The sequence below is a fragment of the Haliotis asinina genome, chromosome 2 (genome assembly GCF_037392515.1).
Source record: "Haliotis asinina isolate JCU_RB_2024 chromosome 2, JCU_Hal_asi_v2, whole genome shotgun sequence".
In the NCBI taxonomy this organism is placed as follows: domain Eukaryota; kingdom Metazoa; phylum Mollusca; class Gastropoda; order Lepetellida; family Haliotidae; genus Haliotis; species Haliotis asinina.
In genome coordinates this window covers 47,837,020-47,981,198 of record NC_090281.1, presented here as the reverse complement: position 1 = coordinate 47,981,198, position 144,179 = coordinate 47,837,020, and the positions used below count along the sequence as shown (strand labels likewise).

The following is a 144,179-nucleotide window of genomic DNA, read 5'->3' as shown; positions in this document are numbered from 1 at the left end:
TTCCGTAGGAAATCTATGGACATTTTGACTCTGAAATTCTTCAGAAGACCGGTGTCAGTGTCTGTACTTTCGCTGGGCATTTTGGCAGCTTGGTCCATGCTGTTAGGAGGGTGAATATTGAAGATGAGGATGTATCGCATATGCCTTGTTGGATGCTGATGCTGGTTGGGGCCTCATGCCGCGTGGTGACGTAGGGTAGTAAGAAGCTTTGACTCCACCATCTCCAGCTGGCTAGTGGTTCCTATTGATGCAGAGCGTCAGAGTGATGATGTCACAGTCGGCGGGGGAGGAGTAAGGGGAAGGGGTGTTGTTGCATCCATCCGCGATAATGTTGGTGACCTCGTATTAAACATGCTCCGTGGTCAAGCCAACAATTATGTGTGAATTGTTAAATAATTGCAATGACGGTTGTGTACGTCAGAAACAATTATCAGGTTAACAGATTAGTTAGAGGTCCTCACCAGCCAGCAGGCACGGGATGGATGAGAATGTCCTCATGTACATAAAGGTCAAATAAATGTTCTTTTTCATTCAAAATTATCCACCAGCGGTCATATCCCCAACGGAAGATGACATATTTAGTTATTTTTTAATGCATCAAGAACAAAATGTTTATTCGAATTACTGTCGGTCGTTTCTTTGAAGAAACAAAATTAGCATAGGTATGTTTAGCATGGGAAGCCTCACCTGTAGCATGACTAAAACCCAACTGTCCAACACCATCACCATCATCATCAACATCAACATCATCGTCATTATCATCATCAACAAAAGCAGCAGCAGCAGCAGCAACAGCAGCAGCAGCAACAGCATCCTTGTTACAATGTATTCTGGATTATTATTCTGAATCAAATCATTATGTTTATGGTTTCCTGATTCACATATGTTTAGGGGTTGTTTTTTTTGCTATTCTTATCCTTATTATTGGTGTCATTTAATGGCTGTAAAGGTACTTAAACGGAATAGGAAATGAAGCTATGGAATCAACAAAAAGGGCTGTTAAGATAGCCGACCAAGGTATTGCAATCTACGACCTTGCTCTAACCAGTTTTGCCTTTCATTATAAAGCAACCTTTTCATTGACGATATTCCCATCTAGCATCACTAACGCCAAGCAGAAATCCCAGCAGGTAATATTGGCACGAGAAAGCTCCACATCCTCCTCTGTGGACGGAGTGTACTTTCAGTGCCTAATACCAAAATCACATGCGATCCTAGCCAAAAGTGCTAAACATAACTGTGTATGTATCACTGATGATAACGACTTGTTAAGGATCCATTAAGGCCGTTAGCAAATCGTGTTTAACGACCGAAGGTGAAGAGATGGAACAATCCCGCTGTGTTTACCTCTGATCGGTTACTTAGGAACCAGACTACACTACTTTACAAAAACTACTTATCTGAATAATCATAGCGAAGCATCGCGATGTTAAAACGAGGATAAACGCCGTGCGCTTTTCTAAAAGCTGCACAATAGTAGCGCGAAGGTACCGCCTCAATTCTTTTGTAACATGATGGTTAAAATTTTACGAATCTTGAAACTTGAACCTTAATCGGGACTCGATTATCGTATGAGCGAATGCGTGAGTATAGTTTTATGCCGTCTTAGCAATATTGCAGCAATATCACGGCGGGGGACACCAGAAATGCGCTTCACACATTATACCCATATGGGGAATCGAACCCGAGTCTTCAGCGTGAACCATTAGGCTCCCTCATTACCCCGAGTATCCAATGACTGTGTCGCGTTAGGCAAGAGAATCTCCCCGACAATGTAAGGGAAGAAGGGAAGTTACGTGTGAAATGTAGTGTAACAGCAACAAACGTTCCGGCAATTCGTTTGAAGGTACATATCCCAGAACGGTGCCAACAAAATGGCTAGCATTCAAAATGAAATTACAAAGTACGGTGGAAGTTGGTTTTCAGTTCCGACTGGGTGTTTCAGAGTCATTCAGAGCTCCGCATGACCGGAGTTTGACCGGACGGGCTGTGTACGTGAGTGAGCGGGTATATTTTACGCCGCACTCACCAATACTCCAGCTGTATGGCGGCGGTCTGTAAGTAGAGAATCTCACCCAAGTGTCTACTGATATCAAATGTATCAACACGAGTTGATAAAGTAACAAATATCCGATGCTTGCCGTTATCAACATGTGTTGATGTAATTGATATCAGTAGACACGCGAGGGAGATTCTATTTATCATCCCAAATCATTCTTCATTAGTTTTCAATGAGAAGTGTACATCTCTGAATACGGTACTGCCATTAGATTTGCAGAGCGGCGATGTCATAGCATTGTGACGCCATCAAGTTCTTGACGTCATAGCATTGTCAGGGCATTGTGCAAAGTCTACTATCCAAACGATATCTCCAAGGACAGAGATCTCACACAAGCGATATCTCCTGTAGAACACAGTTTTGGATGATAAATAATTGAGTTAGACAATCCAGTGATCAACAGTATGAACTGCGATCTACATAATTGGGATATGATTACATATGTCAACCCATTCAGAGAACTTGAACCTCCTACGACAAGCATGCTCATGCTGTTGATCACTGGATTGTCTGGTCCAGACTCGATTATTTACAGACCGCCATGTACCTGGAATATTGCTGAGTGCGGCGAAAAACTTAACTCACTCAATAACTCACTCAGTGAAATGTAATATATATATTTTAAGAAAATGACAAACGTATTTTGTTCCAATTATCATTAGAGCGTTTTGGCAGTGTTAATGAAACAAGAAAATGAAAGTCAATGTAAAGCAATAGAAAAGTAAACTATATTTTTAAATCATCAAATTATTGTTTTCTGGTTAACAGCTTGAATCATCGGTCAGAGATAATTGTACGTAATGAATTCATAATGATAAGGACAACATTCATCATCTTAATCATCATCATAAAACTGAAACATTTTGTTCCTGGTGACCGGCTTGTCTAGACTTGCTAATTACAAAGAACGAACCGAATGGCAGTCTGCGTCCCTATCCTCCAGCAGGTCATTAGAGCAAGAGCACAAGATACTAAATGTTCCGGGCAAAGTCTCATTGAATGAATTCCCTCTAAATTGAGGAGTGTAGACTGTTGATCTTAACTGGGCCAGGGCCATGTGAGTTATGACGGCGGCAAAGAAGACTAAGGGCGTTTGTGATATTGTAACTGCTTGAGAGAGTGACGTATGTCTGAGTGTGAAGTTTTGAACGGGAGTACGTCGATGTAAATGACTGCGGGATGGAGGAGGGATCAATGTCGGGTTGGGACGGCGTATGGCTGTACAAGTAGCACTTCGTTTTTGGCGTTGCCTTTTTTATTTCTATATTTCTTTTATATGGTACGTATTTTTCAAATTTCTATGGCATTTATTCATTCATATTTGGAGAGATGGAGAGGGAGAGAGAGAAGGGAGAAGGGGAGGGGGCGGGGAGAGGAAAGGAGATTGTGTGCAGCGTTTGTGTGTATTTTGAACTTCGGTGGTGGTGATATTTGTGTGCTTGTGGTGTGTATGTGTGTGAGAGAGAGAGAGAGAGAGCGAGAGAGAGAGAGAGATAGTGTGTGTGTGTGCGTGTGCGTGTGCGTGTGTGTGTGGGGATGTGGAGGGGGATATTGTATGTTTAGTTTAATCTTTATCGTATATTTGATCTTATGTAAATCAATGTTGGACAAGGGAATGTGGGGAATTAAAAATTTTAGACACCGAGCTGAAGAATACTTAGCAATTTCTTGCAAATTTGATGCCAGTAGCAATAATGGGCATCCGGGTAGGGTAGGATGGTAAGGGGTGGGATACCCGGACTGAAAGTGTTAACCCGTTCCAGCCCTAGGCGAAGCGTACATCGTGGTGCATAATGGGTGGTAAATGAAGGGAAGGAGGTAAAGTGTATGTGTCGTGGTCATGCATCGGCAAGTCTTGTTTCATGACCCCACCCTTCCCCCATCCACCTGTAACGCAGCTGCCTCGAATATTATTAACATGTTATTACAACTGATACAACCTCGGAAGTAAAACTGAAAATTCCTACTTTCGATTTGTTTGAGATCATCCCCCAGCCATGACCGCCACACAAAGGGTGACTCACAGTCACGTGATGTCAAATAGAACATTTTACTTCCCCGTAATATATACTGTCGATCGCAGCCAGGATGTATATATAGGTTAGGACCAATCTAGCAGTCAATTGACAAAGAGTCAACACAAAATGTTGTGGCTCGTCCTTGCTGTGTCCCTGGTTCCTGCCGTGAATGGCGTACAGTGTATGTCACCGAAGGGTGCCCCAGTTGACTGGTGAGTTCATTGTATAACTACAGATAACGCATGTTGTTACAAACCGGCCGACGACTCGTAGCATCCGCATCGTATGATATATAACATGAATGTTATCAACAAACAATACGAACATTTGGCATTTGTTTAATTTGTGGACAGTTGACAGGAGGTTCAGAATATGAATGAATGTGATTGGGAGTATATCTCGTGGTACTGACCGGGGTAGATATGTAGACAGTAATTGTAGACCGGTTTTACACAATACATGAATGGCGAGGAAGCTTGTGACGTTACCTTCCACCCCCCCCTCTCTCTCTCTCTCCCTCTTTCAGCCTTCCCTCTCTCTCTCTTTCTTTCTCGCTCCCTTTCACACCCTTACTCTCTTTCTCACTCTCTTTTACCCCTCCCTCTCTCTATCCCTCTGTCTGTTTCACCCTCTCCCCACCCTCTCATGCTCTATCTCTTTCACTCCCTCTCTCTCTTTCTCACTTTCTTTCACTCTCCGTCTTCTCACCCTTCTGTCTCTCACAAGTCTTATGACACTGCATCACTTTTGATTCAATAGTACAAATTGTATATTACCGTTATATTGTTTTCTTTCTTTATGTGTTGTGCTGCAGTTGTAACAACCAACTGATTAAAAAGCACGCATGCACGCACGCTCGTTTCTGGTGTCCCCCGCTGTGATATTGCGGGAATATTGCTAAAAGCTAAACTCACTCACCAACACGCAGTTACATACAAAAACGTAATAATCATTGACACGACATTTTACCTGTTTGTGATCAATAGCGATACGGACCCGTGAAGATCTGGGTTAGAATTGATCTTCAGTAATCCATGCTTGTCGCAGAAGGCAATTAATGGGATCGGCTGGTCAGGTGTTATTGATCACTGGATGGTGTAACGACTCATTCAGGAACATTCAGGCTAAATGGCGGCGGTCTGTAAATAATCGAGTCTGGACCAGACAATTCAGTGATTAACAGCGTGAGCATTGATCTACACAATAATTATTGGGACATGGGGTCATGGGTCAGCCGTCAGCTAGTCTGACAACCCGATACCGTTAGTTGCCTCTTACGACAGAGCATGGGTTTCTGAAGATCAATTCGATCAAACCAGGATCGTCACATGCCGTATTGTGCCTGTTGTAATTATTATCAAGCAGCCTGGAGAAGCGTCCCGGTTTGGCGGTATAATCTGACATGACGTGTTTAAAGGGTATAATAGCAAACCCTCATTTGCTCTGCGTCGAGAACCAGCACTGTCCAATGGCGATTTCACAGAATTACGAATTACCCTCCTAAGCCCGAATTATTAACATATACCATTGCGTCACCTGATTCATTAGCGTATTCAATGCAATAATTAACGCAGATTTACGTCACATGAGGCGATGAATCCGTCCAGAAACAGGTTCAAAAGCTCAGCGCCTTCAGCGTATTAAAATAGTATCTTTGCAATGTTGATGTTATTTACCATACGCCAATCCCGTGAATCAACATTCCACTCTAAACAACAGTTGCTCTAAAACTGATGCATCCACAGGTTCAGTGTCTACAAGCTGCCATCTCTCCATAGAAACCAGAATAACACTGATGGTGACTCTGCCGGTCAAGCCAGTGGTGTTGAAGACTCGGGGCACTTCTACATGGACGTCAATAACCCGACGTGGACGTTTTCTAACGTAAAGATGAAGGATACGAATCACGCCGTCTACAACACGCTCCAGGCAATATATCAAGCCAAAACTGTGAGTTTTGCAAACCCCCCCCCCCCCTCCCTTTAAAATTTACAGACATTTACTTCAGATAAAAATGGTTATTTATATAAACAAAAACCCTGTGTCCACGTAGTTTGTGAATGCTCAAGACGCTAACATATAATTACCCAGGATAACCCACGTTGCCAGTGAGTTTCAGGGAGGTTAACAGTCATATGACCTATCCCATCGGGTACCCATAAACTGCTGGGTGAACAGAGGCAATTTATGAACACACAAACCTGACACCACATGTGTCACATGAGCTTCGTTGTGGGGCAGGAATGAAGTCATGGAAACTCTCAGAAGTTGCCATAGACGGTTACCTATCCCAAAACTCTTTCGTGCCAAACTTCACCTGATTTGTGACGTGGGCCTCATGCACAAGGCTACACACCAACTCGCAATAATGAAATGTGCACCGTACCGATGCAGTGTTGCAGAGTAATCCATTAAACTGCCCACAAATGTGGGTAATAATAAGTAAAAATAACAAAGCTTAAGAAAGGTGATACTAAGTACTACGTAGGAGATATTAAGTGCTAAGTCCTTTGTAGGAGACAGTATATTATGAGTACTAAGTCCTAGGTAGGAGATGCTATGACCTGCGTAGATGATAATGAGACTCAAAAGATTTCACCGTGGCCCTACTACGCTTCCGTAGAAAACCCTTACTTACCTTTGCAGACTCATGACTTGGCCTATGTCATGTACAACGACAAATCGCCCTCTGGAAAAGAACCCGAAAGCGTCGGCCATTCCAAAGGTATTTGTATTTGTGAAAACGAAACTACCAGATTTCGGCGTATCAGATGTGACGCAATACTTCGTGGAGACACTGTCTGAAACGGCCTCAGTAGTAACCCATGCCCAGTTGTTAAGGACCAATCTAATATGGGGATGTATAACAATGACGTGTGTTTTCATTTCTGTACATACCAACTTCTACATAATTATGTAACGCAATATTCAAACTATATGCCGGGAGCTAGTAAATAATTGATTACACAAACCAGTGACTGATACTATGAGCAAATCGATCGGGATAAGCTGATACGCCATAATGAAGAATGTGACTAAAACAAACCACTGTAGACATCATGCTTCATCATACGGCCAGCAACCAAAGTTTGTGGGGCAACTCTGAGGATATCCTTGCATAAAACTGTATCGATACTGAGAGAGACAAATAAGGAACACATTAATATGCAAGCATACCTCTTTTTCTTTTCCGGGTTTCTTCGCAAACGTTGTGTTGCATTATGGGTGGAGGTGTGGGAAAATCTAAATGAGAGATGAAGTGGCGTTCCTTTATTGTTTTCCTTCAGTAGATTTCGGTTTCTTCAGGAAAACAGGGCCTCGATTAGGGCTAAGGTAGTGTTAAGTGCCATACATTAACATTAACCTACGACTATTTTAGCGATGAGAGAGCTTCGAAAATCTAGGCCCTTGGGTCTAACGTTTCTGTTGCAGGTGTATTTGCGTTTGACAAAGAGGAAGGGTTTTGGCTTGTCCATAGCACCCCTGGATTCCCACCTGAACGCGAATTTGGGTACAACTGGCCTGATTCCGCTATTCGGTACGGGCAAAGTTTTCTCTGTGTGTCCTACAAGTATTCACAGTTAGGAAACATCGGTAAGTAATTTATCAGATAGCATTACTGCTGTTATTATATCTTTATATATATAGTTATCATTCAAGATTGGCTGAACTTGGAAACATCCCTCCCTGAGCTTTTGACCTCGTCAGTTGAATAACACCCATATGGGATGATATCGGTGGTATAGGACGAGGAGGTAGTTCATAGAATAAACCGGAAGTTCTCTAAATCAGTCCACGACTGTCCGGCGAAACCTGATTCTTCCATGCTATATACAACTGACTAAACTCTGATTGACTGCAAAGCACGTTATTTGGTGCATCATTGTTAATCACAATCAATACATTCAACTTTATCTATGATCGGGGTTAGGTTTTAAACTGGAAGCTACAGTTGGATATTTTTACCATTTTATCCCACACGACTAGCCGTTGTCAATGGGTTGGAGCATGTAGCATATCGGAGCACTCTTGAGGTAGGCAGTTGGATAAAGTATTATTCAAGCATTCGACATGTAAAAGTCCGGGGTCTGTTTCATTTTTTTGACTGCAGTGTGTAAAGGAGGGTAATTCTTGTTAAAACGTCATGTAAAATGGTTTGAATTCTGCTCAAGTACACTGAACTGTTTAACTGTCAGTTTGAGTTTTTTGGCAGCTTCCCAGGTTGTGTACAACTACGTACAAGTGTATGACCACATGGCCTCAGCGACCTTCCTGTCTGACAACCCCAGTTTAGCGGCCGTCATTGACCACAAGTTTCCAAAAGGAGCCACCACCGGTAAACGTCAGCTGACGTCTATTCAGGGAACACCCTTCCTCAGCTTTGCCAAGACCGCAGCCTTTAACGACGGTAGATAACTATTATGCATAATTTTTCACTCACTACCGACACAAAACCTTCAGGACAATTTTGTGTGGTACTTTAGGAAGTTGGAGATCCGGAAGGAAAGAAATGACGGATTACATCAAAGCACAAGTGTTCTCCTTTTTTCTAGGTTTCTTCACATACTGTGCCATATAATGCTTGTGAAGAAGCCGAAAAAATAAAGGAACACTTGTGCTGTCATGTGACCCTTATTTGTTCCTTTCAGTATATATTTACACTTTTTCTAAAAGGTTTAGCCTGGTGGTTAAAGCTTTCACCGAGCACCGGGCTCGATTCTCCACACAGGTACAAAGTGTGACATCCATTTGTGATGTCACCCTCCGTGATATTTCTGGAATATTGCTAAAGCGGCGGAAAACTATACTCACACACTCACTCACTCACCTACTCACTTATTTTATTGGTTCATGTATCGCTCAGATTCCCTTTTCTAAACAGACTGCACATATCGTCAGACGTTAGTCAACTATTGGTTAATCAAGGGGGCAACATTCAAGTCATGTCCTTCAAGGTGGTTAAACCATAACCGTTAATACCATCACGAAAAGGTGTTCTGTATATGGGTGGGAAGTGTTTGAGACAATTAGTTCCACTCATACATTCCAAGGATTTGCTTTAAATTGCAATATCAGAGAAGAACTATGATCAATTCTTGGGGAACACTTATATTTGTCCATCCATTCCACTTTACAAACGTAGGGTAACACTTCACTGAGCCATGCTCCTAGGTAGTTCTAACAATTTTCGTCTCTCGTGAACGGTTTGAGATACCTTGTCCAAAACAACATAAAGAAAGTACATGTTATACCAAGTCCACTGAGATAACATTATATGAATGATGGGCTTTCTTAAATAGGAACTATGAACTCTGGGGATAAGACGTTTTGCCAGTAAGTTGTCCTAGGTCACCAAGCGTGCTCACAAGTTTCTGTCTGTTGATCGTACTTTCTGGCCAAATCAAACTTAGTGTAAGTGGCCAGGAATATTAACTGAAGCCTCAGGTGTGCGGGTGGTCTGATGTCGTTTAAAACTGTTAAATAAGATCCCTACCACTGATTTACCTGGCTAGACAAGATATAAACAGACAGATATTTCATATCCATATCTAGGCAGAGCGATTCAAAGTGACACAAAGTCTCCCCAAGGCTGTACATTTTCAAGTTGTATCAACTCGTCTTCATGTCAAGCAGCATTCTAGCACCTTGAAAGGGAAAACTGGAAAGTTAAACTGACTATTCATTTCTTTGTTTCAGATCTGTATTCAGGTTTTGTTGCGCCGGTACTGCAGAGTGACCTGAAGACAGAGACGTGGCAGGATGGACGGGGAAAGATGAAATCCAACTGCAGCAGCAGTTTCAAGGTGAAGTTCATGTTTTCAGTTAATCGACGTACTTGCTGCTTTTCTTTATCTAATCGCAACCACTCGATACACGGTGCAGTTCACGGGTGAATCTAGTTTGAGCAATTATCTGTCACCTAGTTACAGATTTCCTTTCAGTTCAGGTTCTCCGTTTTACATCGATATTTTATGTCTTCAAAGAGGTATGACCATATTTATAGATTTCATATCACCTTGGTATGATCATATTGCCAGATTTCATACCACTGTGGTATGACCATATTGCCAGATTTCATACCAACGTGGTATGACCATATTTTTAGATTTCACGCCACATAGATGTGATTATATTTTCAGAATTAATACTCGTACCACGGTGCTAGGCCCAGGTTTTCAGCTTTCATACCACAGTGGTAGGACCATATTTTCAGCTTTCATACCACAGTGGTAGGACCACGTAAGAACACGTTTGCAACCAGTGGTTGGTCATTCCAGAAAAAGGATTAAAGAAAATGTGCTCATAGATGGTGAAAACATTTTAAAACTGGTCCTTGTTTTATTACAGGTGTACAATGTGCAGGCTATTTCTCTACCACGTGGTATCCACTTCAAAGAGACCAAAGACCACTCCAAGTGGGCTGTATCTATGACGGGAAACTGGGTATGCATTGGAGATATCAACAGACAGGTGAGTGCTTTTCAGACAGGTGAGCATGCAAATAAACCAGAGACATTGGACATTGCCTCGCACTATGTTTTCACATATAACAAACGCCTGCAACAGTTGGACTGAAATCCTCCCAAATATCGTCCTCTTCGCATAGTGGATCACCTGTTTTACCTGAAGTCATGGCCACGCAACAATTATTACATTTATTTATTTATTTATTTATTTATTTATTTATTTATTTACACATCCATCCTTCCATCCATTCTTCCACCACTCTCCCATCCACCTATTCATTCATTCATTCATTTATCAAACCACGTGCAACCATTAATTTAATTTATTAATTCATTCATTCATTTGACTTTCGTATTTTATGGGGAGTGTTTTATCAATTCTATTTAAATTGATGACAGTGAAGTTCGATGACCATACAATACCTGTAAAGAGGCAACTGACAACTGCATTTCAGCTCCATCAGCTGAAGAGAGGAGGGGGAACCGTGTGTCTGAAGAATACCAAGGTGTGGTCTCAGTTCAGCAACAGCATCCAGGCGTTTGAGAAATGTTGATTCGAGAGTCCTCCCTTAATGAAAAAGTCACGGGGTGTTCCCGTTGTTGCATTTGAACCATAATCTGTACATTTTCATTGTATTTGGTCCTCATCTCATCTCTAAAAATGTGACATCAAAACACTATTTTTCTTTAAATAAACCTTTTTTTAAAAATATATCATGGCAGAAGAAGTGAAATGTGTACGTGTCTCCCGGTTCAGATATGTCACACGTATAATATTGTCCTCTTTTAAGGTGGTTCTCCTTTAACCATCACCTCTAGACGTATGGAAATCAACAAAATCATCGACTATAAAAATAACTTTTACGAAGGCCTATGCTGCCACTTTGTAGCATAAATATACTTTCATAAACATTTCTCGTTGCTTCGAATACTTTTCCGGTGCACGGAAGTGTTTTCTCGTTATTTCAATTATTCTCTCGTTATTTTTACACAACAAAAGTGGCATCATAAGCTGTCGTAATCGTCAGAGAACCAGTCCAAGAACTGACTGTGGGTACTGCACACATCTCTCAACACTGACGCCAACGAGTCACATTGCCTAACTGTATGACATTATAGTTAATGAGACAACGATACCAGGATGTGATAAATGGACATCACAGGCAAGCAATGACGAAATGAGTTCCCAGTAACATCAGGGACTACTTTAATTACCCAGTTTTTTAGTATTTTGGTAATTGATACCTGAGCAAGTACCTTCATGACCCCTGTCGACAATGTCTGGTTTGAAAACGTCTCAAGCAGCCTGTGTTTGTCTTTGAACGAAGGCTCAAAGATCCGGCGCTCAGGTTTGGTGACTGAGTGTTATCGTGTTCCGACGGCGTGGAGTGTGCTCGTAGTATCGATCCCTGGTTGGTGGGTCAATGTTGCCGTTGCTGTAGTCTAGCTGGAGTATTTTCATGCTGGGCATTACAACAAACAAACACAACTACTTGCGGGCATGGCTTATGTTGTGAAAATAATTGTAGCATATATATCCGACTATCAAATCACCTTTTTCAGAAAATGACACTTAGTATGAAACTCCATGACTGACGAATGAATCTTTGGCCTGACTCCTGACTTTAGAAGGACAATTCTGTAACACAACAAACATTTGAAAATATTTCGCCTTCGATGTGAACAAGTGTACAAATCTGTGTACAAGATATATAGTATACATTCCATGGTACACGACAAGATACGCACTTTGGTACACGGCAAGATACGCACTATGGTCCACGACAAGATACGCACTATGGTACACGGCAAGATACGGGTGCATATTGCTTTTTCATGATGTGTACGGTATTTTGCTATTTGTTGTGTAACCTTTTGCTCAAGGAGATGACCCAGTATTGTCTATCCTGCAAGGTGCTCTATTTTTTCTCGATGTTATACAAATGTGAAATGATTTATTGATTTAAAGGTGTTTGTTTGGCTTCCTTCCAACACCAAACTAGGTTCTTTATCTTCAACAGAATCCATACAAACAGTGATATATCGCATGTATTGCATGCTCCGGCAAGTATAACGTCGAATTTCTGTCACAGCCACTAACCTTTTCTCGGACACCACTGTCAGTGGGATCATATGAAACAAGCAGAGTCAATCAAATAGTCGGAGATGTCACGTTTACATCTTAGTGCAGTAGGATAAATTCAAGTTCATTTTTTGTATTTTGCACAGCTGTCCCTCATAGAGAAAAAGAAACCATATTCTCTGATCAGTACAACGTTGATTTTTCTGAAACGTGTTGGCATTGTTAACAGATATGTTGAATTTCCTTACAAAAGTAAGTTAAAGATTAAATCTTCAAATCGTGGGAGGCGACTAACACACCTGGTAGTCAGACTAACTGACGTGGTTGAAGTATTCCATCGTAAACCAGTCACGCTCTTTATGTCAATCACTGAATTGTCTGGTCCAGACTCGAGCATGTATAGACTGATGTCACGTAGCTGCGCGGATATTGCTGAGTGCGGCGTAAAACAACACTCCGACGACAAACTCTGCACCACATCCTGTCTGGCCATAGTGACACAGCGGCAACTTTAATTTGACGATGTATGTCGTGTGTATTTGTGACTGTTGACCTGTTTCGATTTCGGTTTCAAAGTCAACAACACGGTTATAAACACGTGATGATAAATATCACACACTTCCACACAATTTACTGTCAACATAAGTAGATTGATTATGGCTTGACAAGCAGTGACAATGAGACCATTTAATAAGTCGTGAATCACCCTCGCTTCATTCCTTGTGCCTGTCGCGAATCGTGTCCTGCGTATGTCGCTGAGTGAGTGAGGTTTTACGCCGTTTTCATAATATTTCAGCAATATCACTGCGGGGACGCCAGAGATGGGATTAACGCGTTGTATCCATGTAGGGAATCGAAACCGGATACTCGGCGTCACGAGTGAACACTTTTTAACCATTAGGCTATCCCAACGACACTTACGTGACAGTGGTTGCCTAGGTGATCGTTGAGTGACGCGGACACCTCCTGGGTATAATTATGTGGTTGATATAGTGATAGCCTGGCTCATACCATGGGTATAGGTATTTGACGGTTGCTAGGCAACATTACACACACACACACACACACACACACACACACACACACACATACATACATACATACATATTCTATGTTTACGATGATAGGTAGTCACGGTGACAGGTAGTCCACCAAACCTGAACATCCAAAATACGTTATATCCTACGTAAATCTTCAGATCTTTCTGGTCAGACATTCATCTTGAGGCCATCCTCAAGCAAAACTGACAAGTGCTAATTTGGGCAATTCTTTAGGTACTAGGAATAACCGTGTCACTGAACCCGTGAAGACCCGTCAGAAGTGACCAAGGGGATAGGATGGTCAAGCTCGTTGAGTTGACACACATCATCATAACCCAGTTGTGTAGATCATTGGTCATGGTGTTGGTCACTGGACTCTGGTCCAGCCGGGATTATTTATTATTTACAGACGGCCGCCATATAGCTGGAATATTGCTGCGTGCCATCCTGGATTTGAACCCACACCCTCCGATTCAGGCACAAAATCTCCAGTACATCGTCCAACCCACCCAGTTACCACGGTTTCCACTAAATTTGACCATTTTCTAAATGACATTGTATATTCAGATATGTCATTTGTCTGTCAACTAGGAAAGAAACATTAAGGCACATATTCATTTCTGATCTATATTTATAGGTCTGACTTCGATGTTTTATAACAATGGCTACCATTCTTACTTGTTTCGGGGTGGTACCTAAACTCAACACTTTAAATAAATAAAACATCTCGTGGTGACCACGATGGAAAAAACCATTACTTTTTTTACTCGCATTTTATGTACTTAACTAAGTTCGTTGAGTATATTATAACTGTAGTCAGATAAAACGCTACTCAGGCAGAAGCCTATTTCATTCAGTGCATGTTCGCTATACAGAATATGTATCAACAGTCTCAAAACTACACGTGGTGATAGGAAAATACTACTGTTTCCTGAGCATATTCGTAACGTGTACTGCGGTAATAAAACAACCCGATTTGCTTGCTGGTCGACTGAGAGAGGATTGTCCAACAACTTGTATGAATGCCCTATCACCAATACTGACACTCAGGATGTCAATCAGGAAATCAGGAAATCAGGAAATTACGTATCAGGTTATAAAGAATTATTTTATTATATTTCTTAATAAATAATTTTAGACAGACAATCAACACTGGAATTCGTTTTTGATCACAGAGCTTGATAAAAGTACAAATGAATAACAACACAGAATTTGAAATTACTAAAAATATTTCCGTCTTACTGCTTTAATAAATTAAACCATATCCATTATGTACCAACAATTGTTTTCGAAACCATTCTTTCGGCTATTTTGAGTGGAGAATAAGTTTTATCATAGTCTTGCAAAAGTACTTTTGTTTAATGTCAAAATTATCTTCCTGATCGGGACTGAGTTATCTAATTTTTTTTAAATATTTCAAGGTTACATTTGATAACCTCTGATTGTCTCATACATTGTTAATGATTGTTGTCTAAAGTATTGTGATAGCACTTTAAGAAGGGATTTGGTCGTCTGTTTTCTTCACCCAGCAATACATCTCTCCGTGTATGGATTCTGTGGAAGCAAGAGAATCCAGTGCAGTGCTAGAAACATTAAAGGAAGACAATCAAACGTCTACAGAACCAACATTATATTCGGGAACAGTCAGGAAAGCAAGGCAAGAAAAATAGAAGCTCTTCACGCATAAACCTGATCACGTGTTTGTCAGTCGGAAATCATGGCATTACGGGGACAGTACGCATGGCAGTCAGCAAGAAGGTAAACATGACAGTCAACATGATGATACGCAGGGTAAACACAGGATGGTACAAAGCACGGTACACGGGGCGGTCTACAGCACGGTACACAGGGCGGTATACAGCACGGTAGACAGGGCGATAGACAGGACAGTCAACAGGATGATACAGATGGCATTCAACAGGATAGTACACAGTTTGGTACATATGGCAGTCGACAAGATGGTACATAGGGAGGTACATATGACAGTCAACAGGGTGGTATACAGGACAGTCAACAGGGCGGTACACAGCACGGTGCAAAGGGCGGTACACAGTGCGGTGCAAATCACGGTAATCAGAGCTTTACACAGCATATTACACAGCCTGGAACAGAAGGCGGTACACAGAGCGACACACAGGATGGTACACCTCATGGTACAGAGTATGGTTCACAGGGCGGTACATAACATGATATACATTGTTGTAGACTGGACGATACATAGTGCACTAGACAGGCCGGTTCACAGGGCGATACACAAGATGGTACACAGTATAATTCACAGGGCGGTACACAGCACGGTAAATATGGTGGTAAACATGGTGGTACACACGGCGGTACACAGCACGGTGCATAGGGCGGTACACAGACTGGTACACACTATGGTATACAGGGCTGTAGAGAAGTCGGTACACAACAGGGTACATAGGGCGGTACATAGCACGATACAGAGGAGGTGGGGGAGGGGCGGTGGGGGGTGGGCGGTTTACACAGCACAATACACATGACGATACATAGTGCATTACTCAGCAGGGTACTCAGCAAGGAGCCTTATTAGTGGTCCAAACCCGTGCTCTCTGATAACAGATGTCAACTCTCCTTTATCCAAACTCAACGCATTTATAGCTCCATGTGGGCACCTATACACGTACATGGGTATATTTGCAATCAAATTAGAACGTATTTGAAAAAATCCCCCAAAATACCACCGAAACAATACTAAGTTAAAGTGGGTGAGTGAGTGAGTTTAGTCATCCAAGTCAGCAAGCCTGACCCTGACCACCCGATCCCAGTTGTCGCCTCGTACGACACGCCTAGTCACTTTTCATAGCAGGCCTGGGTTGCTGAAGACCTACTCCATCCTGGATCTTCTCAGGCGACAAGTTATAAAGGATCTATTCAAAGAGGAAAACATCATGTGATACACCACATTCCTATAGCACCCTATTTGAACTTCTTCTAGATCACTCTAAGTTACAAGTTGTCCTAACCTCGATAATTGGATGTTAAGCCCAAATGGCACATTGTATTATCAATCTCAACTCCCTGGAGACATGCAGTCACCAGGTACACCGTGTTAATGTGGCTTTCCCATTGTGTAAACAATAAAAAACGAATAAGTAGATGTATGTTGATCTGAGGACCTTCGCTCAAACAACCGAGCTTGTGCAGAACGTTTACCGGATTCAGGCGGAAAATGCGAATTTGTTTGTAGACTTATTGGCTTACATCATAAAAGGGTCACCGTTAAACTCAGCATCCTAATATTACACAAGCAACAAGAAATAGTATCTAACCTTTCCATTTCAAAGTGAATTACATGTGAGGCACAAAACCAATCAAACCAATCAGCTCTGTGGCAGTATATACTAACGGCAAAATGTAACTGTACATAACATAAAGTAATGCACAGTTACTTTGTTTCAGTTACATCTAATATCGCATCGCTGAACAAGCTTGGGAAAACATACGTGAACCAGTGGAACCTTCTAATTAATGAGGATGTTGCGTACGACAGTCGGGAAAGTCTACGTGGTTCTAAATTCGATAATTACCTTGTGTTTTCGATGGAATGCAAATACCACAAACAAATTGCAAGCAAACACGGCGCAAAAACAAGTGCAAAATTGGTTCTGTAACAATCATCGCGCTACGCCAGTTGTAAGTTCAAGTTAAGGTATGGGTGCTACGATCACCTTAACGCTACGTTCGTTTTGTACAACCAGGGATAATCTACAACGTATTCTAGTCGCCCTGGTGCCACGGCAATCGGGACCAAACAGTTCGTTATGCCTGAGAGTTCATCATAAGTGTAGTTTATTGTATTCATCATTGTGTGTCGAAATGTTTGACCTTTTTGTTCGAGTATGTAAGGCCGGATTTTTAAGAACCAAACGTCAGATAACTGTTTCTTCAAGAGCGATGAAGAAGCTGTACCAGTGACCCATTTGTCTATGATTCGCAACACAGAGTTGTGTTCAGAGTTATTCCGAAGTCCGGGGTCACAGTTCAACAAAGCATGGTGAAATACAAACACTGACTAGAAATCAGTTATTTGTGATGAAGGTCAACTGTATGGCATCCGTTTGCATATGGTCCAGTGGCTGACGTTACGCGTAACAAACCAATTTGTAGGTGACGTAGACGTCCAATAAACCAATCATCAACATGACCATACCTTACATTCATATGATATCCAATGCCGCTCTAATGGACATTGGAATGTGATAAGTAGTGATTGAATATGGTTTTGCACCGCTTTCAGCAATATTCCAGCAATATCACAGTGCTGACATCCCTTTTGAACCTATGAAGATCACAGAGATTGCTGTTCTCATACATCCTAGTCTGGCTGTAGTGTAATACTGATAGAATAGTGGCAGATTTCCAGCAGCAGAAGACTGAAGTGAGTGAGTTTAGGTTTAGGCCACCTTTAGCAATATACGTACCAGCAATATCATGGCTGGAGACACCAGAAATGGGCGTCACACTTTGTACCCATGTGGGGATGTGGGGAATCAAACCTGGGCCTTCAACGTGACGATCTATATTCCAGCAATATCATGGGACGCCAGAAATGGGCTTCGCACTTTGTACCCATGCGGGGATGTGGGGAATCAAACCTGGGCCTTCAACGTGACGATCTATATTCCAGCAATATCATGGGACGCCAGAAATGGGCTTCGCACTCTGTACCCATGCGGGGATGTGGGGAATCAAACCTGGGCCTTCAACGTGACGATCTATATTCCAGCAATATCATGGGACGCCAGAAATGGGCTTCGCACTCTGTACCCATGCGGGGATGTGGGGAATCAAACCTGGGCCTTCAACGTGACGATCTATATTCCAGCAATATCATGGGACGCCAGAAATGGGCTTCGCACTCTGTGACCACGAGGGGAATCAAACCTGTGTCTTCAGTGTGACGAACGCCTTCGAATCCCAAAGGTCATGAGTGTCACACAGGGGCTACAGCTTTTTGAGAAAGAGGTTGCACACTATAAGGGTGTGTGTGTGTGTGAATAGGGGTGGGGTTGGGGCGGGGTTTGGGGGTGTTGTGTGGGTGGTGGAGGGGATGGGGAGGAGGAAGTGTAGGGGTGCGTAGGGATGATTGAATCATCAATACACTGTACTGCACAAGAAATACCCATAGTGGATAACAGATTGTTGGTTGGTTGTTTTCAACACAACAGTCAGCAACTTTCCATCTGTACAATGGCAGTTTTCTAAGTTTTGGAATCTGGACCAGACAATCCAGTGACAGACATCAATAGCATAAATCTGCGCAACTGACATAAGATAAGAAACATCAACAAAAACAAAGAGTCTGACCTCCTAACCCCACAGGTCATGTCTCACGACAAGCAAGGGTTGCTGATGGCCTATTCTCACAGCATCTTTACTGGTTTTTCAAGTTAGTCCAAGGAAATGTGGAATATCTCGTTACTCTGCACATACAGGATGAGATGATTAATGTCAGAAATTGTCACACTTACTGGAGATATAAGATCAAGCGGGCGAGTGAGTTTGGTTTCACACAGCTTTTAGCAATATTCCAGCAATATCACTGCAAGAGACACCAGAAATGGGCTTCACACATTGTACCCATGTGTGGAACCGAACATGAGCATTCAACATTACCAACAAATGCTGTAGCCTATAGGCTATCCCACAGCCCCTCAGTTTAAGTAGCAAGGGGCTGACGATGAGTATCTCCTGACCATTATTATGTCTGAAATTGCTGCTCTGGTCATTATTTCCATGGGCCAATGGCTTCCCAACCATAACAAACTTATTTAACAAACCTAGGGCACGGTCAGTGAGCTTTATTTCCTGCAAAACTAATACAAAGTATGCAAAACATATTACCATAATACCAAACATGGTATACACATGGTTGTGTGGTCTGCTGTACCAAAGCTACTCACTAGGCAAATACTTATTGTAACCACTCAACATGAAAATGTCTTTAAACGCAATGCTAAATTCTGTAATCAACCAACTAAACTCCACTGGGCCTATTTGCACAAGGGGAACTTACCGCTACCTTAAGCCCATGTTGGAGAATGGGAATCATTGTAGCGCTAAGATCACATTGTGCAAGTGGGCCGTTGTCTTTCAGCAATCGTAAAATCAAAGAATGGTAAATATATGGATTCACCCTTGCTGGAGATGAGGTGAGGTGAGGTGAGGATATATTTCCCATTGCATTCAAGATTACTACACTTTCATAGCGAGATGTGAAAGTGTGTGCGAATAGATTCTTATGCCTCTTTTCGCACTATTCCACTGAGGCACCACATATGGGCTTCACACATTGCCACTGACCCCCTACTGAAACTGCTATGTCGATGGTTCACAATAACTAGAGTTTCCAAATACAGACCTAATAAAGTGAATATTGCTTAACACTATATAGTGATCTTCAAACTAGCCCACATACCATGTACAATGAATAAAAATAAGAAAAAGTTTGAACATAACATTTAGAGCAAGTCTCCACAGAAGGTCCAAAAAGCACACGTTATTGTAATAAAAAGTAGAATCAGGATCATTGAATTTTCTCTCCCTTTTTGACAGCAACATTATTGGCAAGATTCAGGAAAAGCATGATAAATATGTGGACCTCGCCTTTGAAATGTCTCGCTTGAATCCCAAGTACACTGTCGTCAGGCTCCCTATTGTTCTCGGTGTCCTTGGTTTGTTACCTCCTGATCTGAGAGTGCCCGGGTTCTCCACCAGAAGCACAGCACCTCTGACAATCTGGGTAATGCAGAAGGCTGCAGTGTTGGGGAGCCTTCATATTCTCTGGAAAGTTCTTGGTGGGTTCGGCTAGGCAGTGTTTCCTGGGAAAAGTCCCATTCGCTGTCTGGGCTGTGTGTAGAGGGGGTGAGGCCCTGAGCTGATGATGAGCCTTACCGGCCTGACTGTGTCAGGATCAGCCAAACCCTCTCTTAATCTGTAAAACAATAGCAGTAGGAAGCTCATGACACTATACCATCACTTGGACAGATTCGTGCATGTTCAAACTGCCATCTCAACTCCCTGAGGAGAATACAACTAAAGTTGGACACTGAGAGTTGAATATACAGGCAGCAAACATGCAAACAGTCATGCTTGTACAAATGTATCAACATCAAGGAATAGGTTACTGATGTTAAAATATAATAATGTATCAATTATCTGTAAAATGACTGGCACAATCACTGTGCTCTGGATATATGTTCCAATTGCACATGTGCTCAATTACATCACAAATTCATCTCTGATGCACAACCCTTCCATTTCACTGAACAGAGTCATACCTTTCAACAAGATCTCTTGTGACCATGAATAGGTGAGTTGTCTTACGCCACACTCGCAATATTTACGCCATGTAGGGGTGGTCTGTAAATAATCTAGTCTGGGCCATACAATTCAGTGATCAACAGCATGAACACTGATCTATACAATTTTGAATCAGAGACATGTGTCAACCAAGTCAGCAATCCTGACCACCTAATCCTGTTAGTTGCTTTTTACAACAAGCATGGGCTCCTGAAGACCAATTCTAACCTGGATATTCATGGGTCTGTAAGTAATGAATTCTGTCAGGCAAAGAAGTGGTTGAGGGTATGAACAACAACTTACAGCAGCCAACTGATCCTCATTAGTTGACTCTTGAAAGCCAAGAATGTGTTTGACCTGACCTCCCATGTGGACTCATGCATGCCTTCAGTCTGAAGCAGTGGTCAAACTATGAGGCAAACACAAATTATATCTGAGTGAGTATGGTTTTACACTGCTTTCAGCAATATTCCAGCAACATCACAGTGAAGGATGCCAGAAATAAGACTCACACATTGTAACCATGAATGCAATCAAACCCAGATCTTCGGCATGACGTGTCAATTCTTTAACCACTTGGGTTCCCCACCACACTTAATGATAATACACATAACAAATGATATTAAAAAAAGTAACAGAGTAAATTAGCAAAAAAATCACAACTAAAATTAAGGATCTGTTTAAAAATGTGATTTGTCAGATCCATATATATTTAATATGAAATATAAACTGTGTCTCACTTTGAGGAAACAACAGTTTAAACTGTCTCTCATGGAGAAAACAACAGTTTACGCAGTGTCTCACATGAAGGTAAACAACAGTTTAAACAACATATGATATGGAAGAAAGTATTTGTAACAAGTAGGGCCATCAGATCTATCACAAGTACATAAAAACAGGTGGGAACTTCAACATTCAGGAGTAGAGTCAACACAGTATAAAATATTTCATTCCATAATGTTTGAAACATACATCCACACATCCTCAAAACATTCACAATGAAAATGCTGACATCTGCAGATACTGTTTTGTCAAAGTTGTCAAGAGTGAGTGAGTGTAGTTTCTACACCACTTTTAGCAATATTCCATCAATAGCATGGCAATGTAGTGTTGGCAACTGAAACCCAATCCACTACTGATTATCAGAAGACGTGTGTTGAACCATCATCAATTACAATAGAAATATACACATTTTTAATGTAAACACCAATTTTAAGGGGTTTTCCAGTTTTTTTTCTAATTCATGTTCTTTGTTCTTGTAATACTGTCACACAATGACATGTACACATACAAGAATGATACTGGAACTGATATGGAACAAAAACAGTGGTTACAATTTTACAATGCACATTTCTTTATGCTCAGTTTGTGAATATTCGTCAAACATAATGGCAAGTTTACTCCATTCAAGTTTGTTATACTAAAACATGATTAATCTTGATTTATTGAAAGTATGGTTTTTACGAATGATAATCATTTTTAATCCTTCTTTCAATTGATTTTCGATTATTTTCAATCATCAGAACACCACTACGGCAAGTGATACCAGAAATGTGCTTTACACATTGTACCGAAGTTCAACACCTCAACCACCAGGCTCCCAAAATACGCCCTCAATCGGAATCCCAGATACATCCTGATGAAGGAGGGTTCTAGCATAGGGAGGTAAAACAATTTGCATAGCTGGTACTGTCTTTGTGAGTGAGGTGAATTTGAAAACTGCTATACAATATATTACAGTAACATCATGTAATACACACATAATAGGTTTAACACCTTGGTGAAACCCACAGTGGTGGTGCTCAAATATCAAGGATACCAACAAGGAGGGAATGGGAGATGTCTGACTGTGGCAGGCCTAAGGGACATAACTCTGCTTAACACATTTTTCCAAACACTATGAACTAAAGGTTTCTGAGCTATCATGATCATCAAAAACTACTTTTTTCACTGAAAGAACTGATTTTCTAGACACCAATACAACTGTAAGAGCAAGTTATTTTAAAACAACTTTGTGGAGTATTTCAGAGTGATCATGTGTCTGCTTGGTGTTGGGAAGAAAGCCCACAATGACACAGGTGTTTGATCATCACTTCACTGACCTCTCAAGCCAAGGTATACTGCTGACAAGACAGGGACAAGATAACACTTGCGCAAACCTGGGTTTGAACCCAAGATCTTTGTAGCCTGGCGAAGATTACAGATGCTCTTCACACAGTCTGGAGGGGTGAGGAAACCTCTATCTCAAGATCCTGGTTCAGTTTCTCACATGGATACAATGTATGGAGCCCCCTTCTTGTGTCCCGGTTTGGAATATTGCTATAAGTGGCATATAACAAAACTCAGTCACTTACTGAAAGTCTAACTTTGCTACAGGTAACCTGTAACTACTGTAACAGCATCTCACTACAGCCTGACTAGTCTATCTAAGCGTAGCCAACTTTGGGAGACTTCATAACGGAAGAATGCTCCTCAGTGTCGATGGCACAATTTTGTTGTCGTTATTATCACTTTACATGTAAATCATGGACAGAATCCTTTTAAATTACAACCTTTCACTTTATACTTTATTACACACAAATCTATAAATAAATATTTCACTTGAAGACACAAACCGAAGCATTATTGCTAAATGAATATCTTTCAAGCTGTTCTTTGTTCGTAGAAAACATGACACAAGCAATGAACAGTGTCGTGTATAGGATGAGTGGGAGATGAGCAAGATAAAACTGATGATGCTTCAGCCATATTACTGTTTCCAGATATCTCGCAGTTGGAAGTCATTTTTCTTCTTGAAGAACACCTTGAACTTTCCTTTACTCCTCTGTAAATACAAGAAGACATGGTCATCAATATCTCCTCCCACAGTATTCTGTTCCTATTTGGTTTCTGTTTTTTAGATTCCACCACAATATTCACGTCCTGAAAATACAAACCACATTCCTTATCTATAACGGTTACTGAGAAAATCTGTTCCTTTTTGAGATAAAAAATCTGCAAAACATGGGCCATAACTCGGTAAGAATCATAACATGGTTTCTGTTTTCAGACTCCATCAGGGCATTTGTGTCCTGTAAATAAAAAACATACTATATTTGGTTTCCCTTTCTGTAAGGGTTACTGAGCAAATCTGTCCCCATTGGGGATACCATGCACTAGGTCAAGAAATGCATGTCAAGGGGCATAACTTTGTTAGCAAATCGTAACAAAGTTTCCGAACACCATAAATGTCCCGAAAACACAGCTTTGGTATCTACAACTGATTTTGAGACACTCTGTCCCCACCATCCAGGATGGAGGTCCAACCTACATTCCCCGTCCCCATCTACAACCAATTGTGAACACCTGACTTCAAATATGACCATGATATTTTTTCGGTAATTCGTTTCAGTCATGAACGATCTACAGTCATAAAAGGTGACTAACGGGATCAGGTTGTCAGGCGTACTGACTTTGTTGACACATGTCATAGTGGCATAAAAAAGGCATAAAACCTAACTCTAACAATTATTCTGCCACTATTACAACTGCCTCAGACAGTTGTATTCCCCTTGAATTAAACCACAGAGCTAGACGAATGTTTTGAATATGGGTGCAACTGTGTTGTAAACAGATACTCATACCTCTTTCGCTGGCACATCCACAGATGATGGATCTATTTCTGCATCTTCAGGAAACTGATAGGCATCACAGTATGTTGTCTTTCCCATTTCACACCAAACATGGATACGTCTGAAAACACAGCGTCCATTGTTACTTCCTGTTTCCACTTTCCACATAACACTTTCAGAACATAACAGGGATCCAGGTAAGATATGTCTCTGTGTAAACTATGCATGGATTATTCAGATATAACCATAAAAAGTCAAATCAATGCATGGAAGATACTTTCTGAGAATGCAAGATTTTGTTTACATGTGTGAAACCTGTCAAACTTTTGTTTCACACCTGCACCACCTATCTGAAGATAAAGAATAGCGTTGATTGTCTGTACTGAAACAAAGATTGTCAGTTTTTTTTTATTTGATCTCCATTAATATTTTTAACCCATGTTTGGTTCACAACTTGTATAAAAGCTAGCCTGTAAACAGCATTACTATCACATGATTTCTGCTTCGTGTCAGTAACAGCAGACCCTCAGAGTTATTGTATGTTAGGTGATGGCTTCAAAGCAGCATAGGAAAACATATAATGCACAACACCTCAGCGTGCAAAGTCATTTATTTCTTGTTGTCTGCAGTAAGAATCACTAACCAAACGAAACTTGTTGAATTTCTTTAAAGGGAAACCGTTTCAGTTTGCAAGTAATGGTAACATAACAATGCAACCTGTGAAATAAACCTATTGTTTTCATTTGGTGTTTTACTCCTCGGATTTAATTTTGATGACTGAAATGTCCACAAAACAATTATCTGGAGCCCTGTAAGATAAATGCTTTTTATTTTGTTTTCATTTTTATCAGGTACCCAAATACGACTATGAAAAGTTAAAGAACTTCCAAGTTTTGATAAACTACAGTTGATCTGTCATTGCTGCGACATCTTACACACAGTGATCTCAGAGCCAAGTCAGTCATAAGTCTTTGTTAGAGCATGGGAGTTCTGATCATCAAGAAGCTAAGATCCCTTTGTGTAAGTGGGTCCTGTTACTTTCAGACTTGTTTTGAGGAACTAAGACCAATCATTCACTGTGTTGTGCTCAGATCACTTGAGGAAAATAGACCATGCATACAATGTATACATTTACAATGAGTAAATACACTTTACAAGTTTACAATTATTTTTATGCATATTCACTAGTACATTGCACATAGCAGGACTGATCAATAAAGCGCTCCTAACATTACAAAATGTTGTATAGTTTCATAGGCTCACAAACGTAGTAGCGCTACAAACGCTTTGTGAATTGAGACCCAGATGTGATAAATTAGGATTTACAGAATGTATTTACATGAACAAGATACAAGAGAAAAAAACACAAAAATTGAACCTTGTGTCTTTGTCGTAGGTAGCGTGAGCAGGATCTGATTTCTGGAGCCCATCCAGCATTACCTTGATCTCACCCAGTTTATCACCCTTCACAACTTTGTCTTTGAAGATCACTGTTAAAACACACATGAAGAAAATCCATCACATTCTGCAAGGTGTTTTATTACATAGCCATTCAATCTGACAATTGCAATCCAACCATGCAAGAGAGCAAGCTTTGGCAAATTCGGACTGCATAGTTGCAGGATCAATAATTCAAAAATATTTGGCAGGTGGGGCAATCAGTTTGAGATTGGTGAGTTGTTGAGTCATTGAAAGATTGGTCAGTCAATGAGAGACTGGTGAGTCAGTGAGTCAGTAAGAGATTGGTGATTCAGTAAGAGTGGAGAATCACTGATTCGTTGAGAGACTACTGAGTTGATGAGTCACTGAAAGACGGGTGAGTTGTTAAGAGACCCATGAATCAGTGAGTCACTGAGTCGTTGAGAGACTGGTGAGTCGACAACGTACAGAAAACTGTAAGCACAAACCCGAGTCAAACGCAGCCCCTTGTTCTGGTGGATTGTTGGATGTTGCCATCTTCAAACCCCTCTGCAGGTCTCACTAAGTCAAGCTGCAACAGATGTTAGCATGATCACAGATAAAATGAAATAACAGTGTATGGTATTAGTTGAACTGGGGACAAGATTTTGGAGAAGAAAAAACTTTTAACAGTAATGTCAGTTCTAAGGGAACATTTTGATGGTATTCCTGTAATGAAGACTTTCTATACCAAATACCTGCTGTGACGGTTTTCAACCAATTGAAGTTGTTAAGTCTGCCAACAAGGACAGCTCTGACAAAATGACAAGCAAACAGTGATCAACAGTTCGATCTACGCATTTGGTGAGTGAGTTTAGTTTTACGCCACCCTCAGCAATATTCCAACTATACCCTTGCTGAAACAGGGTGCAAAATACTGTATTTATGTTGGCATTGTTTTGGGTGTTTTGTTTTAATGATGAGCTTTAAAATACTAATTTCATACTTAGAACCTCAGGACCACCCATGGGAAGCCTCGCCAGCTGTGTAAGGGTAGGTCACAGTTCTTAACTGTCATCAACTGCACTGATTGACTTATAGTTGGTGGAGAACTTCTCATAGGCTGTAAGGTTATGCCCATGCTTTTCATGCAAGGCAAGGGGTCAGTATTTTCATTCTGGCTGATAACTTACATCAGGATAGACATGGTTTGGTCTTGAGGAAATTTAAAATGTACTGAGAAGGTGTCTGAGGAAAGCATCCGCCAGTTGATTTAGCACATAGCGGAATTGCTTTCTCTCTCCCTTGTGAGGTTTTAGTTACACCCCCTTCTTCTGTGTACCATGAAATAAAGAACTCTGGCCCAAAGCTGGATCGTCTGTCGTCTGTGGGACTAGCCCGTTTACAAGGCAGCAGTGTGTAAATAATCAAATCTTGACCAGACAATCCAGAATTCAACACTATGAGCATTAATCTATGCAAATGAGATACAGTTACTACTACAAATGTCAACCAAATCAGTTAGTTTGATTACTCAATGCCATTAGTTGCCTCCGATCACAAGCATTGGATGCTGAAAACCAATTCTAACCTGATCTTCACAGGTTGAGTAACTTATCTAGAGACTGCAAACCGGTCAAGATTTCTGGGCTGTCATCTGGGTATGCATAGAGAAACAAATCCAAACACAAAGGAAACAACCAGTCCTGGCAAGTTGCCTGTGATCAGTACCAATTTAATCAACCTTTCTATCACTAAGGTAACTCACACAGTTTGCAATTAAGGATAATCCAGCTTATGATCTGCAAGCTTTGTTGAAGTACGGATAACGCATAAATTTAATCTCATGAAATAAGTTTTTAAGCTTCAGCAGGCAAAGCAGGCACTACAACACAATGCCAGATTAAAACACTCTGGAAACAGGTACACACTGGTTGATATTCCTCATATAGCTGGTTGGTTGGTTGTTGTTTAATGCCGCACTCAGCAATATTCCATCTATATGGCAGCAATCCGTAAATAATCAAGTCTTGACCAGAAAATTCAGTCTCGATTATTTACAGACCACCACCATATATAAATAATAAATAGTAAATATCTTCACTCAGTGGCATAAATGATTCACCTGGCGGGTGCACAGGTGCTTGTAGTTGTACTGCTGAAAATGAGGAAAGAGTTCCTTCTGTTGCCCCACTTCTTTCTTCTGCAGATTAACTGAGACATCTCAACCTGCTCTAACCCTATCTATTTAATGATTTTCATGTTGATAGTTATTTTTGTAAGGTCTGTGGCAATTCTTGTGTTAGGTTTTGATAATAATTTGAGTACATATCAATTTATAAATATTATTTGGAATGGGGGAAGAGGATGAACTCTTACTGAGCCCTAGGTCCAACACTAGCTCTACATATATAAACAAGACACTTAAACATTATTACTAATACTATGTTATAATATTGTTGGAAGTCTGTCATTGCATCTTGTATTATGATCATCGCCGTAATTAAACTGCAAATGATACCATAACCCAGCTAGAAGCAGACTCAGCGATAACTTATCATTACATGATCTAAATTTTTTACAAAAAGTATTTGGACTTTTAATATTGCTGTGTACATTGTTCGCATCCTATATACCCCTGGTGCAAGCATTTATATGCAGATGGTTGTCAGTCTGCACTTGATGGAACTAGGACATATTATTTTCAGAGATGCAACTTACAAGCCCCCGTGGCCGGATGTTGCCAAACATCAAACACCATATCCTGAATCATTCCTGTTGGGCTTCATCATGAGAAACAATAGGTAATGCTAACACAGAAGTGTTTGGTGAGAATCGTATTAACTCATAAAGCGAGCACATCCTCTCCACAAAGTAGTGTTACTGACTGATATTTCACATTTTGTTTGGGTTTCACTCTTATGTGGAAATGTCAGGCTATTTGGAACCAACGCTTTGCAATAACCAATAAGTTGTGGCAGAAGTCTCCTTGCTTTGATGGATTGTCGTTTACATCCTAGAGGCATATAACTCTCTCCTCGTTTATAACTAAATTTGTGTGCAAAGTCTAATAACAGAAAAGAGGAAAGAGTTCCTAGATAGGTAGTCCAATACTGCAACATGTATGGCAACACTGAGTCTGTACATGCCAATAATATAAGGAAGTATTCCTAAGCAATGAACTGAAGTTAATCTGACAAAATTCTAGCAAGGATGTAATAAGACAAAACACAGCTGTTAAATTCTAAATAACTTAATAAGGCAATGGTACATGTGTTTTTTGAAGGGCCGCTTACTGTCTGATAGGACGCATGTTAAATTTGGTGATTGGGATTACATTTTCTCAGTAAAGTACCATTTCTAGTACTTTCGTTGGGTGGCAAAGTCTGGAACAATCATAGTAATAATCATGATTAGGGAAACAAAAGCCTGTACTTTCATTTGTGCCACAAGGGAATTGGTTGTTTGCAATGGCACAATTTCCACTGCCAAGAGGTGTTACAAATGGAGTCAGTTACTGCAAGCCACACAAAACACACAAATTCATTTCATCAGGGATAATATACCACCTCTATATAGTCTCCCTGATTTCATATCTTGAGTTCATGTACTTCAGTAGTTCAGTTATCAAGCAGTATTTTGTTCACTCACATTTTCTGTAAAGATCCTAACTAATAATATTCGTCGCACTGTGGTTTGTGTTTGGTGAAATATTAAAATTGGGGAAATTCACTCTTTTTCTAACACAAATGACAAACTTCAACACTTTATAATATATACTACGGCCTAAGTTTTTGTCGTAGGTACATCAAGTCCTGTGAACAAATTCTCACTTAACCCCCTGGATGCCGAGTTTTTTTCAGGCGCACATTTTCATAAACTTTGAAAAGTGAACGTTGTGCGAGATTTGCGCTCGCGTGGTCCTGGATCTGCGTACGGCTATGAAATTGCACAGACATGTAGAATATTTAATTTCCTATCCGTTGGTATAAATATAATTGCGGCTACCTCAGGGGTTTGAGAAATAGACACTGCTAAAAGTTGTCCAAAACTTTTGTGTGTGTTCAAAAACAGTAAATTTCTCAGTTTTTTATCGTGCACCAATAAAAGCACTCTGCTACGATTTTTTTAATTTGGCATCTTTACGGGAAGTGTGAGCGAAGAAAATACAGCTTGATATCTGAACGACATAAGTGTATATGAAATGGATGTATGTGCTAATGCATAACATCATACTCACAAAATAAAAAATGACCAGCAATAAATGTCAAAAATCGATTTTCTACTGTGACGTCAAACGTTGACAGAGAGGTCATGCACGTATAAAGATAAGGGGGCATAACTCAGCTATGGTTTACATTAGGTCAATGTAACTCAGATCACATGGAGAGAATTTGCTGTGGATATGGACAGTATATTTTCGTGATGTTTTGTTCACAGTGAACCAAACTATTCCAACACAAATTTCCCCAATGTGAGAGGATACCTTTTGGTAGTTTCACAATTTGTAAGAAAAGATGCCAGTGCGCTACATAAAAAAATCAGGCAATAGCAATTTGGATGTCCCTATCCGATACATATTTTAGTTCTTAGATTCCCATATTCTCCTGTTTGTGTATATGTATTTTTATTAATTTTCCATCATTATTAACGGAGTAACAGCCACATTTTCAAACGTAATGAAATAACTGAAAATAATGAGACATTTTAGTTGACGTCACAGCATGTTTTGTGCATTTTGTGACGTCGGAAAAAGACTACTCTGGTTGCTGATTAGTATATATCTAACCTAATTTCCACTCAATGTGTAAAAGATTTCGGCTTCTGTGTCAGAATTCAACACTTTTTAGCCAAAATATAAAATGAATGGTATTATCACTGAAATAGTGTCCTGACTATATCAACAATTACACTGTTTTACTACATATCTTATTGTGAGCAACACGCGCACCTGCCTAGCATCAATTTAGCATAAATGAAAATTTCACAACACCTGAATATTCATTGAGTATTCATTTAGGAAAAAGACTTTTCTTCTCATGATTATGAAATCAATTCCCTTCATAAGTATGCAATGAAAGGTACAAAGAGATCAATTTTTCAGTAAAGAAGTATTAGAAAATGGACGTAATGCTTGTCCAAATTAAGACTTGACCTGATGTATATATTTTTAACAATTTCCGTATAAATATTGTTTGAGTTAGACATTCTGCCATCAGATATATTTTAATCGCATTTGAATTGACTTTATTATCGAAAAACAATGATAATGAATCATGAAACGTTTTGACAAACTCGCACCTGGTCAATTAATATTCATAATAGTTTTGTCTATAAAAACGACACAAACCAATACAATGAACAAGACAATTCCTTTAAGTAGCAGTATGTGTGCCCCTACATTTCATAAAATGTACAAATCATTTTCATTAATATTATCCGTTTTACTCAAAAGTTGGAATTAAATCGTTGTTTATTAACCTGTTCATATGAAACTGCAATATTTGTCCCAACGTATTGAATATTGCACATCATGGGAACTAAAGCACATGTTGCAGTAATGGCTACGTGTGATCTTCCAACACTTGTGTAGAGGCTTAAAATGTGGTATAATACACTTACTTAGACAGTTTCCCATGTAAATATTATTCAAACAATCAAAAGCTTTCAAAGAATAAAAACGGATACCTTATATCCACACATGATATGGTGTTGAACATGGATATATGTAGATACTGAAATCAGTTTCATGAAAAAATATCTGAACGATGCGCAAAATATACATCACAATACTAAAAGTGCAATCGGAATGGTATGGGCATTGTGTTTACTCTTGTTCAACCGACCTTCACCTCAAAGAAATTGCCTAATATGTGCAACAATGTTGACGTATGACATCACTACCGATGACCGATTTATTTCAAAATGGCGGCTTCGCTGAGAAGGGTACACAGGATTTTGCAACGACCTTTTGCTTGATTCAGGGATCTTTTGTATATAAATGTGAGATGTAAGTAATCAGAATTATTCTGACTATCTGTGTATTGTCATCTGTTCTTATCATTTACATTGTAAATGACGGAAGAAGCCAGAAATGCTGATAAGTACCGTTGTCGTTCTGGGTGATTTTGCGTCAGTCATGGCGTCACGCTGCACTAAAAGTTTGACAGTTTCTTATGAATTACCAAATTATTTCATTGTATCTATTTTCAATTTGCTATGTTTTGCCACGATACTCTTCCCCTGAATATACTAAACGTATTGAGCCATTGTAAGCAATGATTAGAGGGCTGGATGTTGGGAAATTTCCGAAAATGCTACGCAGTGTAAAATTGGAATTTTTCTTTGTTTACATTTCAGTCAAGCGCTGTCTTTCGAGCACAGCGTTCATTTTCATACAAAGTATATTTCGTTTCGTTTTGTCTAGACAGTTGGTATTGGTGACAAAGACCATTTGTAATTTGATTCTAAGATATATGGGGAATTCAATGATGCATTTGTCGCAGCTAACTATGAAGTATACATGATGTAATGGGCTTCTCAATACCGGCCTTCTCGAAACGTGATTTTGTAAACACTATCCAATATGGCGGAAAGCGAACTTCGGCGTTCGTGTAAGTGTATTTTCGAAAACATCCCAACCGATTCTGGGTACATCGGTGACGTTTCAGAATTATCATTCCTGGTTACATGAAAACTGGATATCAGTGATCATTAATATGCTATTTTTGAAATTCATTACTCCCAGTAATTATACGATTTTCACATTTCAAAACATACTGCAAATAACGCTGTGAATCTCGATTTTGTACAGTTTGAAAAATGGCGACATTTACGAAGAAGCCTATTTTGAAAGGCGATTTTAAGCACATTAGCTTGGTCTGAGATAATAGTGGATGGTATCAAGAAACTGGGAATTTTCCGCAGAATTCAAAACTGTGAAGTATTTATATATGCGTGGTATATTTAGAATTTTATTGGACTTCCAAGTGAGGTATGTAGAGGAAGGACATATATGTCCCTGTGGCATCCAGGGGGTTAACGTTCACTTTTCACATCTTATGAAAATGTGCTTCAGAAATTCAGAAAAAAACAGCAACAAAAACCCTCGACATCCATGGAAATAAACCAAACACTAAACGAAATCAGGAGAGATTCATATTTGTTTGAAATCGAAACATGACACTCGACAGTTGAATATGGTGTAAACAAACTTGCACCTGCGTGCAATTATTTGGGGCAGCTGTTCCTAATGTGAGAATGCTTATAACGTATTTTGCAGTGTAGATAATTGTTTGCACTGAAATTCCAGAAGATTCTTACCCATTACTATATCTGAAATCTTCGCCTCTGTTAGACGCCTTCTCTTTTCCAAGGGACACCACTCTGTTTGCAAAGGAACTCCAAGACACAGTCGCAACGGCAGTTGGAAGAGACAGGATCGAATCAGCAAGTGATATTGTTTTGCGCAAAAGATTGATAATCGAATGGTTTTGTCTTTGTCATGTGTGTGAATGTTTCTATATGTTCAGACTTTGGTGGTAATTCGTGTTCGCAGTCTATCATCTGGGGCAATATAATCACAACGTTGATGTCGATTTGATCAGGAAGCCTCTGTACAGGTTGTAGAGAATCCCTGATTTGATATACGAGCTCGTATATAGTGCAGTAGACTAACAACTAGTCTCTGAAATGAACATATTTTACTGAAAAAGTTCATAGTAAAAAAGACTAGTATAATGAAAAGGAGCACTGAGACTTTCTTCATTTTCAGAAACTAAGGGAATCTGGACTTGCCACATTTTCTAGACTTGCGTTGGCTCTCTTGGCTGTATTTGCTTCAGGGTCTGAACGACAGGCTAATATTGCAATGGATTCGTGATTTCTCTTTCAGTCGTGCGTTTTAGTGCACTCTGTTCTATCGCGTGCTATCTAAGGAAAAATCCAAAATATTTGAGAAAGTGTTATGTAAATGCTACAGTTGAAGTAGATTTCGTCACGTGGAAGCTGACCAAATAAATTACAAGTCTTTATGGATGATCAACATATTTATTATACGATATCGTTTCGGTATAGATATATCTAACCATAAGTATCTGTACCAAAACGCCGCTTGCTAAAGACGCTTTAACCACTAGGCTACGTACCTCACTGCCCATTGTCATTACTGTGAGTTTTACGCCGTTTTTAACAATATTCCAGCAATGCCAGAAACCTACACCCAAACCTGTCGACACGATGACTTGGAGCCAATCAGGCCTCTCACTTTTGTCAGCTCGTGGTGATATACGAGCGTTTGTTTGACATATCCACAAGCTATATCAGATTCATAGTCATATTTATGTCGGACTCGCTTTTAAGCACGTACAGTTACCTTTGTTGATTACTTTATTACCTGTCCACATACGCATCTGTAACCCACACCAGGGTGCGTTGATTTAATATTCACTAAGGATAGTCTAGTGGTTGAAGCGTCCGCTCTTCACGCCGAATGTCGGGTTTGAATGGACGTAAGTTTACAATGAAGCCCATTTCTGGTGCCCCCTGTCGTGATATTTCAGGAATATTGCTGAAAGCGGCGTGACATCTAACTCGGAGCAGTGAGATAGCCAAGTAGTAAAAGCGTTTCCTCGTCACGTTTGATTCCTTACACCGGTACAATGTGTGAAGCTCATTTGCTGTGTCCCCCGCCATGGTATTGCTGGAATATTGTAAAGGTCGCGTAAAATAATACTCACTTACGAATTCACTTACTCTCCATTGTTCAATAAATGCACCATTATATATGTAGGCAGGTCAATAGCATCATGCAATCAGTAGTATATTTCTTATATGAAATTATTTCATACACATCTGCATGTGGTGCAGGTGAGGATTCTGGGTAACAACTGATCCCAGGGAAACACTGCTTGGTGTAAGAGGATGGATTTCAGGCATCCACAGTGACTTGGCTGTTTGTGCCGGATTGTTCCTAGAGATATTCTTGCTGGTTTGTGTGGTCTAGACGCGACTGTATAGTCCAACACTGCAGTTACTAAACACGACTTTGAACATCTATTGTGCCCGCTCATTCCTCCATGAACATTTAAAACGAAAGAAAAAAATAAAATAAAATAACAGCAATAAAACAAATCCTTATATTGTTCTACCTACGAACAAGTTCGTTTACCTCTACACTGACAAGTCTAGCCCTACCGAAGATAGATCAGCTTGTATAATGTTATCTTCCCATTTTGCCCGGTTACGACACAAGAGTCACCTTCCACAGCACAAATGCACCTAGGAAACATGAGCCCATCATTTGTGGTGGAGTACACAAAAAGAGGAATCCCAACAGAATTAAAACCATGGATGTGGTTCAGCACGGGATCGGTAATGAAGACCCTTCCGGTATTATCAACGCTCATATCCTCCGGATGCCATAATGGTATGCCGTAGGGTTTGTACGTTCGGATGATCTGGAAGTTCTTCTGGACCTCCAGGACAAATCCCCCGTCCTCCCAGGAACTGAATAGAAGGTTACCATAACGGTTCTGAACGATTGCCACAGTGGCTCCCCTGACTGGAGACACAACCTCCACTTCAAGCTGTCCTAGAATGTCATAAATTCGAAGAAGAGGTCCTGGCAAATTACCGACGACAAAGGATGTATCACTGAACTTACACAGAGGAAGGTATGTTTCTCCTTGTCCTTGATATTGGTCCTGCACGAGTTGGAAGCTTCTCAATAGCGTGAGATTTTCGTCACTGACACACGCGTGAGTTCCACACACAAACACAATGTAGCTGTTTAGGAAAGCCAGTGAATGAAGGGGGTGGGTTGACAACTCATCGATGAACAATGTGCTCTTGGCTCTGAGGCTTTGGTCAATCTGCTTTACTGTCTTGCTTCCTCTATCAACGAGGAGCATCTGATTACCACCTACCACCATAGCACTGACATCTGTTCTGCCTTGATTTTTACCGTTGGAGATACATATTGTCTGCTGCGGTGTCAAAGAAAATGTCACAGCATAAGGTGGACAGAAGCTTGGATGTGTGATATTTTCATATGGCTGGGTAGCTATGGCACCATCGTTGCTGGGTGAGTATGGACCAACACGATGGTCAAAGCGCAGGTCTTGACGGGTTGATCTGGCCATTATGTAGTCATGCAACGGCCACGTTGGTACATTGGCAATCGTTTTGATGTCCATTTCAGGACAAAGTTCACAAGAGGAATCTTCATTAGGTGACTCACAGTATTCGATACTTCCATTTTCCTTCAAGCTTATACCATGTTTCTGTTTTTGGTAGGCTTTGCCTAAACCTCCTATGAAAGTTATGGATGCAGTCAGTCTGACCTCTTCATCGCAAGAGGAATCCATTGTTTCCTCCGAAGACACGTCGGAATATCTAGCAACATCGTCATCATGCATATGGGTGTCCTGTTGCATTATTTCACCATTGCTATCATTCGAACACATAGAATCAGTACTGGACATTATCATCTCGGATATTAGAAACACTGATTCCTTTTCGAGAAAGTTACACTGAACTGTAAAGGTTTTAGTTTCCTTCGAATGTGGTATTGATTTAAAAGACTGAAGCTCTTTCTTACAACCCGTCAAGGCCTTTGATAAAACATTCACTTGAACACTGTTACCGTTTTCCAGGACCTCCTCAGACAAACGTTTCAGGTTTATGACAGCACATTGGTTATCTCTGATACCTTTTGACTCTACATCAACAGAGTCTATCTGAAATTTATAGAGATCATCCAACTTCTTTGCACATTTTGTTTCCTCACTCAGTATCTGTTCAACAAGTGACTTTGCTTTTTGATGAAGTTGTTGAATTTCCTGGTCACGTTTCTTAACTAGAAATGATTTTGTTTGGTCCAGACAGGCAATTGAAGAAGATAAAGATGACAAAATTCTGTCCATGTTGATCGTCGACTCTTGAAGATTGTTTTCCCTCATTGACAGTGTGTTTTCGAGAGGATGAACAGTACATGTGTTATCCGAGTGGTGACCGTGAACACACTCAGGACATGCAGGAATAATGCACGTCTCACACACGTACTTGTATATAGACCCAGGATGGTCAAGACATGGGACAGACACACAGCATGACCCTCTCTCATGAGGTAAGCCTTTCCTGTCCTTTTGGGGAACAGCTGAGTCAGAACATGCCCTGGTGGATGAACGTGTCCCCGTCCTACAAGGTGGACAAGAGGCTTCAGAACAATCCTTACATTTGGGTTCTTCATCCGACTTCAACTCGCAACAACTACAATCCACGGGCTGTCCAATCTTTTGTCCACTCAGAGCGTCAAGATTCTCTATGCACGTTGTGTACAGTGCGTGAAGGTTGCTTTTCGACATATTCTCCTCACCAGATAGACAGTTGTGATGATGTCCCGTTTCGGGAATACTCTGTACCTTAGGTCTATGAAGACTGGACATATTTCAAGACACATTCAGTACCGTTTGCACAAGGTATATATGTTGCGTGTTTGTTGGTCCTTTGTGTGTGGTGGCAGGAAAGGTTGTTTGTCTAAACGGCTTCCATTCGTTTACCCTGTTCAAGAAAAAACATGCAAGCTAACGTAGTTCCGGTTTTAGCATGCACCTGGGGAACTTCAGTGCCTGCCAAACAGTCGTAACTCTAAGCTAAAGACAGTACAGGTTTATTACCAAAAACCATTTAATCAGATGACATTGCACACGTATCAGTGTGACCTGGTGGATGAAAGAGCATTCCCACCACCCCTCAAAAGTGCAATATTTTGTACTTGGGTTTACTTCCCTCAGAACGAAGCTGTCGCGATACTAAACTCAGTCAGAGCCGGTGGGAATGCACTCAAGTGTGACGAATCATTTTCATTGGCCACTGATTCATTTGCCGACACGCTTAGCTTAAAGCACACCAGCTCGATAAGTGTTAATTTCAAATTGCATGTGGTCAGTGATTGAAGTTATGCATTGTTTGTTGTCATTAGCAGACAGACAGGCAGACATATAGGTGTCAGTAAACCAGACATGGAGTTTTCTCTGTGACAGAGTCTGATTATCACAATAAACATATTTGTTACGAGTAGATAATTTACCTGTGTACACAAACAAGATTAGACTAGTGCTCACGACCTCATACTCCGGGCGCGTTATCAGCGCAGCGCAGCATAGCTGTTGAAACCACTTTCACTTGGTGGTGGTGGTGTTGTGGTGGTGTGTGTTCAAAATGAGTGACTGTAAATTATTAATTAATTAGTTTTCTCCGAATCCCACTCACTCAACACCACGCAGTCCCTCCAATCACTTAAGATATACGAGGCTCTGGGGGTAGCCTAGTGGTTAAAGCGTTCGCTCGGCACACCGAAGGTTCGATTCTCCTGATGTGAAGCCCATTTCTGGCACCCCCTGCCATGAGTTTGATGGACTATTGCTAAAAGCGGAGTAAAACTCACTCACTCACTCATTCACTTACTAAGATATGACATCACCTCGTGAACTCGTTAACAACGTCCCAAATACTCAGGGCACACACATCCATTCCCTTCTCAACACCCACTCATCAGATGAAAAAATAACCACTACCGCTGCACCCTCTCTCTCTCTTGTTCTCTTTCTCACTTTCTCTCTGATTCTTACCTTGACTTACGCGGCCCTGCACAGGAGTGATATTGACAAAACGTCTTTGGTTGTTATCAAACGACACGCCCAATATTTACTTAGTTCACGTGATTGTGATTTCATCACTAAACGGTCAGAGTGACCTAAGGCATTTGTTATCTGAAGACCTGGGTTGAATCACAGTCAAGCAGCGTATGGGACTTCTATCAAACGTTGTCTTGTCCAAAGCACGTTGCCCCAAGATCAGTTCGTCACCATTCGCCCTTTTTCGTAGCCTCAAGAGCAATTCGTCATCATTCGCCCCTTTTCGTAACTTCAAGATCAATTCGTAACCATTCGCCCCTATTTAGTTTTATCATTTTAGGATATTTATATGCGCGTGAGGATTGAGGTGCTTCGGTACTTACTTAAATCGGTTATGGCATTAAGTGATTGTTTAAAAAAATGTGAAAATATGCATCGCCATTTAGACATTACTATAAACATACACTAAATTAAGTTGCCTATTATTAATTTACTGAACAAGTGAGTGGGTGAGTGAGTCTAGTTTTGCGCCTCACTCAGCTATTTTCGGTTTGTTAATAGTAGAGTCTGGGCCAGACACTCCAGTGATCCACAGCATGAACATGAATGAACGCAACTGGGCCATGATGACATGCATCAACCAAGTCAGGGAGATCCCGTTAATCACCTGTTACGGCAATCATGGATTACGGATGATTAGTACTAATCCGGATCATCACGGACACGTTTCATCTGTCGTTGGAGAGGGACAACGATGTGCTATATTTAGAAGGTAATAGCTGGAATGTACTGGAACTCCGATACCGAGGATACTTTAGATTGTATTAGTAAATGAATGTTAGTGTATATGTAAGGGAAATTAACTACTGCCTCTCATCTCACAAAATATTTCAAGCCGCCAGAGAACCAGCAATGTGTGATGGCCATACCCTGCCCAGCCAAGTTGTACGATGTTATTTAGACGTGAATGGTACCACAATTGACTTTAGTGCCATAATCAGTGCTCTTGAGTGAGCGAGTTTAGTTCTACGCCACTATATCCCAGCTATATGGTGGCTGTGATTAAATAATGAGTCTGGAACAGATAATCAACAGCATAGAGCATCGATCTGTGCCAGTGGGAACCGATAACGTGTGTCAACCAAGTCAGCAAGTCTGACCATCCGATCACGTTAGTCGCCTCTTACGACAAGCATAGTCGTCTTTTGTGACAAGCATGGGTTGCTGAAGACCTATTCTAGACATTTTTATTCAGGATTTATTTACGAGACACGATTTCAAGCGACTGTGGAAAATTTGGTCATTAAATATTGTGTTATTGAGCGATTCATCGGTCTCAAAAGAAATCAAACTGATTATATAACTCAATTTTGAAATACAGTTGTTATTTACATCACCAGTCACGGTTTAGATGGACTTGGGAATAAACACACACCAACATTAACGGCCATATACACCTATCAGCAGCAGCGTCAGTGGATTTAGGAAACCGTCGTACGATATGGATACTACGTCTTTGAGAAACGGTCGTAAATGGGGTCGGAAGAGGGTCGTAAACAAATCCGTATGGGCTACGACCGTCTAGATTTAGGAAACCTTTGTGAAACGCGGTCCAGGCTCCAAAAGTACCCTTAGACTGGGGTGAAAAGCTATGTTCACTCAATTGTTTGTTGTGGTGCAATGTGAAAAGATAGAGGCACGCGTTTGTCCAACTACATAATCTCAAAACCAAAACCAAAATAAAGCTAATGCGTCTGAAGATTTATCTGACCCAAAAGCAGAACAATCATTTTATTTTCATTGTGTGACGCTGCCACGTAATAACAAATTTACATAAAGGTTTTATTGCAATATGAATAGACCAAAGAAACTCACAACTAGGAATATTTCAAACGTGTCGAAATGCAATGAACCATTTCTTTTGAACATGTGTGACAAAAAAGGCACCAATTCTTCTCTTTGGTTCCGAAACATCGGGAGTTAAATATAATGATTCAAACGAAACAATTGCGTGCTTCGATACAGTCTTAAAAAAAGAAGAACAGTTTGGATTTTAGTTACTGAGTGCATGTAACTGATTCAAACATGACATTAGTTCTCAATCAGAGCAAATTCATCACTTTACAAATCGGGTGATCGAGAGAAGGCCAGGGTGACTCATGATCATTGATTGCTGGAAGAAGTCCGGTACAACGCGTGCAACGTAAAGGTATTGTCATGCTCCAAAGATTTTTTTTAACAGCATATTATAAATATTCCTCAGTAAATACGCCTCTGAAAAGGCTATTTTAGGATAAACAAGTGTCACCTGTCTCATTGTTTCATCAGAACTGGACAATGTACGAACTGAAATAGATTTACAGTTCAGTGGTTGCAACTTTTTATTGGATGATAATTTGGAAGATTCACAGGTGCCTGATATAAGAAATATTCTTTTAAAGTCTGGCTTTCCCTTGTTTTGGATATCTCAAAAATGTTGGAAAGGATAAGTTATCTACCCTTAACCTAAAGCAAACATTAAATGACATATTTTGCCACTGCTACTGTCAGATATCATCTTCAAGATTTTTGTGTGATTATTCAAAATACGAAATCATTATTTGTTCCTGAAAAATATGTATCTGAAATACAGGATAGAACTTTAAGAACATCCTTCTGTAAATTTTGAACATCACTACACAATTTCGATGTAAAAAATCTTAGAAAGAAAAACATACATGATAAAACCATAGTTTATGTCATATCAGTTTCATGTAGTTTTCATGGTAACATTACCAGTTTCTTAGAAACAAATATATCCTATGATCTAAAGCTCTCAACTGTTTGCAAAGATGAACATGAAATGAAAAACCTGTTAAACTTCACAAATATCAATAAAATACTAGCTGTTCAAGTATTCCTAAAACGATTTTTGAAATTAGACCTAAACATATGTATGTATGTCTATATCTCCACGTCGCTGTGCAATGTAATAAAAAAAAACCACAACACATCTGCACTTTATAGGTCATATGGCTTGAAATATTGAATAAACGTCTGTCTGTCTGTCTGTCTGAAACATTTGTGATTCCACGAAACTCTACAATACAAACACGGTAATTCATCCGCCTTGCCTTGGCTGTATCGTACACTCGAGAACAGTTTGTTTAATATCTCCCCTACATCAGCAAAGCCTCCAGTTATTAACTCATCATAAAGACCTAACAATAAACAGTTTTGAGATTTTTTAGAGACACTACAATCATAGACAGTGGACATTGTGAAGAATCTACGTTGATTGCAATCTCCATTCGTCCGTTACCTATAATGTGGGATGTGTGTATTCATCTGCCATCGTAACACTAGAGAATATGCCAGATGTGACACTGAGTTGTGTTATATTAAACTATCTGATGCATTTAAAAAATAACGAAACACAAAATTGAATGTATGTTGAACGTATTGGAGTTCCGTAATTGTTTCCGTGCACTAGCAGCTTTACTTTGTATCCACCAACAGAAAATACATCAAGGGTGTCTGGCCTACAGTACCAGAATGTCTGAAGAGGTTCACGACTTTCCAAATTGCCTTGTAACGGTGTTCGACTTCTCTACGTTATTCACGTTCCTTCTTACCTGCCTTATCATCTTCACCTTCAGAAAGTTCTGCGTGGCTTCTGGAATCAACGTGCTTCCTGGCCCCTGGTGTCTACCTCTAGTAGGATATTTCCCCTTCCTGGGAGAGAAAGCTCACTTAACACTGACACGACTGGGCAATAGATATGGCCCTGCTTTCCGTCTGTCGCTTGGGATGAGCGAAGTCATTGTGATCAACTCCCGACAGCTAGCCAAAGAGGCCCTCGTCGGGAAAGGAGATGATTTTGCAGACAGACCACGCTTAAAACTTCTAAGTATCTTGCCGACGAATGCAACGTACTCATTGCATCCATTTGATGAGGTTTGGAAATTGCAAAACAAAACATTAGTACCAGTATGGAACAGGTATATCCAGACTTCCAGAAGCACCATCGAAGAAATTATCAGCAATGAAGTCGAACACTTTGAATCAATGGTTACACCAGGTACTCCTTTAGATCTCTTCAAAGAACTGAGAACATCAGTATTTAGTATCATTTACCAAGTCTGCTATGGAAGATCGACAAGTATTCATACCAGTCGCGACTTTCTGCATACCATCGAGTTATATGAAAACATTTCAATGTTTCCCTCTGGAAAAAACTTGTTTCACTTTATCAACTTCTTGCCATGGATTTCATATTTTCTGCCTTCATATGAAAGGACCTTGCGTGCTGGATTAAAACGCGTTAGTGAATACCATGTCAGAAAAATGAACCAATTGATCAACACGTCGGAACATTGTGAATGTTTTGCATATCAGCTTGGTCAAACATTTGAGGACATTTCAGAAACGTTTCCAGAAACTGTATCAAAAGGGGTTTTCCTGTCAATGAATGCAATATTTGGTGCAGTTACATTTCCCCCTCTGAGTGTTCTTGTAGAAGCATTTCGTCTGGTGGCAGTGTATCCAGATGTCCAGCAGAGAGTTAGAAAGGAGATACATTCAGTCGTAAGCAGTGACCAACGTCCAGGTTGGCAGGACCGCTCCAGTCTGCCCTTCCCTGAAGCCGTTCTCTTGGAGACTCTCCGATTCAGGCCCCCCGATACCGTGATGTTACCACATTCGACTCTTCGCAATACCTCTCTCCATGGCTATGACATCAAGAAAGGAACAATAGTTCTCTTCAATATTCATGCCATGAATTTTGACCAAACAGATTGGCACAGGCCAGAAGAATTCCTGCCGGAGAGGTTTCTTGACTGCAATGGTAAGGTTGATCAAGGTTCTCGCAGCAAGTTGATGTCTTTTTCGGTAGGAAAGAGAAAATGTATAGGGGAAGCATTTGGGAAGATGGAGCTGTTTTTATTTTTTATAGGGCTGCTTCAAAAGTGTGAATTTATCCAACGTTATTCTGAGACTGATTCATCAACGATATCGAACAATATAATGGTACGCTTGGTTTAAAATGCTGACTAAATAAAATAAAGCCAGAATGCTTGGAAAATCCTTTCTGGCTTCAATATCAATGTGATGAATCTGACATAAGATGAAGGCACATACATGATGCATGCAGACTCTGCCTAGTTGGATAGTAAAGCTGAGATAAAAAGAAGCGCACTTGACGGGCGAATTTAAAGTAGGAAATTTTGGCGTTTAACAACATTCGTAAATATTCCAAGTACAAACTGCAGATTTGTAATACAGACTATATTTATTCATGTAACCTCAACTAAATAAATAACATACATGACTGTTTTGTCGATTTGTGAAAAATATGGAACTCTTGTAGAAGTTATATTCAAAATATTTACGAAAGAAAGTCTTAATTCAAATCGCATATATAATCTTGCTCTCCCATACAAGTTTCACTTCGTATATGAGCACTAAACTGGCAACATGCGATGTCTGCAGAACAATTAATTCCAAATTTTTGTCAGTATTTCATACTGGCGAAACAAACGGAGAAACCTTTGGTCAGCTATGACAAGATTTACAGTGGAATGTATAAAGTCCTTAATTTGACACTTTGTCACATTTACAAAGTTGAGAAACAGATCAATTACCTCAGGGGTCGTGTCAAAATAAAAACCAGGTAGGAAACACAAAATGGATAACTTTGATAAGGGAGTCAAACGCCATGCAGTTTACAAACTGTACGAACGCAAAATCCCACCGACGTGTGCTAAAATACAAGAAGATATCAAAGATATAATAAATGTCACTTATTGTAGCTCTGGTAGAAATTGGGTTCAGGTACCCAATGGACAGAACTCAATCCTGTCCATGCGATCAGTTTATCTCAGAACAGTTGAAGAATACCTCTATTTGGGGTTTCAAATTATATACCCTGAAGAAACCTGGTGTAATGCCAATCACTCATCAGATCGGATGTGGCTTCCTGCATAGAGGTCTAAGGTGCCAGTGTTACTATCAGGCAAAGGTAGGCGCCTGATTATCTTGCATGCTGGTACCCGCAGGAACTGAATGGGGGCCGTAACTTTGGTTTTGCAGCCAAGATATCTGATGGTGATTACCATGGCGAAATGGATGGGCCGGTATTTGGGGGTTTGTTCGAACATGAGCTTTAACCGCTGCAGGATGAACCAAAAGTTATCATTTTGAATAACTCCAGTTACCATAGTCTGCGTGTCCCTGGTAGCATCACACCTACAATGAACAATCTCAAGGCTCATTTACAGGATTTTTTCACCTGATGTAACGTGCCTTATTGGCAACAAATCCCCAGGTCATGGAATAACTCCGGCAGTGCAAAAAGCCAACCCAGTACATCACTGACAAACTAGCTACAAGACAAGGCCACATAGTTCTGCGTGCACCAGTACGACACTGGGAGCTGAATCTCATCGAACTGTTTTGTGGTTACTGTAAGAATGTTATTGTTCTCACTAATACCACACTTAAGCTTTCAGGCGTTAAAAGGCTTCTCTATGCTTTGTTTGCAAGAATTACTCTTGTCGTGTTGTAAACGGCTGAAGACCGTGTTCTCAAAATCGAGGGCGATCGGACGATTACCGTCTGCGGGACGGTGTTAACGTCAGCCAAGTTGCACCTGTTGTAATTCAGGTAGATTACAGACACTTGCAACTGATATTTTGAGACGGCCCTGCCATGTACAGCCATGGGCCACATGAACCCTATCACCCTGTCTGCCTGTCTGGTGAGTCTCAGAATAGTGTTTTCTTCGAAGTGTTTCTACCATGTTTTTTGTCCAACATATTTCGAGTAATCATTATGATTAGGAAATAGTACATCGTGATTACTCAAATGTCATATTAGGTCAAGGTGGTTTGAATGCTTATATATGAATTTTGAATCTGAAATATCAACCATTATCTCATGTCCTTACTTTAGAATTTCAGAAGTGCCTGTAAGGCAGGCAGGTCATTGGTATTGAAAGTTTTTCTTACTTCTACTTGGATATTCCACCCAAGGGAAGCTCGGAGTGGTTTTGGGGACAGATCGTGCAATTATACAACTGTCTTCATAAACGAGTCATTCTACTGCGTGAATGAATTCCAGTTTTTTCTCGTATCTGAGAACCGAATATTGTATCAATGTATTTTGTAACTTATATCACATAAATACACATTTATCTGTGCGTGACATGACTAAACGTATTTCTGTGTCACATACCTAAACATCTATCTCTGTGTCACATGGCTAAACATCTTTCTATGTTTCATAACTAAACCTAAAAAAAGTATTCATGCAGTATTATATTATACTTTTAGTTCTACGTCACCAGGATAGTACTTCTAAATTCCGTCTGTCTGTTTATTTTCCTCTTCTACAAGCCTTGGTAATGGCGATATGTTCTACGTGTCAAATGTAATAAAATGTTCAGTGTGAAGGAATATTCAGCAATGAGTAGCTCAATAAAGTGCCAGAAATATATGTACCTGAAATGAACTGCATTTAATGAAGCAGATATTTTGAGTTATGACAAAATATGTCTTGTGTAGAGCGTTTAGCGATGGTTACTAAAGGTTTATATCCGTGCTTTAAACAATTCAAAATAAACACTGAGGTGTTCAGTAGTAAACTGTAGTAAACAGAGAGAGAGAGAGAAAGAGAGAGAGAGAGACGACAATTAATGATTCTAGGTGAATACATAGTTTTGAAACTCGCTATTCATAATTTCATGATTTCATGTTTATTTATTATTTATAGTTACAGTACCTAAAATTGTCGGATAGCGCACGTAAAATCTTCAAACCAATATATACCTAAGAAACTGTGCATTGTCAAAATGTTATCCCAGTTGATAAGTACGGTAACAATGTCAAAGGTACACATTTCGGCACCACGTTCGGCGAGTTTGTCGTCATTTGTGTTTTATGTTTTAGTATTAGATGTTATTTGGTGTCCATATTCAACCAAATGTGCGAACTTATTTCATCGAGACATGGTTTCACAATTTAGTGATGCATGCACTTGGTGAAAGAAGCGGTTATAAAATGTATATTCTGAATCCAAACAACAAATAATACGATACAACTAAATATGATTGGTTGGTTTGTCGTGTAACGTCGGCAATATTTTAGCTATAATAAGCGAGTTTGGACCACTCAGTCCAATGATCAACAGCATCAACATCGATCGTAACTTATATTTTGGCTGTTTAACGCCACACTCAGCAGTATTCCCTGCTGGATGTAGTGATTTTGGGCGCGGTGGTAACTCATGGTCGACCTGACCTCTGTCTGTCATGAACACGCCTGGTATTGTTGCATCAGGCCTACAGGTTTGAGATGGTCTGTCTGGATAGGCTGAAGTGCCCTGCCACCTCATGTTTCGATGCCAATGTTAGCAAACAGCAGATGGCGTTTTGTCATTGAGTTTCTGCCAGTACTTTCATTCTCTTGTCGTCTACAGTGGCTTAGAACAATGCACGAGGAATGTCATTGATGTGGCTATTGAGAGCCTATTGCTATAGGCTTCAGCACAAAGTGAATGCACAATTTCATGATGCACATGCATTTTATGAAGGGTGCGTTTTAGCCATACATACATACATACATACATACATACATACATACATACATACATACATACATACATACATACATACATACATACATACATACATACATACATACATACATACATACATACATACATACACACACACACACACACAGAATGAGTACAATCATATATTTCAACCTTATCTACTTAAAGTCAGGGGCGATGCGGTAGTTAGTGGTTAAAGCGTTCGCTTGTCACGCCGAAGATCCGCGTTCGATTCCACAAATGGGTACAATGTGTGAATGTGCCCATCACTGGGGTCCCCCCGCCGTAATATTGCTGGAATTCTCCTGAAAGCGGGGTGAAATTAAACACACTTTTTAACTACGTAAGGTCGCCTCGGAATACCTTTTTCTCATTGTAACTTGGTACGACTTCAACTCGCAACAACTACAGTCCACGGGCTGTCCAATCTTTTGTCCACTCACAACGTCAAGATTCTCTACGCATGTTAAGTACCGAAGCACCTCAATCCTCACGCGCACATAAATATTCTAAAATGATAAAAACAAATAGGAGCGAATGGTTATGAATTGATCTTGAAGTTACGAAAAGGGGCTCTCGAGGTTACGGAAAAGGGCGAATGGTGACGAATTGATCTTGAAGTTACGTAAAGGGCCGTATGGTGACGAGTTGCGCTTGAGGTTACGAAAAGGGCGAATGGTGACGAATTGCTCTCTGGGCTACGAGATTTGGACTAGACAACGTTTCCTAGTAGAAGTCCCATTCGCTGCTTGACTGTGATTCAACCCAGAATTTCAGATAACTAAAGCCTTAGGTTACTTTGACCGTTTAGTGAAGAAATCACAATCACGTGATATAGGGCGTCTCGGTTGATAACAAGCAAAGACGTTTTGTCAATATCGCTTCTGTGCAGGGCTGCGTAAGTCAAGGTAAGAATCAAAGAGAAAGAGGGAAAGTGAGAAAGAGAACAAGAGACACAGAGAGGGAGGGGGGGGGGGGGGTGCAGCGTTTGTGTTTATTTTTTGCTTCCGATGAGTGGGTGTTGAGAAGGGAATGGATGTGTGTGCACTGATTGTTTGGGACGTTGTTAACGAGCTCATGGGGTGATGTCATTGTAGAGGATGGCGTATGACGTATGACGTAAGGTAAATGATGGTAAGGGATTAAGACGTGTCATATTCATGAATCTGCACGTCTTGATTCAATAAACACACCCACCCACACACCACCACCACCAAGTGAAAGTGGTTTCAACAGCTACGAGTTGCGCTTGAGGTTACGAAAAGGGCGAATGGTGACGAATTGCTCTCTGGGCTACGAGATTTGGACTAGACAACGTTTCCTAGTAGAAGTCCCATTCGCTGCTTGACTGTGATTCAACCCAGAATTTCAGATAACTAAAGCCTTCGGTCACTTTGACCGTTTAGTGAAGAAATCACAATCACGTGATATAGGGCGTCTCGGTTGATAACAAGCAAAGACGTTTTGTCAATATCGCTTCTGTGCAGGGCTGCGTAAGTCAAGGTAAGAATCAAAGAGAAAGAGGGAAAGTGAGAAAGAGAACAAGAGACACAGAGAGGGAGGGGGGGGTGCAGCGTTTGTGTTTATTTTTTGCTTCCGATGAGTGGGTGTTGAGAAGGGAATGGATGTGTGTGCACTGATTGTTTCGGACGTTGTTAACGAGCTCATGGGGTGATGTCATTGTAGAGGATGGCGTATGACGTATGACGTAAGGTAAATGATGGTAAGGGATTAAGACGTGTCATATTCATGAATCTGCACGTCTTGATTCAATAAACACACCCACCCACACACCACCACCACCAAGTGAAAGTGGTTTCAACAGCTACGAGTTGCGCTTGAGGTTACGAAAAGGGCGAATGGTGACGAATTGCTCTCTGGGCTACGAGATTTGGACTAGACAACGTTTCCTAGTAGAAGTCCCATTCGCTGCTTGACTGTGATTCAACCCAGAATTTCAGATAACTAAAGCCTTCGGTCACTTTGACCGTTTAGTGAAGAAATCACAATCACGTGATATAGGGCGTCTCGGTTGGTAACAAGCAAAGACGTTTTGTCAATATCGCTTCTGTGCAGGGCTGCGTAAGTCAAGGTAAGAATCAAAGAGAAAGAGGGAAAGTGAGAAAGAGAACAAGAGACACAGAGAGGTGGGGGGGTGCAGCGTTTGTGTTTATTTTTTGCTTCCGATGAGTGGGTGTTGAGAAGGGAATGGATGTGTGTGCACTGATTGTTTGGGACGTTGTTAACGAGCTCATGGGGTGATGTCATTGTAGAGGATGGCGTATGACGTAAGGTAAATGATGGTAAGGGATTAAGACGTGTCATATTCATGAATCTGCACGTCTTGATTCAATAAACACACCCACCCACACACCACCACCACCACCAAGTGAAAGTGGTTTCAACAGCTACGAGTTGCGCTTGAGGTTACGAAAAGGGCGAATGGTGACGAATTGCTCTCTGGGCTACGAGATTTGGACTAGACAACGTTTCCTAGTAGAAGTCCCATTCGCTGCTTGACTGTGATTCAACCCAGAATTTCAGATAACTAAAGCCTTCGGTCACTTTGACCGTTTAGTGAAGAAATCACAATCACGTGATATAGGGCGTCTCGGTTGGTAACAAGCAAAGACGTTTTGTCAATATCGCTTCTGTGCAGGGCTGCGTAAATCAAGGTAAGAATCAAAGAGAAAGAGGGAAAGTGAGAAAGAGAACAAGAGACATAGAGAGGGAGGGGGGGGGGGGGTGCAGCGTTTGTGTTTATTTTTTGCTTCCGATGAGTGGGTGTTGAGAAGGGAATGGATGTGTGTGCACTGATTGTTTGGGACGTTGTTAACGAGCTCATGGGGTGATGTCATTGTAGAGGATGGCGTATGACGTAAGGTAAATGATGGTAAGGGATTAAGACGTATCATATTCATGAATCTGCACGTCTTGATTCAATAAACACACCCACCCACACACCACCACCACCACCAAGTGAAAGTGGTTTCAACAGCTACGAGTTGCGCTTGAGGTTACGAAAAGGGCGAATGGTGACGAATTGCTCTCTGGGCTACGAGATTTGGACTAGACAACGTTTCCTAGTAGAAGTCCCATTCGCTGCTTGACTGTGATTCAACCCAGAATTTCAGATAACTAAAGCCTTCGGTCACTTTGACCGTTTAGTGAAGAAATCACAATCACGTGATATAGGGCGTCTCGGTTGATAACAAGCAAAGACGTTTTGTCAATATCGCTTCTGTGCAGGGCTGCGTAAGTCAAGGTAAGAATCAAAGAGAAAGAGGGAAAGTGAGAAAGAGAACAAGAGACATAGAGAGGGAGGGGGGGGGGGGGGTGCAGCGTTTGTGTTTATTTTTTGCTTCCGATGAGTGGGTGTTGAGAAGGGAATGGATGTGTGTGCACTGATTGTTTGGGACGTTGTTAACGAGCTCATGGGGTGATGTCATTGTAGAGGATGGCGTATGACGTAAGGTAAATGATGGTAAGGGATTAAGACGTGTCATATTCATGAATCTGCACGTCTTGATTCAATAAACACACCCACACACACACCACCACCACCAAGTGAAAGTGGTTTCAACAGCTATGCTGCGCTTCGCTCATAACGCATGCGCAGTGAATAGGTTCGCGGTTCGCAATATACATGCCGGGAGTATGAGGTTGTGAGCGCTAATCTAATTTTTGTTTGTGTACACGGGTAAATTATCTACTCGTTACATAAAAAACATGTTGATTGTGATAAGCGGACTCTGTCACAGAGAAAACTCCATGTCTGGTTTACTGACACCTATATGTCTGACTGCCTGTCTGCTAATGACAATATGCAATGCATAACTTCAATCACTGACCACATGCAATTTGAAATTAACACCAATCACAGTCAAGCAGCGAATGGGAATTCTACTAGGAAACGTTGTCTAGTCCAAAGGGCGTACCCCCAAGAGAAATTCGCCACCATTCGCCCTTTTCCGTAGTCTCGAGAGCAATTCGTCATCATTCGCCCCTTTTCGTAATCTCAATCGCAATTCGTCACCACACGGCCATTTCCGTAACTTCAAGATCAATTCGTCACCATTCGAAGATTGAGGTGAAGATTGAGGTGCTTCGGTACTTATTTAAATCGGTTACGGCATTAAGTGATTGTTTAAAAAACTGTGAAAATATGCATCGTCGTTTTGACATTACTATGAACATACACTAAATTATGGTGCCTATTTTTACTTTACTGAACAAGTGAGTGGGTGAGTGAGTCTAGTTTTGCGCCACACTCAGCAATATTCCAGCTATATGACGGCAGTTTGTTAATAGTAGAGTCTGGGCCAGAAATCCAGTGACCAACAGCATGAGCATAGATGTACGCCACTGGGACATGGTGACATGCATGAACCAAGTCAGGGAGATCCCGTTAAAGGCCACATATACTCTAATAGGGTACAAATGCAAAATCACTTGCTGACATCGTTATAAATGAAACCTCGTCATTATAACTGCTCATTTCGATCATTAATTACCTTATATCGACCTTTTTGTCGACAGTGCACAATTCTCAGCCGCAAACGAAATTTCAAACAATCAGAGAGGCGCGTCTCCGTGACGTAATAGTAGGTATAGAAATGGGGGTCTGTGCAGTATTCATCTACATTTCAGGGGTTAAACTATTTCGTTTACAGGTTTGTACAAACCTGAAATCGTGAAAGCTGTTGAGAAAAATGAATGTTCTCACAATCTACTATCATTTAGTTTTGTCTCCTGCTTTGCCTAGTTTTCGAGTTACAACCCTTGTTTTCATTGACGATTCTGTCAAAATTGCTTGGTGTCGCTAGGTTGTAATCCGTGTTAGGTGGTATAAACCTACACGTTATTTGTCATCATTCACTTGATGATCAATTAATGAATTTATAACAGGTATAATTAGTGGTACCGAGACTTAGATTACCCGACAAAGGCCCCCATTTGGCATTTCTTTTGTCTGGATCGATCAAGGATTAACCGATAACACGCTGATTGATTAATTAGTTTTATGGGGATTTAAATGGTGGATTTGTCAGCAGGTAGTGTTTATGCATGTACATTTATTAACCTATACTGAATACACTCTGTTGTGTCTGTGTCTATGTAAAACAACTCCCTTCTTTCAAAGGATTAACCGCCAATACATTTATTGATTGCTCATTATTGGCTAACTAAATAACTTTTTAAAAAGAATGACGTACATTATGCAATTAGTTGCCAGGTGTGCTATCCTGGGTAACCAATGAAACTATACAGCAATGTGAAAAACCTGAGACGATGCATCACGTTTTCGTATATTAGACTGTTTTAAGACACATCACTTGGGAAATATGCAGATGAATTATATATCACTTGTTTTTGTGAATATTGATGGATACATTCCTCGAACATGGTAATAGCCTGACATTGCTCCTATAACTTTAATTTTAATATTTGCATTTTTCTTATTAATTTGTCTTAGCTTGCAACACAATCATTGCTTTCATCGTGAAGTGTAATGATGCAGACGACATACACTAGGGCGTGCGAATTATGATTCATATAGGAAAACTATGAAATGTCTACATATTACATTCCTGTTATACATTCGCAGATCGCTTCTTTTTGTTAAGTTTCAAAATGCATACAAGTATGATTATAAAGTAATTAGGATTAGGAGACCAAGTATAAAGACGTGTATTGACAAGTGTCTACATACTGGTGAGTGAACGTTACAAACCAAGTAAATTTAGCGAGTGAAGAAATTTCTCGCGCAGTATTTTCACTTCGACCCCGATCTCGCTTAGGTTATGTTACAGGTTGTGTCATGCAAACTCCTTTTGGTAATGATTCAAATACATATTTATGTAGTTTTGATTTTCTAACTTGATGAGGTCAAATCATAATCTCAATAATTCTAACGGACTTTAGCCCGTGACTTCACGATTTTCAAAAATGGCGGCGCCCTGTCTGAGGATGAATGCTATATAAATGTGTTTTCACCAACTTACAAAATCAAAATTACATTCCACTGGTAGTAAAATATGTATTGTATTGATGGACATTTGGATTTTACATGACATTGCTTATAACATAACAATTTCACTCTTGGAAGCGGTCAAAATAAGGGGTCAAAATAATATTACTTACGATAATATTGTCACTTCGACCACAACCTCGTTTCCGAGGAAGAAAGCATTATATCCATGCAAAATCCTTTTGGTCAGCAATGTGTAGTAAGCAGTCTTTATTTCATAAACTCGATGAAACTTGCAATTGACCTCTATTTTCTATCCTGGAAGCGTGGTAGGGGGCGAACCATCCGATTTAGTATATACCACAGGCTTCTACAACGCTCACTTCGCACACACTAACAACCAATTTAAGCACAAACTACCGAGTCTGGTGGAAATCTGTGCATAGTGACACCATCACCCGACCCAAAGGAACAATTGCCTGCGACACAACAATTCGGCATGTCTTTGGTGACGTCGAGAAATCAGCAAAATGACGAGCTTCCTACACATTTTCTATACATTTAACTGGAAATCGTTTCTTCTATGACGTCACTGTAGGGTTCTGGCGACAGAGTTACGTAACCTGTCTGCGGTTTCGTTTGCGGACGAGAGAGAAGCAGACGGCTTTTTAGCAAATTTTAAGCGCTTGGTATTAATTAACCACACGGTGTTTATTTTTTTGTTTGTTTTTTTTTGTTTTTTAAAAATGTGTTTCGTTTATTACTAACCAGAAGTCTTTCATATGCACAAAATTGAATGTATGCTGAACGTATTGGAGTTCCGTTATTGTTTCCGTGCACTAGCAGCTTTACTTTGTATCCACCAACAGAAAATACATCAAGTGTGTCTGGCCTACAGTACCAGAATGTCTGAAGAGGTTCACAACTTTCCAAACTGTCTTGCGACGGTGTTCGACTTCCCTACGTTATTCACGTTCTTTCTTACCTGCCTTATCATCTACATCTTCAGAAAGTTCTGCGTGGCGTCTGGAATCAACGTGCTTCCTGGCCCCTGGTGTCTACCTCTAGTAGGATATTTCCCCTTCCTGGGAGAGAAAGCTCACTTAACACTGACACGACTGGGCAATAACTATGGTCCTGCATTCCGTCTGTCGCTTGGGATGAGCGAAGTCATTGTGATCAACTCCCGACAGCTAGCCAAAGAGGCCCTCGTCGGGAAAGGAGATGATTTTGCAGACAGACCACGCTTAAAACTTCTAAGTATCTTGCCAACGAATGCAACGTACTCATTGCATCCATTTGATGAGGTTTGGAAATTGCAAAACAAAACATTAGTACCAGTATGGAACAGGTATATCCAGACTGCCAGAAGCACCATCGAAGAAATTATCAGCAATGAAGTCGAGCACTTTGAATCAATGGTTAGACCAGGTACTCCTTTAGATCTCTTCAAAGAACTGAGAACATCAGTATTTAGTATCATTTACCAAGTCTGCTATGGAGGATCGACAAGTATTCATACCAATCGCGACTTTCTGCATAGCATCGAGTTATATGAAAACATTTCAATGTTTCCCTCTGGAAAAAACTTGTTTCACTTTATCAACTTCTTGCCATGGATTTCATATTTTCTGCCTTCATATGAAAGGACCTTGCGTGCTGGATTAAAACGCGTTAGTGAATACCATGTCAGAAAAATGAACCAATTGATCAACACGTCGGAACATTGTGAATGTTTTGCATATCAGCTTGGCCAAACATTTGAGGACATCTCAGAAACGTTTCCAGAAACTGTATCAAAGGGGTTTTTCCTGTCAATGAATGCAATATTTGGTGCAGCTACATTTCCCCCTCTGAGTGTCCTTGAAGAAGCATTTCGTCTGATGGCAGTGTATCCAGATGTCCAGCAGAGAGTTAGAAAGGAGATACATTCAGTCGTAAGCAGTGACCAACGTCCAGGTTGGCAGGACCGCTCCAGTCTTCCCTTCTCTGAAGCCGTTCTCTTGGAGACTCTCCGATTCAGGCCCCCCGATACCGTGATGTTACCACATTCGACTCTTCGCAATACCTCTCTCCATGGCTGTGACATCAAGAAAGGAACAATAGTTCTCTTCAATATTCATGCCATGAATTTTGACCAAACAGATTGGCACAGGCCAGAAGAGTACCTGCCGGAGAGGTTTCTTGACTGCAATGGTAAGGTTGATCAAGGTTCTCGCAGCAAGTTGATGTCTTTTTCGGCAGGAGAGAGAAAATGTATAGGGGAAGCATTTGGGAAGATGGAGCTGTTTTTATTTTTTATAGGGCTGCTTCAAAAGTGTGAATTTATCCAACGTTATTCTGAAACTGATTCATCAACGATATCGGACAATATACTGGTACGCTTGGTTTAAAATGCTGGCTAAATAAAGTTGAGAAACAGATCAGTTACCCCAGGGGTCGTGTCAAAATAAAAACCAGATAGGAAACACAAAATGGATAACTTTGATAAGGGTGTCAAACGCAATGCAGTTTACAAACTGTACGAACGCAAAATCCCACCGACGTGTGCTAAAATACAAGAAGATATCAAAGATATAATAAATGTCACTTATTATAGCTCTGGTAGAAATTGGGTTCAGGTACACTAAAGAGGAGAATGGCAGAACTCAATCCTGTCCATGCGATCAGTTTATCTCAGGAAAATTGAAGAATACCTCTATTTGGGGTTTCAAATTATATACCCTGAAGAAACCTGGTGTAATGCCAATCACTCATCAGATCGGATGTGGCTTCCTGCATAGCGGTCTAAGGTGCCAGTGTTACTATCAGGCAAAGGTAGGCGCCTGATTATCTTGCATGCTGGTACCCGCAGGAACTGAATGGGGGTTGTAACTTTGGTTTTGCAGCAGATATCTGATGGTGATTACCATGGCGAAATGGGTGGGCAGGTATTTTGGGGTTTGTTCGAACATGAACTTGAACCGCAGCAGGACGAACCAAACGTAATCATTTTGAATAACTCCAGTTACCATAATCTGCGTGTCCCTGGTAGCATCACACCTACAATGAACAATCTCAAGGCTCATTTACAGGATTTTTTCACTTGATGTAACGTGCCTTATTGGCAACAAATCCGCAGGTCGTGGAATAACTCCGGCAGCACAAAAAGCCTACCCAGTACATCACTGACAAACTAGCTGCAAGACAAGGCCACATAGTTCTGCGTGCACCAGTACGACACTGGGAGCTGAGTCTCATCAAACTGTTTTTGGGGTTACTGTAAGAATGTTATTGCTCTCACTAATACCACATTTAAGCTTTCAGACGATAAAAGGCTTGTCTATGCTTTGTTTGCAAGAATTACTCCAGACGTGTGGTAAACGGCTGAAGACCGTGTTCTCAAAATCGAGGGCGATCGGACGATTACCGTCTGCGGGACGGTGTTAACGTCAGCCAAGTTGCACCTGTTGTAATTCAGGTAGATTCTTCGAAAAGCAGTGATACAGACACTTGCAACTGATATTTTGAGACGGCATGTACAGCCATGCGCCACATGAACGCTATCGCCCTGTCTGCCTGCCTGGTGGGTCACAGAATAGTTTATATAGTATATATATATAATAGTATATATATATAGTTCATCGTGATTACTCGTATGCCATATTAGGTCGAGGTGGGATGAATGCTTATATATGAATTTTGAATCTGAAATATCAACCATTGTCAAATAATTGCCAAAAAGCATTTTCCAAGCATTTCTGACTTTACTTTAAAGTTTCAGAAGTGTCTTTCAGGCAGGCAGGTCAGTGGTATTGAAAGTTTTTCTTACTTCTACCTGGGGATTCCACCCAAGGGAAGCTCTGAGTGGTTTGGGGGACAGATCGTGCAATTATACAACTGTTAATAAACGAGTCATTCTACTGCGTGAATGAATTCCAGTTGTTTTTCTCGTATCTGAGAACAGAATATTGTATCAATGTATTTTGTAACTTATATCACATAAATAAACATGTATCTGTGCGTGACATGACTAAATGTATTTCTGTGTCACATACCTAAACATTTATCTCTGTTTCACATGGCTAAACATCTTTCTATGTTTCATAACTATAACTCAAAAAAAAATATTCATGCAGTATTATATTATACTTTTAGTTCTACGTCACCAGGATAGTACTTCTAAATTCCGCCTGTCTATTTATTTTCTTCTTCTACAAGCCTTGGTAATGGCGATATGATCTATGTGTCAAATGTAATAAAATGTCCAGTGTGAAGGAATATTCAGCAATGAGTAGGTCATTAAAGTGCCAGAAATATATGTACCTGAAATGAACTGCATTTAATGAAACAGATATTTTGAGTTAGGGCAAAATATGTCTTGTTGTGTGGAGCGTTTAGCGATGGTTACTAAAGGTTTATATCCGTGCTTTAAACAATTTAAAATTAACACTGAGGTGTTCAGTAGTAAACACTGTTAACGGGTAACGAGAGAGAGAGAGAGAGAGAGGGAGAGAGAGAGAGAGAGAGAGAGATACACTTGACCGTTGCTTGAATGTATCAAAGTATATCAGTTCATGATTCAAGGTGAACACATCGTTTTGAAACACGCTATTCATAATTACAGTACCTAAAATTGTCGGATAGTGCACGTACAATCTTCAAACCAATATATACCAAAGATACTGTGCATTGTCAAAGTGTTATCCCAGTTGATAAGTACGATAGCAATGTTTAAGGTACATATTTCGGCACCACGTTCAGCGAGCTTGTCGCTGACGTCATTTATGTTTTATTAGCGTCTCACCAGTGCAGAAATGGAGTCCCGGTGGCAGTGGAAATGTGCAGCCACTTGTTGAGACATTTCCCCACGGACCATTCCAATGACCTCATGACTTTGTGCAGACGTGAGCCTTCGCATGCTATGTGTTTCAATAGCCGTTTAATTTTTTGAACGACCGCAAGGGCAGGGGTTGACCTTTCCAAAGTGACAGTTTTGTGTGGTATTCATTTGCCCTGTTTCTCTTTCCCGAAATGCACGTGCAGCAACGTACTGCATGTCAAGGACGAAATCACTGACGTCACGGAACGTGGCTCGTGCATGCATGTTGGATACATGTCACTAATCTCCGAGTTTAAATGCTTATGTGTCTGCACAGGTTTGATAAATTTAGATTTTAAATTTTTGTATGCACAGTTTCTTTATGTGCCTAGTATAGGTAAACTCACTAGTGTACATGTAGCCACTTATTTAAGTCACCTGCTCTAAGGTATATTTTGCAAATTATCCCATTCTGTTTAAAGGTACAGTTTATATAAGGCTGATGTATTGTAAAGCAAATTCGTAAAGTTGACAAGATTGTTTTGTGTTCAAGAAATGATAAAAGTCAATGAAAATTGTCGAATCCTTAAAAAACTTTACATCAAAACGCAGCTGTTTACATGCTCGAGATTTGCACGTTTCATACCACTTTGATGCATGATCCTTGTGAAATTAATCTACATACCGTTTGTAGTAGGTTTCCCCAAGTTAGTGGAGAAGTTAATTTATTTCCATTCATATCTATCAATCTATCTGTCTATCTGTCTATCTATCTATCTATCTATCTATCTATCTATCTATCTATCTATCACTGTGTGTGGTATAGGTCATGAACAATCACATCCGACCCACACCCACACCCCCCTGACCAACTGACCAATGAATAAGTATGCAATGCGTCAGTGCAGTTGGTTAGGTTCTGTGTTGCCTCGACTACAAGGCAAAAAGTTCACACCGACATTGAGGGGATAACACTTTTGGCATTGTTATGGCAACGGTGCAACCAAAGAGAGAAGTATTTTAGATTAAGAGGTGTCTAAAGGGAAAAGTTACAGGATTGCCCGGTTATCCACACTGTTAAATCGATGGATGATCAGTTTTAGAAAAGTAAGCATGATTATATCTGTCACTGAACATTACAAAATCATGCATCACAGTCCGTAATACGCGTTGTGTTACCTTTCACCATCCCTCTCTGCAATGTGAAAGGCCTATGTGTGGCAAATCTCTGATTCAGAATATCCATTCACTCGTGGACACCTGGGTTCCTTTTTTCATTTAATTGGAATTGTTTGTTGTTGTTCTTTTGTTGGGTTTTTTTTTGTTTGGTTGGTTGGTTTTGGGGTTTTTTGTGTTTTTGTTTTGCTTGTGTATTTTTCTTTTTTCTGTCAACATAATGTATAGTCAAAGGATAACCACTTAGTCTTCGGAAAGCAGTGTCTGTACACTCAGCTATTGCGTATTTGCAGGACATGTAAATTTTAGTTCATCTTCAACATTGCGCCTTGCATGGTAGAACATACACAAATTTCTTTATATTAGATGTTATTTGGTGTCCATATTCAACCAAATGTGCGAACTTATTTCATCGAAACATGGTTTCACAATTTAGTGATGCATGCACTTGGTGAAAGATGGTCTGTCTGGATAGGCTGAAGTGCCCTGCCACCTCATGTTTCGATGCCAATGTTAGTAAACAGCAGATGGCGTTTTGTCATGGAGTTTCTGTCAGTACTTTCATTCTCTTGTCGTCTGCAGTGGCTTAGAACAATGCACGAGGAATGTCATTGATGTGGCTATTTAGAGCCTATTGCTGTAGACTATATTGCTATAGACAACACAAAGTGAATGTACAATTTCATGATGCACGTGCATTTTATGAAGGGTGCGTTTTAGCGATTCACTAAAGTGTGTGTGTGTGTGTGTGTGTGTGTATACTTACCAGTATACATACATACATACATACATACATACATACATACATACATACATACATACATACATACATACATAGAATGAGTACAGTCATATATTTCAACCTTATCTACTTAAGGTCAGGGGCGATGCGGTAGTTAGTGGTTAAAGCGTTTGCTTGTCACGCCGAAGATCCGGGTTCGATTCCACACATGGGTACAATGTGTGAAGCCCATCACTGGTGCCCCCTGCCGTAATATTGCTGGAATTCTCCTGAAAGCGGGGTGAAACTAAACACACTTTTTAACTACGTAAGGTCGCCTCGGAATACCTTTTTCTCATGGTAACTTGGTATTAAAGGTAAGGGTGTGTCGAGGATACAACTAAACGTATCCAAACTGGCATTTCAACGTGCCATCGCTACGCTCCGTTCTTCATTCCTGACGCGGAACGTTTCACGAGATGAAAAAGTAATGTCATGGCCTAGCCAAAAAACGTGACGTACAAATGTAAATTTTCTCAATGAATATAAACCTTCTTTACTCGTCTCTGCTAAATTATTGACTGTTAAATGGTAACTGTTAGGGCTGTAAGGATGCATCGAACAATGTATGGACTGCAATTGTTGAGTCTCCGATAGCAATTTAAAGCTATCGATGCGTCGAACTGTTGATAGTTTAGTCATTGTCTTCCTTTGACAAATGCGCATCGCAAGATACGGAAAGTACCAGATTCTTTCACGTTGATTTGAGTTATCCGCCCCTGTTGCCTGTTAACTGTGTACTTGATCTGGGTTGCAAGTCTCTTGTAAGTTATCAAAAGAGACTGAAACTATTTCAGCTTGTTTTCATTTCATATATACTATACTTTAATTCGGGTAATGACTTCACATCAGACAATTCACGGGGAGAAAAACTATTACAGTGGTATGGCAATTGCTATCGCTTTAATATGTTCCCCTCAATAGTCAACATTAGTAACTTACGTCTGTGCTTGTCGTAAGAGAAGACTAACGGGATCGGGTAGTCAGGCTCGCTGACCTGGTTGACATATGTCATCTGTGACCATTTGCGCAGATCGGTGCTCATGCTGTTGATCACTGGCTTGTCTGGTCCAGACTCGATTTTTTTACAAACCGCCATCACATAGCTGAAATATTGCTGAGTGCGGCGTAAAGCTCACTCCCTCCCTCCCTCCCTCCCTCCCTCACTCACTCACTCACTCACTCACTCACTCACTCACTCACTCACTCACTCATCTAGTATCTGAATCCTAGACATCGGCTGTTTAGTGGTTAAATTACTCGTTCCAAACGTCATTATGAGATACAGTGGTTGCAGCGTTACAGGCTGCAGGCTACAGGCTACAGGTTACAGGCTACAGGTTACAGGCTAGAGGCTACAGCATTATTACTGGAGAGTCACTGGAGTTGTTGAGTTGCACTCGAAGTTTACTTTGTTGGTTTTAACATTTCTGTTGAATACGCCTTATGTACATGCATCTGCATGTGAAAGGACTTGGAAGCTCCGTAGGACAACCTGTCAAATGGACAGGAAAATATGTTGAATTAGACATGGAGAATTGCTATTTGTTTATTTAACATGCAAAACGATATATCACTCAACTGTCACACGTTTAGGACGGGCTCAGTGGTTGCATCCTTTATGTGATTAACGTAAATATATGCTTCTGTTTGTCTACGCCTCTGAAAATGCTTATAACTATCCTTATAAATACCACCGCCCCGAGCAAGCACTAGTTGCATGAATATGCGCTATATAAATATCCCATAATAATAAACAAGTTTCACACAACATCGTTCTGTTCATCGTTCTGATATTGTGTGTATATTGTCACCACGTCCGATGTTCTACGACCATCAAGTTCTTAATAAACACACTGCAGACTACTGGATATAGGTAAGAACTTCATGTAGCGTATGGATCGATTCTGCTTTCGCTTATACGGATGTATTGTAAATCATTTGTGTACGAATATCAGAAAATAGGTAAAAAAATCATGTAATTTATGGATAATTTCTGTTAACGTTAAACGCATGTATTCATTTGCAAATTATCAGTAAAGGTTTAAAAATGGGTAAAATCTTCATGTAGTATATGGCTAATTTCTATTATCGTTTAAGTGATGTCTTGCACTTCATGTCTATACGCACATGTGAAAATATTTTAAAAAAGAGCTGTCGTCAACAGCCTTTGTGGTTACACGTTAGTAATACCTCTCATGTAGCACAGGTAGGTGATCTTGTTGTCTAGGCAATTTGTCTAGTGGCGCTTAAAATGTTGAATAAAACATATTTCACGTGAGTAATTATTAAATATGGGGTTGGAAATCGGAGAACACAACCTAGTGAGGAAATGGGAGTGTACCTTTGGTGGTGGCGATACTTTATTTTGACACGAAAAATACTTTTTGAACCGAAGCGAGGGAAGTGTGTTGCCAACCTTTGCTCGCTTCGCTCGCATATATGAAGGCTGGTCATTTTCTCTACGCTGCCCAACCACATGTGCGCTACAGTTTGCCCGTGGTCTGTGTTATACCATATCATTATCGAAACAGAATATTTTCACAATCGTTGCAAGAACTACTGTTTTCAAAATCTAATTAGTCTGTTTGATATCATTAAGACCGATGAATTGCCCAAGTTCACAAAATCTAATCATTACATAGCATTGCTTTTTTCGGGTGTCCAAAATTATGAGACAAACCATCTGCCTTGATCTGTCGATTTCATGTGACTGTACCACATTTAGTTTCGTTGCGATAGTTAGATTTTGTGTTAGTGAGCAATTCATCGGCCTCAAATGAAATCAAACGAACTGTAAAGTAGAAGAGCTGCAACAGTTTATTGCTTTTTTTAAAAAAAAACGGTAGCTTCATCATTTCTTTATTACATACAAGTACTAAAACCTTTAATTCACTCTAATTATAAATCAAAAACGGAGGATTAAGTTTCTGACTTGAAAAGTATGGTTAGCGCAATTTTTGGGAAGCACATTTAGAGTTAGCAGGAACAGAATCACCGAAATTGTACCATTAAGATACCCGATAGTACATACTCAAAATTTAGGTGTCATTACTTTTATTCCTAAGGGTGATAAACTTAAGCGTTTTCTTACAAACTGGAGGCCCATTTCCTTGCTTAGTATAGCTTACAAAAAAGCTTCTTCTTGTATTGCTCAACGGATTAAAAATTCCTCCCAATTATAATTAATACTGACCAAACATTACACACATGTATTGGTGATAACATAAGAATTTTACAGAATCACAAATAATCCCAGGTATGTTATTATCAGTTGATGTTGCTAAAGCTTTTGATTCTGTTTCATGGACGTTTATATAGAAAAAGATCCGTGAAGGTTCCGGGGTAGAATAGGCCTTCAGTTACCCATGCTTGCCATAAAAGGCGGCTATGCTTGTCGTAAGGGGCGACTAACAGGGTTCTCTTGGTCAGACTTGCTGACTTGGTTGACACATGACATTGGTTTCCAGTTGCACAGATCGATGCTCATGATATTGATCACACTGGATTGTCTGGTCCAGACTCGATTATTTACAGACCACCGTCATACAGCTGGAATATTGCTGAGTGCGGCGTAAAACTAAACTCACTCACTCACTATACAGAAAACATTATCATTTTTGCGTTTTGGGTCTGTCATAAGAAGATGGATTAAAGTTTTCCATAAGGATATTAAATCCTGCATTACTAAAAGTGACAAAATGTCCTCCTCCTTTGAAGTTCTAAGGGGCTGTAGGCACAGAGACTCATTAAGGGGCTGTAGTCATGGAGGCCCTTGTCGCTATATGTTTACCTGCTGTGTGTGGAAATACTGGCAAACATGGTGCGTTAAAACAAGGATATAAAAGGAATGCATGTAAACGATACGGAGTATGTAATTTCACAGTATGCAGATGATACTGATTTTCTTCTTGATAGGAGCAAACGTTCCACTGAAGCTTTAAGTCGCTGGATGTATTTACTAGTATGAAAGTTTTGAAGATTAATTATGATAAATCGCAGGGGATATGGATTGGCAGTAAGATAAAGAGCACAGAAAGTATTTATCCCATTTAAAGCTACAATGGAACCCTCATCATTCAAGGTTTTAGGTGTTACCCTAAGCACAAATGTTTCAAATATTGTTCATTCCAATTTTAGCTCCAAACTTTTTGAATTAAAACACGTGATGAATACGTGGATGCACAGAATCTTAATCACACATGGAAAGACTGCTTTGATCAAATCGTTACCTATTTCCAAAATGAAATATCTTTTTCTAGCTTTACCTAATCCTCCTGGTGTTTTTCGTGAGGAACTTAACAAAATGCTATTTAATTTTGTGTGGAATAAAACACCTGACACGATAAAGAGAGAAACCACGCGTAGACCGATTAAGGTGGGTGGATTGGGTATGATAATAAGTTTGAAGTCGGTAATTGGCTACCTACAAAGCACTTCCGCCTCTGGCAGTCCAGTTAGTCCGAGTTAATTAGCGAAGTTTTCATAGTAAATTACCTTGAAGGGCTGAGATTTCAGTCCGAAATCCGAGTTATATGAAGTCCGAATTAGTTAGCCTATATGTAATGATAACTTGGTTAGCTTCTGAAGGGACCAACAATTCGGTCCGAATTATATAGAAAACCGCGTTGCTTAGGGTCCCAATAAGATAGCTTCCACTGTATGTGAATATGTCAAAGCTTTGAAGGTGACTCGGATGCGAAAACTATTTACTAAACTCCCAGGTTGAAACGTTTCTTAAATACTAGCTATTTCAAATGTAGTGGATTTGATAAACATGGTGAAGAAATTTTGAAAAACAATTGTCAGAAATCTGAAAAATCCCTTCTGGATTGATTGTTTCAATGTTTTTTTTATGATTTTTCAATTAAAATTAAGCCTGATAATTCTGAAGAGTTCTTGTCTGATAATATATTTCATAACAGCAATATCGTTATTGACAAGAAAACCTTCTTATGAAGGATGGTCTCGAACGGCAGTTATCTGTATCTGGTTAAATTTGATGGAAGGTATCAATTGAATCTTTTTAGAATACTGTGGTGTAATTAGCACTATAAGAAAATGTTTTGCTGGGTTGTCAGTAGTGAAAGCAAACATTGAACAATGTATAGGAAATACGCCGATTATTTAGCGGTTACTTTTAATTAATAAAAGCTCAAAAGCCTATTACTATAGTTTTGTTCTTCAAACAGGACACCAAGAGCACAGTTAAAGTGACAAGAGGATTTCCAGTGTAATCTTGACTGGAACTGTATTTTCCTAAAATCGTTTAAATCAACACAAGACACCAAAATGAGATAATTTCAGTACAAGTACCAATGCATTTCTTGAAAAATCAAAATATAAGATTTGATTTTATATTCATTCTGTAATGAAGAAAAGGAATCTATTTGCCACTTGTTTTGGGAATGTGAATTTGTGCAAACCTTTTTGGGGGTCAAAATATTTATCATGGTTAACAGAAGGTTGTGATCACATCCATCATCTCACGCCTAATATGGAACTGATACTTTACGGCTGTAAGAAAAATGTTTTCAATGACTTTTTTTTATTTGTTCATATTATTTGGGAAGGTATTACTTGTATAAATGCAAGGTCAATTCTGCTTTACCAGCCATTGCTCAGTTCAGAAGTGAGTTGAAATCGAGACATACTGTTGAAAAATGTATCTTTTTTAACAAAAGCTGTAAAGGTGAATTTTATTCTAAATGGCTTTTATATCATAGTTTATTTACAGATGACCGAATTAGCTATATTCTTAAAATAATGTGTTTAATGATTAATTATCTGTGTTCATGTGAAATGTGAGTCAATGCATTGCCTTGTTTCATAATAAATTACACCTGTATCCCTTTAGAAATCTATGTACCCTCTGACTGTGCAGTCTTCTGGCTGCTTAGTTTTTATTGTTTATGTAAGTTGGTACGTAGTATAGTTGGGTTATCAGATGTGTACATAGCATGAATCGAAGAGAGCATTCTGTTAACGGTGTGTTGCAGAATATACGTTTAAAACATTTCAAAGAGTTGTTAATTATATTAAATATCCAAAACACTTCGAGTAAAAACATATGCTAGGCACATAAAAACTGCACAAAAATTAAAATCTAAATTTATAAAACCTGTGTAGACACATAAGGATTTACATTGTGACATGTATCCAACATGCATGCACGTGCCACGTTCCGTGACGTCAGTGATTTCGTGATTGAGACCTGCAATACGTTGTTGCACGTGCATTCCGGGAAGGAGAAACAGCAAATGAATACCACACAATACTTTTGTCACTTTGGAAAGGTCAACCCCTTCCCCTGCGATCGTTCAAAAAAATTAAACAGCTATTGAAACGCATAGCATGCGAAGGCTCACGTCTGCACAACGTGATGATGCCATTGGAATGGTCCGTGGGGAAATGTCTCAACGACAAGTGGCTGCACATTTCCACTGCCACTGGGACACCATTTCTGCACTAGTGAGACGCTGCTGAAACACAAATGACGTCATCGATCGGCCACGTTCTGAACGTCCGCGTGTAACAACGCCAAAACAGGACCGATGGATAAGGGTGACCCATCTTCGCCACAGGTTTCAGACTGCAGTGATAACAGCCAGGGCCATCAAAGGTCTTCACAGTATTCAACCCAACACAGTTCGACAACGTTAACGTCATCACGAGATCAGGGCATACGACCTATCATGACACAACGTCATCGACAAACTCGCCGAATGTGGTGCCGAAATCATGTCCGCAGACCTTGTTTAGGTGGAGAAATGTTGTTTTTGCAGATGAGTCCAGGTTTAACATTTCCCATCGTGATGGACGTCAACGTGCCTATAGACGCATGGGAGGATGTTATGCACAGGACTGTTCACAGACCTGTGGCAATTCCTTTTCGGCAACGTCATGGCCCTGGGATAACATTCCAACAGGACAACGCTCGTCCTCATATGACAAGGGTTGCTATGGATTTCTTGCAACACCACAACGTTGACTTAATGCCTTGGCCTGCAAATTCACCAGCTATCTCTCCGATAGAGCGTGTTTGGGACGAAATGGATCGATGTCTACGCCGTCTTCCTAATCCGCAAAATAACGTCCTTTATCTTGCAACAGAACTCGAGAGAATCTGGCATCCCACACGCCTTCCTTGCACGTCTGACAGGTTCTATGCGTCGTCAATGCACTACTGTTCTCAATGCCTATGGTGGACGTACCCGTTATTGAGGGTGTGACATGGTCGGTTGACCCCTGTCCCGCTTGTGACTTCATTGTTTGACTTTTCAATTGAAATTCTCACGACTTGTTATGGTGTCATGATCCCTCCATTAAAGTTTATATGTACCTTTGTTATCGTACTTATCAACTGGGATAATATTTTGACAATGCACAGTTTCTTTATGTGGCTAGTGTATTTCCCATTTGAAGACTTTTGAAAAGGCGATTGGCAAGGACTACGTAATTGTATATCACTTGAACTTCATCAGTTTACAATGCCTACCTAATACAACATTATAGCTAACTATATCCAAACTTTATCGAATTTAACTGAGTACCGAGTATTTTACATCCTGATGTAAGCATTGTAAACATACGTGTATATGAATAACACATGGTATAACTGAGTTACCAAATGAGCACAAAGTATAGGTCGAAGAAAAGATTTTGCTCTCAGTGTTATGCTTAACATTTCACATATTTCACTAAGTTGTTAATTATGTTGGTATGTAAAGATGTACAGAGACTTTTAATGGAGGTATAATGCCCACTAGATGTCTCTGTGATAAGACGTTGGCGAAGGCTGTCATAAAACATACAGCTGTATATAACATGAACTTCACCTTCAACATATTTACAGTGCTTACATAATGCAACATTATAATTAACACTAACCAAACCTCTTCTGATTAACTGAATACCAAGTATATTACATCCTGATCTAAACATTGTAAATATGCGTTTATTATCTATACTAATATTAGACAGGAGATATTTTTCACAATTCAAGAAATGCTGTGTCGAGGATGTGTACTATTAACATTATCATAAGTTCTCAACTCTTTGCATAGGTGAACAACCAATGAAAAACCTATCAAACTCAAGAAATATTAATATAATACTATCTGTTCCAATATTCTTAAAGAAGATATTTTAAATTAGACGTATATATATGTACGTATATCTATATATCCACTTAACTGTGCTATATAATAAAAAAAAAACACAGCAACAAAACATCTCTACTATATAGGTCATGTGGCCTGAAATATTTCATAAACTTCTTTCTGTCTGTCTGTCTGTATGTATGTTTGTCTGTCTGGCACATTTGTGATTATGCGCAAACTCTACAATACAAACAACGTAATAATGTATCTGCCTTGCCTTGCACATGGCTGTATCGTACACACGAAAGTAGTTTGTTAATACATTGTACCTACATCAGCGAAGCCTCCAGTTAATAAATAACTCATCACATAGACCATAAACATAAAACGTCTGAGATTAAACTGTGGCCAGAATGCCAACTCTTGTAGTAGTTTTATTCAAAATAGTGACTGAAATATGTCAATTCAAATCGCATTGATGATCTTGTTCGCCCATAGAAGTTTGACGTCGTGAATGAGTACTGAACTGGCAACATGTGACTTGATATATCTGCAAACCAAATTGCAAACCAAGTAAATTGGAGTAAACATGAGGAACAAAGGGAGAATAGAATGTGTAAAGCCATTCATCTGACATATACTCAGGCGGACAAAGTAAACAGATTAGTTCCTCAGGGGTCGTGTCAAAATTAAAACCAGATAGGAAACACAAACAGGAATCTTTGATAAGGGTGTGAGTATGCAGTTTACAAACTGTATGAGCGCAAAATCCCACGGACGTGTGCTAAAATTACAAGATGAGATCAAAGATACAATAAATGGCTCGAAAACAGCACTTATTGTAGCTCTGGTAGAAATGAGGTTCAGTTACACTTAAGGGGAGATGACAGAGCTGTGTTTAGTGAAAAGTACTTAACTGTGTCCATGCGATCACCGTATCTCTGAACGTATGAAGAATACCGCTATTTGAGGTTTCAAATTATATATCTTCATGAAACTTGGTGCAACAAAAATCACTCAGCCGATCGGATGTGGCTTTTCCATATTGTTCTAAGGCGCCAGTGTTACTGGACAAACCATTTTGAATAACTCCAGTTACCATAATTTGCGTGTCCCCGGTAACATCACACCTACCATGACCAGTCTGAAGGTTCACTTGCAGAATTTTCTGAAGTAATCAGAAGGAATCAGTTCATCACTGATGAACTAGCTGCAACACAAGGCCACAAGTACCGTATAGTGAGCTCAATCGTATCGAGCTGATCTGGGGTAACTGTAGGAATGTTATTGCTCTTAATAATACCACATTCAAGCTTTAAAGAGCCTGTGCATGATTGTTGTGAAAATTACCCCAGAAGTGCGATAAACGGTTGAAGGCCGTGTTCATGCCATACATCAATCAAATGATCTGAAAACTGTATTTGTATGACATGAACAAAATAAACAAATTATACAATGATCCGAAGCTAAATGCATGAGAAAGGGGTAACGTTTGTTATGTTTTTGACTTTCTTCCAACCTGGCACGTTGGTTAAAAGGTCATGGCAGGAAGATTTTGAATTTGAGAATATAAGGAATACTGAATTTAAAAACAGTGTTTGATTTGTGAAAGTTTAATTCAGCATTCATTATAGCTTTATGTATGCATTTGATGGAAGTTTACTTTGACTTATAGCAAGGTATGAAACATTTAGTCAGTCCACAGGGCTGGTTAGACGTAAAACTTGCCAGCCCTGAACAAAACGTATCTACCCACAAAATATGCTCATATTACATATCACATTTTTTTACCCGACCGTCTGGCAGTCTACGTCGAAAATGGCTCGGGCAGGCAAGTATCTCGGAGACTGAAAAAAGCAAAAAGGCTGAAATCGTTGGCAAAACTCGGGCAGCATCGCCTCATGGCTGATCGGCTACTACTTTAGGTATCAGGAATGGTGCCACGATGCCCATTTCGCCAAAACGCGTGGGTGTTGGGACGCGACTCGCGTTGATGTCGCCGTTGACACCTAATTTTGGACTGGCGGTCGTAATGACGATTTCGTTGTTGTAGCCCACAGAATCATGTTACTCGGAGCCATGTACAGTCCCACGCCGAACATGTAGTCGACTTTCGACCTAGCGTATTCCAAAGTGTCCTCGTATCGCTTGATGCAAATCCACCGGTTTGGCGATGGCGTACTCGACCACGAACTGTTTCTGCGAGTCGTAAGCCATCCCTCGACCCACGATGCCGGAACGCGTTTGCGCCTGCACACCTAGCACGGTCCAGACGTTAATCGAATCGTTCAGCCTTATTGTGCCCGCGTGAGTGAAGCCCTTCAACGTGTACAACACAAACGTTTTCCAATCGTCTTTGACGTCTCGGGGCTGGTCCACCTTCAAACAGTGAAAGCAACACCAGCTATAAAATTCATGCGACCATCTTGTCATTCGTTACTCGACAGTGCAAAGCCTCGGTTCAGTAAACCTCATCCCAGTAAATAGTCACTAACCTCCTTTCACGGATTTCGCTCCACCACCGTATGGAATGCCCAAACCGTGTTTGGGACCCCATATATGCCAATTGAATGGTTTAGGATCGACGTAAAACATGCGGCAAATGCGTTGATACGCACCGTCGATCATACGGATTGTTTGTTGTGTTAAACGCCTTTTCCTGCAGAAGCGGTTCTGATCTGTTAGTACACGTGAAAATATACTGAACATCATTGAAAACGCACCACCCCTAAAATTGTGGATTTCTAAGTGCAGAAGTGAGCAATCTATGTAAATTTTACATATTTGCGTAGACCAATGTTTGATAAAGAAAAGAAGCAAAAAACAATCAAGCAAAACAGTGAAGATTTAATGCAGCTGACAATGAAATAAAGATGGGGTCAAAATGGAAAGTCAGTAGCGTGTATGACCCCCGTTAGCAGCAACACAAGCTGTGCAACGTCTCCTCATTGAACGGATAAGTCTCTGAATAAAGTCCTGAGGCACTGCATTCCACTCTTGCTGCAAGGCATTGTCGAGTTCCCCAAGGTTGTTGATCTGCGGACGACGTGCGAGGCGTTGGCCGATGTAATCCCACAAGTGTTCGATGGGTGACAAATCTGGTGACAATGCAGGCCAATGAAGTAGAGGAATATTGTTGTTAGCCAGATACTGTATCGAAACACGTGCAGTGTGGGCTCGTGCATTGTCATGTTGAAATGTGTGCAGATCTTGATGCTGGTGAAAGAAGGGAACGACGTTGTTCTGAAGAATGTTATCACGGTAGTAAACGGCATTCACTCTGCCACGACAAACAATCAGAGCGGTTCTGTGGTGATAACTTATCCCTCCCCACACCATAATGCTGCCTCCACCCCATCGATCGGTTTGCACAACACAATCCTGATGATAACGTTCACCCCGTCGACGCCATACCCGTAGACGCCCGTCAGCATTTCGCAAGTGAAAACGCGACTCGTCGGAGAACACCGCACCATGCCAACGTCGTAACAACCACACACGATGCTGTTCAGCCCATTGTCGGCGTTCACGGCGATGCCTGTCAGTCAGGATGGGTCCAACGTAAGGGCGTCGACAACGTAACCCTGCCGCACGGAGACGGCGTCGGACGGTGGAAGCGCTGATCAAACCACGTCGACCCTGGACAGCGTTGGCGGTTCTGGCAGCGGGCAAGGTTCGATCCCGAATATGGCGCCGTACAATGTCTCGATCTTGACGAGGGGTGGTAACACGTGCCTGACCTGGGCGTTGCCGGTCCCTGCTGGTTCCTGTTTGTTGGTATCTGTTAGCAAGCCTCAGAATGGTCGAATGATGACACCCAAATCGTCGTGCAATGTTTCTACTTGAAGCGCCGACCTGCAACATATCCAAGGCCTGTTCTCGTTCCTCTGGTGACAATCTTGGCATGGCGAAAAAACTTTACTTACGAAAGTACTGCGAAAATGGGAACGGTTTTGTGCCGAAGGTCATTTATACCCCTGAACAGCATGCTTTCTGCATGCAATTTGTGCCCTTCGTGTGTGATGTGCATGAATTTTGTTGTTTTCATGTGATGTGTTCGATGATGTGTTCGAACGATCCGTTTTTTACTGTAGAGCGTTATTTACGGTCTAGTGTGTTATTATCAAAATTCCCACCATTAATTTTCCATTTCCAAAAGATTCTATTGCCTTATTTCAAAATTTACAGGTGGTGCGTTTTCAATGATGTTCAGTATAAATCAGAAGCCGACTCGCGTGTTGTTCAATGTCATGTAACAACCGGTCGTCGTGCACCACGCGGCGAAATGAAACTGATTCTGCCAGAACTGCATCGGGTTGCCGAGCCAAGCATGCAACGTTTGAAAGTTCGTGGGTGAAAACCTGTAGTTTTGAAATACGTCGATAACCATCATCGGCGTCCACCACGATGTTTATCGTCGATTATAGAGTAAGACATTCACGGGTCATATATACTGAACGTATAAGACAGCCTCCTAAGTATTTACATCGTGTAGATCACACTTCCAGGAATCGCGAGCGGCAAACCCATGCCGCTGCTGCACACGATCGATAATACGTCGGGTAGGATCAAACTGCGCTCTGCGATATCACCTACTACCCGCGATTGGTGAACATCAGCATGGAGAGAAAGAAGAACAAGCTGTATATAATGTATGCCACGTGTTGACCAGCATGTGCATGCTTTTACAACGTGTGCATGCACAACGACGAAATCTTCACACACTCTTCGAAGCCAAATCAACGACGGCATGCTCAGGCTAACAAACTGAGGACGAACCATGAAACTAGGCAGACGCTCGGGTTTTCCAAGAGCGACGTCGCACCTCGACAAACCGTCACCTGATCGAAATTGCCGAGCCTCGTCCCTTACCGCGAGCTGGACAAAAAACAATGGAAAAATTCAACAACGGTGACCCCGAATCGTTTTCATCTCGGCAGTACAAGAAATTAACGCGAGGCAACATTGCAGAATTAAAAATATCGGTTTTAGACATGAAACATGAACCCATCCATATACGACATCCCAGCGGCACGCTGCACGTCAAGCAATGACCGGAACTTCGGGTCTGGGAACTATGCGACTGCTAAAATGCGCCACAATAGCTATCCCCGACCTCGGGGACGATAGATTACGCGATTTGCCAATCCGGACGGAAACCTGTAGACCTTAAAACTTAAAAACAACATTTACAGTCGTGTCGAAGTGTCAGATGCAGCGGTGGTAACAACGACCTACGTGATTTCACAGACACAGATGGAGCAGTCAGCAACAAACGGTATGACATCGTCCGCAACAATGAGGACGAATGGCCTTCGACGGCAAGCTGTCCAACCTGGACGAAATCGATATTACGGTCGGCGGCGTCGGAAACGCCCTCATTTTCGCGGAAAACAAGCATCACTACCTGACGAAAATCGTGAACAAAGGTACACTGCTCGTGGCTTACATATGATGCAAAAAAGGACCACGATTGTCGACCCGATGACACATAAAGCAGCCCAACATGCGGAGTTGCAGGTGGTGGTGGAATTCGACGGCGTGGACGTAATCCTGGCCAACCTGCTGATGATCATCCAAGTCTTCCTAGGTGAACTACCGGAAAGGGTGGTTCGAGCAACAACAAGGCCGCCGCATGTACTCCGTTTACGTGCGATGCATCGTGAACCACGAACGTGGATGACACGATATCGATAGACAGGATTTGACAACATACATTTCATGAGCTTGAAGTTCACGGAAAACCTGTTATCGGAAAACCAATTGAAAACTATTGCATAACGTACGCATACACGTGGTGATGAACCATCACAACGTCACGCTAGTCGATCATGGGGACACGGAAGGATTCGACGTGCTCGGGGAAGAAAACACCTTGTATGGGCTGCGCTTCCGAAACAATGATGAAAAGTCATCATCGAATCTCAGTTGAATTGGATTATCAATAAACGTCATGAAAATCAACGCATAACCAGGAACAGTCACCACCACAAACCTCGATACAGTCAAGGTTATTCAGGATGATTACACCATTACATTCAAGGCCATTTTAACATACGAACATTTTGATTTTTTTAGCCTCAAGTTTATTCACTGACGATTGATGGAGAACCAATTGAATAGCATGTCGTGAAAGTGCATACCCGCACGAACAAAGAATGGGACTGAATCCAGTCGTGGAAAACAACCGGAGACGGGTTTCTTTTGCAGTTATGCGAAATCAAATGACCAGTCGAACTAGAACGTGACGCGTGTAGAGCGCTGTGCAAAAGATATCGCAGGGCCATCAGTTATGTGGACGATGCCGACATCTCACTGAAAACGACTAGCATAAGATTAGGCATGGCAGGTGTTAGGTCGCCGCGCCCGTGGTGCTGGGCGAGTGTTGGTGTTGTTGGTGTCGTTGGTGTTGTTCGGATGGCGCTCAAGAACGTGCAGCGCAAAGCGACAAAACACGACGAAATCAGAATTCTAAACAAGCCCACAGCTCCTCGTCCATAGAGTCACAGCATACCGCGACGACGGCCGAGGGACGCGAATCATTCACCTTTCACATCACCACAACCACGTTCCCAAAGAGACAGTGGCAGAGCAACCAGGTGAACAGCGTGAGTTCAGTTTCTTTCAGCTGAAAACACCTATCGCCTCGCTGATATGTAGCAAGTACGACAATACGTAGGATTGTTAACCTTTTGACAGACCGACCCCATGCTCACTAAAAAGTGATTATTTCCTAAACTATACCACTGATTTTCATGAAATTTTGCATGTATCTCGGCAGATGTTTACGCTATAGCAAAGTAGCATTGAGTGTCTCTATTCGATTAACTAAGACTTAATTAAGACAAAAAGTTGAACAAAACGTTCCTTTCGAAGTCCGTGGCTCGAAATCTATTCCGCTGAGTTTACTCAATTTTGCATGCACATTTTGTGGTAGAATAGACAGTGATGGTTTGGGAGAATGTCCTTCTAGAGGGCCCAATTTTTAAATTGGCGCCTTGAGAAGGACGTGATTCAAAACCATCACTGTCTATACTATAGCTGATGTTCCCCAGTCTGCCAGGACATTTTACTTCACTGGTGGCCATGTGGTTTATCGGAGGCTACACGATTTTTGTAAGTGGACTAACAGCCATGTGATCAATTTACAAGTTAGCACCAATTTCTCGTACCATCAAGTATTTTCTTAAAATTTGCCCCTTGCCTTGTCAAAAAGAGTCCTTTTTAGTACTGCCCTCCCCCTGCGCTTTTTACAGGAAATTGTAGCTCACACACTGCAATTTGGAAATGCATACTCAACTTTGCTCGAGACCATCGCATCAAATAAATATGGAACCCACAGGAAATGAGCAATCTGAAACCATTACACAGGAACGTCTGAGCACAGAACAAAGTCGAGTAAAACATGTGTCGTGTACCTGTTATTTTAAATTTGTTCAGAAGAACTGGAAACATGAACAGTGACGTAGAACTCTAATCAGAGTGTGCATTGGACGTCAGTCACGTGGTGACAGTAAGATGATTCTGATCAGCATGAAAGGCAGGCACCACCCCTATCAGAAAATGGACTGATTTGCACTGGTACCAGTATCAATACCAAACATGTACAGAAACATATGTTACACCTACATATGAGGAACCACATGTTGCCACTTCAAGTTCACGCCAGAGACATTATCGGAAAACCAACTGAAAACTATTGGTGGTGATGAACAATCACAACCTCAACGTTTTTACATACTGACGGAGCTGCCATTGTTCAAAAGTTAAACCTGGAACTGTCAATTGTCCCAGTCATCAAAAATCGAATATTCACTGCATACTCTATATAGTTCCAAGTGTTCAGTATGACCACGAAGAGATTATGTTATAAACAATAGCTACAGATGTTGTAGTGCAGTAGAATTCAAAACATGGCATCCTACCAACGCAAACATGTCTTGTACATCTTACCAGGCAGGATATATATTGGGTAATTCACTATTTCCACAGCCTTAACTCTGGATACTGAGGAAAAGTGGTACATATGTTCTTTAGTGTACGACACTTCATCACGCATCAACGTCTTTCCAGGAGACGGTCTCTTGTGGCTGAGACTGTCACTTTTAAATATCGGTTTTCTTCTTATATACATATATACCTTTTCTCATTTTGTCATTAATGTCGGTAACCCAAGTTTGGTTTGCTTGTTTTATGTGAAAATACGACAAACCAAGCAGAGCGCGCGTAATGATTGCAATACTTTGATAAAAGTAATCGCTAGTTCTTAATTCGTAAATCAGTGAAACGATATATCCCATGATGTTGAAAGTACAGAGTGAGTGAGTGAGTGAAGTTAAGTTTTACGCTGTACTCATCAATATTTCACCTGTATGGCGGTTGTCTGTAAATAATCGAGTCTGGTTCAACAGCATGACCATCGATCTGCGCAAGAGTCGAAAATACAGAGAACGTAAATAACAGAATTGTGAGGCTTAAAGTGATTTTTTTAGTAAGAATAATGCAACTGACGGCGAGAGACACAAATACACGCACGTCCGTTGGTTTACAAAACAGTTTTCATGGATCCAACTGATTATATTTCTGGGAACGTCTTGTAGGATGAAGCGTGACTCCGAGGTTATGGTTAGGAAAGTAACACCCGAGACCGGAGGATGGGGAGGAATAAGATCGAGAGAGCGTACTTCGCTCCTTTTTTCCCCACCCGATAGCGTAGCGCTCGAGGTCTTACTTTTCTCCACCCGATGGTCGTAGGCTTACTTTCGCAACCATAACCGACGGGTGAGTGAGTGAGTTTAGTTTTACGCCGCATTTTAGCAATATTCCAGCAATATCACGGCGAGGGACACCAGAAAATGGGCTTCACTTATTGTACCCATGTGTGGAACCGAACCCGGGCCTTCGGCGTGACGAGTGAACGCTCTAACCATTAGGCTACCCCACCGCCCCATAACCGACGAGGAGTGCTTTATTATAAGTATAAACCGTCCATGATTAATAGTTAGATGATCATGTAATGAAGCTATATAACAGTAACTGAAGGCCTAAGTATGAAAGGATAATGTAAACCTGGCATCTTTGTCGGTCCGGTGGTGGTGAGGCAGAGCGTGCGTTTATTAATTCGAAAGCATGCCGGAGAAAACTCTGACATTTCAAACTTAATCTTTGTCGATATGTTTACGGCGGAAGACGGTTGGTGACGTCATGAACGTTTTGCGCCTGTCTGCGCCTGGCTGGTGGGCATATTTGACGACGACAGCGTTATGGTTTGGGGTACAATCTCATACAACCAGAAATCAGACTTGGCGATCGTTCCAGGGAACCCAACCTTACATCAACACGTGTTACAGCCTCACCTTCTCCTAACTCTTGACCAACAGACACAGTTTCTTACAACAGCACATTGTCTGGCCTCATACAGCACGTGCAACTTTCTGCAGAATTCCAGCGTCCTCTAAATCACCAGACCTCAACCCTATTGAACGCCTGTGGGATACTCTGGATCGACGCATACGTCAACGTCAGCCGCCGCCACAGACGCTGCAACAGCTCGCCGTTGCACTGCGGGAGGAGTGAAGAGCCATTACTCAGGAGAGAATCCGGTGTCAACCCGTAGAATCAAACGGGAATAGTTATAATTGTTCTTGTTAAAAGTATTTGTCGTTTTAGTGAATATAAAATCCCTCCAGGTGGGGAAGGGTCGCTATCGGTCTTGTCCCGGAATTACACGAGTTGATCACAGATGGTTGTGTTGACCATTAGTCACGTTTTTTTTATTGGCAGGTAGGGAAGCGTCAGTGGTAGGCACGAAGACCATCACATTGGATACCGTTTTGAAAAATGGCCCAACTGTAAGTGTTATTATAATTTTCTGACACACTCCAAACAACCGATTAAAATGTAGATTATGCCAACCCAGTTACTGTTGAAGACAGTACATGTTTGAATAAGGAATTTTACAATATAAATTACATATACTGATCATTCAAGAAACATGGAAGGCGTGATACAGAAGTGCACTTTTATCGTCAAACCCGTAGTTCAGCTTAGGCTGACAAGTTCACCTTGGGAAGTAATAACCATGATAGACTTGATAAGGCCACATAACGCTTATGAATTTATTAACATTAATCTTTCAACAAATTTGTTAAACACCGCGCTTACGCGGGAATCATTACACGTGTTATGTCGTTTGATCTTCTGTTGATAATATTGTTATGACATGAAAATTTCGCTACCTCAAAGGTTAATGTCCTAAACAGTGACTTCTGTTGCATGTAACATTTAAAGTGGAAACAAATGATGGGAAGGCTAGGGTGTTGGAGATTTTGTGTTCCCTGTTTTCAAATTTAGACATGGAATAATCTTTGTAGAGACCCGTGCTCCCTGGCCGAGATCAGCGGTGTAAGGGGAGTAACGCTTGCGGGGAAATGGCAACCTTGCCCTGATGACGTCAACGTTACGTCATGTGCGTTATAACGTCTATAGATCCTTTCCCCCGATAGAAGTTTTGCTTCTGAAACAAACGATCCAACGTGATTTTCCTGTTTAATAAAATGAAATGTAAAAATATTTTTGTTTCATAGCTGGATCTCTTTATGATGTTTACAGGGAAGAAAATTTTCAAAATATAACACAGCGTACATGGCTATGCTTTAGTGTACAAAAGAAGTTGGAATGAAACTAGCATCTCTATACTGATCAACTGTTTCCTTTGTTTCAGGAAACACAAGATGTCGTTCCTGGCTACCATTGGAATAACTCTGACCTGTGTCTGTATACTATACGTCACTAGTGAAAACATTTATACACCTGCCATATTTTCCAGTTTGAGTCAACTTTCTACACAAGGATTCCAAACTGATCACCAGAAAGTGAACAAAACTGTTCCCAAGACGGAACAGAAAGTGACAAAAGCTCTTCCCAAGACAGAACAGAAAGTGACCCAAACTCCTCCCAAGACAGAACAGAAAGTGACCCATACTCCTCCCAAGACAGAACAGAAAGTGACCAAAACTGTTCCCAAGACAATCCTTTGGTACTTTACTCCCAGGTATTTACCCACAAACCTGACTAGCCTAGTTCCTGTAAGTGCTTGCCCCGAATCCCAATGTTTCCAGACTCGGAATAGATCATTTCTGCAAAGCAGTGATGCAGTGATATTTAACTCCCAATACATAAAGGGAACCCCTCCACCTTGAAAAACAGGTCAAGTGTGGATTTTCCACAACAACGAGCCACCTTATCTATATGCGTATGACCGAGATTATTACAAACAACCATGGTCATCTGCCTTCAACTGGACAATGAGTTTCCGGCATGATACTGACATATTCAGACCATATGCATTGCTAAGGAAGAGAATCACAGTACCCGTCAAGAACTATACAGCTATTGCCAAAAAGAAGACGAAATTAGTAGCATGGATGGTCAGTAATTGCCTCGACTGGAGCAAAAGACTAGCTTATGGGAAGGAACTGCAAAAACACATACCAGTGGACATATATGGTCTTTGTGGAAAAATGACATTTCGCAGGGAACAAAATAATGACTGGCTAAAATATCTTAACGGAACCTACAAATTTTACCTGGGATTTGAAAACAATTATTGTAAGGATTATATAACTGAGAAGTTTTTCAATAACTTTAACCTTGACCTTGTGACGGTGGTTCGCGGTGGTGGTAACTACAGCCGAGATGCACCACCTGGTACATACATCAACGTCGACGACTTCAAGTCCCCAAAGCATTTGGCTGAACATCTATGGTTTCTGCACAACAATACTGATAAGTATGTCGAAATCCTTAAACGCAAAGAAGGATATTATTATCAAGCAGAAGAGTATCTCTATATCGATCCAGGAGGACATCCTTTCGCAGAACACTACTATGAACATGGGGCTTTATGTGACATTTGTAGAAAGCTGAACAACATTGAAAATCACTCGAAAACAATACCAGACATTGTACCATGGTGGAAAAGTGGCCTTTGTAAACATCCCACGAAACCCTTTTAAGTCAGTGTTGGGCTGGAGTACGTGTGTGACTGTACACAATCACAGAGAAAACAAATGTTAATCCGGTAGGGTGTCCATTATAGTCGTAGGAATTAATATAAAAGTCTGCGAATTAAGCAAGTATTGAGGATCACATACCTGCCAGTGACAGGCGTTGTGTACTTGTCAGTGACTCGTCCCATGATGTTTAGAATGATTAATTGGTATTGGTGCCATGAAGCCATTTCTATGGTTACTGCACGGTCAGATTAAAGTGACCGTTTGTCTAAAGAGGAGTTACCATATTATTATTCATATAGTTTTAAATCGATGCAGTTTCAAATGACGAATTTACATTTTAGTAATTTTAGTCACAGCGCTATGTTTTCGTTGTTACAACGTTATTCTGTGGACTCCCATTTACGTTGTCACAACATTGTGGTCTGACATGACGGTACGTCAGTATCACGTCGTCTTCGGTTTAACGTTATTTCATGCTACGTTATCCTGCGTTTTATTTAACATTATAAGTCTTCCCTTTTGTGAACGGTACGTATGGAACAAAGTAGACATTCACTCCAATGTTTACTCATCAGTTTGCATGTTGTTTTGGTCCAGTCTAAGTAAACTTAGCCGAAGTGTTATCCGTTACACTCCTACACTAGGTATAACAAAACTGAGTAGGTCGCCTCATGTAACCATTGACACTGACCAATCAGAGAACAGCTTACCAAATCGCGATGGTAGAGAGAGATTTAACGGAATGGTAGAGAGAGATGTAACGGAATGGTAGGGAGATCTGTATCGAAATCGTAGAGAGGGAAGTAACGAAATTTTAGGGAGATATGTATCGAAATGGTAGAGAGGGATGTAACGGAATGGTGGGGAGAGATGTATCGAAATGGTAGAGAGGGATTTAACGGAATGGTAGGGAGATGTGTACCGAAATGGTAGAGAGCGATGTAACGGAATGGTAGGGAGATACATATGGAAATGGTAGAGAGAGATGTAACGGAATGGTAGGGAGAGATGAATCGGAATGGTAGAGAGAGATGAATCGGAATGGTAGGTAGAGATGTAACGGAATGGTAGGGAGAAATGAATCGGAATGGTAGAGAGCGATGTAACGGAGTGGTTGGGAGAGATGTATCGGAATGGTAGAGAGAGATGTTATGGAATGATAGGGAGAGGTGTATCGGAATGGTAGAGAGGGATGTGACGGAATGGTAGGGAGAGGTGTATCGGAATGGTAGAGAGGGATGTGACGGAATGGTAGGGAGAGATGTATCGGAATGGTAGAGAGAGATGTTATGAATGCGCAACAGTGTGATGTGCTTGGCCACCGACAGGGATGTGATGTTACAATCAGGTTGGATTCAGCTTTGATTTAAAGTCGGTTGTCATCAGCTGCGTTTCATGGGCCGTTTTAAAGATGTTGTTTTAGTGATGACAATATTTTAACCGATAACTGGATGGTCTATTTTAATAACTCTGGCTGGGATTGACCGATTTTCGTAAAAATAGTAGCTTGGTAAGATCAAAAGATCAGTTTTAATAGAAAGTGCATATGATGAATAAAATATGAGTTGACCTTAACTTAAAATTATGTTTTGTTTTTTTATAATTAAGTTATATCATTTGACGATTTGTTTGGTTGACACTGTATGCATGAGGGGCGGTGGGGTAGCCTTGGTGTTAAAGCGTTCGCTCGTCACGCCGAAGACCCGGGTTCGATTCCCCACATGGATACAATGTCTGAAGCCCATGTCTGGTGTACCCCGCCGTGATATTGCTGGAGTATTTCTAACATGGCGCAAAACGATCTCCAGCTGTATGTATGACAAACTATTACATGGAAATAAAAGTTGCTTCTGAGTATTTAGATAGGCAAAATGGTACATGTGATGCCTTTCCAAAAGAAACAACTCCATGCTTTAGGTAGTATCCACGATCAACGTCTGCACACTGCGGTCACTATCATAACAGTGTGGAAATGGCATATAATTTATTTTTGAAATAATATTTTTCCTTATATGCAAGCAGTATTGATCATAAATACGAATAACGATCTATTACGACGGAAACTATTACTTTAGATACAAACCATGAAGTGCCTGCTTTTATGGACACCTCTAAGACATTCCTAGGTAATGTCTACATAAACAATCAGCTATAATGTTCACAAAATATGCAAGCAACAGTATTAGTAACATGTAATGATATACACGAAAGAGATATATGGGTTACGATGACCTGCATTAAACAAATACAAAAACAAACACAAATTGATCCAACATATTTTTGAACCTGTGAAAATGGTTAATGCATGAATGCATACTAACTACCATGATGTGTACTGCAGATAATTGAAAAATGCTATTATTGACAACACAATGTATATCACCAATATCATCTGGTCTCTGCATAACTTATACCTCGGAGAGCCAATTGTCAAGTTGCATTTAACCTCTAGTGACCAGAGTATAACCAGTGATACCCTGAAGCTAAATTCAAATGAATCATCCACATAAACGTCTGCGATGTTAACAAACGTTTCCATAGTTTCACAAACAGATATATTTGTATTTTTTCAGAACATGTTTCGTTTTGTTGTCCAGTCCCAAATTTGTATAGAAGTTGTTTCTTCCTGTTTTTGTCTTCTTGACACGTGCCCAATCGTAGACGTGTATAAATAATTGAATAATATTATTCTGCAAGCATACAATTTTGACAAACCACTAGGTTTATGTATTGTGACGATTTTTTGGTATTGTTTTCAGTACCAGTAAAGCAGTATCAACCAGTAAACATTTTTCGTTTACACCAATGTCATATTTAACAATAATACCAAACTAACATTTACCAACATCATTTACTAACGTCTATGAATCCACCGCTCAATCCGTCTACGAATCCACTGCTCAATCCGTCTACGAATCCACTGCTCAATCCGTCTACGAATCCACTGCTCAATTCGTCTACGAATCCACCGGATTTCCACGTCTACGAACCAGTCTGGTCTGCGAATTCACTGCAAGCCTATCCACTTCCATCCAGCAAAAGGTAGTTTTAATTTGTTTGTGAAATATTATTTTTTATTCTTCATTAGTCCTTATAATAAGTAGACGTAATTATTTTTATGGAATAACTATATGTTATGACACGCAACTAAATAAAATTGAGATTTATCACCACTGATACGATGGGACAAGCTATTTTGTCTGTGTATCGCCGATGATAAGTTTTGGATATTCGATGAATCCAAGATTTATGTGCTTATGTGATGTATCTTTCAACGCCAACTTATAGTGTTAAAACGTTATTTAATGAATTGATACAGAACACAGATACCCATTGTATCACAGGTGATAAAGAAAAGATAACATGCACAGAAGTCGATGTATATACATGTATTGATTGACGCTTTAGAATTTTGAGTTTGTGTACAGCCTGAAAATCGTATGTACATACTGATAGTTGTGTATGACCTTGTCTATATTGATACTGAAAAACAGGTGACAGTCTTTTACGCGTGTCCAATGACTACGTTGTCCTTCAATTAGAGAGTTAAAAAACCTAATGTCCAAAAAAAAAACAAAAAAAAACCACGCTCTGCTCTTCACGGCTGGTGGCTTTAGGTACTTTTGGAACAAAGCCGTTGGCTATAGCCGACGTGGTAGTGTTCATCTAGGTGAGGTCTCTCAATATTTTAGAACTGACGTTGTATTCAAGTTTTTGAAAAATATTTAGAAGTTGTATAAACATGAATGCATGACACGTTTATTGATAACAACTGTTTTGATGCAATAGCTATTGTCAGGGATACTCTACAACAGGGATAGGTCACTTGCTTGCTTTCTTTACCATTAACGTGTGCCTCGTCACGCACACAGTGACTTGGCTCGTTCCAGCGCAACTTCAGTTGTGGTTAACATAACTTCAGCGAGTTTATTGTATCAGTCGGAATTTTACGATGAATGAATGAAAGAATGAATGAATGAATTATAGTAAGAATTAAGAGCAAGATTAAAGAAGTACATATTTGAGTGAATGAAAGAATAAATAATACACCCCGGCATTCCCTTCCAAAACATGTTAAAGAACTCTAAAGCATCACGAGAACACTTGTTAACATCAGCTGTCTTTTTAAAAAATCTACTTTGAGACATTTTTGTTTACATTAATAATTAAGTCAGATATCTTATTGCATTTGGGGAATAAAATGGACATCAACAAAATGTTATCTGACACTGTCACACTGTCCTAAAAAATAAAGTGTAATGCTTCTAAAACACCTTTCCAGTTTTGTCAAATAATAAGATCAACAAGAAAGAAAGCAGTTATGGAACTATAACCTTCAAACATCAATGGCGAATCAGATCAGATCTCACCTCAAATACACCCTAACACTCTGTTTTAGGTTATGAAACCTGATAGTATATTCCCCTCATAAGATTTAAAGGTGTATGTGAAAGATGTTTTTGAAGTAATAACTAGAAATACTCAAACAACGGCGTGTAGTATTTCCCTGGCGGATAAGAGCAGATCGGCGAAGTGTCACATTTTTCACACAGCTCAAATACACCCTAAGATTCTTTTGTAGATTATGAAACTCTCACTATTGCAAACACATTTCACCTGATAGTATATTCCCCTCATGTGAGTTAAAGGTGTGTGTGAAAGAGGATGTAACTAGGAATACTCAAATAACGGCGTATAGCATTTTAATGGCGGATCAGAACAGATAGACGATATGTCATATTTTTCACACGCCTCAAATTCATCTAACAATCTTTCTTAGATTATGAAACTACAGTATTACATTTAACCTGATAGTATAGTCAGCTCATATGAATTAAAGGTGTATGTGAAAGATGTTTTTGAAGAACAAACTAGAAACACCGAAACAACGGCGTGTAGCGTTTCAAAGGCGGATCAGAAAAGATCGGCGATATGTCACATGTTTCACACAGCTCAAATACACCCTAAGATTCATTTGTAGATTATGAAACTCTCACTATTACTTGCAAACACATATCGGCGAAGTCATATTTTTCACACACCTCAATTATGCAATAACAATTTGTTAAGTCATAAAACTGTACACTATTACTTGCAAATACCTTTCAACTAAAGGTATGTTCTCCTTCTAAAGATTAAACGAATGTGTGAAAGAAGTTTTTATCTTCACAATTTAGTCTATCTTCGCGCTGAATCGAGAATAGAAGCCAGTGAGCTATAACATACCAAATTGAAACTTAACTACAAATCTACTGTCCTAATACGATACTAATACCAATTATTTGACTTAAACTGAAGTGACAAAATAGTTAACCTATCTTCTACATGTAGGATTTCAGTTGTTACAACACTCAGCGAACTTAATCAGCTATTGAAAATAAACCAGGCTCAATCTTAAATACTATGCTGCCACCATATTGGCTACACTGGTTACGTAACGACCCGAGACATACGTTCAGCGGCTTTTCGAGGAGTTTCTTCTCCCCCTCTATATAGGCTCCCTGCTATTGTCAATTTATTAAACGCGTTTCCCTTTTTGTAAGAGCCACATTTGCTCTATATCGCTGGGCCTTACACGTCAGTTGTATGTCTTATACTATAGAAGCTTCCGATCCAACCCTTTCTGTAATGCAACAGTTCAAAGTGAAGCCGGTCCAGACTCCTACTGGTTCTGACACCACAATTTACTAACGATAGGAAAAATGCGTTTCTTCCGGCGGTCATATGAACGTTTGAAATCTACATATTTTCTGGCTGGCAGATTTACAGATTTAAAGGGGTGTTAAAATAAACAAACACTCAACTTTGCGTTTACATGTATCCGACAGACGTGTAAATCTGGTCATTGTTTTCGTGTATTTTCAGTGATCGAAATTATTAGTGCCATCGTATGGACGGCACTGGGAAAATCAAAATTTCACGATTGAATTTTTACCTGCATGCGAATATGCGAAACTGCATGAAAGCACGTTTTCACCGTTGTTTTCTTCCAGCGGCAATGTAAACATCGTATGGGCGCGGCCATTTTATTCAGAAGACTGTGCATGTCCAAACTGCATTTCGGGTACTTTCGGAAGCAGACGGTATGCGAACGTTCTGGTAAGCAGGATAGCTGTACTCATATTCGATAGTATACATTGATGGGATTGATGATTTGATTGTATTTCTGTCAAGGCACAGGAGAAGATTTGTACATTTTGCGTAAACTTGAAGTCTAAAGACCTTGATTCTATCTATAATAAATCGGAAGGGAAGAAGTTAGAAACGAAAGTACGTTCTAGATCTACTAGTATTTGTAATGAAACTGTCTCGAAAGAGTGACAGAATCTAGTACCTCTAGTAGAGGGATTCCTAAAAACCGGCCGCCTGAAAAGTACTAATATTGGCTTGGGTGTGACAGAGTGAATGCTGTTATTTTCTGTCAAATTATGTCGCCAAGGATGGAAAAGTTAATCAGTTTGTTGTAGGTTCGAAAGGTTTAGAACGAAAAAAGGGTGGTCTGAGCACACGTACCGAACGTTTAGATGCACTTCGTGCTACGTTTGCTACAGAAACCCTGGAAAATCGGTACTGGAGAAAGGAATAGTGACTTTGAATCAGAAAGAGACAAAACATCTATGTAAACTTTTTAAAACCACATTTCACCTGGTACAGAGGGAAATGCCTTTTCAAAAATTTCAACAACTACACTCATTTCACAAGTGTTAGCTTTGATGTAGATTTGACTTCAAATTATGCTAGTGAGATGCAAGTCAAGATCTTTATTGAATATATAGCAAAGGATTTTACAAATGACAATATGAGGGATGTCAAAAAGTGTGGCCTTTTCAGTGTACTTTCTGATGGCAGCTCATACCCTTCTGTGATAGAGGAAGAAATCATACATCTGAGATACATTGATCAGACTGAAATGAAACCTGTGACCAAATATCTGTGTGTGAGGTGAGTGGAGAAGGCAGATGCCAGTGGAATTTATTCAACCATAAATGAAGGTCTACTGAAAGAAGGAAGCTTTGAGAAATGGAAAGACTATGTTGTAGGTTTCACATCAGAAGGAGCCCCTGTGATGATGGACAAAAAGGGGCGGAGTAGTTGCCAAAGGTATGCAAGATGTGCCTTAGATGTTATAGCAGCCCCTTGTGTTGTATATTGGATGGAAGTTACTATCAAAGATTCATGTAAAAGCAGACGGAAGATACAGTGGGGTCAAACTGGAATTCAAAAGAGGTAGGGTCAGTAACTCTAATTTAACCAGCGTCATCAAGAAGGTGCTCACAGAGGTGAAATCTGTTGCAGTTAAAACAGCTGAAGATCTCTATGCTAGAATACATGAATTTGAGGGAAAAGGAAATTCGATTGAAGCTTTCCATATCTTTTCTCCTGTCAAATGGCATGATGATAAAGACTCTTTTGCTTCATATGGTGCACATGAGGTGGCTGAGATAACCACACATTTTGCTGATATCTTACTGAGAGAGAACATAGATAAAGATGCATGGAATGCTGAGCTCCATGACCTGCTATTAGAGGCATCAACACTAATGAGAGGAAATAAGGATCTAACATATGTTCTGTGGCCAAAAGTGATGCGATATGAGAAGCTACAACAGTGTGCAAGATACATCAACATTATTCCGTTAGTCAAGGATATTTGGCTGTGCAATATTACCGGTAAATCGGTATATACCGGTGCAGTATCTCGCGATACGATTATCGCGATATGGCTATGGTGATTCTGCAATTTATTGGGCCATCCAGAGTTAGCTCCCTTTGAATTATCTGCCCTTGATTTCCGTAGCAACAAAATGTGCTCAGGTTTCATGTAACATATTACAGGTGGAAATGTCTTTATAAGTGGCTCCAAAAGCGCCAAAATGCAAAATTCAACCAAATGCTTTGTTTGGTGCTTTTTAGTGGTTTTTATGTGAACTGTTGGAGAAATAAGTGGCCTGAAATCGACCTATCTTTCAAGAAAAGCAAGATATATGGATGTCAACTTTTTGTTGTAAATAACGCGACTTTAGGTGTGTATGCTTGCTCCTTCATCAACATCATGTACGAGCAAGCGTACTCTCCGAAACATCGTGCTATTCACAATAAAGAAACTGACATCTATAAATTTGGCTTCTCTTTTGTGCATTCCACTTCAGAGTTTTGACCAATATTGCATTTGGTCTTATTAGTAAAGCCTCTGGTTCTTAGTGACCATGCATTGTTTGTTGTATAATGTTGTCATGTTATCATAAAGGCCAAAGTCTTACCGGTATACATTTTATCGACTATGGTGACACTGTAGTTAAGAAACTTAGTTATTGGAGGTCACATGAGGTTTTGAGCTCAAGCAGTTCATCCAAACCTATCTTGCAATTGTTCATGTTAACACATGTTTATAGTTGAGTTGAATGTTGATGAATCTTTGAAACACAGCTTCAAAACTAATAGTATAGTTTTGCACTGAAAGAAAAACGCTGATCATGAAATTCATATTATACTATTACCTTTATCGTTATGTTCGCAATACAGTACTTTAATTAATCATTCTACATTAAGGCTATGTATCATTTTAGTTATCTGTAAACCATTAGCGCTACGATGATCGCAACTCCGACACTTTAACAAAGAGTTATGACAGTCGTAGCTCTACGATCGCTTTGAAGAACGGGCCCAGATTACTTGACCCGCCTTCTTGTCACAAACGCGTTCACTGCACTGGCTCACCTAATACTTGTCAAGCAGGTATGATATAACTATCAAAACACGGTTCGCACGAGGAAATTCCACTTTTTAATATTGAGACTATACCCTGTTTCGATCCTGTTTCAAATGGAATGTTCTAGAGGGCGTTCCCATATACGCAAATCGGGGTCATTTGTCTGGTCCTGACTCACCTAATATGTGTCACGGAGTAGTCTCTCAAAAAAAAAACATAGTTTACAGAAAGTTCATAGTGCAAATATAAGGAAAAGGCCCTGAGACCTGAAGCTGTAGAAATCTAGACTTGCGACATTTTCTAGACTTGCGTGGACTTGGATGTATTTGCTTTCAGGGTCTGTTTGACAGGCTACGTCCCTACATACGCTCAATCACGTGTCTCCAGGTCATTTAGAATCACTGCTTTAGATGGTGTCTTACTGGGAAGTAGACATTTGTTATTACAATAAAAACCCTTTGATGTTTGGGAGCTTACGTTGCATGTTGCTTTAAGGGATTAACTTTCAGGGTAATACTAAATTCTGAACTACCTAACGAAATAGGTGACATGAACTCAGCCTGAGTTTCTTACATGACACACATCAATAAGGTTGATATAAACTCACTTAGATGGACACTGATTGGTATAAGTGAACACTACCTCAACGGTTTCGGGCTATAATATGCTGGCATACTATCAAATTCATCACTTTTATCATGGCAAACCAGCATTTAGAATATAAGTTCATTCCGACGTCACGAGGTGGCAGATATCTAAGGTACATGTTCCGAACGAACCGTAAGCGAAGTGCTGCATTCTGGATGTCCTGCAGATTATAGAGAAGACATGCCACTGCACTGTCTCCACTGTTGATGACATGGTAACCAAATATCCTGGATGTCCTGGAGATGTATAGAGAGGACGTGCAACTCCACAGTTTCCACTGTTGATGACATGGTAACCAAACATCCTGGATGGCCTGGGGATGTATAGAGAAGACCAGCAACTCCACTGACTCCACTGTTGATGACATGGTAACCAAACATCCTGGATGTCCTGGAGATGTATAGAGAGGACGTGCAACTCCACAGTTTCCACTGTTGATGACATGGTAACCAAACATCCTGGATGGCCTGGGGATGTATAGAGAAGACCAGCAACTCCACTGACTCCACTGTTGATGACATGGTAACCAAACATCCTGGATGTCCTGGAGATGTATAGAGAGGACGTGCAACTCCACAGTTTCCACTGTTGATGACATGGTAACCAAACATCCTGGATGGCCTGGGGATGTATAGAGAAGACCAGCAACTCCACTGACTCCACTGTTGATGACATGGTAACCAAACATCCTGGATGTCCTGGAGATATATAGAAAAGACCAGCAACTCCACAGTTTCCACTGTTGATGACATGGTAACCAAACATCCTGGATGTCCTGCAGATGTATAGAGAAGACCAGCAACTCCACAGTTTCCACTGTTGATGACATGGTAACCAAACATCCTGGATGTCCTGCAGATGTATAGAGAAGACCAGCAACTCCACAGTTTCAACTGTTGATGACATGGTAACCAAGCATCCTGGCGTGCATAACCACGAACCTGTGAACAATGATGTAAAGCTATAAATGTCCGCTGTGATAATAACTGTAACATATAACAAGAGAGTAAAACGTTTCTTATTCAACATCGTCTAATGTATAGACTATTAATATTTGGGATCTTATATCGTCAGGTGCAAGAAACATTGGAGCGTTTGAAAGATGCTGTGCCGTGCCCGCCGTTCAACCGTTCCTGCAATCCCCAAATCACGACTAGTGATCGTAATTCCAGCCGAATATGCAGTGACAGACGCTGGGGAACCTTTCGTCATCATAAATGAGGGTGACCACGACAAGATTCTAGGGATGACGACCACCGCCAACCTTGAACATTTGTGAGCCGTAGACATTATGTACAGTGATGGGACATTTTACGTGTCAACCTCTATCTTTCGTCAACTATACACCATCCATGGTCAAATGACTCCTCTAGTCCCTTCCTCTTGCCTAACAAGACGAAAGATACCTACAGCCGTGCGTTTCGTCTGCTGAAGGATGCAACCGCCACAAGAGGACTTCATTTGACACCAAACGTCATACAGGTATACATACTTTCGTAACAGCAAAATATGAGAACATGATCTGTAAGAATTTAACTTTTCCGCATAAATTGCCCTATATAATTTTCACATTTCTTTATTTTGTATTTTTTTCTGTTTTAGATGGACTTTGAAGTTGCCGCAAAGAATACGACCATTTTCCCCACCGCTGACGGGAAAGGCTGTCTGTTCCATTACGCTCAGTGTATTTGGAGGAAGACGGGCATTTGGTTTGCAGTCGATCTACAACCAGGACGTGGACATCACCAAGTTTGTTCGGCGTGCAGTCGTACTGCCGTTGGTGCCAGTTAATAGTGTAAGTATCTCTTTACAAATTTCTGAAAATAATAAAAGAGTATGCTAATATTTTCACATTTGATTTTTTTTCTACATATATGTGTTTTATATATTATCTAATAATGTTTTGATTCTTTGCTTCTAGAAGAAGACGTGTGACTCAACGCCCTCGCCGGTATATCAGATGACCCTCTCTGTCTCCAGCTTGTTGACTATGTAACGACGTTCAGGGTCGAAGGCGATCTACCACTCCGTTCCTGGAACCACTAGTATGACACAACTGACCCAACTGGAACAACCGTTTGGAAGGGTGGCATTGAGGTCTCAAGAAAATCATATCAAAGGCCCATCCTAACCTGTTTGAAATGTTGTCCTTTCTGGGGTCAGAACAAAAATAATCATTATTATGAAATCCGCATGGTCCAGTATGGTGCTGGACAGAGAAGGAAATACTGCACCACCACCAGCAGAATTGACAGAATGATGTATCCACAGGCACCACGACTGTACCTGCGTACGCAGAAGCAGTTTCTCATTTAATGAAACTGCAGTCAAGACTGAATGTGAAATAAAATTTAGTGACAATTTGTACTAAGTGACAAGGGAGTAAAATCTGATTTATTCTGTGTATGTAACTTCGTCGTACGATTTCTTTTATTTTCCATTCCATGAAACTTGTTTCACAAAGGCCTATAGATTCAATCACTATACTTTTCGTTTTATAGCTTCAGCTTTTTTATAGCTTCTTCTTTCTTCAACATGCTGTCAAAACTGAGTTAATTTCTAATCACTGATGAGAGGGTAAGACAATAAATAGTATGTCAATTATCGTTACCATGAGATCCCTGTGATAGTTCACCTTTACCAAGAGAGTAATGAATATGATCCAAGGAATGGCTGTACTACAGGAGATGATACAGTCGGTCGTACATGTAAGAAGATGCTTCAAATGGAACAGCAATCCCTGGGTATCTATACACTTATCTATGTGTGTATGTAAGGTGAAACAGGCAGATGCCTGTAGAAGGAGGTATTTGAAAAACTTGTAACAATGATGTCCGGTGTCATTCCAGCGTCATCACAATGCTATTCGTTGTTTTAGTTCCCTACTGACTTCTTCCAATTATGTAACGGCTTGCTGTTGTTAATGTTAAGCCACCGTTTGTCATACCATGTATTTAAAGCTTCTGACTATTTGGTTGTATTGACCTTTAGCTTGATAACGATGTAGGAATCTACATCGAAATGTCGTTTAACGTAATAAACAAGAAGTTGAAATCCATAAAGCTGAATGTATCATTTCCAGCATATTTGGGAATCAATGAGAAGGGTAATGAGTACATAGATTCATTTAATTGCTCTTTTGAAATCGATATACCTGAAATTATTACTTTGTCAGCTTTACATCGTCTAATATCGATTATATACAGCTGTTGCGCTGGATGAGTGAACAGTTTGCAGTGTGCAGCGAAGGTCGCTTACGTCACTAGTAGCGTAAACTTGTAGGAGAGACCGGAACATACGTGGCAATTGTAACATGGGAGAGTACTCTGAAGGTTTTCATAGTGTAAGTGAGTAGAGTTATTTTCCTTTGCATTCCTGTGGTAAACATCAGCTGCTCGCTCAAGGCGAGGTACAGTTGACGAAAATTTGTTTTTCCTCGAATGAATTGTTTTCACTAAACCTAATGAAATGTTCTTAACACAGTAAATGTTGCTTGGTAAGAAATAAGCTTTTCAAGAGTAAAATTAAGGTATTGCAACAAAATATTGAGAAACCCAAAGTTGTTAACATATGTGACATGACATGAAACATGGCTACTGCCACGGGGAAAATTGTAGCTGTTTATTACCTCCAGGTAATTTTTCCTTGTGTTATGATGATGAAGCAAATTATGATGAATGTGTAAATATGTTTTTTATTGGTTTCATCGTAGTAGAACCTTTTCCGTGTTATTTCGATAGTATTATCACTCGTGTGAACGTTTGGTGTTAGCCTTTGTATTCTATTTTGGACATACGAAAAAAGAATTTTAAACCAAAAAGTTTTTTCGAATGTCGACGATGACAAAGGTGTAATGTTAGTACATGTCGACTTCAATTGATCAACACAACATCTGCCATTATTTATTATGATTGTATTTTAAAAATGAACAGGATGTTACATTTGAACTCAGTGGGTGTGGGTTCGAATCCCGGATGGGACTCAACTCAAAAAAGTACAGAGTACAAAGTAAATCTTCATACTGATGTGATTTTTGTGCAGGTCCGACTTTATAAATATCGTTATGCCTAGATTATTTCATTTCACAATGTGATGCATTATGTAACTTATAATGCATATCTTTAGGCATGCATTTCTTGTGATGTTTATATCAGCATTTTCAAAGCATCATTTTGTCATAAGACCTTAACATTTGCTGTATGTATGGCAATGGAAAAACTTTTAAAAACTAAGTAAGCATTTCTCCCTTGTTTCTTGACCAGTATGTTTTGGACCTAGGTCATTTTTACCCAACAGCCTGTGAAGGATGGGACAAGTGAGGAGTCGTATGTGAAGGTGTTGACAGATGAGGTATACGTGAACGTTAGTTCTGCAAGTTCAGAGGAATGCTCAGATCAGCTGGAGGACACCATACGAAACCTGAAACAGAGCATTAAGGAACAGAAGAAGCTGCATGCCGCGTACTCTGAAACGGAAATGTCCTTACCAACCTAAAAGTGTTTTAAAATAGTTCTGCTTTCAGAAATAAGAGGTGCAAGAAAAGAAAACAGCCAGTGGAATGAAGCAGTCAGTAAGCTGTGAAATCACATGTGCATATGATGTGTAAATGTAAAACTGAAGAAAGTTGGTTTGAAATACGAATATATGAACAAACGGAATATGTTTGGTAGGTGTGTGCAGCAGCCAACACGAAAACACCTAGTTATTATACACTAGGATTTGGACAATATGGGCAAGAAAATCCAAGCACATTTGGACAATATGGGCAAGAAAATCCAAGCACATTTGGACAATATGGGCAAGAAAATCCAAGCACATTTGGACAATGTGGGAAAGAAAATCCAAGCACATTTGGGAAATCGTTTGGTCGTGTTGGTGCAGGTAGTAAAGGCGTCTTCCCACTGGATCCTAGTCAAAATGGCCACACGTCTAAATTCCCACAAAACATCCACATCAGAACAGTCATACATTTTACCACTGGTGTATTCTCAAGGTGTAACAAATGTCAAAAGAACGTTGATTTATAACACATCAACAAATCATATTGTCAACAAATAACAAGACGTATCGTCGCCTGAAAACCAGAGTGGTCTATGTCATTTAAACAGACATTGGATAAGTTGGAGATAATTGACCCCAAACACTGAATCAAATCCAATTTTCTTACCTTTTATCAGAAGATATCAGATTAACACCTAAGCTTTAGCGTCATAACCCATAGCTCGTTTTTTCAACAAGTGGACTTGGAACACACTGTTTTTCGGGCGACAATATATTACTCTGCAAAACCCGAAACTTGACATAAAAACAATTTGAATGTTAGGAAAACATTTGCACAGGCCAATACATATGCAGGTGTAGTGTCCGTCGACAAAACGTATAAGAATGGAAAGGTTGTAGTGAAACGCTAAAACGCACTCTACATGACTTACACCTGAATCATAAAATCGTGTACCAGGCCAATCAGAAGCCCGTGACTGGGCAATAAAAATCCGTATAAACGGTACTCCATATACTTCGTTTTAAGTCACTATAGACGAAGAAAAAGACCGACAGACTTATAAAACCACATATCATCGGCCGTTTTTTTCAAGAAGCATTGTAGAATGAGGTGGTAGGACATGTCGGCGTGTCCAGGCAGACCATCTGAAGCCTATGGACCCAGTACAACATTACTGGCAGTGTAAATGACAGACCTATGTCGGGTCGACCTTAATTAGCTACCATTGCGGCCCAGGAAAGCTACATCCAGTTAAGTCATCTTTGTTTACGCGCCGCAGATGCATCATCCACAACAGCCCCTGGACTGAAGGGAATCTCCGACCCGACAGAGCGCAATCAGCTTCGGGGAGTCTGACTCTTTGCCAGATGAACGGTTCGACGAAGCATTTTGACACAATGTCAGCGTGGGATCTTGCCAGCATGACAATGCTCACCCTCACGTTGCATGGGTTTGCCAGAACTTCTTGAAGCAAAACAACATTCAGGTGTTACCAATGGTCTTCTCAATCGCCCGATTTGTCCCCAATTGAATTTGTATGGCATATTCTTCAACGATACTTGCGCTAGCGTAATCTGAAACGTCAAAACTACAAGAACTGCACACAGCACTTCAGTTACAGTATCAAAACATTCCTCAAGACTGGTTTCAAAATCTCCCGTCTATGTGCCATGGCTGCCGAGCTGTTATCGGTGGCCATTGTGATCACACCAGGTAATCGTGGATAGCATTCATATCCCGCTAATCTCCGAAAGGACTTTTTGCGCATTTCTCTTACAAAAACAAAATTGGATAGAAAAGAACACACTACGGGTAAGCCTGTTTAAATAAGAATGTTTTTAAAACAGTCTTGAATGCACTTGGGAATTGCTGAGTTCACTTGGAAGAGCATTCCAAACTGAGGGCACACTGTATTTGAAAGAGCTCAGTCCAGCTGACTTTAAGTTGTAATTCGGACCTTTTAACAATTTCTCACTGGGGTTCGTGGAGCCTTATATGTAGAAAGTTCTCTGGACAGGTTAGCGACATGGCGTTAGTGAACCATCAAAATGGCGAAACACCAGTGTTGCAGTCTTGTATTTGCATCGAAATGCGATAGGCAGCCAATGCAGATGCTGCAGCATGGGAGTTACATGATTATGCTTTCGTCACTTCATCACGAGACGAGCTGCACAGTGCTGTACTCGCTTGAGTCGAGCGATCTCGTCAACTGGGAGACAAAATTAAAAAAATTGCAGTAGTCCAGCCATGAAGTGATAAAGCAATTTACAAGACTGGCTGCTGCGTCATCAGTGAGATATGGTCTAATAAAAGCAAGTCGGCGCATGTCAAGGAAGCAAACACATGATAAACTGGTGATGTGGTTATGGAAAATTTGTGGCAGATCTAGGTGCACCCCAAGGTACTCCACACAAGGTTGGGATGGAATATCACTCTCTCCTACAACAGCCGACTCATCTTTAATGAGTTTTACACGGTTAGGTGCAGATACTAGCAGTTTTCACTGTCCCTCTCTCTTTATACAAAATACTTTCTGGACAATCAGGTTTGGAAAGTCTGTAAAGACTGCTACTTTTTTTTTGAAGAGTATATATGTATATATATATAGTTTTTTTTCACATGCACTTTTGTACTGGATTGTCGCCTAAAACCTACTTGGTCGGCTTTTCAGCAGTGTAGCGTTCAGATGCCTGTAGATTTGCTATGGCTGCTTCCTAGAGAACAATTACAACTCTCACAGATATTAATATTTGATTGATCAATTAAAGCTTAATTAGTTAACAAGGCACTTCTGGTTTCACATTTTAATGAATGTTTCACAACTTATGTAAACACATGTTCATTAGTAACCGACCAGTTAAAGGATGAGTGGTCAGTTTAATAATACTTATGCATCTTACCTTCATCTTCACTTGTGTCCCCTGAAGTGTGGTGAAGAGCCCGCAGCAAAGGTGTCCTGATGCTGGGTTACAGTTGTAACAAAGTGTTATTGATAACTTGTGTCAGCTTGTGGGCAAACGATCATGACATCATGATTACATTCCAAGGTGGTGGTACATAAGTACCATCCTCAAAGTATCAAGAACAATACATATAAATATGAAAAAATAATGTATGGACATTTTGACTTTTTCTACGGTCATTCTGACTAGGGGTTGTTGTCTCTTTGACTAGGGTCAACGGGGTAATTTTTTGTGGCCATATTGGCCTATCCCCTTCCCATGGAAGTGACACTACATGTTGAGATAAGAACATTGTACTTGACAGGAGGAAACAGGATTACAAGGTGCTGCTAAATGGTAGTTTAGACAGAAAGAAGATGTTTGATGTCACAAGTGAGAGTAAAAACTCAACTTACTGCTAATACATGTATTAGCCTGGCTGAAGTTGCCAGTGTGAACAGGAGATGGGTGAAGAATGGTAAGCCATCTGGGGTGGACCTCTTTCCGAGCAAAGTTTCAATAATGATTGTAACAAATGGTCAGTTTATTTTAGGGCATTGCAAATGCTTCCTTCCAGACAGTGGATCAGCAGTCTTCAGTGTCAGTTTATGGGACAAAACCTGAATTGGTTTTTCTCCATCTGTGATTCCGAAATTTGAAACATCATCACGATGGACCTGTGCCAAAAGGCACCAATACAACAACCACTTGCATCCCCGTACAATATATACAGATTCAAGGGATCTGGGTACATCAATAGAGGCTGTTCTGTAGGCCATCAAGCGCTTGTTGACAGACATTTATCCAAGAAAACCTGGTCTACTTCAACGGAAGTACATTTGAAAACAAACAAGACTGAAGCTGAACTTCTCACCAGGAGCAGAATTTTATTACATGTTGGAGTATTAACATGTGTATATACATATTTACATCCAGGGAATTCAAGCAACATCTCTCACAATTTATTAAAAGTCAGGAAGAATCCTTAATGACAATCACAGCATACACAAGGCATATTTCATATTGCAGCAAGAATACACATTCATATAAATTGGACGGACAATATGAAGTAAAAAATCAGTTTGGTAATTACTCATATGAACGGATATCACGTCTGGTTACCTCTCATACAAAACCTGGACAGTAAAACTCAAATACCTTTTCCCGAAGGTTGCGAAATAGTTTCCATATTTTGCTAGTCAGTTGCGCTAGCTATAACTGACAGTTACAAGAGTCCAGAAACTAAGCAAAGGATAAAAAAAAGCAAAATACCATCATTTATCAGAGCATAATCCTGCATGATTTAACAGTGTATAATAACTGAACATGTCATACAAGATGATCTATTTAAAAAAGGACAAGTGAGTCCGGCCAGTGACTGTGGAGATTCACTGGCCAAACAGGATTTTCACTAGTCAGGGGCTAGTAGGCTGCTAGCTATTTCACATACTGATCACATGATGTAGTCCTTAAAGAGAAGACAGTTTGTTTGTAAATGCATTTCAGTGATATCACTTCAATCTCTGATGGCAGTATCCTAAAGGGTCTGTGGTTATAGTTGTTCACAAGTATTGCAAAGGACCTCATTAAAAAATAGACAGTAAAGTTGTTTAGTTTAAATCTCATACAGTCTAGACTACTCAGTTCTTTGACTGAAATCTCATAGTTTAGACGGCTACAAATCTTTGGCTCAAATCTCACTCTGTTTGGACAGTTACGTTCTTTGGCTCAGATTTCAAACTATCTAGACTAGTAAGTTGTTTGGCTAAATGTCACGATGTCTAGACTGCTCAGAAATTTGACTTAGCAACAACACTTCTTTTCTGATTCCAGGAACTTGTTCCGCTTGCCCAGTAGTTTCATCAGCTCCTTGCTCATGAAGTATGGCTTCTCAGGGCTGCCATCATGCTTCTCCAGGTCCTCCACTGTAACAGTCAGAGAGTGAGTGAGTGAAGGAATGAGTGAGAGACCAAGGTTAGGAGTGAGTGAAGTAGTGAGAGAATGAAGTAAGGAGTGAGCAAGTGAAGAGTGAGTGAGTGAGGTAAGGAGCGAGCAAGTGATGAGTGAGTGAGCAAGTGAGGAGTGAGTGAGGTGAGGTAAGGAGTGAGCAAGTGGGGAGTGAGTGAGGTAAGGAGTGAGAGAGCAAGTGAGGAGTGACGTAAGGAGTGAGCGAGCGAGGTGTGAGTGAGGTAAGGAGTGAGTGAGAAAGTGAGGAGTGAGTGAGGAAAGGAGTGAGGTAAAGGCTGAATGAGGTAAGGGGTAAGTTACAGAGTGAGTAAAGGAGAGAATGAATGAGTTATATGGTGAGTTACACAGTTACACAAAGTTACACAGTACTTTGGTCAGATCTTAAAACAAGTCTGTCTTGTATAAATTCCCTTCTAGATTCCACTACAAAGTTACCCGGTACTCACAGAAGGAGAGGTAGATGGTGGTGACGGCCATGCTGTAGACACTAAAGAAGCAGCAAGCGACAAGGTAGGATGCCACAGTTAGGATCTGTCAGGTTGAGAGAAGAAACTTATTGAGAATTCTTTGATAATGTTACAGGGGAGTTACAACACACTCAAGTCTTGAATACATGACACATTTTATGGGTAACAACTTCATTAGTATTCTTAATACAATGTTTCAGTGCTAATTCTTGCTCCAAAATCTTGTCCATACACCAGATAAAGGAACAAGAAATAGCACTGAAATGTTGTATAATAAATAAAAAAGAAGTTATCCATAAAACATGTCATGTATTCATGTTCGTCTAACTACTAAACGTCTTTCATAGACTTCAATGAAGTCTTGTACAACACTTACATATGGTATCAAATGCTCTTGGAAAAAAGTCGAAAGCTATAATCATAATTATATTGCATGAAATATTTTCAGGCTTGATTTTTCCAAAATAATCATTGCAAACATGATAAAATCAACAGCACACTTCAAAATTGAACCTGGAAATAAGAAGGTAAAAATACAAGTGTACGCCATAAATCTTTTAAGAAAATTGCTTTATGTATTCTGAATGTTGTGATATATTGGTATTCAACACACGCTTAGACTTGAGGACTTTCTAGCAGGAAGAGTCATGGAAGTTCTCCATTGATGATGTGATAAGGTATTATTAGAATAAAGTGATCATGAATAGTAAAGTCAAGTCTCGTTAATCTGACCTCCCTTTATCCGACACTTTTATTGGTAACCAGTTGAATAAATGTAACTTAGTCTCATTTGTTTAGTCCGACATCCTCGTTAATCTCACTTTTCGCTGTGCAACTGACGATGTCAGATAAACGAGAGTTGACTCTACTTTAGTGGCTTTAAATAGCATTAAATAAACAGCATTTATTACTACAGTGAGAAAGCTTATGGTGAGGACATTGTAGGTAACATAACAGAGCCAATATTTTCTTTGAAACCTTTGTCACTGCTCCCTGGTAAGTCTAAGGGAGACAACTCTGCAGCTACATCACTACATATGTGATGCTGGAGGTCAAATGGGAGAGTACTCACAATGACAGGAGTGAGGTAGTAGTTTAGTGTAGGAACGTAGTTGGTGAAGAATGGCACCTGGCCTTGGAACCAGAAGAACGCTCCAGCACCTGCAACACATGGTTGTGAGATAGCTTAAGGTTGTTTGAATCACTCAGAAAGGACTAACATAGGCCTTTCTATTAAATTAAGTCCAAAGACTCAAAGAAACCATTGTTGGTACTAGATCAGCAGATGGTAGATCTAGTGATTTCATTTGACTTTCAGTCGGTAGATCTTGATTTACCTTGAATTCTAAAGATGGTAGATCTATTGATTTCACTTTTTACCAGAGGTGATAGATCTATCAATTTTTACTTGACTCTCAGAAATGGTAGATCTCGATTTCACTTGACTCCTAGAGATGGCATATTTCGTGATTTCACTTGACTTCATAGATGGCAACTCGACCGTGCAGTAAAGCCAAGTGGTTTCACGCGCTCAAAAGGCTTCATATTATGATGAGCAGGGACTTCAGTGGTATAGTCTTTTGGAGTGTCATTATTACCTGAAGACTAATGCCAGTCATATGTAAATTAAAATCATCAGCTTTGACCAGCTCTCAAACAGCCATGTGATTCTCTATCCTCTCAGACATACATATCTAGATGAGTATTGCAAGATCTGCAACTGACTCTTCATTGAGTTGACCTACACCCTGCATCCAGTAATTACTTACACACGGCAGCTGTCACCACAAGTTTGCTGAGAAACAGAATAAAATCTGTCATCTTGTCAACAACAACTGTCCTGAAAGTGAAAATTACAAGAATTCAAAATTTATAGTGAGTGAGTGAGTGGTGGTCTGTTAATACTTGAGCCTGGACCAGGTCATCCTGTGATCAACAGCATGTGCATCAATGTGTGCAACTGGGACCCGATGACATGTGTCAACAAAGTCTGCGAGCCTGATCACCCAATCCTGTCAGTCGTCTCTTACGACAAGCATGGTCATCAAAATTTATAAAAACATTAATGCACACATTTATAGAATAATTTGATAGAATATTGCTTATCTCTCTCTTTCTCTTTCTCTCCGTGCCCCAACCCCACCCCCTGACACACAAAGACACACACACACAGATAGACAGTTTCCTTTTATAACTATTTATGGTTTAGTAAGCCCTTCCATGGTACCCCAGTGTTTGTGGCAATGTGCGTTCAGATGGTGCCAATTGTTGTTAGGCAATAGAGCCTGGAACTCACCTGACAATATTTCTCATGATGAGGAAGAATGCATCTTTGGCTGACAAACAGAAGTTTCTTCCATAAACTGCAATCTGATGACAAGGGTAGCATGTTTAACTAGATAATCTCAAAACAGCTACACAGTACCCACAATATTTGAGGAAATATAAATTGATAGTCCCAGGAGAAAATATTTGAGGAAATGTAATTTGATAGCCCCAGGAGAAAAGTTGTTATGCTATCTGACCTCAAGTGGAATTGATCTCATTGAAATATGGACAAGGGTAACTATATTGTGATATTGCCAGGTCACTCAAGGATTTAGCATACAAAATTGTCCCTGTTCACAGAAAATGGGCACCTATGGGATAAGTCATGTGACTATAAACTTCTAGGCGCCTCCCATACATCTTGGGTTATTCGGGGTAATAATGTGCTGTGCTGTGCTGTGCTGTGCTGTTCACCAAGTGACTGGAGTTTATCGCATTATTAACCACTTTTCATCATCATCGTTATTATATATAAACCAACAAAGAGCTTCATACTGCATATAATTATAAAACATAAGAAGTTCATAGATTTTTACAGATTATAATGAAATTCATATAAAAGATTACATCTGCACCCAAAAGATAAAGCATATTTGACTTCGACAATGAAAGACAAAGTGGAAACTTACCATGATATAAGCATTTTTGTTGAGAAACTTCATGAACTTCTCCAGACACCAAAAACAACACTTAAGACAACTGTAAAAGAGAGTACTCAACAACATTAATTTAGATCCCTGAATAAAGCTACATGTATTCCGAATGTTTCCACATTTGGAAACAGGAACGAACTACAGTCAACTACATGTATAATGAGTGACTGAGTGAGTTTTGTTTTAAGCTGCTTTTGGCAATATTCCAGCAATATCATGGCAGGGACACCAGCAAATGGGCTTCACATGTTGCACCCATGTGGGGTATCGAACCCTGCATTATTCCAGCTAAATGGCGGTGGTCTGTAAATAATTAGGTCTGGACCAGACAAACCAGTGATCAAAAGCATGAGCATGAATCTGCGCAATTGGAAAACAATGACATGTGTCAACGACGTCAGCGAGCCTCACCACCCAATCCCGCTAGTCACCTCTTACGTCAAGCAGAGTCGCCTTTTATGGCAAGCATGGGTTGCAGAAGGCCTATTCTACCCCAGATTTTTTCTGGTCTGCTCCTTCCCACCCCACCTCAACCATTTATCAAGAATGCCATCATCAATGTCATCATTATCATCTTTTGTTATATACCATATGTATATTTTAAGTTGTTCACTGGTCAGGGTGGGAACAAGGGGTGATGTACCCTGGATGTTTGTTTATGTTTAGGCTCAAGGAACAAAAACAAACATCCAGGGTACATCAACCCATGGGACCCAAGGGACTAGTGAACAACATATTTATCCTACCGGACACCCCAATGTTAATTTTAAATGTTTTGAAAATCGAGTACAAATCAAAGAAAAATAGATTCAGAGTTATCTCCCTTCCATGAATTTGCATTCTAAAAACATTGGTAATTTCTGTATATCATATGTGATTTAATGGTATTCAAGATAAAGAATTATTTCCATGAAGTACCAAATGTGTTGTCTGCAAAATCTAGCAACAGCTACGAAAAAGTTTGCCTTGCATTCCCCCAAAAAATTTTAGAAAATATTTTCAAATGTAGTCCCTGTGAATATTAAGAAGGGGAATTTGACCACGGTGACTTTACTAAGACAATACCTGTGGGAAAAACAGCAACATGCAAGATTCGAATCATTTGATTCACACAGGTTGGATGAAGTGTACGATCCAGTACCCATGCTTCAAACAGTTCAAAATTAACATTGAGGTGTTCGGTAAGATAAATATGTTGTCCACTTCGGACTCAGGGAACATAATCAAACATCGAAGATACATCAACCCATGCCCCAAGTCAAGACCAATGAACAACTTATCATATACATGGAACCAGTGAAGTATAATGTTATGTTTGTTGATGACCAATTCTCAGACGATTCTTAAAAGGTACAATAATGTTTTGAGGAAGCTATCGGGTATGGATTTGTCACTCTTTGAATATGCATAATATATTGATATCATTATCATAGAACTCTGAGCAGTGGTGAGCATAGGCATACATACTCACCGTAGGAAGAACCGAGCAACTGCATTTTCAGATCCCTTGAGTTTGGAGTCTAGATACTCCAGAGCAATCCTGATAAACTGGATGATTGCTATGATCAGCGAGCCAAAGGCAAGGGATCCGATATGGTACCTGATGAGGAAGCATATTGAATCTGTATATCAGTAAAACATCTTCATCAGTGATAGGTATTCTTGGTATCTATGACTTGAGTGTTGACAGGTCAGTAGATTTATCTAGAATATTTGAAGTGTGATAAGATACCAGAGCATACATCCTTACTATGAAAACGACATACCTGAACATCACACCCTGGTACAACAAGAACATACATGAGTGTCTGAGGTAAGACACCTGTGTTAAACCTTACTTTAAAAAGACGTGCCAGAATATCAACCTGTTGTTCATGTGGAAATAAACGTGCAGAGCTGTGTAATAACTGTAACTGAAAGCCTAATCAACCAAATTATTGAAACTTTCCTCTGGCCTACATCAGACAAGGAACTAAACATGACAACTGTTAGCAATGATTTAGAAGGACCTAAATATGATCGTTTTAAAGTGGATGAATTAATAAAATGAACTGAAAAAGAAATGAATGAAACCTCTAATTGTTTAATATTGAAACACTACAGCGTTCTAATATAAGTTCAACAATCTAATGCTACCATAGCCAATGTATCCAAGTATAACAATGAAATGAGTCCTTCTGGTCTAATGCTTAAAACCGAATGAGAACAAACGGAAAATGAACAAATGAATAGTACGAATCAAACAAACAAGGCAGAATGGGATGATGTATTGTCTACCTCCATCTTTATACGTTAAACTACTTTGTATTTCACCTGCTCTCATAACCCATTTCTAGATGTATTCATGCAATACGCACAGTACGCACTGGGTGTGTTGGATGAACACTTATAGTAGAAACTTCAAATGTCTTCAGAACATAACACTCATTTCAACATGAGTGTATATCCTATCCATAAGACAACCTACCTGAGCGTTCTTCCCAATGAGCCGATGACAGGGAACGCAGGTATGTCATCAGGCTTGTTGTACGCCCAGTAGTATGAGGCGAAGGCTCCTGCAAGAACCATCTGCCCCATAGCGATGATGAAGTTGAGAACCCACAGGAACATGAACAACAGGTACACCTGCATGACGATTGTGTACCTAAGAACACAAACAGTTAACCAGACACGTACACATCTTTTCTGCAGTAGCTACAAATCTGTATCTATTGTTTAAGTTTAGCTATGTGAATAGCTGATGTATAAACAAAAGATGTTAAAAAATACATATATTTTTATTTCACTACGTTACTACAATTATCACAACTGCTATAGAATCTCAAACTCTGGTGTTTTTCACATTTCCCAATAGTACATAGCTGCTGGAACTATAGTTGAATCAACATTGATCACATTTATTGTGAAAAAAATAGCTCATGAAATAAAAAACTTAAGTTTACAATAATTCTGAATTGTCAAGAAAAAAAGACCCAAAACTATCCCTTATTTCCATCTCGCTTGCCACTAGGATTAATTTCCATCTTTGGTTTAACCTGTCACCAGGCTGCCTCTGTACAAAACAACCTTCACACTAAGAATGTCGCACATCTGCGTAAAGGCATTGTAGTTACAATCATCTCAGCTAGAGCTACGATTTCCTTCACACTAGAGGTTCAACTGCAAAAAAAGTGTCTAGCCTAAGTCTACAACTATTTGACGGACACTGGTCTTGGCCTTAAATACTGCTGTGTGGTCCCAATCCTCAAAGTGTTTGTAACTTACGACCTGTAACCCTTTGGTTTATCATAGGCTTATGATTCTCGTAGCGCTATGGACATTTTGTGGATTTTTTATTTTCAGCACATTTTCTGTAAATGTATCTATACATTTTGTTAATATATTTTTTTAAAAAAGACTTAACTTTTACATTTTTTTCTGTATGTACTTACTCATCTCCCCCATATTTCACGAACTCACACACTGAGCCTGCAGTGGAACTCTGCAACAGGCAAATAGCATCATAAGACAAGACAATCATTTAATGTTTTCAATGAATTCATAACTGCAAACAGGAATTTGAAATTTATTGAGGTCAGAACTTATTTCAGACAGGTTCCAAGATTATCATTGTCGCATGAGCTTCATGCCTTGACCATGACAGAGACAAGCAGCTCGAGGCGTATGGAGTGAAGGGACATTAACCACTCAGAGATCAACAGCTGCTAAAATAAATAAATTCCTGGGTTGGGGAGTTGGGAATTTTGGCAGGTTTGAGGTGGTGGGTGAGCTGGGGGAGGTTGGGAGTTGGGTGACATAGACTGGTAGGTGAATTTGGGCAAGTGGATGAGGCTGGGGAGGTGGTGAGTTGAAAGAGGTGAGTGAGGTGGGTGTTTTGGGGAGGTGGGTGAATCACTGAGGTGGGTGAGTTTGGGGGAGATGGATGAACTAGGGGAGGTGGTGAGTTGAAAGAGGTGAGTGAGGTGGGTGTTTTGGGGAGGTGGGTGAATCACTGAGGTGGGCGAGTTTGGGGGAGATGGATGAACTAGGGGAGGTGGTGAGCTGAAAGTGGTGAGTGAGGTGGGTGTTTTGGGGAGGTGGGTGAATCACCGAGGTGGGTGAGTTTGAGGGAGGTGGGGGAGACTGGTGAGTTGGGGGAGGTGGGGGAGTTGAGAGACGTGTTTGAGGTTCAGGAGGTGGGTGAGTGAGGAGGGTGCATTTGGGGAGGTGGGGGAGTTTGAGGGTGGAAACATGAAAGATCAGATTCCTTCTAAACTTCTACATACACTTGGGGTGCAGGGTATCCTCTGTAGGTAGTAGTTGACGCCATCTGTGGAGGTGTTGGTGGAGTTGCTATAGTAGTTGGCTTCACCCATGGAGGCCACATAGCTCATCGAGTCAAGGAGTATTGAGGATGTAATGGTCTACCGGGACTCAACACTGTATACACCGTATACACCATATGACAACACACCAGATGTAAGTCCACGGGAGACTAAGCTATTATAGCACTACAACTGTCGTAAGTAGATGTTACAGAGTAGACGGTACAACAGTTGTACTAAAATGGGGCCCTCATCTACCACCTCCACTACAGTCTGTTTGATTAGAAAGGTTCCCCATACATGATTGAATATATCAGTTTAGAAAGGTAGTTAAATATTACAAGGCAAGACATTCATGAATGACCTATACAAAACACCTTTTCATTAATTAGAAATGAACAAACTCTCATCATTATAAACATTAAATTGACAGTTGGCATGGAGGGGTGCACAGCAGCAATGTGAATAGACCGGTGTGGAGGGGAGCATCTCAAAATCTATTCTGAATGATCTGACAGTGACTTTATCATCTGTGGCATCAGTCAGAGTTGATGAAAATAACGAGGAGTGCGACAGTTGCCTGCTGAAGACCATCACGAGACCAGTAACCTTCTTACAGCACTGCCTAAATATCAAGAGTGATTTTACACTGCAAATCGGTCAAAAAGAGATAAACGTGGTATTTTGATCTTGCAATATCACCTTTTAGATATCCCATATCATCTCAAATGGATTTAGGTTACCATGACATGGTGATAACAAAAAATAGTTCCACATGACCTTCTCTCACTTTGAATTTTTTAAACCAAGCAATCATGTCACCCTTAGGATTGTTAGACGTCAGAGGTTTGCTGTTTGGGTACTGCACGCTGTGATATGGTGCATTGTCGATGATGATAATGATTAATTTATTTAGCAAAGCTGTAACCAACTAATTTTGAACCTCCTCGAAAACAACATGTTTCCACTCATCTCTGTATGGTAGTCCCTATAGTAGTATAGGGAATGACAGTTCTAAAACACTTCACATATAGAGTGTGCTAAAGCTAAGCAAAGCTAAGCAAAAGCTAAGCAAAGCTAAGGAAATTTCTAAAACACTTCACATATAGAGTGTGCTAAAGCTAAGCAAAGCTAAGCAAAAGCTAAGCAAAGCTAAGGAAATTTCTAAAACACTTCACATATAGAGTGTGCTAAAGCTAAGCAAAGCTAAGCAAAAGCTAAGCAAAGCTAAGGAAATTTCCTTAGCTTTGGTTAGCTTTTGCTTAGCTTTGCTTAGCTTTAGCACACTCTATATGTGAAGTGTTTTAGAACTGTCATTCCCTATACTACTCCTATTGTCTTTGGACTTGCCTCTGAACACCAAATCCCAACCAGCTAGGAAACCCTCGCTGCTGCTTCCAGCATGAAGAATAATCAATCTGTCCCATTCCTCTGAGCGGATCTTCCATGATCCCTTACTATGTCCTAAAAACACATACCACATTTCGTTTCCTTGTCCACAACGCTTACTGAGAAAATCTGTTCCCATCACCTCGGACTAATGAACTAAGCTCAAACCCCCATCTCCCTCCCACCTTGCAGTGAGGGATAATAAAACTTAAGGTTTAGATGCATACCTCACAGATCAGATCATTCTGACAGAAAAGTCATTATTTTTTCATCTAAGAATTTTTCAACCAGATACAACCAGATTTTCAAATTTTGATGAAGAATTTTACTGTCAGATATAAGACTTGAGATAAAAAATATGATTAACTAAATAAAAGTTTTTGTGATGGACAGCCAATAGTGTCTTGGATGTCTACTTATAAGGATAAATAGATATTTTTAACTATGTTCCTCATCATTAACATTATATGTTAGGGACATATCCTTTCAGCAAGCACGTGTATATTTATAAAGCAGAAACACAAGACAAAAGATATGCCTTTTTAAAAAAAACGTCTTTCTTCATGTAATCAATGTTTTGAAACAAATTTTCTACTCAATAATGTAACATTGTGTGAAAGGCTTGAGTCAACTGAACCATTCTTTACAGAGTGCTACTTGGTCCACAACTTCATGAAGGACTCAGGGATGATTCACCAATGCACCAATGCATTGCGATACATATAGGTTTGATACAGCTATCGTATTGGTGACTGGTGTATCGATACAAAAAGATACTCAACTTTTTTTCAAAACAGTATTATCTTAAACATGTTTAAGTACTTATCTAGAAAAATATACGCAAGTATGATAAAATTACTTGCTTGTTTATAACAGTAATGTTATTGTTATACACAAGTACCTAGAAATAAATTATTTCAATTCTTAATGCTGTGTCATTCCTTCAAGGTGTATGTATCAAGACACGTCATATTGTAGGTAAAATCGTGACAGAATGTATCGTCCAAGCCTTAGCTTCATGTACGGAGACCTTGTACTTGGGGATATCAGACAAAACATTTGAAAACAAACGTTGGATAACTCCACGGGGCTAAAATATACGATCCGCTGGGATGTTCATGTGTATATCTATCCAGTTTTGACCCCAGTCTTCCAGATCAGTTTATTGAATCAACTGTTCCATAAATGACAAAAGTAAAAAGAGACATTGTTGTTAATTGTTTGATCAGCAATCTAGATGTTGGTAAGTCAAAACTGAAACATACCACTTTATTAGAATCTTACATTGTTATCAAGCTACATTACGTTGTTATCAAAACGTCACTCTATGCAGTAAACAATATTGTTGTTGCTGGTGCTGTATGAAGGATACACTGCACTGACTGCCCAGTAGGCTATGAAGGCGATCTCCAGGATCCAAGGAATGACAGGCCAGAACAAGGTGGAGAACATGCTGCCGATTGCCCTGTAACAAATGTGTCTTACATTACCAAATGTGACATGGCTTTCATGCTGTGACATATTGCCTAAGCAATACTGTAAAACTGTAAAACCAAACAGAGTCACTATCTATCTTAACAATCCCCCCAACACCAAACCATCCAATCATTGTGGTCTAGCAAATCAATCAACAAACCAGCCAACCAAACATAGTAGTCCATACAGCTGCTAAGGCCCATCCACCTAAACACTAACATCCACCTACCCAGGTGAGATCACCCACTGTAACTCACCAAGCTGACATCACTGACATCCACCTACCCAGGTGAGATCACCCACTGTAACTCACCAAGCTGACATCACTGACTGAGACACACTCAGCTGAGACCATCCCTAAGGTTTATCCAGTTCAGATCACCCTCCTAACAAGACATGGGACACTTCTCTAGCAGGGTCTCAAAGACGTCTGCCATGTTGGAAGCTGTCCTTGTTTGTGGCTCGGGATCTATACTACCTCAGATTCTCACATGTCCTTGTGAGAAGGGACAAACGACCAAATAGGCTTTCCGCATAGGCTTCTCGCGATATCTTGGTTTCACCAATAAAGTCCTTCCATCACCCAGGAGGCCCTCCCATCACCTCTGAGGCCTTCACGTCACACACAATGTGCACTCATCACCCATGAAGCTCTCCAATCTTCTATGACACCCTCTCATTACCCATGAAGCCCTCCCATCTTCTATGAAACTCTCTTATCACCCATGAAGCCCTCCTATCTTCTAGGAAACCCTCTCATTACCCATGAAGCCCTCCTATCTTCTAGGAAACCCTCTCTTTACCCATGAAGCCCTCCTATCTTCCATGAAACCCTCTCATTACCCATGAAGCCCTCCCATCTTCTAGGAAACCCTCTCTTTACCCATGAAGCCCTCCTATCTTCCATGAAACCCTCTCATTACCCATGAAGCCCTCCTATCTTCTAGGAAACCCTCTCTTTACCCATGAAGCCCTCCTATCTTCCATGAAACCCTCTCATTACCCATGAAGCCCTCCTATCTTCTAGGAAACCCTCTCTTTACCCATGAAGCCCTCCTATCTTCTAGGAAACCCTCTCTTTACCCATGAAGCCCTCCTATCTTCCATGAAACCCTCTCATTACCCATGAAGCCCTCCTATCTTCTAGGAAACCCTCTCATCACCCATGAAGCCCTCCTATCTTCCATGAAACCCTCTCATTACCCATGAAGCCCTCCCATCTTCTAGGAAACCCTCTCATCACCCATGAAGTCCTCCCATCTTCTATGAAGCCCTCTCATTACCCACTTGCTAGCCTCCTTGATGAGCTGGATTGCAAGTCGGATCCTGCTGCACAGACAGAGAATAAGAAGAAGGTAGATGGTCGTGATGGTTGCCGAGATGCACCCTGAAACAATCAACAAGTACACATCAAGGACGATACTGGATAATATTCACCTTCAGCAGCCAACAATTGTTGTAATTGGCTGATTACTGGATCACATTGTCAGAAATTGTTGTGCTACATAAGATGTAATAATTTCTTGAAAAGTTTGTTAACGCTTGTACGTCCTATCCAAATTGACAGTTCAGGTTCCCCTACTCTTTTTTAAGAGTACACAATGTAAAAGTTATAAAGGACCTTGACTTGCTATATACAAGCACAGTACTGGCGTTCACTTTGAAAATACTATCATAAAAACATGTAAAACCAAAAACAAATTACAGCCAAACATAGATTTGTTTTCCTCAAAAGTAAACAAGTAGATCTCATCAACACTATGAGATGAAGCATATGACATTTCAGAGAAAAGAGATCATATATCTGTGTAAAAGATTCAGTTGTTGCTTAAGGTCATTAAAACGCTCATTTATATGGAGCAAAAAAAGTCACATGTCTTGAATAGTTTTGGGAATATATGTTTTAGAGAAGGAAATCTTCCATTACCTTCCATTAAAATATCCCAAAATATAATTATGATTCCCCAAATTTGTTCAACAATATACAGCATCCTTGATTGGGTAAACTAGTGGCCAACAGCATGAGCATTCAGCTGCATTGAGTGAGACCACTTCCGCAAAGAGAAAATTGTACAACTTACCGAAAGCTAGCCATGTTTTCTGTAGGGACAGAAAGTAGTTGAAGTTGGCAGCGAAAGATGGTGAGAAGCCGTATGTGGATGTTGTGTTCGAAGTCTTCATCTCGTAGTACTTTGAATAGCTGTAGTACGTTGCTGAAATGAAAACAGTGAGTGAGTGAGTGAGTGAGTGAGTGAGTGAGTGAGTGAGTGAGTCGCTTATAGCTATATTCCAGCAATATCACTGCAGGCTCAGCAGAAATTCACACACTGCACCTATTAAATTGAATTGGGGAATTGAACAGGTGCCTTCAGTGTGAGAGTGTCTGATATGCAATGTACTTACAGTCATAACTTATTACTGTCTGTCAACATTATTTAGCTGAGCTCAACTTGATTTTCAAATCATAATCATAAAGGAAATTGAATCATTGTCAAATATTATACAAACACACCGGTCAGAGATTCAATGAAAATACATTGGAATCTGTCAAATCAAGACTGTGCAATGCGGTTTTCTCTCATAAAGTCTTCCTTTACATGCAGTGAGAGTGAGCCTGTGTCTGGACCCATATTGAGACAGTAAACCCTACAGTATGCCACAGACTATGGTGTTGAAGAATTCAAAGTTCACTGTGGCGGTGTCTATGGTAAGAGAAGTATTTGTCCAATATGGACAAATATAGACAAATGAGTCAATCCCAAACCAAGTTCAAGTCAATAGACAGATGCAACTGCATTATATTAAACATTCACTGCCAACGACCCTTGAAGGTCGGGATAGAATAGCCCTTTAGCAACTGATGCTTGCCATAAAAGACAACTATGCTTGTCACAAGAGGCAACAAAGGAGATCGGGTGGTCAGGCTTGCTGACTTGGTTGACAAATGCCATTGGTTAACATTTCGCAGATCGATGCTCATGTTGTGGATCACTGGATTGCCTGGTCCAGACTTGATTATTTTCAGACCACCTGCATATAGCTGGTATATTGCTGGGTGTTGCACAAAACTGAACTCATTCATTGCCAGTTCAATCCACCAACTGTCGAGAACACGTGCATGTTAATAATCATTCTATACACACCCGCATCTCAGCCAAATCAATTTCAACAAACAATGCAGATATAACCCTTTGTCAAATACAAGGAAGAATAATTTGAGTACATCTCATCAGAACAAAATTCTACAGGCATTGCTTTCCTGGTGGGGTAGCCTAGTAGTTAAAGCATCCCCTCACCATGCCAGTTTGATTCCCCACAAAGGCACAATGTGTGAAGCCCATTTCTAGTGTCTCATGCCATGATATTGCTGTAATATTGCTAAAAACAACAGGGTAAAATCATACTCACTCACTGTTTTTGTTGTAAATTGAGTTTCCAGCAATATCACAGCAGGGGATACCAGAAATGGGCTTCATACATTGTACCCATGTGGGGAACTGAACCTGGGTCTTCAGCATGACGAGTGAACACTTTGACCATTAGGCTACCCCACCACCCCAACACACACTACAGCATGACTATATTGATATTGACTTTGCTGACTGTGCAAAACGCCTGAATTTATGATAGAATGGTAAAGGTAGTAGAAGATATGAAATGCCAAAATTAGTGATCCGTTTTTATGTGTGTGCAGTCAGAATAAATTAATACAGACAAGTCTCTTTAATCCTGTTTATCTGACAGTCGGCTTTATCCGATAGTACAATATAGACACTCTTTATGAAATTAATAGGACTACTTGTTTCACAGTAGTACAAGAATATTCTTAGTATTGAAACATCACACTCACGAAATATAAGAAGGTGGTATGAGCAAAGCTTGTACATCATTGAACTTGATCAAATTAGCAACACTTAGCCTTCTGAAGAAGTGAAGATATATACTTACAGAACCCCAGGAGCCCAAGGAGAGCAAATATAGTGATCCACACCATGATGCCGGCCAGCCACCGCAGCAGTACAATCCAGATCATAGCCACCAGCATCGCCATCCCCAGGCCGCTGTCATCAATAAAGATACAGTTATACACACAGTTGGTCATTCAGTTATACACAGAGAGTTGGTCACAGTCATACACAGAGACTTGGTCGCGTGGAGTCATACACAGAGTTGGTCATACACACTCTTACACAGAAAGTTATTCATACAGTGTTGGTCATACACAGAGTTGGTCATACAAAGTCATACACAGAGAGTTGGTCATACACAGAGAGTTGGTCATACACAGTCAAACACAGAAAGTTAGTCGTACAGAGAGTTGGTCATACACAGTCACAGAGTTGGTCATACACAGTCAGTGAGTTGGTCAGACACAGTCAGACAATTGGTCATACATAGTCAGTTGTCCAGTCATACTTTCCACACTCAGGTGACATTGATTAACTGGCAGCAATGTTTGAGTCCGGATGTCATGAGTACAGTACTCACACTAACAGCATCCACCACGATGCGACAACATCCTTGTATACAAGCTCCCCATACTCCTTGAACTGGTAGAACAAAGCCAAGTAGCTGCAACAGATGGTATTCTCATCAAACATTATGTCAACAAACTACATATGTCATGACATGCATGACAGCATCCTGTACTCTCAACCTTCCCAGTGATTGATATTGTGAACATCAACAGCGTCAAAATTTAACCAGAGCTTGAGACATATTGGATGGACAGTCAGGCCTGGGGCCAAGTTCCACACAACCTTTTTAGTGTTGAGCTAATCGTAACTCCCATACATTATCATGGACTCACTAAAGTCAATGCACTAAGATTTCTTTGTGCAATGTAGCCAAGAAGTTAACACTACAATCAGAGACAATAAACATGATAATTATATGGTAAAGTCTTGACAGAATTTAAAACAGATCTGATCAACTCACTAGCTGGCACTGTCGAGGGCATTCCCTGTCACATTGGTGCCATCTGCTGCCTGAAGAGCATAACCTCCTGATGTCGTGAGGTCAGAGGCGAGATCTGCGACTTGTCCAAATATGGATGGTATGCATCGACCAATCACTGTCAAGAATGGATAAACAAAGCACAATTTTATTTATATTCTTATAGACTATTAAATAAAACTATTAATTTACAGAATAAGCACCCAAGACTGTTTTCCTGACTGCCAAAAGAACAGGATGTCCTCATGAACAATACAAAATCAGCGCTTTTGTACTCCTGTGAGCCATCAGAAGTGAAAAGGTGACCATTTCAAAGTTTGTTCCTTCCCACTGTACACCATTTTGTGTTTGAAAAACATTCTTTTAAATGATCCCAAATGTAAAAAATACTGAAGCAAAAACATAAGAGATCACATGAAAGGACAAGTGTTCCCTCATTTTTTTCCAAGGTGTCATCACAAACTTTATAGTGCATAGCTTGTGTAGAAACCTTGAAAAAAATAAAGGAACACTTGTGCTTTCATGTTGTTCCAGACTTTTTTGCCCTCAGTACAATTTGTTTTGGTCATAAACACAAAATTAAAAATATGTTTGCCCCAATTCTATTGGAAAAAAGACCTAATGGTGATTTACAATACGATCAACTCTACCTTATCTCCCAGCTGAAACGGCACCATGGTTGACCATGGTCAACCACGGCTTACCACAGTAAACCATGGTATTACCATGGTTTACCGTGCTAAACCGTGGTCACCAACATTTCTAGACCATGGTAGACCATGGTCTAACATGGTCATCATGGCAGACCATGGTCATTATAGACCATGGTCACCAGTAACCATGGTAGACCATGGTCTTTTCCATTTTACCATGGTAGACCATGATCATCACAACTCATGATCACCAGAAACCATGGTAGACCATGGTCATTGTCCTTTTGCCATGGCAGACCATGGTCATCCTAGACAAAACCATGGTAAAACATGGTGTTTTCGTTCAAAGCAGTGGTTGACCATGGTCATTTCATGAAAGTCCATGGTAGACCATGGTCATCACAGAAAAATTTTACATTTTAAACTGTGATAAATAAAAAATTTAAAAGGGGAAACCTGATGGTTTCATGACTCTGTGTTTCATTTATGAATAACAAATCTTGTAGGTCCTTGTTCTTACATTTGTGTGCATTAAACAACTAAATCTTAACACCTCAGTGAGTGTTAAAATGTAGTGTGATTTAATAAAAAAAAATAGAACACGATGTCATAAAAATAATCATAAGCGGAACTGTTCACTGATTTTACTAATATTTGCTGCAGAGATACACAAACAAAACAACTGACGTCTTATACTCTGGAAAAGCAAAACAAAAATAACCCTGTGTTCATCTGAAAATATAATAGGCATGGTTTATTTCTCCCGATCCCTTTGTTAAAGTTGTCCATTAAACTGTGTAAATCTCGTCTCTAATACTAGTTTTTGTGTGTGGGTGCCTTTTTCTTCTTGTTTTAAAATAAACACAACAAACATTGTACGACAGAAAAGCTAAACAATGTCTCAGCAATATAGACAGTTCAACGAAAAACTCACCATTTGTTAATAGCTACGCAACTAGTTGATACTGTAGAGGTTTTCTAATTGCCCTGAATATTGATATTTAATCCATAAAGTACAGACCCTGACGCAAATATATCCAAGAATACCCATGTAAGTCTAGAAAATATAGATTGTAGATTCCCTTAACTTCAGGCTGCAAATGAAGAAAGTCCGTTAAAAACCGTTATGACTTAAAAAATTGTGTAGCACAAGGTGTCAAAGTTCACGGTGCCTGTAAGGAAAGATTCCGTTTGTTCTCAGATTGTAGATTCCCTTAGCTTCTGCGAATGAAGAAAGTCTCAGCGCTCTATTTCATTATATTATTATAGTATTATACTATAGTATTTTCAATATGAACTTTTTTAAGTAAAATATGTTCATTTCAGAGACTAGTTGTTAGTTAATCCATAAAGTAAAACTTTGAAGTACGCTGTCAAATTCGTCTCATTTCATTGAATTTCTCCCGTGATTTTCTCGATCGCAAGTGAGCAGATACTTATAAGAACGTCTTTCGCATTGTTTATGGTGAAGCAAAAACATAAAACAGTAAAAACAACAAAACAATTCACTTGGTACTATAAACAGAAAGAAATGATGAAAAGAATTTTGATATCGATGGGTTTTTTTACAGCTTTCCAAACACGTACGTCGATCTACCCGTTGAAAAAAAAAATCAGTGCTCTCCACTTTTGAACACATTTCACGGTCACATTCTGTTCACCACGTGCAAATACGACCATTAAGAAATTAGGTCAATTTTGACTAATGAAATTAAATTTATGGGCGGGGATATGTACATAAACTGTCCTTCCACAGATCGAACAAATCGATCAAGGGACGTGTGCACACAGAACATCAAGTTTTCGCAATTCCCACCGTTGAAAATAATACGACATATATATTTATTCAAATTTCGATGTTTATGCCGAAATACTGTAATTCTAGCCATTATTACATCGTAAGATTAGAAATTATCCACTGTTGTGAAGTAACACGAACGCGCGGTACATGGCTCCGATTTTCGCGCCAAACACGGCCACGCCCTTCGTTCTTCCGTAATCTATTGCGACTTCATGAGCGCTAACCGTACAGCTTATTTATTACATATGCAGTTACGATTATATTCCTGGTCGTAGTAGATCTATGTGTATATATCTATGAAAACGTGTTGGCTTTAATTTTTTTCTTAAAAAATACGTTTCCACTTCTAACTCGCACCATTCCGGGACAAGCCGAATGGGGACGATCTCTTCGCGGCACGATGCCATTGCTGCTAGTGCTATGTGTCACGTACACCTGTGTGAGCGCGCAAAGCGAGCGAGAGGCGCCAAACACAACTTTTGCCAACAGACAACGATCTAAGCGAAGAATAACCTAACGTATTAGCGATTCACGGATTTGGAGGATAATCCAATGTTGGATATGTGAAGAAGGAATAGATTAGATTTATGCCGATGGATACGTCTCAGCTAGGTTGATTTCCAATGGAGATGAGCACGAGCGGTAAGTAAACAACAGCAATATTGAAATCGTTTTGAGTGCCCCGATATTTAAATTGTTTTGAGTACCTTAAGGTTCGCATACGAACATAGGTAAAGGGGTAAGCATCACTCTTTGATTAGAATGACGTAAGACAATGTAACAATAACATATATAGCAATGTATGAAGTGTTTATGTCGTACATTCTCAGTGAATATCTCTCAAACGGAAGGAATAATGTGTGATGAACGTTAATTTGAGGTTTTATGTAATATGTTCCGTTCATTTATGTTAAGACACGATCAGTATCTAACGGTACTTTAAAAACCGTTATGACTTAAAAAATTGTGTAGCACAAGGTGTCAAAGTTCACGGTGCCTGTAAGGTCAGCCTGAAAGATTCCGTTTGTTCTCAGATTACACACACAATAAAATACACTCAAATGATCATAAAAGGGAGGTAATTGCTATAGGCACGTTTATGGACATTCCATTTTCTTTCTATCGTATAAATTTGTATTCAGCTTTGTAATAACTGCTGTTTGTAAACCAATACTGAATGTGTCAGTACATTTTGCCATTCATTTAACGTGGAAATAGGTTCAAATACTTTGAGATACGTTTTTATCAATATTATGATAGTGCTGATTATTATAAGTGTTATGAAATTTTATGCATCATTTCAGAATATTGTATTTGGTTATGAATGTAGGCAAGTGATTTGGAAGCCAGTTTGGTGTTTTGACTTCTATTGCATGTTTTGCTACTGATATACACTCTTCACATTAAAAGAAAGTGATTCAAAGTCATTAATGTATAGAAATGTTTTTAAATAACATGATTTAGTATAATACTCAGGTGAAAAAATATCCGAAGTATGGGAAAATACTTAACATTTTTTCAGCAGTTATAAATATACAATTAAATAACACAATTTCAATATTTGCTTAAGAACCTTTGAAATGGGGAAACACTGTTATTAAATGTTGTTTGTGTGTTTTTCAGATTTCCACTGGACAGTTCTGAAGAAATGGTACTAATGTTGAAACACTGAAGATTAAGTTATATTCCAGAGCCATTTGCTCTTCAAACTGAAGACTTAGATTCGATTCCTCTCCTGGGTACAGTGTGTGTAGCCCCTTTCTGGTGTCTGTCGCCGTGCTATTGCTGGAGCATTGCTAAAAGTGGAGCAAAACTAAACTCAGTCAGTCACTCACTCACGCACTATCCCTGAAGCAATGTGGGTATCTTCTGTGATGTCCCCACAGCTCTTCGTGAAGGTTCTTCCAACATGTGTGTATAATCCTGTCTCCTCTGAGAGAAATTGTGATGCCCCCTGTACAACTTCCAGGTAGATGATTTGGGGCACTCCTGTAAATTCTGTGTTGGTCATGACTCTCATTGTGTCTACTTTTAAATCATATAGTCTAATGGGATTTCTGAAATTGTATATTACTGCATGAAATGTTGTCCCGAAAGAGTTCATTTTCCTGGATACAGACTGAAGGACATCCCATTTCTGTTTTAAAATAATAAATAATAATGTCTTCTGAAAAAAGATGAACATGTCCACATACCATTTTTCCTCAGCAGTGTAACTGGATTTATAATTCTAGCTGCACAGGATATCCCACAATCCCTGTGAGCTTTCCAATAGCTATCGTCAAATTGTCTTTCATTTAAATCTGAGGCAATGTTCGTAATAAACTTTGTCTTCGTAATGTAAACAGTTTGTTTTCAGTGCATGGGTCTTTTTATGTTAATTCTTTAATATTTGATATTCTAATTGATTTCTATGCCATGGTGTTCGTGCTATATCTATTTTCTATGTAGGTTGTGGTGTGATATGGTTGGTTTTCAACATGGTCTCAATAGCCAAAGGTTATTCTGATGGTAAACTGTTGTGCAATCTAACGAACATGCTGTACTTACTATGGTCTCATTTTTTTCAGTAGTAATAAATGGTACACCATGGTCTCCTTTTACCATGGCAAACCATGGTACACCATGGTCTCTTTCTGCAATGGTAGACCATGGTTTTACTTAACCATGGTAAACTGTGGTGCCATTTACTACCACCATGATGTTTCGTTACCATGGTAGACCATGGTTAACCATGGTCTATTTTTGCCATGGATGACCATGGTCCACCATGGTCTTATTTTATTCTGGTTTACCATGGTAGACCATGGTATGCCATGGTTTTTCTTTTACCATGGTTTACCATGGTACACCATAGTCACTTTTTACCATGGTAGACCACGGTTTTATTTTACCATGGTAAACTGTGGTGCCATTTACCGCCACCATGGTCTTGCTACCATGGTAGACCATGGCTTACCATGGTCTAATTCTGCCATGGTTGACCATGGTAGACCTTGGTCTTATTTTACCATGGTAAACTGTGGTGCCATTTACCGGATGTGGTAAGCCGTGCTAGACCATGGAAACCATGGTCTGTGAACCATGGTCTACCATGGTATACCATGGTATACCATGGTTTTTTCATGCTTATTTCAGCTGGGTTTTCAAAAAGAAAAATCAAGATGATAAAACACTTAAGTACGTTAAGTATGCATAATGGGAAAAACACTTCAACATGGCATGTGGTCCTGTGCACAGAGCTCAGGTCACAAATCAGTTGAAGTTAAGCAACGTCATGAGACCATGTTTGGCAACTTGGCTCCTATTAGTTTCTGGGACTTCAATCCTGTCCCCCAAAGACACACACATGATACTAGTGGCCTCACCTTAGGCAAGTGAGTTTGTTCCAAACTGCCACTGTTGACCCAGAAAAAATGGGTATCTGGTGGGATAAGTCATGTGACTATAACCTTCTAGCGCCTAACAGGCAACTTGGGTTATCTGGGGTAATAATGTGTTAGTGCTTTATGAGTGCACCAGTGTGTGGAAACAGACACTTTATAAATAACAATTATTATTTATTATTATCATGTACAATACAACCATTTCTTCCTTATTTTTTGCGAAGTAAAACCAAGATGATATAACACAAGTACATTAAGCATGCATATATATGCTTTCAGACACTTCTAACCCCCCAGTGTTTTATAGCAAAGATGCTTCTGTGCAAACAAATACTCAGCAATGGTCCGCTTCCCATTGTTAACATCAGTCATTACGGCTTGCTGCCTACATGGTGGCAGCGTAGTATTTAAGACTGAGCCTGGTTTATTTTCAACAATGGATTAAGTTTGTTGAGTGTTGTAACAACTGAAATCCTACATGCAGAAGATAGGTTAACTATTTTGTCACTTAAGTTTAAGTCAAATCATTGGTATTAGTGTCCATGTTAGGACAGTTGATTTGGAGTAAAGTTTCAATTTGTTATCTTATAGCTCACTGGCTTCTATTCTCGATTCAACGCGAAAACGGACTAAATTGTGACGATAAAAAACTTCTGTTCTGATCCGCCATTGAAATGCTACACGCCACTGTTTGAGTGTTTCTAGTTATTTCTTCAAAAACATCTTTCACATACACCTGTAATTCAAATGAGGGGAATATACTATCAGGTGAAATGTGTTTACACGTAATAGTGATAGTACCATACTCTTAGAAAGAGTGTTAGGTGTATTTGAGGTGTGTGAAAAACGTGACATATTGCCGATCTGTTCTGATCCACCATTGAAATACTACACGCTGTTGTTTGAGTGTTTCTAGTTATTATTTCAAAAACATCTTTCACATACACACAGGCAATCTGCAATTCGGCAGGGATGCACTTAACACCCTCGGGAACATCACAAGCCAGGAACTCGACGGAAAAGACCATCGTCTCTGCTAAGACTAAGACATCATCACTTGATGGGTGACAGAGCCTTCTCAGTTGCAGCCCCACTACTCTGGAACAGCCTTCCTATCACCATCAGAGAAATCAACTGTAAAGACTCTTTCAAAAAAGCCCTAAAAACCCATCTATTCACATTATCCCTCTCATAGGGTTTTCTTACTCTCACCTTTCAGCGCCGTTGAGCAAATACTTTTTTTGGAAGCAGGCGCTATATAAATTCATTATTATTATTATTATTATTATTAATTTTTATGAGGGGAATATACTATCAGGTGAAATGTGTTTGCAAGTAATAGTGAGAGTTTCATAGGCCGCAATGTATCATTTATACTTTCATTCATTCACATATCTACTTCTTTCTTTTATTCTTTTCCTTTCTTTCATTCATTCACATAATTCTTGCTCATAATTCTTACTATAATTCATAAGTCCCTATGGTCCTTAGTATGGTGATCAACCTTCAGTTGCTAGTGATCTATAGCCCATTCTTAGACTGTACTGTTGTCTTGAGGTATATTTTTTATGATAGCGTACACATTAAAAAAAAAAATTAAATTAAGAGACGTGATATTCTAGTAGTTTTACTGTGGTCTGATGACAGGTTTTAATCTAATACATGTATCGGGGTGAATACTGACAAAAACTGTTCTCGTCACGAAATGGCTGCAATACTGACAACGTGACGTTAAATTTTAACTCACTCACTCACTAATATAATTCATTCATTGATTGATTGTAAAATTCTGACTGATTCAATAAACTGGCTGAAGTTCTGTTGTGAAGTTGTGCTGGGAACGAGCCACATCACTGTGTGTGTTGGAGCATGATGAGGCACATGTTAATTAGTATAAATGGTTAAGAAAGCAAGAGAGTGACCTATCCCTGTTGTAGAGTATCCCTGGGTGAACTGAGTGGACATGAGTCAAGACGAACCTGCAGTATTCTCCACATAGTATGGGGCACAGTCTGTGTTGTCTATCAGAGTCTGAATATCCGACTGGAACACAAATACAACAAACATTTAATAATGAAATACAGTCGAACCTCATTTACTCAGAACCCGCATATCCAGAAACTCCACCTTTCATACAATTTTTATATGACAGGAACCGTTCATTCAGTAAATTGTACTTGCCAAATTCAGTAATTGGACCCCACGTTTCCAGGCCCGGAGAATTTTTAAACCATTCCCATAGAATTCCATTTTAACATGATCTTGTTATCCAGACAGAAAGATCTGTGCACACATGCATGTGTATGTGTCACATCAGTACTATTTACCACATGACTAAGAGTATTCATTCTTAATCTCTCAGAGGACATTTGATGTGAATTGATTATCCCTCAAAACAATAGCGATGCATGTGAATTCTGTTGTTAATTAGGATTTAGTGGGTGTGAGAACATTTCATCAGTAACAAAAACACATGTTTAAGTAGGACTAATACTTTCAGCAGTGATGTAAATAAACACAAATTAAATATGCCCTTATGGTAGACTTGTGTGCAGGCACATCATGCTGACTAATCTAGGGATGGTAACTCTCTTACCTCGGCACATCGTGGCTAATCTACCTAGGCACATGCAGACTAATCTAGGGGAGGTAACTGTTACCAAAGCATATCATGACTAATCTAGGGGAGGTAACTCTGTTACCTAGGCGCATCATTACAGGCATGAACTTCGCATACAGCATGTGGTCATAAACTACCAGCCACCTTGGCAAAAATGCAGATTGTTAACATTCCTATTTACAGCCAGCTTCAATTATTCTACAATCCCTAACATCCAACAAACAGTGACAAGCGGCAGGTTGTACGATGTTCGTTTTCCATGTATGGCAAAGAGTCTAAGTGGCCTCACATGGGACTGTACATTATCTATGGCTTAGTCACAAAGGGTAAATGATGACTTTAAGGGTGTCACCCATTTTGTTCTGGAGAAGGACGGGTCATAAATTTTGTACAGATGCTCAATGTTTGTACATAAAATGGGAGGCAAGGGGGCATGGGTGCCACTGACGTTGCAAATAATTGTAGGGGCGTCATTCACATTGTCCATGCTTCTCCATAAAAATCATCACCACCCCCACAAGCCACTAATGATTATGAATGGCCCCTTACAACATGCAGTGAGTAAACTTGTATGAAAACTGCCCTTTTAGCAATACTCCTGCAACATAATACGACAGGGGACATCAGAAATGGGCATGTGTAGAATATGGAAAATCAAACCTGGGTCTTCGGCAGTGAGAAGCAAAAGCTTTAACCACTAGGCTACCTACCGCCCTTTGAAACCTGTAAATAACTTTACTCTGAAGACACTGAAGAATATTTGATTCTGACTGGTGTTGAGCAAAACTATTTTGGCCATATGATTACACAATGCCATTTAGAAAGTGGTCATATGTAGCATATGTTATATTTGGGGTTACACTTTCTTAGTAAAGGGGCAGTCACAGAGGCTGAGCGGGTTAGGCCTCTGACTTTGTGTGATGGTGATTAGGTGCCTGACTCTGAGGGTGTGGGTTTGAATCCTAAATGAGACTTAACTCAAAAAAGTATTAGAATTTGTACTTTACTAAGAAAGTGTAATCCCAAATATAATATATGTTATATTTTGGCCTTAGTCGTAGCATTACATTTGCTTTACCGACAGCACCAGGTTGAAGTCCATTATATACTCATGGAAAAAAGTATCGCAACACCTCATGATCTTCATAGGATTATATGTTACAATTATATATAGCAAACAAACGTCTCCAAATCGTTAGTGATTATATACTTACAGTGGCAGTGGGATCTACATTGTTTTTACACAGCATCTTGTTCCGTTCAGACGTCAGCATCCCTCCTGCTGCTGTCTCCAGGGCCTTCGTCTCCAGGTATACATAGTACGTGCTAGTACAGTTGGCCACACACACCTGGATCAGGACAAAGATGCAGGTGGTCAGCCACTGGCCATAGTGTCTTGAGTGAGTGAGTGTGTGAGTTTAGTTTTACGCCGCACTCAGCAATATTCCAGCTATATGGCAGTGGTCTGGAAATAATCGAGTCTGGACCAGACAATCCAGTGATCAACAACATGAGCATCAATCTGCAGAACTGGGAACCAATGGCATGTGTCAACCAAGTCAGTGAGCCTGACCACCCGATCCTGTTAGTCACCTCTTACGACAAGCATAGTCACTTTTTATGGTAAGCATGGGTTGCTGAAGGCCTATTCTACCCAGGGACCTTCACGGGTCCATAATAAGTTTCTTGATCAGCACTTAATTTACGTCATCACCAGGAAGCCGAAGTCAATGCAGGACGGTAAAATGTCTCCATTTTGGCAGCATTCGTTTTATAAAATTTAGCTTCCTCTGTAACAGTATTTTGAAAAAGCTATGATCACTGTTAACAATGGTGTTAACAAACCAAGAATCAGAGCTGGTCATTTATAAGACCTGTATGACTTGCAAGGCACTACTTCTGCTATTAAGCTGGTTCCTGCCTCCCTTCATACATGCAGTCAGCGAAACAGGGCCAGCTTATTTCCGGTGCCAGATTTCCAGAGACAAGTGTATGTTCAAGAACCAGTTCTCGTTCAATCACAAGTTGTGTGTAGGATACTTGTAAAGAACTCTCCAAGGGACATAACTCTATGGGGTTCACTTGAATAATATTCAGATGTAATATAATTAAACACTGCATTAATCCATTTGATCTTTTTAATTTGATATTGTAATCTAAATATGCAATTTTTGAAAAATAAATTACGTGGTTGTTTCACCTGAGGGCTGATAGTTGGTATTACTGAAGGAAATACTTCAGAGAAATGTGGTGTGATATAGTGACTTTAAGATTTTATATGTAAATATTTATGATAATCTTGCACCAGACTGTATCCTCAATCATGTCAGCTCAGTCTGACTTGATGATTTGGTCATTCCACAAATAGTGATCAAGACCAATCAAAAGCAGTGGGAATGTGTAATTCCATTCCATAAACTGCTGATCCTGGTTTGGTCAAGGGGCACAACTCTGTAGAGACGATGCCCCTACTATATTTAAATTACCTGAGGCGTAGGGCACCCAAATGTTATGACACCAACTCCCATTTTAGCACATTCCAGCAGGTCGAAAAACATCAAGTTGGGCTTGGATCTGAAATACAACATTTCACTGCTTTATTTAACCCAACATATAGCAGTATTCCAGCTAAATGACAGTAGTTTGTAAATAAGCTTGTCAGATAATCCAGTGATTGACATCATGAGCACCAATTCATGCATCTGGGATGTGATGTTCATAATGAACCAAGTCAGAGTCTAACCACTTGAATCCTTCAGCTGCCTCTTTAAAAAAAACTTGGCTTGTCGATATTCAATTCTAACCCAGATCTAATCTGCATTTTTTTCAAAAGGGTCTTTAAAATTGCTTGTACTTTCTAAATACCAAGCAGCCAGACAGTTTAGTACAAGTGTCACCTTTATCATCTTTCACTGTGATGCATCAAAGACACTGAACTATGACCCTACCATCCTCATCAGATGATGTAGATAACTCATGATGGTGCCCAACAATCTACAGCCACAGTGGAAGCTGTCAAAACCAGCATCTGTCCAATCCTGAAAGTTGTCAACACCGGTACAAAATCTCATTCCATCTGTGGCTTGTACAATTATCATCAGCTCTACAAACTGACACATTGTCTGAACCGGAATGGTTTCTTCAGCCCAGTAAGTGCTGGTTTAGAAAACTTCCACTGTACATCATTCTACCAATTTGATCTGAGACTTTTTGATACATACGCATAATCCCCATATCCACACAGGTTGCCATCACTGTCCGTGGGGTAGATGAGCTTGATAGGATCGCCACGCACATAGCCTGTGGGGAATGAGACATTCATCTCTCAAACTTATACACAATAATCAAAGCATTTCTATTTCACCGATTTGAATCAGTAGTTTCATTTACGACTTTGGTCAAATTTAGGTTGGTATTAAGTGCAAAGACTCAGCTGACACAGAACATGTGTCCATGTACAAGGTCCTTACCTAACACAGAACAAGTATCCATGTGCAAGGTCCTTGCCTAACACAGAACATATGTCCATGTGCAATGTCCTTACCTAACACAGAAAAAGTGTCCATGTACAAGATCCTTACCTAACACAGAATACCTGTCCATGTACACGGTCCTTACCTAACACAGAACATGCCACCATAAGCAGGACGCAAATGAAAAACAGCAGGCAGCAGATGACATCCGTGCAGGATCTAAAAACATAATTGAGATCTTGGGAGGTCAAGAAATGGCCAGTGGTGTTTGGATTACAGGTGGTCATCCTTAGATCAAACTTTCAGCAGTTAAACAAATATCTAACATTCCATGTTCAACCTCTGTCTGGTAAAGTTGGTGCATTTATGGTTAAATCTCAGGACCTCTTTACTTTTCCTGAAAATTATTTGGTTTATGAGTGAAAAACATTTAGTATTTAAGTTGGAAGCAGTTTTTTATCCCATGACTTTCATTGCTTTGTTATGCAAATGTACGCAAGTTACAATGGTGCCCACAGTCCTGTTATGCTCAAAAGTCCTTTAACAAAACTTACTGGAGTCAGTTCTAAAATAATTTGTGCCAATCTCTCGAATGAGACCCACAAATCCCAAAAATGAAATTGTGCACTCAAAAATTACTTTGGACATTCCAGATTGTGTTTCATTCTTGGAGAACTTTTCATGATGGATCATGGGAACTTAGATCTTATATATGTGTGTTGTCACATACCTTTGTTTTATTGGTCCTTTAAAGTTGGGGTCAAATTTCTTTGCTTGCCCTGAAAAATAAACCTACTAAGTGTAAGTGACAGTATTCAGAATCATGTAATATACACTTGTTAACTGCAGTCTTGATAACTTTATTTGGCTAATTTTTTTCTGCAACAGCATACATACATTAGTTTGTTTTGTGAATTTCCTCTGCACAATTCTGATAGTGCAATGGGTAATTCATTTCATTCACTGAACTGATAGTTAAACATGTGCAATATCATGTTACCATTGTCCCTTCTTTTTTGTATCAATATGTCAGTGTGTGAAAGTCATAAAGATATTAGACAAGAATGTCTTCCTTCATGTGCACTTGTTAACCACAGTTTGGATAACCTTACTATGCTAATTTCCTACAACAACACAAACACATTAATGTGTCTTGGACGTCTCCTCTGTCATACGAAGAAAGTGAGAAGCATTCTGATGACATCACACTCTTTTATCCATTACATACACAGTACCAATATACTTAAGCATGTACAACATGATGCACAAACAATGTCCCTGCATTTTGCACTATAGGCATTTGGCATATTATAGGCCTTTGGTTTAGAATTACAAAAATATATCTATCTATCTGTCTGTCTGCTGGCTGGCCAAAGTTGAGGTTAGAGATAGAATGTGTCACAGACCCTGTAGAGTGAGTGAGTGAATAAGTTTGGTTTTATGCCGCTTTTAGCAATATTCCAGTGATATCACGGCGGGAGACACCAGAAAATGGGCCTCACACATTGCACCCATGTGGGGAATCGAACCCATGTCTTCGGCGTGACGAGCGAACGCTTTAACCACTAGGCTACCCCACCGCCCCAACCCTGTAAAGCTGATGATATCTGGGTGTCATTAACCTAGTACAAAAATGATAATTATAAATGTGGTGAAAGACCACACTTTTATAACTATCAGTTAATTGTACCAAAAGGCGAATATAAAAAAAGCACAAACCCACCCAACCCTGACAATGGTCACTAATGAATAAAAGAGAAGTACACATACAGATAAGCTAAACAACTATGAAGCATTAACAAACAAGAAGACAAAAGTCATCAATATCCCCCGCACCTGCAAAATAGTCTTCATGAATATGTCTACTAATTATGACTACACAGTCTGTCCATGTTTTGGTATGCATATGGCAGAATGGAAGGAGAGTATTGTAAGGTTTAACAGTTCTGCTCCAGAAATGAACACTACCAGCAAATTCAGTCGAGGTCAAACTTGCTGCCATGGAAGCACCAAAAATATTTTATCCAGAAATCCAAACCTACCAAGGCACCAGTATACCACCAGACCTAGGTGCCAAGTTCAGTGAAGAAATTGTGAATGGTTTTAAAGTTCTGCCAAGGAAAAGACCACAACAACCAATTTCAGTCAAAGTCAGCCTTGTAGTCATGGAAATCATAAAAAATACAATTTACTCACTTGTGTAACCCCCAAAAGGTCCATCTAGAGATCATGGTGTACATAGCAAACATGAGTACCAAGTTTGATAAAGGTACACTTAAGGAAATCTGTTCCAGACAAGATGACATGCTCAAAGCCACAGCCTACATCATGGAAACCACAAGAAATGAAAATAATATCTGGGTCAAAACCCCAAAAGACACATCTAGGGATCATGGATGACATGTGTACCAAGTTTGATGATGCTATCACAAATAGTTTAGGAGATATGCTTCGAACAAAGTATGAGACATAGGGAGGGATGGAATGACAGAAGGACAAACCTTTTTCTACAACCCTACAACTTCTTTGTTGCAGGTTTGTTGTTGCGGGGGATTACAAAGAACAGCTAAAACAACACATTGACAAGATATTGATGAGATGCTGACAAGATAAACAGACATGATAGTGACAAGATGCATAAATGAGATATGCACAAGATTAACAGCCAACATATTGATATAGTGAACAGACAAGATATTCAAAAGACGAGACAAGACAAGACAAGATATTGACAAGATACTGACAAGATACTGACAAGATATAAAAGAGATATTGACAAGATGCATCAACAAGATATTGATGTGATGTTGACAAGATCTTGACAAAATATTGACAAGATATCAACATGATGCATTGACAAACCACTGACAAGATATTGACAAGATATTCATCAGTTACAGACAAGATATGTGCAGCGCAATAGTGCAGTGGTATGGCACTTATCACACTGAAGTCCCGGGTCCAGTCCCCACTGGAAGCACCTAGGTCTGAGGCCCAAGGTGGGCACATTTGCGTAGCATCCTGTGACAAGATACTCAGATTCACACTGTCTCAGATCATCCAGCTGTAAAATGGGTACCTGTGATGATGTGCTAGCACTGTGACTGTTTAATTCATTTTGCTTAACCATGCTAACAGGTAGCATGACTGTATTCTCCCCATCAAGTTAAAAAGGTATGGGAAAGTGTGATAGTGTCCTGTTACCGGAAATATTAATGTACGTAGCGCTGAGAGCAGGCAATGTGTCTGGATATGAGTGGCATATACTCAGACTATCACTATTATTACTACTGCAAAGATGGCCAGTTAAGTCAGCTTTGACCAGGTGGCATGTGAAAGTTTAACTCAACACTCTCACAAATGAATAATCTTTGATGGGTTGAACAGTGAGAAATATACACTAAAGATCCTATTCCTAAAATAAGTCTTTTGGACAATGGTATAGATGACAAACACCTACATAGAAAACTATTCTTACAGCCTCAGTGCACAATGCCATACTCTGAATGAGAGGGTTCAAATCCTGGACAGGACAATAGAATCTGTTCTTTACTGAGAAAGTGTAATCACAAATATTGCATAAGTTAGTCTTGAAACACTCTTGAGGCTCTGTCATTCAAGGCAAGGAAATGATCAAGTTCCTAACAAGAGAAACTACTTGAGCTGCGAAGTATGTGTGATCAAACAATGTGAACGGTAACAGACCAGAAGAGTAACTTGACTCCCAAGGTAAACAGGTACTTCAAATACATTGGATATCCTCAGACAGCTAGAAAAGCTGATTATAAAACCAAGCTTAATGTTTTGCCTACACTACAAAGGATAGTCTTCAGTAAGAACCCATACCATTCAAACTTTAGGGTATGCATGGGTCCCCCAGTCTCCAATACCACTATGTTACTGACTAGGGTTGTCTTCCTTATGGTTGTCAGGATCATATGAATTTGGATGTGTATCGGGTCACCTGATCATGTTACTTGGTTTTCCAAATTGAGGGCTGCGTGATCTTGGAAAAGACCAGTACACTGTAATTTGTTTTAAAATGTTACATAATAATTACAATAATTTTTCTGCAAGAAACAAATATATTTAACATGTTTTATTACTATTTATTTTATATCATCTCATCTAAAATCTCATTCACATATCACATTTCACATGAAAACTGACAGTAGAACCACAGAAATGAAGAACAATTTACACAGGATTTTTTCAGGTTATAAGAGTACATCTAAACTATAGTTCCTGTCTTGTAAATTCATCTGTATGTTGGCTTGTAACACTGATTATGCACTGAACAACAAAAGAAACAGAACTTTCGAAAAAATAATCCTCATAAAAGTAAGTGTCATGTTTATGTCTTTTATTTAAAGTTGACAAAAAGATAGAGTTGTGTGTTTTTCAGCTGTTCAGTATTCTATCCATGTTTGGATCGAAACTTAATCTTTTTTCATGTAACAAGTCAGTGCTAAAATATTCCTGTATGTCAACATTATTATGACCTATACTTTCTGTATTGCTGAATCACAGCAGTTTATTCCATTGTAACTTCATATTCTAGAACTATTTATCAAATGGAGACACCAGAAAATTTTATTCCAGAAATTCAGCTGACTTCATATTTTCTCTCACCTAAACCATATTAAACAATATTAAACAAGAGTCATCAGAAGATGACATATCCCACCGGCCCCCACGTATTTGAAAGAACAAATCATCTGACAGTTACTTAATGTCTTTTTAGGCAAAGTTTGAATTGTTTCCATGCAATTAATGCAAAAATATAAATGACATATATATGTAAACAACTTCAAGATCTGTCTCATATATCTCCCAAGATCTGTTGAAAGATATGAAATGCTTTTCGAGTTGTTCGAGAAACGAAGCCCATCCATCCATTTTTAGACTAAGTCAGAATTGTTTCCATGGAAACCAGGAAAAACAAAAATGCCAAAACTTTGTAAATAGCAAAAGACATGACTTTGTAGTCTGCCTCAAATATCTCCCAAGTTTTGCAGAAAAATATTGAACAGTTTTGGAGCTCTGCTCCGGAAACAAAGCACATCCATCCATTTTGAGACTAAGTCGAAAACGCTTCTATGGAAAAAAAGAAAATAAGAAATCACAAAAACCTGTACAGAGCAAAAGCACCACTTTCGGTTCTGATTGATATATCTACCAAGTTTTGCAGAAAAATATTGAACGTTTTTCAGTTCTGCTCCAGAAATGAAGCCCAGCCCACCATTAGACTAACACCAAAATGTTCCATGGAAAAAACAAAAAAAATTAAAATGCCCAAAATCTGTAAATAGCAAAAGACACAACCATAGGTTGGTTCAGATAGGTTATTATATCTATCAAATTTGGTCTAAAAATATCGAACGTTTTTTGAGTTATGCTCCGGAAACAACATGATTACGGACGGACGGACAGATGGACGGACAGACAGGCAGAGGAGGCGTCGACCATATCCCAATGACTTAAATGCCCGGGGGGATAAAAACTATCTATGCTATGTGAAACCAAATTTTAAAGTATTTCAATGGGAAATGCTTACTTACTATAAAGCTTCCAAACATGCAGCATTTTCTAATACAAATCCAATAAACTTCTATGCTTTCTGGTCCTCCTTCCATATATTATTTGCAAAGTGTGCAGTAGGTGCCACATAAGTAGAATATAATTGAACCGTACTCTTGAACTCATATGGACCAGCATGGGATAAAGAAATCAAGCATACTATAGTATCCACCCTGAATATAGGAGGAGGAGGAGGACGAGGAGGAGGAGGAGGAGGAGGAGGACGAGGAGGAGGAGGACGAGGAGGACGAGGAGGACGAGGAGGATTGCATGATGTTGACAAAGAAATTGTATAGGATGTTTAGCATAATGTTTAGAACAAAAGGACGACAAAATGCTCTGTACGCTGTTGTGTTCAATGTACAGTAACACTGATATTGAGGAACAATTTATTAAGATCAACAAATGGAGGATGAGGAGGGCTTGTACGATGTGTTACATAACCTAATATGACAATGAATGAAGGACAACATTGTCCTGCAGAATGCTCCATGCAATGTACAATGTCATGTACCCTGGGAAATACAAGAAATTAAAAAAACAAATCTTAAAAACTATCACACCATCACATCACTCCACTTAAAAAGATATCACGAAAATATGACTCACGGAAGATAAAAATAGTTTCTTGCAGTCAGAATTTATGTGTAAACAACTTCAGTGATCCCAGCTCCAACAACACAAGGACTGGCAATGACCCTTCCATAAATCCCAGACACAAACAGCTGTTGCTACCAACAAGACACTGTGGTTGCCTTGCATATGTTTACTGGGAGATAAGCAATAAATAAAGAGGTTCAACAATAAGCTTAAGTCTTGGCTTAAATGGTGTGTGAATAGGTTTTGGCTCAAGCTAATGCATCTTGTTGACGCAGGAGAGATAACATTTCAATTGTGTCACTCATAAAGGTGAGTGAGTGAGTGAGTGAGTGAGTGAGTGAGTGAGTGAGTGAGTGAGTGAGTGAGTGAGTGAGTGAGTGAGTGAGTGAGTGAGTGAGTGAGTGAGTGAGTGAGTGAGTGAGCGAGGGAGGGAGGGAGGGAGCGAGGGAGCGAGCGAGTGTGTCAGTGAGCAAGCATAGTTTCACGCCACACTCAGCTTTATTCCAACTATATGGCGACTATGAATAATCAAGTCTGGACCAGACAATCCAGTGATCAGCAATATGAATATCAATCTAGGAAACTGAAAACATTTTCACATATAGTTTAATTAATGAACAGTCACAACATAAAAACATGTATCTACCTCTTAAATGAGATTAATAATGCCCAATCTAATTTCAGAAAACCATAATATTTCTTGTGCAAGTCCTTTGATCTAAACAATCTCATTATACCTTTGACCATGACACTGTCATCACTCTAATATAACCCATCCTTAGTCCAACAACTCAAATGTCTTGACCCTCCACTTAAACGGCAATGCGTTTTCATCACCAACCAATTGCATCACTCAAAAAACAGGTCAGCTAGTGCTGTGTTTCTCATCTGACCCTCACAGAACAAGAAGTGAGATACAAGCTCACCGACCAGTGAACATGTTTACCCAGATACTCCACAAAGACATCAGGCATGCCAACTTTGTTTGTTTACTCTGTCCATTCCCACTTCCATCATATTTCACAGAAATACCAAAATATGAAGAAACAATTGAGACAGAACTTCTGCCACTAAATCTATTCTTCTTAACACAAGTTAACAAAATATAAACGGTCTAATTACATATATAGGTATACCGTGCCAACTAATTTCTAAAAGGGAAATTTACATGCTAACTGAAACAAACAGAAATGCACAAATAACAGTTTTCTCAACAAGCATAGGCTTTTGTATGTAACACAATACAAAACATGTTCACTTTCATGGACTAAGTCAAAAAGAGAAATTGACTTGCTCTTTCAAACACAGAAAACTCATTAATCTTGTTCGCAGAAAATCATACGTAGATCTCAGTCTAAGACGTGTCTGGTCACGCCATTCTGTGATTTTGTCAAAGATATTGTCGACATTATTGATATCACTGTTAATAGAAAACCAAGTTCCATGGACAGTCAATTTCTTTATTGCAATGAGTGTGATATCACGGTGTAGGTACTAACACCTGTATTACTGGTGCTATCAAGCAAACGATACAATGAGTTATAAGAAGAACACATACATAGCTGTATAGTAATTAACTACAACTGGCAAGGTTGATATACATTGAATTGCTACTTAGTGATGGGGCAGAGTAGGTTGACGTTCAGTGTGATAAGTCGGATGGGTTTGCAGCATTGAATATTTTTCTCTTCAAGAAGTTTCTGATTCTTGTAGTCAGCTTGGTGAGTTTCCACAAAGTTGCTGTTGTTCCAAAGGATGGAATGGTCAGGTTTGGCTTGGGTGTGGTTTGCTATTGTGGATTTGTAGTCTTTTTTCGGGACTGAAATTTTGCTTTTCTTAATTTGTAGTGGGATTAGCAATTCAATGCATACCTTGTCAATTGTATATACTTACTATGCAGCTACATATATTCTCCTTTTAATAACTCTTTGTATCACTTGTTTGATCAAAACTGAACCATACAGAATACACTCTGATTTCTGTGATCAGATGTGACTTACTAGTATTTATGATCATCAATCATGTGATCAGACGTGACTTACTTATAATCACCCATCACAAGATCAGTGGTTTTAGCTTTGATACAACCGCAGTTGGCATGTTGTTTCTGTTCAGTCATGTCACAAATACCCCTGATCCATTCTCCAGTACAGTCCAGCATTGTGGACTGAGTCATGTCACATGGACATATTTGTTTCAGTCAAAAGATCCTAAGATCTAAGAAATCCTCATACCGGAATGCCATAAGAAGGGATTATGGGGATTGGGTGGTCAGGCTTTTGACTTGAATGACACGCGTCATCAGTTCCTAATCGCGCAAATTGATACTCATGATGTTGATCACAGGACTGTCTGGTCGAGACTTGATTATTTGATTTTAGTTTAGATTGATTTTAGTTTTATTTCTTTTTTTCTGAGGACAAAAATCTGTAAAACAAAAAATATAATTGGTCTTGCCTAAAATAAAATTCCATGTAACGTCAATTTATGATGTTAAATTAGCTTAAATATAAAAGAGTCAAGAGAACAAAGGGAGAATGGCCTAAGGTTGGCACGTGATCCTTATAGCTGATGGTTAGTTTATATGTTACTAACTAAATGTTTACTGGTGTTAGTAATGTGATATGCAGCTTGCTGACAACAACAATAAAACTAGTTGCTACACGTCATAAATGGTTGCATTCACTTTGAGTGTGAGTGCATTTTTATTCTGACTTTTTTCTATTTCTGTGAACATAGCATTTCAGTCGACATTGGTGTATAAATGATCAGATCATTAGAAATGTAGGTCTAAATTATTTTAATGAGGCTTCAGAAAATCATTTGTCAAACAGACATTTGGGATCCATTCCTTGAAACCATGAATCAGGTAATTGGGGGTCAGGTACCTGGGTAGGGGTGGGTAACAAGGGGGCATGGTAACTTGGCGTATGGTACCTGGGTAGGGTTGGGTGACAGGGAATGGGTACCTGCGTAAGGTCAGATGATATAGCTCAGGTAACTGGGTGTCGGGTACTGGGACAGGGTGGGTTATTGGGGATTGGGTACTTGAGCAGGGTTGGGTAATACAGGTCAGGTAACTGGGTGCCTTGTACCTGGTAGGGTTTTGAAACAAGGGGTAAAATTTGGGGGTTGGGTACCTAGGTAGGGCTGAGTAACTGAGAGACAGGTAAATTATGGTGTCAGGTAATTTCGGATCTTGTACCTGAGTTTGGTCGGCTAAATGGGTTGGGTAACTAGGGGTTCATACCTAGGTTGGGTCAGGTATCAGTGCTTCGGGTAACAGGGGGTCAGGTACTTGGCTAGAGTTGGGGAATAGGTGTCGGATGCCTGGGGTGGATGAAAGGGGGTCAAATGCATGCTAGATAACTGCAGGTCAGGTCACATTGGGTTGGGTAGATGAGTCATAGTGAGTTACTTGTGATAAGGTACCTGGGTAGGGTCAGTATACATGCATGTGTTGTCAATACAATCTTGTCTAGGCTTTAATGTGTGACAACACTTAGAATATTTCCACCTTCCCTGGTGTAATATTCCAACATTGAAATAAGTTCACTGAAAGTTTCTTATACCAGTTCCAGTTTATTAAAGGTATATTTAAGGTAATTTTGGCTTTTGATTGGAATGGGGGATACGGGCAGAATTCTTTCCGACTGGTGTTGGTGATCTAAACCAGTGCTTATTTTAAACCACAAGGACAAAACACGTAGATCTAACACCCAAAATAAAAATCACTCAATTTTTTCAAGTTCATGTTGTGATAGCTTCATATATATAAACTAATATATTTGAAATAATATATTTTATACATGCATACGGATAATGAGAGCATATTAATTTCGTCAAAATTAACGGGAATATGATTGAACCAACTTGACCACTACACACTAATACCGGCACAATTCTGTACCCGTTTCAGTGTAAGATACCATGCAGTTTTTGTTGTAATCACCTTTTCACAATCACAGGTGGATAACAATGCATGTCAATGGTTTTGGGTTTTCCCGTCAGTGGCAATGCAACGGCTTACCGTACTTGGAGTCGGACTTCTCTCCGCCTGTATCGGCGTCCTCCACTTTGTTGTCGCCCCCTCCACACATTATAATCACGGGACAAGCCCAACTGGTACTCCCAAAATTGTTTCACTGTTCTCAAACTCACACCTTCATTCACGAAACGTCAAAACATTTCTGCATTCGCACCTGGCCAAGATTGATCAGGAAGTTGTCATCACGTGACCAGATAGGCACAGGAGACCTTGTTGCTGAGCAACCGATAAACTTTGACTTGCAAGCGTGATTGTGTTCCGTTGGGCTCGCGGGCGATTGTTAGACCTGTGTACAAGCACACGGGAGCTGTTTACAGTTGTATTTAAGTACCAGTATCACACGATATACCATTTATAACCAGCAGCATAAGTCATGCAATTGTTCCTTGACAACTGTCATTGATTGGCATGGAACCTGACATATATATGGCTTAATAGACATATGTGGCTCTGTGAGCCCCACTCTGTTGAAACTTAGTAATGGAATCAGAAAGCACTCAAACAAAGTCACAGCTACACTTTAGCAGTAAAAGTGTACATTGACACACCGACCAATGACAAACAGTAGCTAGCATTACAAAATATATAAAATATATATAAGTTGTAACAACTGAAATCCTACACGTAGAAGATAGGTTAACTATTTTGTCACTTCAGTTTGAGTCAAATAATTGGTATTAGTGTCCGTATTAGGACAGTAGATTTGTTGTAAAGTTTCAAGTCGCTATGTTACAGCTCACAGGCTTCTATTTTCGATTCACCGCGAAGATAGGCTGAATTGTGCCGATAAAAACTTTGTTCACACATTCGTTTAATTTTTAGAAGGAGAACATACATTTAGTTGAAAGGTATTTGCAAGTACTAGTGGCAGTTTTATTACTTAAAAATTGTTAGGGTGTATTTGAGGTGTGTGAAAAATGTGACATTTCACCATTGAAATGCTATACGCCGTTGTTTGAGCATTCCTAGTTACTTCCTCAAAAACATCTTCCGCATACACCTTTAATTCATATGAGGGGAATATACTATCAGGTGAAATGTGTTGGCAAGTACCAATGATAGTTTCATAATCTAAATAAGAATGTTAGGGTGTATTTGAGGTGTGTGATAAATATAACATATCGCCGATCTGCTCTGATCCGACATTGAAATACTATACGCCGTTGTTTGAGTGTTTCCGGTAATTACTTCTAAAACATCTTTCACATACACCTTTAATTCTTATGAGGGGAATATACTATCAGGTGAAATGCGTGGGCCAGTAATAGTGATAGTTCCATAATCTAAAACTAAATGTTAGAGGGTATTTGAGTTTTGAGAAAAATATGACATAATGCCGATCTGATCCGATTCGCCATGGATGTCTGAGGGTTATCGTTCCATAACTCCTTTCTTTCTTGTTGATCTTATTATTTGACAAAACTGGGAAGGTGCTTTAGAACGCTTTGTGAGAGTTTTACACTTTAATTTTGAGGGCAGTGTTCCAGTGTCAGTTAACAGTTTGTTAATGTCCATTCCATTCCCCACATGCAATATCTGGATTAATTATTAATGTAAACAAAAATGTTTAAAAGTAGATTTTTTTAAAAGGACAGGATGTTAACACGTGTTCTCGCGATACTTTTGCGTTCTTAAAAATGTTTTGGGAGGGAAGACCGCAGTGTATCATTTATTCTTTCATTCATTCACATATGTACTTATTTCTTTTATTCTTTTTCTTTATTTCGTTCTTCCATTCACATAATTCTTGCTCTTAAATTCTTACTATAATTCAATCATTCACAGTAAAATTCCGACTGATGCAATAAACTGGCTGAAGTTCTGTTAAACCAGGGATAATCTACTACGTATACTCAATATAGTCTCCCTGGTTAAACACAACTGAAGCTGCACTGGGAATGAACCAAGTCACTGTGTGCGTTGGAGCATGACGAGGAACACGTTAATTAGTACAAAGGGTAAAGAAAGCAAGCGACTGACCTATCCCTGTTGTAGAGTATCCCTGATACATAGTACCTGACTATGGATCTTTTACATCCTTGCATAAATATACGGGGTATACGTCATTGTAGATGTTGCACATCCTCTTGAATACAATATCCACACACCACTGATGTTGCATCCTCTTCTTTCAGCTAAAGATAGTGAACAGCAAAAGAAACGAAAATGTAAAAGAATGAAATCTGATACAAGTAAGCGTTCACGTTCATGCCTCATATTAAAATCTTGACAAAACACAACTCGTGTTTCCTTTGCTGTGCGGTACAGTTCAGGGCAAAAAAGTATTTTATTACATGTATGAGGGTAGTGCGAACTAAAGCTTTCCTAAGATCCTATTTGTAACTCTTACCGACTATTTATCCAACTCAATCATGAATCAGACAATTCGACGTTGCATGAGGAATCCTCGTTCAGGATTGAGGTGGCACTCTGTTGACGAGTCTAAATCGTTAGGTCGAGATACACATGCGTTAGCGATCAAACAAAATATAATCATTAAAATGTTTTAAGACAGTTTAAATTCAAGTTAAACATGCCTTTATTGTTTCAGCCAAACTTGTGACAATACACACGAGACAAAATGTGGGACTGTGCATGCACACAGTTTTGCGAACATTATACTGCCGCATCTTTTTTTGCGAAATGTGTTTAGCTACTATTTCAAACAGTGATTTTACCGTGGTTGCCTTTGATTACGAGTGAGCAGACAACGTTGCGACATCAGTTCAGTGTGGCGTCATGGAAAGCGTTCTTTATCCCCAGAAGAAGTACTGCAGGCGTCTTTCATCTTTTAGCGATTACATACAGGGTAGTCACGGAATTTCTCGTATACATATCCTCGAATGTACAGGGTACGTCTTCATGGATGCTGTACATCTTCGCAAACGCGTACGCCAGTATACATTGTGTATATTGGTAATCCGAACGTGTATGCTGGTGACGGTGCGCCAAGCATTGGTGGATGTTGTGGTTTACTCATGTATGTCGGTGGCGGTGTGCCATGCATTAGTGGATGTTGTGGTGCACTCATGTATGCCGGTGGTGTTGTGCCATACATTGGTGGATGTGATGGTGGTGGCTCATGTATGCACTTGGTGGTGCCCCATGCATTGGTGGATGTGATGGTGGTGGCTCATGTATGCACTTGGCGGTGCCCCATGCATTGGTGGATGTTGTGGTGTACTCATGTATGCCGGTGGCGTTGTGCCATGCATTGGTGGATGTGATGGTGGTGGCTCATGTATGCACTTGGTGGTGCCCCATGCATTGGTGGATGTGATGGTGGTGGCTCATGTATGCACTAGGTGGTGCCCCATGCATTGGTGGATGTTGTGGTGTACTCATGCATGCCGGTGGCGATGCACCATGCATTGGTGGATGAGATGGTGGTGGCTCATCTATACCGATACTGGTGCGCCATGCATTGGTGGATGTTGTGGTGTGCTCATGTATGTCAGTGGCGTTGCACGATGTTTTGGTGGATGTTGTTGTGTACTCGTGTATGCCGGTGGTGGTGCCCCATGCATTCGTGGATGTAATGGTGGTGGCTTATGTATGCCAGTGGCTGTGCGCCATGCTTTGGTGGATGTGATGGTGGTGTCTCATTTATGATGATGGTGGTGCCCCATGCATTCGTGGGTGTTGTTATGTACTCATGTATCCCGGTGGTGGTGTCATATGCATTGGTGGATGTTGTGGTGTACTCATATGTGCCGTTGACGGTGTCCCATGCATTGGTGGATGTGATGGTGGTGTCTGATGTATATGTATGAGGGTGTTGTGGTGTACTCATGTATGCTGGTGGCGGTACACGATGTGTTGGTGGATGTTGTGGTGTACTCATGTATGCCGGTGGTGGTGCCCCATGCAATGGTGGATGTTGTGGTGTACTGGTGTATGCCGGCGGTGGTGCACCATGCATTGGTGGATGTTTTTATGTACTCATGTATGCAAGTGGCGGTACACGATGCATTGGTGGATGTTGTGGTGTACTCATGTATGCTGGTGGCGGTGCGCCATCCATTGGTGAATGATTTGGTGTACTCATGTATGCTGGTGTCGGCGTGCCATGCATTGGTGTATGTGATGGTGGTGTCTCATGTATGAGGGCGGTGGGGCCCTATGCACTGGTGGATGTTGTGGTGTACTAATGTATGCAGACGGTGGTGCACCGTGCATTGGTGGATGTTGTTATGTACTCATGTATGCCAGTGGCGGTACACGATGCATTGGTGAATGTTGTGGTGTACTCATGTATGCCTGTGACGGTGCGCTATGTATTGGTGGATGTGATGGTGGTGTCTCATGTATATGTATGAGGGTGGTGGTACGCCATGCATTGGTGGATGTGATGGTGGTGCCTCATGTATGCCGGTGGTGGTGCCCCATTCATCGGTGGATGTTGTGGTGTCTCATGTATGCCGGTGGTGATGCCCCATGCAATGGTGGATGTTGTGGTGTACTCACGTATGCCGGTGGTGGTACGTCATGCATTGGTGGATGTGATGGTGGTGTCTCATGTATGCTCGTGGTAGTGCCCCATGCATTGGTGGATGTTGTGGTGTACTCATGTATGCCGGTGGCGGTGCGCCATGCAATGGTGGATGTTGTGGTGTTCTCATGTATGTCGGTGGCGGTGTGCCATGCATTGATGGATGTGATGGTGGTGTCTGATGTATGAGGGTGGTGGTGCCCCATGCATTGGTGCATGTTGTGGTGTATTCCTGTATGCCGGTGGCGGTGCGCCATGCATTGGTGGATATGTTGGTGGTGTCTCATGTATATCTATGAGGGTAGAAGTAGACCATGGATTTTTGGATATTGTGGTGTTCTCGTGTATGCCGGTGGCGATACCACATGCATTGGTGGATGTTTTGGTGTACTCATGTATGCCTGTGGTGGTGTACTCATATATGCCGTTTTCGGTGTGCCATGCATTCCTGGATGTGATCGCTTATGTATGTCTGTGGTGGTTCCCCATGCATTGGTGGATGTTGTGGTGTACTCATGTATGCCGGTGGTGGTGCCCCATGCAATGGTGGATGTTGTGGTGTACTCATGTATGCCGGCGGTGGTGCCCTATGCATTGGTGGATGTTTTGGTGTACTCATGTGTGCAGGTGGCGGTGCGCCATGCATTGGTGGATGTTGTGGTGTGCTCCAGTATTCCAGTGGCGGTGCCCCATGCATTGGTGGATGTGATGGTGGTGTCTCATGTATACGTATGAGGGTGGTGGTGACTCATGCATTGGTGGATGTTGAGGTGTATTCATGTGTGCCGGTGGTGGTGCGCCATCCATTGGTGGATGTTTTGGTGTACTCATGTATGCGGGTGGTGGTGTGCCATGAAGTAGTGGTTGTGATGATGGTGCGTCAGTAGGCCGGTGGTAGTGCGCCATGCATTGGTCGATGTTGTGGTGTACTGATGTATGCCGGTGGCGGTGCCCCACTCATTGCTGGATGTTGTGGTGTACTCATGTATGCCGGTGGTGGTGCCCCACTCATTGCTGGATGTTGTGGTGTACTCATGTATGCCGGTGGTGGTACCCCAGTCATTGCTGGATGTTGTGGTGTACTCATGTATGCCGGTGGCGGTGCTCCATTCATTGCTGGATGTTGTGGTGTACTCATGCATACCGGTGGTGGTGCCCCCTGTCGGTGTCGTTGTGCCATCCATTGACGGATGTGATGGTTAGGTCTCGTGTATGCCTGTGGTGGTGCCCCATGCTTTGGTGAATGTTGTGGTGTACTCATGTGTGCGGATGTCGGTGTCCCATGCATTTGTGGATGTTGTGGTGTAGTCATGTATGCTGGTCGTGGTGCGCCATGCATTGATGGATGTTTTGCTGTCCCATGTAATGCCGGTGGTGGTGCGCCATGCATTGGTGAAAGTTGTGGTGTACTCATGTATGTCAGTGGCGGTGTGCCATGCATTGGTGGATGTTTTGCTGTCCCATGTAATGCCGGTGGTGGTGCCCCATGCATTGGTGAAAGTTGTGGTGTACTCATGTATGTCAGTGGCGGTGTGCCATGCATTGGTGGATGTTTTGCTGTCCCATGTAATGCCGGTGGTGGTGCGCCATGCATTGGTGAATGTGATGGTGGTGTCTCATTTACATGTATTGTGGTGTACGATGTTGAGATGATTTCTTTACTTTAAACAAAACGTAAACCAGACATAGTGAAATTAATATTTCGAATCCACGTCATTTTATCTTGCAACTGAAAATTTAAGTCTTAGAATTTTATTCAACTTAGGATAAAAGTTGTTTAACAAACGATTATAGATTCAAATCGTTATTACTGGTTTGTATTGCAAGGAGGTAAGCGCAGCAGTTAGAACAGTGAAACAAGTGCACGTGCGGTACGTGATGAGCGTTAACTTAGACCAACCCAACTTCTCGACGTTTTATTTAATGTGCACCCCAAACCCCCTGTAATACAAACAAAGAAAGTGATTTGAAATTATGATCGTTTGTTTAACAACTTTCATCTTAAGTTGAATAAAATTATGAGAATTAAATGTTCAATTGGCAAGGTATAAAATTATAAGAAATTTGCCATCGTAATTTCATTTTATTCGATTTACGTTTTTGTATAAAGAGACATTCATCGTTACGCTTTCACGGCAAACGGAATGTAATCGCAGAATAACACGAATGAGTCACGAAAGCGATGAGCAGTGATAAGCACATCACAATTTACAACATTCGCACCCACGGACGACAGTTTGTTTGAATTCATTTACATTGAATGTTCCATACACCTATGTCACTTTGGGTTTAACATGTAATTTCAAATTTACAATGGGTTATACCTGTATTGTATTAGCCGTTGATTATGTTTTAGCTATATTGTCTTACATAAATAAATCTGTAATTAATGAAAGAAAATTTTGTTTCGTTTTGTTTCAACAATGAATATTACCAGGTCTTACTTGGCTCAGGCTAAATAAGAAAACATGCCTCTGTGCAAACACTTGTGATTGAGGTGCTTTCAATAACTCTCATCCTTTGTTTCGGGTTCGGCGACTGGGATTAGGTTGCGTAAGCGAGCGACCCGAAACGAGCGACTGAAGCCCGCTTGGAGTTTGAGCACCCACCTATAGTGATGTGAAATACTCGTCGTGGGGACAGAAAGTCTTGAAATCCTGTAGAGGTAGGACGACTTCAAGGATTCTTCGGAAGGGCGACAGAGGACCAGACAGGTAGGTGTTTCCATATCTATTTGGAAGAAAATATGCATCTTCATGGATATTTGTTTAATATACAGTGCACACTCATTCTCTCATAGTACACAGCCATTTAAGTATAGATGGGAAAGGTTGATACTGGTTTCTGCATGTAAACGGAGTAGTAGTGTAGCCTAGTCGTTCAAGTGTTGGCACGTCATGTACAGTACCATTGTTCGAGTCCTTACTTAAATACTATGCCCCACGCCTACTTAACGCTGGAAAATTGTCCAAAGCGGCAGAAAACCACACTTACTCGCTGTTGTTAATCCAATCTACATCCGAGAGAAATGTGATTACTGATGCTTATGCATGACTCATTTCTTTCAGACGCAGGAACCCTGGCACACTCTGGATTTGGTGTTG

General features: G+C 40.1%; 7 protein-coding genes and 1 pseudogene across 8 annotated transcripts in view; 4 read left to right on the top strand and 4 right to left on the bottom strand.

The window, feature by feature from the left end:
• The window catches only part of LOC137272596 (galanin receptor type 1-like), a 9,371-nt gene extending 9,249 nt beyond the window's left edge, over window positions 1-122 (bottom strand). The window contains exon 1 of the mRNA XM_067804986.1: window positions 1-122. This exon is cut by the window's left edge and continues 296 nt beyond it. Within this exon, the coding sequence (XP_067661087.1) occupies window positions 1-98 (98 nt within the window). The 5' untranslated portion in view covers window positions 99-122.
• A 3,947-nt stretch (window positions 123-4,069) lies between these two features.
• On the top strand, window positions 4,070-11,513 carry LOC137273835 (plancitoxin-1-like). Its single transcript, XM_067806705.1, has 8 exons — window positions 4,070-4,289; window positions 5,823-6,027; window positions 6,724-6,802; window positions 7,510-7,671; window positions 8,291-8,485; window positions 9,775-9,881; window positions 10,426-10,548; window positions 11,000-11,513. Exons 1-8 carry the CDS (start codon window positions 4,204-4,206, stop codon window positions 11,096-11,098), a joined length of 1,056 nt encoding a protein of 351 aa, XP_067662806.1. The 5' UTR covers window positions 4,070-4,203; the 3' UTR covers window positions 11,099-11,513.
• A 7,964-nt stretch (window positions 11,514-19,477) lies between these two features.
• LOC137273834 (uncharacterized) lies at window positions 19,478-33,395 on the bottom strand. 2 transcript variants are annotated; one of them, XR_010956157.1, is made up of 6 exons: window positions 33,326-33,388; window positions 26,512-26,594; window positions 25,983-26,094; window positions 24,617-24,725; window positions 21,297-23,817; window positions 19,478-20,625 (listed from the first exon to the last, which is right to left on the bottom strand). XR_010956157.1 is itself a non-coding variant. In XM_067806704.1 (5 exons), the coding sequence occupies exons 2-5, from the start codon at window positions 26,558-26,560 to the stop codon at window positions 23,743-23,745; spliced, it is 345 nt and encodes a 114-aa protein (XP_067662805.1). In that variant the 5' UTR covers window positions 26,561-26,594; window positions 33,326-33,395; the 3' UTR covers window positions 22,493-23,742. The 2 variants fall into 2 exon arrangements, 1 of the variants encoding a protein (XP_067662805.1); XM_067806704.1 differs by lacking the exon at window positions 19,478-20,625 and having other exon boundaries at window positions 22,493-23,817; window positions 33,326-33,395.
• Window positions 33,396-34,037: 642 nt separating this feature from the next.
• LOC137273833 (E3 ubiquitin-protein ligase TRIM56-like) lies at window positions 34,038-38,692 on the bottom strand. The gene is made up of 2 exons (XM_067806703.1): window positions 38,635-38,692; window positions 34,038-37,564 (listed from the first exon to the last, which is right to left on the bottom strand). Exon 2 carries the CDS (start codon window positions 37,447-37,449, stop codon window positions 35,194-35,196), a length of 2,256 nt encoding a protein of 751 aa, XP_067662804.1. The 5' UTR covers window positions 37,450-37,564; window positions 38,635-38,692; the 3' UTR covers window positions 34,038-35,193.
• Window positions 38,693-42,174: 3,482 nt separating this feature from the next.
• On the top strand, window positions 42,175-44,786 carry LOC137271855 (cytochrome P450 1A1-like). Its single transcript, XM_067804246.1, has 3 exons — window positions 42,175-42,576; window positions 43,018-43,647; window positions 44,676-44,786. Exons 1-3 carry the CDS (start codon window positions 42,175-42,177, stop codon window positions 44,784-44,786), a joined length of 1,143 nt encoding a protein of 380 aa, XP_067660347.1.
• A 9,322-nt stretch (window positions 44,787-54,108) lies between these two features.
• On the top strand, window positions 54,109-55,596 carry LOC137271854 (cytochrome P450 1A1-like). Its single transcript, XM_067804245.1, has 2 exons — window positions 54,109-54,510; window positions 54,952-55,596. Exons 1-2 carry the CDS (start codon window positions 54,109-54,111, stop codon window positions 55,594-55,596), a joined length of 1,047 nt encoding a protein of 348 aa, XP_067660346.1.
• A 17,951-nt stretch (window positions 55,597-73,547) lies between these two features.
• LOC137271853 (3-galactosyl-N-acetylglucosaminide 4-alpha-L-fucosyltransferase FUT3-like) lies at window positions 73,548-80,080 on the top strand (annotated as a pseudogene).
• Window positions 80,081-97,748: 17,668 nt separating this feature from the next.
• On the bottom strand, window positions 97,749-136,920 carry LOC137272594 (choline transporter-like protein 2). The gene is made up of 23 exons (XM_067804985.1): window positions 136,566-136,920; window positions 127,086-127,134; window positions 126,501-126,574; window positions 126,104-126,182; window positions 125,369-125,456; window positions 124,097-124,231; window positions 122,242-122,305; window positions 114,405-114,540; window positions 113,955-114,038; window positions 113,415-113,527; window positions 111,548-111,679; window positions 110,754-110,853; window positions 109,363-109,455; window positions 106,563-106,665; window positions 105,729-105,778; window positions 104,765-104,941; window positions 103,769-103,897; window positions 102,274-102,343; window positions 101,613-101,686; window positions 101,086-101,156; window positions 100,389-100,477; window positions 99,296-99,380; window positions 97,749-98,806 (listed from the first exon to the last, which is right to left on the bottom strand). Exons 1-23 carry the CDS (start codon window positions 136,633-136,635, stop codon window positions 98,685-98,687), a joined length of 2,187 nt encoding a protein of 728 aa, XP_067661086.1. The 5' UTR covers window positions 136,636-136,920; the 3' UTR covers window positions 97,749-98,684.
• Window positions 136,921-144,179: the final 7,259 nt, after the last annotated feature.

Excerpts from the sequence above, each read along its gene's own strand:
- LOC137273835 (XM_067806705.1), top strand. The coding sequence starts at position 4,204 with ATGTTGTGGCTCGTCCTTGCTGTGTCCCTGGTTCCTGCCGTGAATGGC. Across the intron at positions 8,486-9,774 it reads GACCGCAGCCTTTAACGACG|ATCTGTATTCAGGTTTTGTT; the intron begins GTAGATAACTAT and ends TCTTTGTTTCAG. Across the intron at positions 10,549-10,999 it reads TTGGAGATATCAACAGACAG|CTCCATCAGCTGAAGAGAGG; the intron begins GTGAGTGCTTTT and ends ACTGCATTTCAG.
- LOC137273834 (XM_067806704.1), bottom strand. The coding sequence starts at position 26,560 with ATGGCAACATCCAACAATCCACCAGAACAAGGGGCTGCGTTTGACTCG. Across the intron at positions 26,095-26,511 it reads AGGGGCTGCGTTTGACTCGG|TGATCTTCAAAGACAAAGTT; the intron begins GTTTGTGCTTAC and ends GTGTTTTAACAG. Across the intron at positions 24,726-25,982 it reads ACCTACGACAAAGACACAAG|ACGTATCCATGTTTGGTGTG; the intron begins GTTCAATTTTTG and ends CTGTGTTTTCAG.
- LOC137273833 (XM_067806703.1), bottom strand. The coding sequence starts at position 37,449 with ATGTCCAGTCTTCATAGACCTAAGGTACAGAGTATTCCCGAAACGGGA.
- LOC137271855 (XM_067804246.1), top strand. The coding sequence starts at position 42,175 with ATGTCTGAAGAGGTTCACGACTTTCCAAATTGCCTTGTAACGGTGTTC. Across the intron at positions 42,577-43,017 it reads CATTGCATCCATTTGATGAG|CTTGGTCAAACATTTGAGGA; the intron begins GTTTGGAAATTG and ends TTTGCATATCAG. Across the intron at positions 43,648-44,675 it reads CGATATCGAACAATATAATG|GAACTGAATGGGGGCCGTAA; the intron begins GTACGCTTGGTT and ends TGGTACCCGCAG.
- LOC137271854 (XM_067804245.1), top strand. The coding sequence starts at position 54,109 with ATGTCTGAAGAGGTTCACAACTTTCCAAACTGTCTTGCGACGGTGTTC. Across the intron at positions 54,511-54,951 it reads CATTGCATCCATTTGATGAG|CTTGGCCAAACATTTGAGGA; the intron begins GTTTGGAAATTG and ends TTTGCATATCAG.
- LOC137272594 (XM_067804985.1), bottom strand. The coding sequence starts at position 136,635 with ATGTGTGGAGGGGGCGACAACAAAGTGGAGGACGCCGATACAGGCGGA. Across the intron at positions 113,528-113,954 it reads TCGTGGTGGATGCTGTTAGT|CGGCCTGGGGATGGCGATGC; the intron begins GTGAGTACTGTA and ends TATTGATGACAG. Across the intron at positions 102,344-103,768 it reads GTTGCTCGGTTCTTCCTACG|TTGTCTTAAGTGTTGTTTTT; the intron begins GTGAGTATGTAT and ends TCTCTTTTACAG.